This window comes from Scyliorhinus torazame, chromosome 2 (assembly GCF_047496885.1).
Source record: "Scyliorhinus torazame isolate Kashiwa2021f chromosome 2, sScyTor2.1, whole genome shotgun sequence".
In the NCBI taxonomy this organism is placed as follows: Eukaryota; Metazoa; Chordata; class Chondrichthyes; order Carcharhiniformes; family Scyliorhinidae; genus Scyliorhinus; species Scyliorhinus torazame.
Genome location: NC_092708.1, coordinates 220079803 through 220223981, shown reverse-complemented (window position 1 = coordinate 220223981; position 144179 = coordinate 220079803). Strand labels below are relative to the sequence as shown.

The 144179-nt window shown below is 52.5% G+C and overlaps 1 protein-coding gene across 1 annotated transcript; it reads left to right on the top strand.

The window, feature by feature from the left end:
• The first annotated feature begins 45933 nt into the window (after positions 1 to 45933).
• Positions 45934 to 98749, top strand: lancl1 (LanC antibiotic synthetase component C-like 1 (bacterial)). Its single transcript, XM_072484180.1, has 9 exons — positions 45934 to 46184; positions 54856 to 54973; positions 58196 to 58403; positions 60261 to 60408; positions 73271 to 73414; positions 75148 to 75330; positions 91797 to 91973; positions 93002 to 93074; positions 97011 to 98749. The coding sequence occupies exons 1-9, from the start codon at positions 46104 to 46106 to the stop codon at positions 97085 to 97087; spliced, it is 1209 nt and encodes a 402-aa protein (XP_072340281.1). The 5' UTR covers positions 45934 to 46103; the 3' UTR covers positions 97088 to 98749.
• The last annotated feature ends 45430 nt before the right edge of the window (positions 98750 to 144179 follow it).

The following is a 144179-nucleotide window of genomic DNA, read 5'->3' as shown; positions in this document are numbered from 1 at the left end:
CAGTGTGCCAGGGAGGGTATCAAAGGCCACGGTGCATGTGACCTTTGTTTGGGGTGAACTCTGCTAATCTCCTGCCTCGCTTGCAGTGGGGCTGCGCACCTGAGCAGTACACTGAGGAGTGGCAGCACCTGGTGGCCCGGTGATAGGGGATGGCCTTGCCCATCCTGTTGATGATATTTCTGGGATCTGAGGGGCCGCCAGGGTGGGCTCCCACAGGACCAGAGGCTCCCTGAGCAGTTACAGGATACAGTGAGCAGTCAGCAGTGTGAACAGCCAGGAGCCTGTAATTAGCACCAGAGGGATGTGTTGAAAACACACACTGCAGCAATGGCAGTCTGAGTCAGGCCACCTCAAACCCGAGGGGGACACTCTGAGTCCACGGACATGGCACCAAATTGTTCCCTGCTACTGTCCCCAGCCCAGGCAGCCAACCCCCAGCAAGCCCGACAAGTTCCGAGAGTGCTGTTGCCTTCTCGCTCCCCCTCAGCAGCCATGGCACCCAGGACCCTCTTGTAAATACTTGCACCAATTCACACCCATGTGACTCCTGCCTAATAGAGGTGGAGCATCACAGAGGGGTGGAGCATGTGGTGTCCAACCCACTAATGTCATTCAAATTCACGCAAATGGCAGTTTTGCATGGGCCCACCGTTGAGGGGCGCAAACCCGATTAACGCCGCCAGTGGGAGACCAGAGCCGCCGGGCCCAAATCAACATTTTGGGATTACCTGATATTCTCCGATTTCTCCGAATCCTATCGTGATTCAAAGCAGAGTGCCCATTCTTGGTTTCATTTTAAAAGTAGAGTGTCTACTTTCCATAAATCCATGAGTACAACTGCATGGACATGACAATATTTCCACACAGAGAAAGGAAGAGACTCCCAAATCGCTGGATGTCAAAAAGAGTATGATAAGGCAAAAAAGGGAAGTTTATGTCAGGTACCCAGAGCTTAACAATGTAGAGTGTTTAGGGGAATATAGAAAATGCAGGTATGAAATTAAACAGGATATTAAGAAAATAAAGAGAGGATTTTTAAAAATAGTAGCAAGTAAAATCAAGGTAAGCCCACAGGTGTTTTATAAAGACATCAAGAATGTAAGGAAAGAGTAAGTCTGATAAGAAACGAAAAAAAGATGTGTGTGAAGGTTAAGATGTGAAAATAGTTCTTGAAGAATACAATTTATTTTTGCAAAATGGGGGGAGTTATGTTAAAGTGTGAAATATTGGATGGGATAAAGATACTGCAAGATATTAAGGATATTTTTTGAAAGTGGATACGTAGCCAAGTCGCAATGAAATGTATCCATGATTGCTTTCAGTTTACCAACAGGAATGAGAAATTGCAGGGATATAGAACAAACATTTTGTGTCTGGCTTCACATAGAACGCACAAGTTACTTACCAGAAATAATGATTGACCAAGGACTAATAAAGGTGGGGAGATTAGGATAATTAATATCAGCAGAGTAAAAGCACTGGAGAAACTTAAGGGATTGAAATCCAATAAATCCTCAGCATCTGATGACCTTGGGTTTTAAAGGAGATAGCTGCCAACATAGTGGTTATTATTTTCCAAAAACGACATTCTAGAATAGCCCTGGATTGGAGGTTAGCTCCTAATTGGGAAAGCAGGGAGAGAAAAACAGAGAAATCCAGATCCATTAGCCTAACATCAGATATCAGGAAAATGCTAGAATCTTTGATTAAACTTGTCTTAATGATAGACTTACAAAATCAGTGTACAATCTGGTTTTATCAAAAGGAAAGCATGATTGACGAACTTATTGGAATGTTTGATGATGTAAATTGTTGGGTATATAACTGTGTACAGTGTACAGTTTTGGTCTCCGTATTTATTGAAGGACATACATGCACTAGGAGTGGTACAGCGAAGGTTCACTAGCTGGTTCCTGGGGTGAGAGCATTGCAATGACACCCTGAGTAAATGTAAATTAGGCCGATATTCTCAGGGGTTTAGGAAAATGAGAGGGGCCCTCAGTGAAACAGACAAAGCTCTGGAGGGGCTTAGCAGGGAGTTGTTTTGTTTAGATGGGGAATCAAGGACAAGGTGATCATCGCAGGGATCATCATTTAGGTCAGAAATGAGGAGACATTTCTCAGTCAAAAGGATGTGAATATTTGGACTTCCCTACTGCTGAGGGCTGTGGCTGCACCATCCTTGAATATATGTGAGGCTGACATAAACAGATTTTTGTGGTCTCTCAAAGAATGAAGGGAGATTGAGAGTGGTGGCAAAATGGAGTTGAGGCCAACAATCAGTCAGGATCATATTGAATGGTGGGGCAGGCCCAATGGGTCATATGGTCTCCCCCTATTTCTTATGTTCTTATTAAGAAATAGCGGAGGCTCTGACCATCGTTTTCCAACCCTCTCTGGCGATAGGTATGTCTCTGGAGGATTGTTAACTTTGTACTGTTTAAAAAGGGAAGATGGGAGAAATTGAAAAATTGCAAGATAGGTCGCTTCACCTCTGGGGTTGGGATTATTATTTGAGAGAATTCTGAGGAATGGTATAACTTGTCATTTACAATGCTATGGATTCATCAATACAATCAACAAGGATTTGTTCCAGGATGGTCTTGTCTGACTAACTTGAATGAATGTTTTGAGGAGGCAACAAAGTGAATCGATGACATTAATGCTCTTGATGTAATCTAACTTTAATTTCATAGAATTTGACCAATTCCCAAATGGTAGACGGGTCAATAGGATTGTGCGAGAGTGGCTAGGGATGGAAAGGCTTTGTCCAGTGGAGTCCCACGGGGCTCTATTTTAGATCCCTTCCTGTTCATGGCGTACACTAGTGATTTGCACTTCAAAGTAAGGGCATGATTAATGACATCGGCAATGACAAATGGAGATAGAGGTGAAGGAAACTGAAAATTGAGTAATGGGGTGCAATTCTCCCAAATTTCCATGGCAGGTTTGGTGGTGGGCGGGAGCAGAGAAGTCAAAAAGTCGGAGACCCTTCAACGTAAAACGTTTGAAATTCTTCCAATGGCGGGTTAATGGCGAGTTGGTTTCCCCGCAGTCTGGTGGTGTGAATTCCATTTGCATTCATTTTCTTCTCATGAATGCTGATTAAAACAGCTGCTTGCTGGGATCTCATCCGGTCTTCCAGTCTTGGATCACACCAGCGGGAAACCACGTTGGAGTCAAACCCGTTTGAAAAAGGGTGACGTGCACAATACAGACCACAGTTCACTCAAGACTTCACGGTGAATGCAATCCAGACAACCCACCTGCCAGAGCGCTGTGCTGCTCCTCTTGTGCTGAACGGCACTCTGCTGGGGCAGATCGGTTCATGCCTTCCAGCTTCATGCCGACCAAGCTTGTCTTTATGGACAGCACTGTGCTGTTAGATCATGGACCTCCACTCCAACGGACTGAAGTCCAACCAGGGGTGCGAGGTGAGAGTGGGGCTGTCAAAGACAAGAGGGGGCAATGTGAAAGAAGGGCTGTGCAAGGGCGGGGGGGAGGGGGGGGAGGGCAAGTGAGCATGATGGCAGACAGAGGGACAGGAGGTGGATGAGGATGACGAACAACGGGAGGCAGAGGGAAGACAAACGTGAGGGAAGCTGGAATGTACTTAAATGTCACAAGTTGCTTCATAGCAGCATTTTCATACAAAATTTAGATTGGATTGGATTTGTCTATTGTCACATGTACCGAGGTACAGTGAAAAGTATTTTTCTGCGAGCAGCTCAAACAGATCATTAAGCACATGAAAACAAAACAAAACAAAAACAAAATACATAATAGGGCAACACAAGGTACACAATGTAAATATATAGACACCGGCATCGGGTGAAGCATACAGGGGTATAGTATTAATCAGGTCAGTCCATAAGAGGGTCGTTTAGGAGTCTGGTGACAGCGGGGAAGAAGCTGTTCTTGGATCTGCTATTGCGTGTTCTCAAACTTTTGCATCTCCTGCCCGATGGAAGAAGTTGGAAGAGTGAGTAAGCTGGGTGGGAGAGGACTTTGATTGCTGCCCGCTTACCCAAGGCAACGGGAGGTGTAGATGGAGTCAATGGATGGGAGGCAGGTTTGTTTGATGGACTGGGCTGTGTTCACGACTCTCTGGAATTTCTTACGGTCTTGGGCCGAGCAGTTGCCATACCAGGCTGTGATGCAGCCAGATAGGATGCTTTCTATGGTGCATCTGTAAAAGTTGGTAAGAGTCAGTGTGGACATGCCACTATTTATCCCTATTTATCCCTATTTATGCCACTATATTAAGGGGCTTTTCACAGTATTTATCACAAAGTGGGAATATGTGAACAAGTAACCTAATGCATGGTCAAAGAGGGTTTACAGAGCATCTTAAAGGAAAATAGGGAGTTATAGAGGTATGGTGAGGATATTCCCAAGCCGAGGCCACAGGCAGCTGAAGGTATGGCTGATGGGGAGGGTGAAAAAAGTTAATGATGTGCAAGAGTCCAGTGTTGGAGGAGTGCAGAGGTCTTTACGTTTCTAGAAGGTTATGTGATAGGGAAGGGTGACACCATGGATGGAGTTGAAAACAAAGATAAGAATTTTCAAGTCAAGACTGTTATGACCCCCTTGGGACCAAGGACTGGGCTCTATTCGATTTCCCCTTACACACCTGAGTATGAACACCCCTGGTAATTGGGGGCAGGGTTCCCCCTTAACAAGGGAAAATTACCCTGTATAAAAACCCTGACCTGGGTGCAGATCAGGGAGGGTGGGCCTTCGAGGAGAGGAGTAGTAGTTTTCGCGATTCTATGTATACCATAATAAACCAGGCATTCATTTCTTTTTTTTCTTAACAAACAATTTTATTGAGGTATTTTTGGCATTGTAAACAGTTACAGATAACCAAAATGTGCAAACATCAATATAAAACCAATACTTCAATCAAACCATACTGCACATGCCCGCTCCTCTCCCCTATACACAACCCGCCTATTTATCCCTCCTACTCTACTCTAATCTCCCCTCCCCCCCCCTTCCCCCCCCCCCACCCCCCCCCCCCCCCCGCCCCTCCGCTGACATTCACTCTCCCGCGAAGAAGTCGATGAATGGCTGCCACCTTCAAGCGAACCCCAGTACAGATCCCCTCAAGGTGAACTTAATTTTTTCCATACCCAAAAAACTTGACATGTCCGAAAGCCATAGTTCGGTCTTCGGGGGTTTTGAGTCCCTCCATGCCAGCAGTATTCGCCACCGGGCTATTAGGGAAGCAAAGGCCAGAACATCTGCCTCTTTCTCCCCTGGACTTCCAGGTCTTCCGAAACCCCGAAAATTGCCACCCCTGGACTCATCACCACCCTTGTTTTCAGCACCCGGGACATGACCCCCGCAAATCCCTCCCAGCTTAGGACATGCCCAAAACATGTGAACATGGTTCGCTGGTCCTCCCGCGCATCTAACGCACTTGTCCTCTACCCCAAAGAATTTGCTCATCCGAGCTACCGTCATGTGGACCCGGTGAGCGACCTTAAATTGTATCAGGCCGAGCCTGGCACATGTTGCGGTTGAGTTTACCCTACTCTGAGCTTCCGCCCATACCCCATCCTCCATCTCCCTGCCAAACACCTCCTCCCATTTGAGTTTTAGTTCCTCCGTCTGGGACTCTTCCCCCTTCATGAGCACCTTGTAGACATCTGAGACTCTTCCCTCTCCTCTTTCTCCTCTCGAGACTATTCTGTCCTGGATCCCTATTGGCGGGAGGCGTGGGAAGGATGGGACCTGTCTGCGTACAAAGTCCTGCATCTGTAAGTACCTAAAGTCATTTCCCCTTTCCAGCCCAGCTTTCTCCTCCAAGCCCCTCAAACTCGCAAAGCTCCCCTCCAGTAACATATCGCCCACCCTCTTCACCCCCGTCCGCCGCCATGTTCAAAACCCTCCATCCATGTTCCCGGGGACAAATCGATGGTTATCACATATTGGAGCCCAGACAGGCGCACCCCCCCCCCCCCCCACGTGCCTCCCCCACAGGCCCCATATCCGCAGGGCCGCCCTCACTACCGGGTTGATGGAGTACCTGGCCGGCGACAGCGGTAGGGGAGCCGTGACCAGGCTGTCAAACTGGTGCCCCTGCACGAAGCCGCCTCCACCCGCTCCCAGATAGACCCCGTACCCACCATCCACTTCCTTATCATGGCTATGTTAGCCGCCCAGTAGTAATTGATCAGACTCGGCAATGCCAGACCCCCTCGCTGTGGCTCCTTTCAAGCATCACCTTCTTCACCCGCGGGGATTTTCCCGCCCAGACAAAGCTCATGGTGATTTTGCCAGTCCTTTTGAAGAAGGACCGTGGGATAAAGATCGGGAGGCACTGGAAGATGAACAGAAATCTAGGGAGGATTGTCATCTTTACAGTCTGCACCCTCCCCGCCAGTGACAGCGGGAGTGCATCCCATCTCCGAAACTCCCGCTTCATTTGTTCCACCACCCTAGTCAAATTTAACTTATGCAACCTGCCCCAGTCTCGTGCCACCTGTATCCCCAAGTACCGGAAACTTTCCTCCACCAGCCTAAATGGCAGCTCCTTCAGTCTATTCTCCTGGCCCCTTGCCTGCACCACAAACATCTCACTCTTGGCCATATTTAATTTGTACCCTGAAAACCGGTCGAACTTCCTCAATGTTTCCAGTATATTTTCCATCCCGGCCAGTGGGTCCAACACGTACAGGAGCAGGTCGTCCGCATAGAGAGAGACCCAGTGTTCCACCCCCCCCCCCCCTAGTCATTCCCTTCCACCCCCCCCCCCCCTAGTCACTCCCTTCCACCCCTTCGCAGCTCTCAACGCCATCGCCAATGGCTCTATGGCCAGCGCGAACAGCAATGGGGAGAGTGGGCACCCCTGTCTGGTCCCGTGGTGTAGTCTGAAATAATCTGACATTATCCTGTTCGTCCTAACGCTAGCTTTTGGGGCCTGGTACAGTAGTCTGACCCAATTAACCAGTCCCACCCCGAACCCAAACCGTCCAAGCACCTCCCACAAATAGCCCCACTCCACCAGGTCGAAGGCCTTCTCAGCGTCCATTGCCACCACTACCTCCACCTCCTTGCCCGTCGGGGGCATCATGATCACATTAAGCAATCTTCTCAAGTTGGCTGTCAGCTGCCTGCCTTTCATAAACCCTGTTTGGTCGTCCCCAATCACCTCCGGTACGCAGTCCTCAATTCTAATCGCCAGGACCTTGGCCAGGAGCTTGGCATCCACATTGATCAGGGAGATTGGCCTGTATGACCTGCAGGATTCCGGGTCCTTGTCCCACTTCAGTATCAGCGAGATGGTGGCTTGCGACATCGTCGGTGGCAGGGTCCCTCAGTCCCTTGCCTCATTAAAACCCTTGTCAGGACTGGTCCCACTGTGTCCAAGAACTTTTTGTAAAACTCTACTGGGTATCCATCCGGTCCCGGGGCTTTCCCCGACTGCATGGCCTTTAGGCCCTCCAATACCTCCTCCGCTCTAATCGGGGCCCCCAGCCCGTCCACTAGTCCCCTGCCTACTTTTGGGAAGGTTAGTCCATCCAGGAACCTTTTCATCTCATCCGGCTCTTCCGGGGGTTCTGAAGTGTACAGCTTACTATAGAAGTCCCAAAATACCTTATTCAGTCCTGCCGGGTCCTCCACTCTGCTCCCCTTCCCGTCCACCACTCTACTAATTTTCCATGGCCGCCTCCCTCTTCCTGAGTTGCTGCGCTAGCAATCTGCTGGCCTTCTCCCCATGCTCATACACCAGTCCCCTCACCTTCCTAAGTTGTTCCACGGACCTACTCGTGGATAGCACCCCCAGTTCCGCCTGCAATCTCCGTCTCTCCCTGAGTAGGTCCTCCCCCGGGGACCCCGCATGCTCCTCGGCTATCCGGTGAATTTGCCTAAACAATCTGTCCATTTCTGCTCTGTCCGCCCTGACCCTGTGAGCCCAAATTGAGATCAGTTCCCCCCTCACTCCTGCCTTCAGCGCCTCCCACAGGGTCGCTGCTGAAACCTCCCCCGTATCGTTCACCAGACGTTCATTTCTACTCTACTGTGTGTTCCTGCTGTCTCTTCAGTTCGAGTTCTACACTGGCGACGAGGGTGAAGTGCTTCTGCCGCAGCCGCCATACATTATATTGCCAATCCACTTCATCCAAGCCCACTTCAAACAGTGAGATGCCAAACATGAGAAAACTCGACTAATTTGACACGGGTACCAATGACTGGACCCAATACATAAAGCGGGTGTAATTTCTTTTTGGTTAAACGGAATCATTGTTGTTGAACGGCAGACTGTTATCCTGCTGGTGGTGGTCGGGGGACCCACCTATGCGCTCATCAAGAGCCTCACAAACCTGGACAGACCGGACTCCAAGCCTTTTGTCATGTTGGTGGCCCTGGTCGAGGCACATTTAACCCGTAGCCCCTGGTTCCATTTGCACATGGCCTCGCAGGCCCAAGGAGAATCAAATGGCGACTTTTTGGCGTGCTTGAGGACGCTCACTGCCTCATGTGAGTTCTGGGCCGCACTGTCCGAATCCTTATGGGACCATTTTGTCAGTGGACTCCGAGACACCAATACCCAAAGAAGACTCCTCACAGAGCTCAACTTAACCCTCCAGAGGGTGGTGGACATTGTCACTTCCCGCAGAGCGCAGGGTCCAGGAGTTGCAGGGTTTGTCAGTCCTGCAACTGCCAACCGACAGCTCACGGCCCAAACAACACGAGCTTCTGTGAAGCGAGAGCAACCACAGGACTCAAGGCTTTCGCTATGGTGCACCCGGGCTGAACTGGGAGAGTTCTCTATGAAACAAAACACCAAGATGGCGACCGCAGGCCGAGGCCTGGACGCTGTAAACAGGGCCAGGAGGTGGGTCAAGATGGGAGGGCCCCATCCCCTGCCGCAATCACCCCCCCTAGAGGCCAAGGATGCTGCGTGACAGACCCCAGGGTCACACCCATCAGAATTACATTAAAGGTGAATAGACACCCCATTGACATGGAGCTCGATACAGGGGCAGCGGTCTGAGTGATCAGCCGCCAGACATTCACCATGGTCATGTCCGGTCTCCAGACCGGATTTTCAGGACACGGATGCCCGATTAACGATGTACACTAGAGAGCCTTTGGCCAATGAGGGAGCCACCCACGTGAACGTGGCATACGGGGTTCAGTCAGCATGTTTTGCCTTTGATGGTAGTACGCGTAGGAGGACCCAGCTTACTGGGCCGCGATTTGCTACGCCACTTAAAATTGGACTGGCTAGGCGTCTGTCACATATGCACCCACTGCCTGGAAGAAGTGTTGGAAAAGTTTCCAGGCTTTTTCGCAGAAGGCCTTGAGATGATAAAAGGTGTCGATGCCAAAATCAGTGTGGACAAAAACGCGCAACCTTCGTGCCTACCCAGTACTGTACGTGCTGTGACCCAAGGTTGATGCAGAGCTGGATCATCTGGAACGCTTGGGCATCATGCCCCCCCCTGCCCATTTCGCCGACTGGGCTGTGCCAGTGGTCCCGGTGCTAAAACTCAACGGATCCATTCATCTGTGCGGGTACGACAAGATGACGATGAACCGGGTCTCTCACCTTGACTATTACCCAGTCCCACGCATTGAGGACCTATAAGCAAAACTCAGCGGTGGTACAACATTGACGAAGCTCGACTTGAGCCACACGTACCTGCAGCTGATCTTAGATCCGGACTCTCGGAAGTATGTGACAGTAAACACCCACAGCGGGTTGTATGAATACACCTGACTTCCTTTCGGGGTTTCATCGGTCTGTGCAATTTTCCAACGAGTGATGGAAACCATCTTGCATGGCCAACCCAGGGTGGCCCTATTCCTAGATGGCGTAATCATCGCCAGGGCTTCTGGAGCAGAACATTTGGAGAACCTGGTCGAAGTCGTCTGGCGTTTTGAACAGGCCGGCGTCCGCCTCTGAAAGGAGAAATGCGTTTTTACACCCCCAAATTCACCTATTAAGGTCGACAGGAGAGGGTTTCACCCAGTGGAAGACAAGGTGTGGGCCATCCAAACAAAGAACAAAGAACAAAGAAATGTACAGCACAGGAACAGGCCCTTCGGCCCTCCAAGCCCGTGCCGACCATACTGCCCGACTAAACTACAATCTTCTACACTTCCTGGGTCCGTATCCTTCTATTCCCATCCTATTCATATATTCATATATCCGACAGGCTCCAATCCCTAAAGGCCCAACCGAACTCCGTTTCTCTTTAGGACTTAACAACTAGCACGGGAAATCCATCCCCAACTTGGCCATGCTCCTTAGTCCGTGCCACCAATTGTTAAAAAAAGGGCACCAGTGGGAATGGGACCCCCCACACCAGACGGCATTCCCAGAGGTAAAAAGGCAAGAAGCTGCTGACACACGTTGACCCAGAGATACCACTTCTCCTGACGTGCAACGCTTCCCCCTACGGAGTAGGAGACATTTTCGCACACTGGATATCTGGCAGTCAGAGCGAACGATAGCTTTTGAGTCGCGCACATTGGCCGACGCCAAAGAGAGCTATGCCCAAATCGAGAAGGAGGGCCTGGCTTTGTATTTGGTGTGAGGAAGGTTCCACCAGTATGGCACGCGGATCCCACAGGCTGGAACACCACCCGGGCACGCAGATCCCACACGCTGGAACACCACCCGGGCATGCGGAACCGACACACTGGAACACCACCCGGGCACGCGGATCCCACACGCTGGAACACCACCCGGGCACGCGGATCCCACACGCTAGAACACCACCCGGGCAAGCGGATCCCACACGCTGGAACACCACCCGGGCACACGGATCCCACACACTGGAACACCACCCAGGCACGCGATCCCACACGCTGGAACACCACCCGGGCATGCGGAACCCACACACTGGAACACCACCCGGGCACGCGGATCCCACACGCTGGAACACCACCCGGGCACGCGGATCCCACACGCTGGAACACCACCCGGGCACGCGGATCCCACACGCTAGAACACCACCCGGGCACGCGGATCCCACACGCTGGAACACCACCCGGGCAAGCGGATCCCACACGCTGGAACACCACCCGGGCATGCGGATCCCACATGCTGGAACACCACCCAGGCACGCAGATCCCACACGCTGGAACACCACCCGGGCATGCGGAACCCACACACTGGAACACCACCCGGGCACGCGGATCCCACACGCTGGAACACCACCCGGGCACGCGGATCCCACACGCTAGAACACCACCCGGGCAAGCGGATCCCACACGCTGGAACACCACCCGGGCACACGGATCCCACACACTGGAACACCACCCAGGCACGCGATCCCACACGCTGGAACACCACCCGGGCATGCGGAACCCACACGCTGGAACACCACCCGGGCACGTGGATCCCACACGCTGGAACACCACCCGGGCACGCGGATCCCACACGCTGGAACACCACCCGGGCACGCGGATCCCACACGCTAGAACACCACCCGGGCACGCGGATCCCACACGCTGGAACACCACCCGGGCAAGCGGATCCCACACGCTGGAACACCACCCGGGCATGCGGATCCCACATGCTGGAACACCACCCGGGCACGCGGATCCCACACGCTGGAACACCACCCGGGCACGCGGATCCCACACGCTGGAACACCACCCAGGCACGCGGATCCCACACGCTGGAACACCACCCAGGCATGCGGATCCCACACGCTGGAACACCACCCAGGCACGCGATCCCACACGCTGGAACACCACCCGGGCACGCGGATCCCACACGCTGGAACACCAACTGGGCATGCGGATCCAACACGCCGGAACACCGCCCAGGCACGCGATCCCACACGCTGGAACACCACCCGGGCACGCGGATCCCACACGCTGGAACACCAACTGGGCATGCGGATCCCACACGCCGGAACACCGCCCAGGCACGCGATCCCACACGCTGGAACACCACCCAGGCATGCGGATCCCACACGCTGGAACACCACCCAGGCACGCGATCCCACACGCTGGAACACCACCCGGGCACGCGGATCCCACACGCCGGAACACCAACTGGGCATGCGGATCCCACACGCCGGAACACCGCCCAGGCACGCGATCCCATACGCTGGAACACCACCAGGGCACGCGGATCCCACACGCTGGAACACCAACTGGGCATGCGGATCCCACACGCCGGAACATCGCCCAGGCACGCGATCCCACACGCTGGAACACCACCCGGGCACGCGGATCCCACACGCTGGAACACCACCCAGGCACGCGGATCCCAGACGCTGGAACACCACCCGGGCATGCGGATCCCACACGCTGGAACACCAACTGGGCATGCGGATCCCACACGCCGGAACACCGCCCAGGCACGCGATCCCACACGCTGGAACACCACCCGGGCACGCGGATCCCACACGCTGGAACACCGCCCAGGCACGCGATCCCACACGCTGGAACACCACCCGGGCACGCGGATCCCACACGCTGGAACACCACCCGGGCACGCGGATCCCACACGCTGGAACACCACCCGGGCATGCGGAACCCACACACTGGAACACCACCCGGGCACGCGGATCCCACACGCTGGAACACCACCCGGGCACGCGGATCCCACACGCTAGAACACCACCCGGGCACGCGGATCCCACACGCTGGAACACCACCCGGGCATGCGGAACCCACACACTGGAACACCACCCGGGCACGCGGATCCCACACGCTGGAACACCACCCGGGCACGCGGATCCCACACGCTAGAACACCACCCGGGCACGCGGATCCCACACGCTGGAACACCACCCGGGCAAGCGGATCCCACACGCTGGAACACCACCCGGGCACGCGGATCCCACACGCTGGAACACCACCCGGGCACGCGGATCCCACACGCTGGAACACCACCCGGGCATGCGGATCCCACACGCTGGAACACCACCCGGGCACGCGGATCCCACACGCTGGAACACCACCCAGGCATGCGGATCCCACACGCTGGAACACCACCCGGGCACGCGGATCCCACACGCTGGAACACCAACTGGGCACGCGGATCCCACATGCTGGAACACCACCCGGGCACGCGGATCCCACACGCTGGAACACCACCCGGGCACGCGGATCCCACACGCTGGAACACCACCCAGGCACGCGGATCCCACACGCTGGAACACCACCCAGGCATGCGGATCACACACGCTGGAACACCACCCAGGCACGCGATCCCACACGCTGGAACACCACCCGGGCACGCGGATCCCACACGCTGGAACACCAACTGGGCATGCGGATCCAACACGCCGGAACACCGCCCAGGCACGCGATCCCACACGCTGGAACACCACCCGGGCACGCGGATCCCACACGCTGGAACACCAACTGGGCATGCGGATCCCACACGCCGGAACACCGCCCAGGCACGCGATCCCACACGCTGGAACACCACCCAGGCATGCGGATCCCACACGCTGGAACACCACCCAGGCACGCGATCCCACACGCTGGAACACCACCCGGGCACGCGGATCCCACACGCCGGAACACCAACTGGGCATGCGGATCCCACACGCCGGAACACCGCCCAGGCACGCGATCCCATACGCTGGAACACCACCCGGGCACGCGGATCCCACACGCTGGAACACCAACTGGGCATGCGGATCCCACACGCCGGAACACCGCCCAGGCACGCGATCCCACACGCTGGAACACCACCCGGGCACGCGGATCCCACACGCTGGAACACCACCCAGGCACGCGGATCCCAGACGCTGGAACACCACCCGGGCATGCGGATCCCACACGCTGGAACACCAACTGGGCATGCGGATCCCACACGCCGGAACACCGCCCAGGCACGCGATCCCACACGCTGGAACACCACCCGGGCACGCGGATCCCACACGCTGGAACACCGCCCAGGCACGCGATCCCACACGCTGGAACACCACCCGGGCACGCGGATCCCACACGCTGGAACACCACCCGGGCACGCGGATCCCACACGCTGGAACACCACCCGGGCATGCGGAACCCACACACTGGAACACCACCCGGGCACGCGGATCCCACACTCTGGAACACCACCCGGGCACGCGGATCCCACACGCTAGAACACCACCCGGGCACGCGGATCCCACACGCTGGAACACCACCCGGGCATGCGGAACCCACACACTGGAACACCACCCGGGCACGCGGATCCCACACGCTGGAACACCACCCGGGCACGCGGATCCCACACGCTAGAACACCACCCGGGCACGCGGATCCCACACGCTGGAACACCACCCGGGCAAGCGGATCCCACACGCTGGAACACCACCCGGGCACGCGGATCCCACACGCTGGAACACCACCCGGGCACGCGGATCCCACACGCTGGAACACCACACGGGCATGCGGATCCCACACGCTGGAACACCACCCGGGCACGCGGATCCCACACGCTGGAACACCACCCAGGCATGCGGATCCCACACGCTGGAACACCACCCGGGCACGCGGATCCCACACGCTGGAACACCAACTGGGCACGCGGATCCCACACGCTGGAACACCACCCGGGCACGCGGATCCCACACGCTGGAACACCAACTGGGCACGCGGATCCCACACGCTGGAACACCACCCGGGCACGCGGATCCCACACACTAGAACACCACCCGGGCACGCGGATCCCACACGCTGGAACACCAACTGGGCACGCGGATTCCACACGCTGGATCACCACCCAGGCATGCGGATCCCACACGCTGGAACACCACCCGGGCACGCGGATCCCACACGCTGGAACACCACCCGGGCACGCGGATCCCACACGCTGGAACACCACCCGGGCACGCGGATCCCACAGGCTGGAACACCACCCGGGCACGCGGATCCCACACGCCGGAACACCAACTGGGCATGCGGATCCCACACGCCGGAACACCGCCCAGGCACGCGATCCCACACGCTTGAACACCACCCGGGCACGCGGATTCCACACGCTGGAACACCACCCAGGCATGCGGATCCCACACGCTGGAACACCACCCGGGCACGCGGATCCCACAGGCTGGAACACCACCCGAGCACGCGGATCCCACACGCCGGAACACCAACTGGGCATGCGGATCCCACACGCCGGAACACCGCCCAGGCACGCGATCCCACACGCTGGAACACCACCCGGGCACGCGGATCCCACAGGCTGGAACACCACCCGGGCACGCGGATCCCACACGCTGGAACACCAACTGGGCATGCGGATCCCACACGCTGGAACACCACCCGGGCATGCGGATCCCACAGGCTGGAACACCTCCCGGGCACGCGGATCCCACACGCTGGAACACCAACTGGGCATGCGGATCCCACACGCCGGAACACCACCCAGGCACGCGATCCCACATGCTGGAACAGCACCCGGGCACGCGGATCCCACACGCTGGAACACCACCCGGGCACGCGGATTCCACACGCTGGACCACCACCCGGGCACGCGGATCCCACACGCTGGAACACCACCCGGGCACGCGGATCCCACACGCTGGAACACCACCCGGGCATGCGGATCCCACACGCTGGAACACCACCCAGGCATGCGGATCCCACACGCTGGAACACCACCCAGGCACGCGGATCCCACACGCTGGAACACCACCCGGGCACGCGGATCCCACACGCTGGAACACCACCCGGGCAAGCGGATCCCACACGCTGGAACACCACCCGGGCACGCGGATCCCACACGCTGGAACACCACCCAGGCACGCGGATCCCACACGCTGGAACACCACCCGGGCACGCGGATCCCACACGCTGGAACACCACCCGGGCACGCGGATCCCACACACTGGAACACCACCCAGGCACGCGGATCCCACAAACTGGAACACCACCCGGGCACGCGGATCCCACACGCTGGAACACCACCCGGGCACACGGATCCCACACGCTGGAACACCACCCGGGCACGCGGATCCCACACACTGGAACACCACCCAGGCACGCGGATCCCACACGCTGGAACACCACCCGGGCACACGGATCCCACACGCTGGAACACCACCCGGGCACGCGGATCCCACACGCTGGAACACCACCCGGGCACGCAGATCCCACACGCTGGAACACCACCCGGGCACGCGGATCCCACACGCTGGAACACCAACTGGGCACGCGGATCCCACACGCTGGAACACCAACTGGGCACGCGGATCCCACACGCTGGAACACCAACTGGGCATGCGGATCCCACACACCGGAACACCGCCCAGGCACGCGATCCCACACGCTGGAACACCAACTGGGCACGCGGATCCCACACGCTGGAACACCACCCGGGCACGTGGATCCCACACGCTGGAACACCACCCGGGCACGCGGATCCCACACGCTGGAACACCACCCGGGCAAGCGGATCCCACACGCTGGAACACCACCCGGGCACGCGGATCCCACACGCTGGAACACCACCCGGGCAAGCGGATCCCACACGCTGGAACACCACCCAGGCACGCGGATCCCACACGCTAGAACACCACCCAGGCACGCGGATCCCACACGCTGGAACACCACCCGGGCACGCGGATCCCACATGCTGGAACACCAACTGGGCACGCGGATCCCACACGCTGGAACACCACCCAGGCATGCGGATCCCACACGCTGGAACACCACCCGGGCATGCGGATCCCACACGCTGGAACACCAACTGGGCACGCGGATCCCACACGCTGGAACACCACCCAGGCATGCGGATCCCACACGCTGGAACACCACCCAGGCACGCGGATCCCACACGCTGGAACACCACCCGGGCACGCGGATCCCACACGCTGGAACACCACCCAGGCACACGGATCCCACACGCTGGAACACCACCCGGGCACGCGGATCCCACACGCTGGAACACCACCCGGGCAAGCGGATCCCACACGCTGGAACACCACCCGGGCACGCGGATCCCACACGCTGGAACACCACCCAGGCACGCGGATCCCACACGCTGGAACACCACCCGGGCACGCGGATCCCACACGCTGGAACACCACCCGGGCACGCGGATCCCACACACTGGAACACCACCCAGGCACGCGGATCCCACACACTGGAACACCACCCGGGCACGCGGATCCCACACGCTGGAACACCACCCGGGCACACGGATCCCACACGCTGGAACACCACCCGGGCACGCGGATCCCACACACTGGAACACCACCCAGGCACGCGGATCCCACACGCTGGAACACCACCCGGGCACACGGATCCCACACGCTGGAACACCACCCGGGCACGCGGATCCCACACGCTGGAACACCACCCGGGCACGCGGATCCCACACACTGGAACACCACCCGGGCACGCGGATCCCACACGCTGGAACACCAACTGGGCACGCGGATCCCACACGCTGGAACACCAACTGGGCACGCGGATCCCACACGCTGGAACACCAACTGGGCATGCGGATCCCACACACCGGAACACCGCCCAGGCACGCGATCCCACACGCTGGAACACCAACTGGGCACGCGGATCCCACACGCTGGAACACCACTCGGGCACGTGGATCCCACACGCTGGAACACCACCCGGGCACGCGGATCCCACACGCTGGAACACCACCCGGGCAAGCGGATCCCACACGCTGGAACACCACCCGGGCACGCGGATCCCACACACTGGAACACCACCCGGGCATGCGGATCCCACATGCTGGAACACCAACTGGGCATGCGGATCCCACACGCCGGAACACCGCCCAGGCACGCGATCCCACACGCTGGAACACCACCCGGGCACGCGGATCCCACACGCTGGAACACCACCCGGGCACGCGGATCCCACACGCTGGAACACCACCCAGCCATGCGGATCCCACACGCCGGAACACCACCCAGGCATGCGGATCCCACACGCTGGAACACCAACTGGGCACGCGGATCCCACACGCTGGAACACCACCCGGGCACGCGGATCCCACACGCTGGAACACCACCCAGGCACGCGGATCCCACACGCTGGAACACCACCCGGGCACGCGGATCCCACACGCTGGAACACCACCCAGGCACACGGATCCCACACGCTGGAACACCACCCGGGCACGCGGATCCCACACGCTGGAACACCACCCGGGCAAGCGGATCCCACACGCTGGAACACCACCCGGGCACGCGGATCCCACACGCTGGAACACCACCCAGGCACGCGGATCCCACACGCTGGAACACCACCCGGGCACGCGGATCCCACACGCTGGAACACCACCCGGGCACGCGGATCCCACACACTGGAACACCACCCAGGCACGCGGATCCCACACACTGGAACACCACCCGGGCACGCGGATCCCACACGCTGGAACACCACCCGGGCACACGGATCCCACACGCTGGAACACCACCCGGGCACGCGGATCCCACACACTGGAACACCACCCAGGCACGCGGATCCCACACGCTGGAACACCACCCGGGCACACGGATCCCACACGCTGGAACACCACCCGGGCACGCGGATCCCACACGCTGGAACACCACCCGGGCACGCGGATCCCACACACTGGAACACCACCCGGGCACGCGGATCCCACACGCTGGAACACCAACTGGGCACGCGGATCCCACACGCTGGAACACCAACTGGGCACGCGGATCCCACACGCTGGAACACCAACTGGGCATGCGGATCCCACACACCGGAACACCGCCCAGGCACGCGATCCCACACGCTGGAACACCAACTGGGCACGCGGATCCCACACGCTGGAACACCACTCGGGCACGTGGATCCCACACGCTGGAACACCACCCGGGCACGCGGATCCCACACGCTGGAACACCACCCGGGCAAGCGGATCCCACACGCTGGAACACCACCCGGGCACGCGGATCCCACACACTGGAACACCACCCGGGCATGCGGATCCCACATGCTGGAACACCAACTGGGCATGCGGATCCCACACGCCGGAACACCGCCCAGGCACGCGATCCCACACGCTGGAACACCACCCGGGCACGCGGATCCCACACGCTGGAACACCACCCGGGCACGCGGATCCCACACGCTGGAACACCACCCAGCCATGCGGATCCCACACGCCGGAACACCACCCAGGCATGCGGATCCCACACGCTGGAACACCAACTGGGCACGCGGATCCCACACGCTGGAACACCACCCGGGCACGCGGATCCCACACGCTGGAACACCACCCGGGCACGTGGATCCCACATGCTGGAACACCACCCGGGCACGCGGATCCCACACGCTGGAACACCAACTGGGCACGCGGATCCCACACGCTGGAACACCAACTGGGCACGCGGATCCCACACGCTGGAACACCACCCGGGCACGCGGATCCCACACGCTGGAACACCACCCGGGCACGCGGATCCCACACGCTGGAACACCAACTGGGCATGCGGATCCCACATGCTGGAACACCAACAGGGCATGCGGATCCCACACGCTGGAACACCACCCGGGCACGCGGATCCCACACACTGGAACACCAACTGGGCATGCGGATCCCACACGCTGGAACACCACCCAGGCACGCGATCCCACACGCTGGAACACCACCCGGGCACGCGGATCCCACTCGCTGGAACACCACCCGGGCACGCGGATCCCACACGCTGGAACACCACCCGGGCACGCGGATCTCACACGCTGGAACACCACCCGGGCACGCGGATCCCACACGCTGGAACACCACCCGGGCACGCGGATCCCACACGCTGGAACACCAACTGGGCACGCGGATCCCACACGCTGGAACACCAACTGGGCACACGGATCCCACACACTGGAACACAACCCGGGCAAGCGGATCCCACACGCTGGAACACCACCCGGGCATGCGGATCCCACACGCTGGAACACCACCCGGGCACGCGGATCCCACACGCTGGAACACCACCCGGGCACCCGGATCTCACACGCTGGAACACCACCCGGGCACGCGGATCCCACACGCTGGAACACCACCCGGGCACGCGGATCCCACACGCTGGAACACCAACTGGGCACGCGGATCCCACACGCTGGAACACCAACTGGGCATGCGGATCCCACACGCTGGAACACCACCCAGGCACGCGGATCCCACACGCTGGAACACCACCCGGGCACGCGGATCCCACACGCTGGAACACCACCCGGGCACACGGATCCCACACGCTGGAACACCAACTGGGCATGCGGATCCCACACGCTGGAACACCACCCGGGCACGTGGATCCCACATGCTGGAACACCACCCGGGCACGCGGATCCCACACGCTGGAACACCACCCGTGCACGCATGTCCCACACGCTGGAACACCACCCGGGCACGCGGATCCCACACGCTGGAACACCACCCGTGCACGCATGTCCCACACGCTGGAACACCACCCGGGCACGCGGATCCCACACGCTGGAACACCACCCGGGCACCCGGATCTCACACGCTGGAACACCACCCGGGCACGCGGATCCCACACGCTGGAACACCACCCGTGCACGCATGTCCCACATGCCAATGCAATGAGCCGCCTGTCCAGCTCCATAAGACTGTCAGCTCCCGCCTCGGCCGCAGATGTAGTAGCGGCTCCTCCACTTCATGGATTCCTTGCCGGAAGGAGGCTCACATAAAAGAATGTACCCAGATAAACCCACAGCTGTCGAGGGTCCGACACAAGGGCCAGCACAGAGCTTTGCCCGATGATCGGCGGGCATTGACGTCAAAGCTCCCGGAGCTGAGCATAGAGAACGGTGTCTTATTGTGGGGGACACGGGTGGTCGTCCTGAAACACGGTTGGGCACTCTTACTACTAGACCTCCAGAATGGACACCCGGAGGTATCCAAGATGAAGATGCTTGCCCGCAGCTATGTCTTGTGTCCTGGGATAGTCTCGGACATCGAGAAGGTGGCCCAGTGATGTGGCCGTGCCAGGAGAACCAGAAAGCCCCACCAGCTGTGCTGATACACTCTTGGGAATGGCTGGGAAAACAGTGGTCCCAAGTCCACATCGACTTCGCTGACCCATTTCAGGGGCCGACATTCCTCGTGATGGTAGAAGCCCACTCAAAGCGGCTCGAGGTCGACAAGGTGCAAACGTGACTACAAAGACAACAGTAGATAGGCTGCGGCACACATTCAGCACCCACGGCATACCCGAAAGGTTGGTGGTGGATAACAGCGCCGCGTTCACCAGCAAGGAGCTTGAAGCGTTCATGGCCTCAATTGGAATTCGGCACGTACGGACCGCCCCGTATCTCACAGCCTCAAACACTTTGGCCGAAAAGGCGGTCCAAACTTTCAAAAGGGCAATAAAAAAGCTGGCCACAGGGTCTTGGGAGACACGACTGACCCGTTTTCTATTCATTAACCGGACAACCCCTCATGCCACCATGGGTATGGCACCAGCAGAGTTACTGCTGGGACAGCCGATCCAGACCCGCCTCAGCCTGGTCATCTCAGACGTATGTGCTCAGATCCGCCAGCAACAGGCCGCTCCAAGGCGAACAGAGGTCGCAGCGGCACGCGTTCAAACCGAGGGACGCTGTAAACATGTGCAATTTTGGCACCGGCGCCACATGGGTTCCGGGCATGGTCCTCTGGCCCACAGGTCCACTTTCCTATTCAGTCCGGACACAGAGACATGAGGTCAGCCGCCACCTGTGTCACATCTGCTGCCGCACACGGGAGCCTCCAGAACAGATTCCGCATACGCCAGCCCAGGTCCGCCCACGGTCCCCATCGCTGCCCAGGTCACCACACCGGTCACCGCCGCCTCCGCTAATCAAAGCCCAAGAAGCTGAGGTGTCTAAAGCCTCGTATGAAAGCTCCGACTCAGACATGGGCACAGGCCTGCCTGCTGTCGTCATGCAACCACCTTCACCACCGGCACCATTGCCAGCCACACAATCCCGCCTCGACACTCGGCCCGAAACGTCGGTCACCAGTGCATTACCTGCCTCCCGGACCCGCCCCTTCAACGCCGGAACGCCGTCCACTCCCAAACAAACGAGAGGGCCTCAGCCTGAGGACATGGACAGATCTCCGGACTTGGGGGGGGGGGAGTTGTTATGACCCCCTTGGGGGCCAAGGACTGTGCTCCATTCGATTTCCCCCTTACACAGCTTAGCAAGGGAAAACTACTCTGTATAGAAATCCTGACCTGGGTGCAGGTCAGGGAGGGTGACCCTTCAGGGAGAGGAGTAGTAGTTTTCTTGATTCTGTGTATACCATAATAAACCAGGCGTTCATTTCTATCCTACCGTATGTTTCTGTTGTCTCTCCCATTCAGCTTCCACAAAGACATTGCCCATTCTGGAGCCAATGTAGCAACAAGGACAAAGGTGATTCTTGAATGGGACTTGGTCCACTTTAGGCTTCAGACTGCAGAATTTTGGATAAGCTGAGGTTTGTGTGGAAGATGGACAGTCAGGCCAGGAGTGTACTGAAACAGTCAAGTCTAGAGGTTACCAAAGCTTGGATTGGGTTTTCAAAAACAGGCGAACTGAGGGAGAAAAGGAATTTGGCAATGTTACAAAGGTGAAAGCAGCTGGTCTTGGTGATAGGATGGAAAAGGGGTTGATAGGTTAAATATGACACCATGTTTGCAAACAATCTGGCTCAGACTCAAACGGTTGTCAGGGGGAGAGATGGAGTTGGTGGCTAGGGAACAAAACTCATCACGCATACTGAAGCTTCAGTCTTAACAATAATTAATTGCAGAAAATTTCAACATAGTAGGCATTGGATGTTGGATAAACAACATGACCAATCTCAGAAGACAAAGGGCTCAAGGATGAGGTGGGGTCATGAGGGGTTTCATCAGTGTACATGTGGAAATTGATCGTGTTCTAATGGGTCAACCTTACGGCGTACTCAAAGTCACAATGCAGGAGTGGGACAAGGAGACGTTGCAGGATTCGCAAGTGGATAGATTCTCAAGTGAATGGAACTAGATGTGTGCCGTCCCACCAAGCTGAAAGGCATTGGAGGAAGATTTCATAGATTTCATAGAATTTACAGTGCAGAAGGAGGCCATTCGGCCCATCGAGTCTGCACCGGCTCTTGGAAAGAGCACTGATCAACAGGTTGAGAACAGTGAGGAAAAATAATTTACCATAATTACAGTCAGCGCCAGACTCCACTCAGGGTTGCAATGGGAGGAGAAGACCAGTTGGACAGGTTTAAACATGGACATGGATTTGAGAGCTGCAAACCATTCAAGGACTTTGGAGAGAAAAAGGGAGGTTGGGGATTGTGTGGCAGTTTGCAAGAGATCATGGTGGATGTTTTGAGAAAAGGGGTTGCAATGGCATACTTGTGGGGGAGACTGTCAGTACCCAAGAAGAGGGAACCATTGACAATATTAGCTTCCCAGGAAGGGAAATGAAGTGTTCATGGTTTGATGGAAGTAAGTTAGAGATGGGTCTCATGGACAAGGTGAGTGTCCATAAACATTTATTAAAATGCGGGACATACACCAAAACTTGCTACATGGCAACATAATCATCATCAAAGTCAAGGTTTGACAGACACTGTTCCTGTGGGCTGGATGTCATCTGTATGCCACATGGAGACCTCCCTGCATTCTTGTCTAGCAGCTGATGAATAAATATATCTATCGCACAAGACAGTGCAAATTGTACAGCTCATAAGTGAGGTTGCAAGTGACTTCTATGGCTTTCTCAAAAGCAATCAGTAGTTCTGTAAGGCTCATTTGCTATTGGCACTTGAGAATTTAACCTATAATTGACTTGGCTTCCCCAATGATTGGATTTACTTTGTTGACACATCACTCTCCTGTGTTCACCTGGGGTTTGGGATTTTGTTTATTGTCACGTGTACCGAGGTACAGTGAAAAGTATTTTTACAATTTGAATCAAAAAACGATTAGAAAATATTACTGCATTACTAAAGGAAATATAAAGTCAAGCGTACTTTTGCAATGAAGTCATGGTTGTAATGTAGAAAACAAAGTAGATCAAGCAGTTAGGTCACGTAATTTTCTGTTTATATCCCCGGTCTCAAAAATGAAAGGAAGCTCTAACTGTGTTTCACAGGTAGTTAATGTAGATAATAATAAAAACAGGAATCACAGAATACTACAGTGCAGTAGAGGCCCTTCAGCCTATCGAGACTGCACGATGCATGAAAGGACCTGACCTGCCCACATAATCCCATTTGCCAGCATTTGGCTCATAGCCTTGAATGTTGTGACATGCAAAGTGCTCATCCAGCTACTTTTTAAAGGATGTGTGGCAACCCGCCTCAACCTTCCTCCCAGTCAGTGCATTCCAGACCGTCACCACTCTCTGGGTAAAAATGTTTTTCCTCAAATCCCCCTAAACCTTCCACCCCTCACTTTGAACTTATGTTCCCTCATAACTGACCCTTCAACTAAGGGGAATGGCTGCTCCCTATCGACCCTGTCTATGCCCGGCATAACCTTGTACGCCTCAATCTTGTACGCCCTTAATGGGTGGCACGGCAGCACAGTGGTTAGCACAGTTGCTTCGCAGCTCCAGGGTCCCAGTTTCAATTCTGGCTCGGTTCATTGTCTGTGTAGAGTTTGCACGTTCTCCCCGTGTCTGCGTGGGTTTCCTCCGGGTGCTCCCATTTCCTCCCACAGTCCAAAGATGTGCAGGTTAGGTGGATTGGCCTTGGTAAATTGTCCTTAGTGTCCAAAAAAAGATTAGGTGGGGTACGGGGATAGGGTGGAAGCGTGACCTTAGATAGGGTGCTCTTTCTAAGGGCCGGTGCAGACTCGTTGGGCCGGATAGCCTCCTTCTGCACTGTAAATGCTATTAATCAGCCGGAATCGAACCTTGGACCCTGGTTCTCCTTATAGCTTAAATGTTCCATCCCAGGAAACTTTCTGGTGAATCGCCTCTGCACCCATTCCAGTGCAATCACATCCTTGCTATAATGTGGTGACCAGAACTGCACACAGTACTCCAGCTGTGGCCTCACCAAACTTCTATACAGCTCCAACATGACCTCCCTACTTTTGTAATCTATGCCCCAGTTGATAAAAGCAAGTGTCCCTATGCCTTTTTCATCACCCTATTAACCTGCTCTTCTGCCTTCAGAGATCTATGGACAAACACGCCAAAGTCCCTTTGTTCTTCAGAACTTCCCAGTGTCAGACCTGTTGCTCTTTTTCTTATCTAAACCACAGTATGTGTTTAACCCGTATACGGTGGACAAATGATCACACAAGTTGTTTTAGTACAATAATAGTTTATTAACATACACGAAGTTATTTACTTAATCAATCACACGTTCATGCACATTGGACTACAAACTAATACACTTAAACAACTTTAACTTAACTTCCAGGTGACCGGCAAATACAGAGCAGATATGGCCTTATCTGGTTTCTGATAGTTTGGCAGTGCTGAAGTTCTGTAGGTGGTCCGTGTCCTCTGTTCTAATCCCTCTGTAGATGGCGTGGATTCTGCTTGGCTGGTGGATTCACCGTTGTTGATGGCTGTCAAAGTTGCAGTCGAGAGAGAGAGTGATGGTCTGCGCAGTGCTTTTTAACCGGCTTGGATTTTCCCTACCCCTTTTGTGGGCGGTCTCTGGGCCATTGTCAATAAATGGATCAGGGCTCCATCACCCTGATCGATCAAATCCAATCAGGGGCTGCCACGTTGATTTTGGGGTGGGCATTCAGTGGCCATGCCTGGAACTGTTCAGAGCAGGGCTTGGGTGCCGCTGTGTCTGGTAGACAATGTGATTGACCAGATGTGGTAGTCACCACTGTTGTATATATCACATACGAGAAGTAATACGGTAAGGCTCCTGTACTACAGGTACGGGGGTAGATCCCTACCTGCTGGCTCCGCCCAGTAGGCGGAGTATAAATGTGTGTGATCACCGAGCTGCAGCCATTTCGGCAGCAGCTGCGGGAGGCTACACATCTCTGCGTAATAAAGCCCCGATTACTCTCTATCCTCGTCTCGTCGTAATTGATAGTGCATCAATTTATTAAGCAGAGATTTTACAGCGATGGACCTACGCATCAAGCCAGATCACCTGCAGCTGCACCCTCAAGCAGACAACCCCAAGTCGGCCTCCGCACATTGGCTAGCTTGCTTTGAAGCCTCCATCGGATCTGCGACAGAACCACCCTCAGAGGCACAGAAGCTCCAGATCCTGTATATGCGGCTGAACTCCGATATCTTTCCACTCATCTGGGACGCGCCTACATACGCTGAGGGCATGGCACTACTGAAGGAGAACTACACTCAGCAGACCAACAAGCTCTATGCCAGGCACCTCCTGTCCACGTGGCATCAACTCCCCGGTGAGTCTGTGGAAGATTTCTGGCGTGCCCCGCACGCCCTGGTGAGGGACTGCGATTGCCAGGCCATTTCGGCCGTTGAACATTCCGAACTCCTAATTAGGGACGCTCTCGTTACGGGCATAGGGTCGGCGTACATCCGCCAGCGCCTCTTAGAAGGGGCTACCCTCGACATCGCGATCAAGAAACTCGCGATCTCACTAACGGTCGTCTCCCGTAATGTACAAGGGTATGTCCCCGATCGCACAGCCCCACTCCTGGACATCGTGGGCCCCACCAGCGAACACCCCATCATGGACGTCACCAGCGACCCCCCCCTAGCCACTCCCAAGCCTGCGCCACGCGGCAGCCAGCCAACCCCGGGAGACCCAAGTGCTACTTCTGCGGACAAACAAAGCACCCCCAGCAGCGCTGCCCGGCGCGGAGCGCACTCTGCAAGGCCTGCGGGAAGAAAGGACATTTTGTTGCTGTGTGGCAGGCCTGCTCGATCGCCGCTGTAACCAGGCCCATTGTTCCTGCAACCCCCACATGAGGCCCGTGGGCGCCGCCATCTTCCTCGCCTCAGGACCCCTGCTCGTCGGGCCACTCATCGCCTGCTGACCAGCCAGGGGCCTTCCAACACCAGCTACAGCTCGCCTCCATCACGATCGACCAGTCCCGGCCACACAACCTCGCAACCGCGTCGACGACGGTAAAGGTCTATGGGCACAAGATATCATGCCTTCTTGACTCCAGGAGCACAGAGAGCTTCATCCACCCCGATACGGTAAGGCGCAGCTCCCTCGCGGTACACCCCATTAATCAGAGAATCTCCCTGGCCTCCGGATCCCACTCAGTGGAGAGCCGGGGGTACTGCACCACCACCCTCACCATCCAGGGCGTAGAGTTCAGCGACTTCCAGCTCTACATCCTCCCCAACCTCTGCGCTGCCTTGCTACTTGGCCTGGACTTCCAGTGTAAACTCCAAAGTCTAACCCTGAAATTCGGCAGGCCCCTACACCCCTTACCGTATGCGGTCTCACGACCCTTAAGGTCAACCCGCCTTCTCTGTTTGCAAACCTCACCCCGGATTGCAAACCCCTCGCCACCAGGAGCAGACGGTACAGCGCCCAGGACAGGACCTTCATCAGGTCCGAGGTAAGCTGCTGCTGCGGGAAGGCATTATCGAGGCCAGCAACAGCCCCTGGAGAGCCCAAGTGGTAGTGGTGAAAACCGGGGAGAAAAACAGGATGGTCGTTGACTGCAGTCAGACCATCAATCGGTACACGCAGCTCGACGCGTACCCCCTCCCACGCATATCTGATATGGTCAATCAGATTGCGCAGTATCGGGTCTTTTCCACAGTGGACCTGAAATATGCCTACCACCAGCTCCCCATTCGCAAGGCGGACCGCCCATACACCGCGTTTGAAGCAGACGGCCGCCTTTACCACTTCCTTAGTGTTCCATTCGGCGTCACTAATGGGGTCTCGATTTTCCAATGGGAGATGGACCGAATGGTTGACCGGTACGGACTGCGGGCCACCTTCTCGTACCTGGATAACATCACCATCTGCTGCCACGACCAGCAGGACCACGACGCTAACCTTTCCAAATTCCTCCACACCGCAGCACGGTAGCATAGTGGTTAGCACAATTGGTTCACAGCTCCAGGGTCCCGGGTTCGATTCCAGCTTGGGTCACTGTCTGTGCGGAGTCTGCACATCCTCCCCGTGTGTGCGTGGGTTTCCTCCAGGTGCTCCGGTTTCCTCCCACAGTCCAAAGATGAGCAGGTTAGGTGGATTGGCCTTGATAAATTGCCCTTAGTGGCCAAAACTGCCCTTAGTATTGGGTGGGGTTACTGGGTTATGGGGTTAGGGTGGAGGTGTTTACCTTGGGTAGGGTGCTCTTTCCAAGAGCCGGTGCAGACTCGATGGGCCGAATGGCCTCCTTCTGCACTGTAAATTCTATGATAATCTATGAAAACCGCCAAACTCCTCAAACTAACGTACAACAAGGAGAAGTGCGTGTTCAGCATCAACCGCTTAGCCATCCTCGGCTATGTGGTGCAAAATGGAGTTCTAGGGCCCGACCCCGATCGCATGCACCCCCTCAAGGAACTCCCCCACTGCCCCAAGGCCCTGAAACGATGCCTGGGCTTCTTCTCGTACTACGCCCAGTGGGTCCCTAACTATGCGGACAAGGCCCGCCCACTCCTTCACTCCACCGTTATCCCCCTGACGGCCGAGACTCACCAGGCCTTCAACCGTATCAAGGCCGACATCGCCAAGGCCGTGATGCATGCGGTCGATGATGTCATGATATTTAGGTAAACATCATAGCACAAACATACATACATACTGATGGACAGAATAACGGACCAATCAACACACACACAACACCACAGCCAATCACAGGAAGAGCATACACAGTACAAAACAGGGAACACGACACTTCCTGAGCATTCCAGCAGGAGACAGCTCAGGGCACAGAGCTCATAGCAAGCCACTCAGACATCCACCATGTGCTGAGTGCCACCACAAGATAATATTAGGAATAGGTCCACAGATTCTAGGGTTATGATCGAACCTCAGTAACCAGTTTACCACTGTAAATAAATTTTAGTAATAAAACTGAGTTGTACCATTCGCAACCGTGTTGGTTCATCTGTGTAGCAGAATACCCAACACATCAGACGAGACGCTCCCCTTCCAAGTCGAGAGCGATGCATCAGACGTCGCTCTGGCCGCCACCCTTAACCAGGCAGGCAGGCCCGTGGCATTCTTTTCACGCACCCTCCACGCCTCCGAAATTCGGCACTCCTCCGTCGAGAAGGAGGCCCAAGCCATCGTAGAAGCTGTGCGGCATTGGAGGCATTACCTGGCCGGCAGGAGATTCACTCTCCTCACTGACCAACGGTCGGTTGCCTTCATGTTCAATAACACTCAGCAGGGCAATCTTGAGGTGGAGGATCTCCACCTACAATTATGAGATTTTGTATCGCCCCGGTAAGCTCAACGAGCCCCCCAATGCCCTATCCAGAGGTACATGTGCCAGCACACAAGTGGACCAACTCCGGACCCTACACGACGCTCTCTGTCACCCAGGGGTCACCCGGTTCCTTCACTTCATAAAGGCCCGCAATCTGCCCTACTCCATTGAGGAGGTCAGGGCTATCACCAGAGACTGCCAGGTCTGCACAGAGTGCAAACCGCACTTCTACCGGCCAGACCGCGCGTATCTAGTGAAGGCCTCCCGCCCCTTTGAACGCCTTAGCGTTGATTTCAAAGGGCCCCTCCCCTCCACCGACCGAAACATGTACTTCCTTAACGTGGTTCCCCTTCGCCGTCCCATGCCCCGATATGACGTCTGCCACCGTCATCAAAGCACTCAACACCATCTTCATCCTGTTCGGTTTCCCCGCCTACACCCACAGTGACCGGGGATCCTCCTTTATGAGTGATGAGCTGCGTCAGTACCTGCTCAGCAAGGGCATCGCCTCGAGCAGGACGACCAGCTACAACCCCTGGGGAAACGGGCAGGTGGAGCGGGAGAATGGGAAGGCCGTCCAGCTGGCCCTATGGTCCAAAGATCTCCCGGTCTCCCGCTGGCAGGAGGTCCTCCCCGACGCCCTTCACTCCATCCGATCGCTACTTTGCACGGCGACTAATGCAACCCCCCATGAACGTATCCTTGCCTTACCCAGGAAGTCCACGTCCGGGGTTTCGCTCCTGGCAGCTCCAGGAACTGTTCTCCTCCGCAAGCACGTGCGGCTCCACAAGGCGGACCCATTGGTCGAGAGGATACAGCTACTCCATGCAAACCCCCAGTACACCTACGTGGCGTACCCCGACAGCCGCCAAGACACAGTCTCCCTCAGGGACCTGGCACCAGTTGGGTCCCCACCTCCACCCCCTGCCCCGGCACCACCCTTCCTCCCCCCAGCGCACCTCACCACAGCCCCCGCTCCAGGACGATCCGTCCTCCCCTTGGTCCTACCCGGGGATGAAGATGAGGTCTACACACTCCCGGAATCACCGGCGACCGAGCCGACGCCTGCATCGCCACCGTGACTGCGGCACTCACAACGGAGGATCAAGGCACCCGATCGGCTGAATTTGTGAACTTTCCCCAAAATGTTAACCTTAAAATGCATGTAAATAGTTTTCCACCACCCCCGCTGGACTCTTTTTTAACAGGGGGTGAATGTGGTAGTCACCGCTATTGTATATATCACATACGAGATGTAATACGGTAAGGCTCCTGTACTACAGGTACGGGGGTGGATCCCTGCCTGCTGGCTCCGCCCAGTAGGCAGGGTATAAATGTGTGTGCTCACCGAGCTGCAGCCATTTCGGCAGCAGCTGCAGGAGGCTACACATCTCTGCTTAATAAAGCCTTGATTACATTCTACTCTTGTCTCATCGTAATTGATAGTGCATCACCAGATAAGAACAGAAGAACTAGGAGCAGGAGTAGGCCATCTGGCACTTCGAGTCTTCTCCGCCATTCAATGAGATCATGGTTGATCTTTTGTGGACTCAGCTCCACTTTCCCGCCCGAACACCATAACCCTCTAATTCCTTTATTCTTAAAAAAACTATCTTTATCTTGAAAACATTTAATGAAGGAGCCTCAATTGCTTCACTGGGCAGGGAATTCCATAGATTTCTATTGTTCCTGAGAAGACCTTTTAATGACCTTTTTCCTGTGTTAGTTTCTGCGTAATCTGAGCTATAGTTTGTATATTTGCAGGCTGCAGCCTGTCTCTGTTCAAGCTTTCACAGACCTTTCAAAGTATACTTCCTTGTCAAATTATTCCTTCCAAAGTGTATCACCTCAGTCTTTTCAGGGTTAAATTCCTCTGCCACCTGTCCACCCATTTGACCATCCCGTCTATATCTTCCTGTAACCCAAGACACTCAACCTCACTGTTAACTACCTAACCAATCTTGGTGTCATCCGCAAACTTACCGATCCTACCCCCAATATTAGTGTTGGGTGGGGTTACTGGGTTATGTGGATAGGGTGGAGGTGTTGACCTTGGGTAGGGTGCTCTTTCCAAGAGCCGGTGCAGACTCGATGGGCCGAATGGCCTCCTTCTGCACTGTAAACTCTATGATAATCTATGATATCATGTATATAAATGACAAACTATATGGGGCCCAGCACGGATCCCTGTGGTACGCTACTGGTCATTGGCTTCCAGACACTAAAGCTGCCGTCTATCATCACCCTCTATCTCCTTCCGCGAAGCCAATTATGAATCCACCTTATCAAATCACCCTGTATCACTTGTGCATTTGCCTTCTTAATAAGTCTCCCATGTGGGACCTTATCAAAAGCTTTGTTGAAATCCATGTAAACTACATCAACCGCACTACCCTCATTTATGCACTTGGTTACATGCCCAAAAAACTCAATCAAATTTGTTAGGCATAACCTCCCTCTGACAAAGCCATGCTGACAACCCCTGACCAAACCTTGCTTTTCCAAGTGGAGATAGATTCTCTCCATCAGAATCTTCTCCAGACATTTCCCTACCACCGACATGAGACTCACTGGTCTGTAGTTCCTTGGCTTGTCTCGACAACCTTTCTTAAATAGTGGGACCACATTAGCAGTTCTCCAGTCCTCTGGCACCTACCCCATGGCCAGAGAGGAATTAAAAATTTGGATCAGAGCCCCGCCAATCTCCTCCCTCGCCTCCATATAAATATTGGATAAACTCAGCAGATCTGGCAGCATCTGTGGAGAGAGAGTAATAAAGATGCTGACAGACTTGCTGAGTCTCTCCAGCAATTCCTGCTTTTATTTCAGATTTTTGCTTTTAAGTTCATTTATATATATGGGCGCGTCCATCTGTGAATAAAACGAGGGGCATATTTATCTGTGTGCAGCACGGTGGCACAGTGGTTCGCACTGCTGCCTCACAGCGTCAGGGACACGGGTTCAATTCCGACCTTGAATGACTTTCTTTGTCGAGTTTGCGCATTCTCCCCAAGTCTACGTGGGTTTCCTCTGGGAGCTCCAGTTTCCTTCCACAGTCCAAAGATGTGCAAGTTAGGTGGGTTGGCCATGCTAAATTGTCCCTAAGTATACAAAGGTTAGGTGGGGTTACAGGGAGTTTGGGCCTAGGTAGGGTGCTCTTTCAGAGGGTTGATGCAGACTTAATGGGCCAAATGGTCTCCTTCTGCACTGTGATTGACAGGAGGGGCGGGTCTACCTGATTAACAATGGGCACGGGTTTATCTGTGATTGACAGGAGGGGCATGTCTATCTGTGATTGACAGGAGGGGCAGGTCTATCTGTGATTGACAAGAGGGGCAGGTCTATCTGTGATTGACAGGAGGGGCAGGTCTATCTGTGATTGACAGGAGGAGCAGCTCTGTTTAGCACAGGGCTAAATCGCTGGCTTTGAAAGCAGACCAAGGTAGGCCAGCAGCATGGTTCAATTCCCGTAACAGCCGCGCCGGAATGTAGCGACTAGGGGCTTGTCACAGTAACTTCATTTGAAGCCTACTTGTTACAATAAGTGATATTCATTCTATCTGGTGAACAACAGAGGTCAGTCTATCTGTATTAAAGGATAGGCGGGTCAATGCGTGATTTTTAGGAGGTGGGTCTATCTGTGATTGACAGGAGGGATGGGTCTATCTGTGATTGGCAGGAGGGATTAATTTATCTGTGATTGACAGTATGAGGCGGGTCTATCTGTGATTGTCAGTAGGGGGCAGGTGTATCTGTGATTGGCAGGAGGAGGCGGGTCTATTGTGATTGACAATAGAGGTGAGTCTATCTGTGATTGAGAGGAGGAGGCGGACCTATCTGTGATTGACATGAGGGGTGGGTCGATCTGGATTGACAGTAGGAGACGGTTCTATCTGCAGGCGGCACGGTGACATAGTGGTTAGCACTGCCTCACAGCGCAGGGCCAGAGGTTCAATTCTGACCTCGGGAGTGACTGTGGATTTGCATATTCTCCCCGTGTCTGCGTGGGTTTCCTCCGGTGCTCCGGTTTCCTCCCACAGTCCAAAGATGTGCAGGTTAGGTCGATGGGATATGCTAAACAACACCTCAGAGGACAATAGTCCTCAGTACCGGGACCCTGCAAGGCTGCGTACTTAGCACCTACTGTACTCTAGAATCAGAGAATTTACAGTGCAGAAGGAGGCCATTCGGCCCATTGAGTCTGCACCGGCCCTTACAAAGAGCACCCTACTGAAGCCCACGTATCTACTGTTGCTCTCTTTGGTTGGCTCTGAATATGGCGGTCAATATGGTCGCTTTCCGTAATTCTAATTACGTTTGCTCTAGAGTCGCCAGGTATCTTTCGATACCGCCACAAGGTTCAAAACCGAATACTGATCAAAGACTCGATACACCAGTTAGTTAGTTCAAAGTCAAATGCTTATTTATTTACACACAGTTAAATCTACTCATGCATGAAATCTCTACAGACTAAACTATCACTACTGCTAAAGCCTATACTTAGCTTTGGGCGCCCACTCAGTCAGAGGAACGATGGCCGTTGTTCGGATCTGAGGCTGCTGGGGTCGAAGTGGTGAAACAGAACAGCTAAGGTCGTCCGTCTGGTAGCGAGCGTTGACCTTGGACTTACTTGCTTCTGGTGCAGCTGGTGGACGGGTCTCTCCCCTGTGAGAGCCAAGTCCAAGAGAGCGATTCTCTCTCGGGGCCTTCTTCTTATACCCAAAGGGGCTTCGCGCTCTTTTGGGTGGGCCTTGAACTTGGCCCCAATCAATTGGGCCGTTCCTTGATCATTCCTATTGATTTCATCCAATAAAGGGGTGGGTGCCCTGATGGCTGAGCGTGTCCTAGGTGGCCATTGGCCTGCTTTGTTTCGGTCTCCTCTGGCACTGGGGTGTCTGTCTTAATATCGGTTACTCAAATGTTACTCTTTTGTTCCTGGAGATGGGCCATTAGTATGCTAATGGGCCGACAGTTTTGGTCTTGTCTGGGAGCTGCGGCTCCAATATACAGACAAGCTCTGAACCTACTTGTTTTCTCAGCATTGTCCATTTTCCCTGCAATCTTTGCAAAGTGTCCATTTTGTAATCGGAAAGTGGCCATACCAGATGGCTGCACTCCTTCCTTGAGATCCTCAACGCGAAGCGTGAAGGATCACATTACCGCGCCGTCTTCGTTCTCTGACCAAGCTGGCACCCATAAGCACTTCACAGGCTTTTCACTGCCCTATCCTATGAATTGCAACTTTTACCTAAAATTATTTTATATACATACATCATTATAAAACTCTACGGGGCGCTATGACATTCAGGCATGCATTAAAAAAATTAAAAAACTGGAACCTCTAACTATCCTAAATAAACTATCCTCACTTAAACAATCAAAAATAATCTACAACATTTTAAACTGTACAAATAGCAGCAACGCAAGTCTCTCTGGCTTGGCAGTCAAGCACAGAGGTTTACATTTCTTTATTAAATGAACAAAACACACTCAAAAAAACGGATGCACTTTAATTCACTTAAAGGGGTTGGGGGGTTTGTTGGAGTCTGAAGATAGGGGATCTAACCGGAGTGCGGTTGCGGGAGGCTCTCCTCCGCCATTTTCTGAGTCTAAGTGTCTGCACGATGCTGCAGAGTATCGCCAGTACTAAGAGTGCTTCTACGATGTAAGATAGTGAATACCAGGTGATAAACTTGTCACACCAGGTTGGGGTGTCGGTAACTGTCTCGGGGTGAACTATCTCGGGGTACAGTGTATGGCAGGGGTGGGAATCATTCACAGCCTGTGTGGTAGGGGGTCAGGGGAGTAGCATCCGCGTGCAACTGAAGGGATCCCGCTAAGATCCAGGTGAAAAAAATAAAGGTTGTCTTCATCTTTCCTTTTGTCGGTCTTCTTTTTCTTCCTCTGGGATTCCTGAGGTTCAGGAGTTCTGTGGACACAAGCATAATATCTGTTATTATCTTGCTTAAGATCTCGTATGTCTGTCTGTCCTTTGTTGCTAATTACCCATTATAATTGGTCACCATTTGTGACTCCCTCATTTAAAAAAAAAATTTTTTAAACCGAATATTTGGACAAGACATCTGAGAAAAATACTGACACAGTGCGAGCCGTCTCGCAGCCTGTGCGATCTACCATCCTAGTGTTTGAGGATGTAAATAGCATACGGAAGCAACCTAAGGGTCGCCAGAAACAAACAAAAAAAAGTTTCGAACTAAGAGTGCCAAAATGGTGTGCGTATGGGCCGCGGTGGATAAGATTGGGTGGAATCTCTGGGTAGGACAGCGACCAGTCCCATTTGTACTCTACCCGAGCATAGCTGGCCAGAGGGGGGTCCTCAGGCAGGGCGGGGACCAGTGCCGTTTCTCCACTGCTTGAGCGACCGGCAAGAAGGGAACAAATATGTGGTCGTCGTGGGGGCTGCTCTCGTGATTACCTTCAAATCAGGAGAGTAGCTATGATTGGTTGTCTGCCGACAAACTAGTTCCTCTGAACGGTAGTCTGTCGACAAACGTGTTCCATTAACTGCCAGTGGGCGTTAAAAGAGTGGTGGCATGGAGCCATGAAAACTTTTAAATTCACAAACAACATTTAACATGTACATTAAACGAACAAACATATGACAAACATGGTGCAGGTTCCATCAGAAAGGACACCGTATCTCTCCATCGGTTCCTTTTCTCCATCATCTGGACACCTCATTGCTCAATAGCGAACAGAGTCACAAAGAGATTCGTTCGGTGGGAGTCAGACTCTAAGTCATTATCTTCTCCCGGCTGCCATACTCTTGACTGGAGTAGTTTGGCTAAAGCTGCTTGGGGCAAATTGGGGTCCATCTTATCATTCCGGATGAGCCTGAACGAATTGTCTCGGTGCCAGAATCGTGTGTCGAGGTTGGAGCTACTATGCTTCAATCTGTAATCGTCGGGCGGTGGGTCTGGGTCAAGGCTTTGATGTATGTGATTTCAAAGGGGTCACTGGAATCATGCTCGGAGTCGCTGGGAGTGGGGCCTGGTGCGGGGGTATAATTATAACGTGGTGTGCTGTGGCTGTCGTCATTGCTGTCGCTATCACTGTCGCTGTCGCTGCTGGTTGAAGGAAGGGAGAGGCGGAGTCGTGCCTCTGGGGGTGGAGTTGAAGATGTGTCTGAGGACGGGCTGGACTGGCTGGGGGAGGGTAGGAATGCATCATCTGTGGGCGGGGTGTGCTCGTCTGCTGCTGCGAGCAAGATGTGGTGTGCATGGTTGTTCTGCGAGCCATAAGCCTTAAGCTGGTTTATGTGAAACCAGGCTGACTTGCCGTTGGGATAGGTGATCTTGTATACCGAGGGGCTTACTTTGTCCGAAATGGAGTACGGTCCGGAAAATTTGGAGGAAAGGAATGAACTGGGGTTGCATAGGGAAAGCATCACTTGCTGCCCTCCTACAAACTCGGTGGCGTGTACCGTTTTATCGAAACTAGCTTTGCTTTGTTTCTTCCTGGTCCCAAGTCTCACAGCTGCTGCGAGCTGGGCTGTGTTTATATTCTCAATAAGCTGCTGTACAGCATTTTCATGCGTGAGGGCGGTGACTGTGGGGCTGGCCAAATCCAGTCCTAATAAATACTCTGTCCCTTTCATGGGGCGTCCGGTCATGAGGGTGTGGGGGGTGTATCCTGTGGACATGGATTCTGTGTTTCGTAGGAACATTAAAGCAAATGGGAGTACTGAATCCCAGGTGCTGTTGTTCTGTTGCACCATTTTCCTGAGAGTGGCTTTTAGAGTTCTGTTCATCCTCTCTACATTGCCGCTTGACTGGGGGTGGTAGGCTATGTGAAACTTCTGCCTAATTCCAAAAATTGTGAGGACGTTTTTCATTACTCGTCCTGTAAAATGGGAGCCTTGATCGGACTCGATACTGCGTGGGAGGCCCCATCTTGTAAAGATGTGCTGTGTTAGGATTTTAGATGTTGTTTTGGCCGTATTCATTCTGGATGGAAAAGCTCCCACCCATTTTGTGAAGGTGTCGACGACCACCAACACATACTTATAACCATTTCTGCAGGGGGGGTAGGGGTCCTATATAGTCTATCTGCAAATTCGTCCAGGGGCCATTAACGGGGCGGGTGTGACAAAGCTGAGCCTTTCTTGCATATCTGTCCGGATTGTTCTGAGCACAGATCAAGCAATTTTCAATGTAGTGAGGAACATCGGCTTTTAAATCATGCCACCAGCAGAGCGATCTGAGGCGGGCTATGGTGGGTTCAATGCCAAGGTGTCCATGATTGTCATGGAACTGACAAATAATCTGGTTCTGTCCTGTCTGGGAACTACATAAATGCCGTATTTCAAAATCACATCGTCGTGTGTGGTTATTGTGTTCTTAAACTTATCGTATGGGGCTGGGAGGGTTCCTTTTAAAACTTCCCTGAGCTTTTCATCTTCCTTTTGGGCCTTTGCTAGATCCTGAATGTTGGGCTGTGTGACCTGAACCGCATGTACTGGGGTGCTCTCGGGGGGTTCCAAAAGTAACCATGTCTGGAACCTGCCTTCGCTAGGGCGTCTGCTTTAACGTTACCAGGGGGGGAAGAACGGTGATGACTGCGAATCTTAATAATACCATACTTCCTATCTTTAGCTGTCTCTAGGATATGCTGGAGTAATGGGGCTGGGGGTAGGGGCTTTCCGTCTGCGGAAACAAATCCTCTAGTTTCCCATAGGGGTAGCTTTTGGAGCGCGTTGCACTCTTGTGCAAAGTGTCCTAATTGTCCACAATTGTAACATTCCTGGGATTGAGGCTGTTCCTGCCCTCATTTACCCATGCGGGGTTCTGGTGCGTCCAAACTGGATGCATGTCTGCCTGCTCTTCCTCGGGTTTTGCAAATGCGGTTTTGCCTGGGACGGATTGTTCCCAAGCGCGGGACAATCTCTTCAAAACCCATTTCTCGTTGTGGGCCTCGTCTGAGGGGTCATAATTTGCGCAAGCTCTCTGTCCTGCCTCTGTCGCATGAGAGACTAGGATTCAAGACATTTGGCCATATTATCCGCATTTGGCCATATTATCCTCAGACAAATGGGCGCGGGCTAACTCTCCAAATACTGCTGTGAAATGTATCCACAAGCGTCCAGCAAGTGCTGTGGGGTGCTCTGTTTTCTTTTGCCTACACTTGTTTAGGCCTTCTACGGGGTCTCCTCTATTATAGCCGATCGCATCCAGGATCGCTGTGTGCATTTCTTAGAGTGTGCCTCCTCCTACATTCTGTGGGTCGGGAATGGCTGCCACGACTGAAGGGTCGAGGCTTAAAACTGTGAGCTTCACTTGCTCCTTTTCGTCCAAGCCGTACATGGTAGCCTGCTGTTTAACTCTAGCGAAAAACTGGTGGGGGACTGATGTGGGAAGGAACGGTGTAATTCTTCCACACGCGTCCCATAATTGGGTCACGGTTAAAGGGGTTGTACATAGAAAATCTGCGTTTCCTTCTGCTGCGGCCCTACGGTGTGTGGTTACTGGGTTCATGGGGGTGTGTTCTGCCTGTTCAGTCGGGGGGTTGGGGTGCTGTCCTTTTCTGGGGGTTTTCTTGCGTACATGTCCCATGTACATATCTGTGGGCAGTTTCATTTAATTCCTGCCAATCGGGGTCGTTTTCCTGGTCTAACTGGGGTCCAAACATACTTTGAAACCCATTCTGGACAGAACGCAGAGATTGAAATTCTGCAATTTGCTTCCGGCACTTTACGTGATCTACGGAGCTCTGCCTTTGTTCCGTCGTGGAAGTGTGGAACACTCATAGGGCTGCTTTTAAATCATTGCACTGTTTCGGCAATTGCTCTACCTGTTGTTCTGTTTCTTGTCTTACCAAGACCGCGCGTTGCATGTCCTGGTAGGCCTTATCGTACTGCGTCTGAAAACTACTCAAATCGGCGAGACAAGACTGGTGTGCCCACTTGGCATCATCCACCTCTCTGTCCCTCGCTGCTAACTATTCTCTTAACTCCTTATTCTCCTTCTCAAATTCACTCACATCTCCCTCACTATTTCTGTCTCTCTCCTCAATCTCTCTACGGAGCATCCTAACGACCTCCTCTGTGCCTCACAATTGTGCCAAGCAGGACACGATTGCCATTGGCTTGCGAGCTTTCCCCAAGCTCTTCTCCCACCAAGTATGTCCTATACTCCCGGGACGTGTTTCGTCATTGGCGCAGAATTCACTCCAAAGGGGCCATCCTTTCCCTCTGAGATATTTTCTGATCTCTTCTTCCCATACGGGACACTGTCCTACTCTACTGGTCGCTGACTTCGAATTCTTGGGGGTTCATAAGGCGTTCCATTGCCTTCATTGCCATTTTCTCTCTATCTCGGGTTCTCTACTGAATTTGGAACAGGAGGTGAAAAAGTGGTGATGTAAACACGGGTACGGTTTACGCTATTTTCCGGCCGACAAAACTCCCGACAGTTTTCCGCAACAAAATCTCTCAGGTTTACCTTATATCGCTGTTAGTACGCATGCATTAACGCACTTCCGAATCTCGGCGGTTTGATCAGTATCGTTCTCACACTTGTGGTTTTTCTGTTTCCAATTGGATTCCAATTCAAATTTGGGTTCTCTCGGAGTGACTAGGCCCATTCTAGGTCGAGCCCCTGCGGAGTCGCCAGTAAATGTTGCTCTCATTGGTTGGCTCTGAATATGGTGGTCAATATGGTCACCTTCCTTAATTCTAATTACATTTGCTCTAGAGTCGCCAGGTATAGAACATAGAACATAGAACGATACAGCGCAGTACAGGCCCTTCGGCCCATGATGTTGCACCGACATGGGAAGTCAAAAAACAAAAGCCATCTAACCTACACTATGCCATTATCATCCATATGCTTATCCAATAAACTTTTAAATGCCCTCAATGTTGGCGAGTTCACTACTATTGCAGGTAGGGCATTCCACGGCCTCACCACTCTTTGCATAAAGAACCTACCTCTGACCTCTGTCCTAAATCTATTACCCCTCAGTTTAAGGCTATGTCCCCTCGTGCTAGCCATTTCCATCCGCGGGAGAAGGCTCCCACTGTCCACCCTATCTAACCCTCTGATCATTTTGTATGCCTCTATTAAGTCTCCTCTTAACCTTCTTCTCTCTAACGAAAACAACCTCAAGTCCATCAGCCTTTCCTTGTAAGATTTTCCCTCCATACCAGGCAACATCCTGGTAAATCGCCTCTGCACCCGTTCCAAAGCTTCCACGTCCTTCCTATAATGAGGTGACCAGAACTGTACGCAATACTCCAAATGCGGCCGTACCAGTTTTGTACAGCTGCAACATGACCTCATGACTCCGGAACTCAATCCCTCTACCAATAAAGGCCAACACTCCATAGGCCTTCTTCACAACCCTATCAACCTGGGTGGCAACTTTCAGGGATCTATGTACATGGACACCGAGATCCCTCTGCTCATCCACACTTCCAAGAATTTTACCATTAGCCAAATATTCCGCATTCCTGTTATTCCTTCCAAAGTGAATCACCTCACACTTCTCTACATTAAACTCCATTTGCCACCTCTCAGCCCAGCTCTGCAGCTTAACTATGTCCCTCTGTAACCTGCAACATCCTTCCGCACTGTCGACAACACCACCGACTTTAGTGTCGTCTGCAAATGTACTCACCCACCCTTCTGCACCCTCCTCTAGGTCATTTATAAAAATGACAAACAGCAACGGCCCCAGAACAGATCCTTGTGGTACGCCACTTGTAATTGAACTCCATTCTGAACATTTCCCATCAACCACCACCCTCTGTCTTCTTTCAGCTAGCCAATGTCTGATCCACATCTCTAAATCACCCTCAATCCCCAGCCTCCGTATTTTCTGCAATAGCCTACCTTGGGGAACCTTATCAAGTGCTTTACTGAAATCCATATACACCACATCAACTGCTCTACCCTCGTCTACCTGTTCAGTCACCTTCTCAAAGAACTCGATAAGGTTTGTGAGGCATGACCTACCCTTCACAAAGCCATGCTGACTATCCCTGATCATATTATTCCTATCTAGATGATTATAAATCTTGTCTCTTATAATCCCCTCCAAGACATTACCCACAACAGACGTGGGTAATTCGGTCTTTCGATACCGCCACAAGGTTCAAAACCGAATACTGATCAAAGACTCAATACACCAGTTAGTTAGTTCAAAGTCAAATGCTTATTTATTTACACACAGTTAAATCTACTCATGCATGAAATCTCTACAGACTAAACTATCACTACTGCTAAAGCCTATACTTAGCTTTGGGCGCCCACTCAGTCAGAGGAACGATGGCCGTTGTTCGGATCTGAGGCTGCTGGGGTCGAAGTGGTGAAACGGAACAGCTAAGGTCGTCCGTCTGGTAGCGAGCGTTGACCTTGGACTTACTTGCTTCTGGTGCAGCTGGTGGACGGGTCTCTCCCCTGTGAGAGCCAAGTCCAAGAGAGCGATTCTCTCTCGGGGCCTTCTTCTTATACCCAAAGGGGCTTCGCGCTCTTTTGGGTGGGCCTTGAACTTGGCCCCAATCAATTGGGTCATTTCTTGATCATTCCTATTGATTTCATCCAATAAAGGGGTGGGTGCCCTGATGGCTGGGCGTGTCCTATGTGGCCGTTGGCCTGCTTTGTTTCGGTCTCCTCTGGCGCCGGGGTGTCTGCCTTCGTATTGGTTACTCAAATGTTACTCTTTTGTTCCCGGAGATGGGCCATTAGTATGCTAATGGGCCTACAGTTTTGGTCTTGTCTGGGAGCTGCGGCTCCAATATACAGACAAGCTCTGAACCTACTTGTTTTCTCAGCATTGTCCATTTGCCCTGCAATCTTTGCAAAGTGTCCATTTTGTAATCGAAGTGGCCATCCCAGATGGCTATACTACACTATCCCCGGAACCCAGTAACCACCACTTAACATTTTTTGGACACTAAGGGCAATTTATCATGGCCAATCTACCTAACCCGCACATCTTTGGACTGTGGGAGGAAACCGGAGCACAAGGAGGCAACCACGCAGACATGGGGAGATACTCCCGATACACACATGATTGCACGGCAAAATTTGGCTCCAACTCCATCTACAAGTCTGCTGACGACACGACCTTAGTGGGTCGGATTTCGAACAACGATGAGTCAGAGTACAGGAGGGAGATAGAGAACCTAGTGGAGTAGTGCAATGACAACAATCTCTCCCTCAATGGCAGCAAAACTAAAGAGCTGGTCATTGACTTCAGGAAGTAAAGTATTGTACACACCCCTGTCTGCATCAACGGGGCCGAGGTGGAGATTGGTGACAGCTTCAAATTCCGAGGTGTGCACATCACCAACAATCTGTCCTGGTCCACCCACGTCGACGCTACCACCAAGAAAGCACAACAACACCTATACATCCTCAGGAAACTAAGGAAATTTGGCATGTTTACATTGACTCTTACCAACTTTTACAGATGCACCATAGAAAGCATCCTCTGGCTGCATCACAGCCCGGTATGGCAACTGCTTGGCCCAAGACCGTAAGAAACTACAGAGAGTCGTGAACAACGCCCAGTCCTTCACACAAACCCGCCTCACATCCATTGACTCTGTCTACACCTCCCGATGTTTGCCCGATTATGAATTTTCTTTTCCTGTGCAGAATCTGTCTGAGCTGCACGCAGAACAATACTTTTCACTGTACCTCGGTACACGTGACAATAAACAAATCCGAATCCGAATCCAAAATTGCCCTTTCATGTCTTAAGACTGGGTGGAGTTACAGGGATAGGCCGAGGTGGGGTACTCTTTCAAAGGGTCGGTGCAGACTTGATGGGCTGAATGGGTTAGGGTTAGGGTGATTGACAGGAGGGGTGGGTTTATCAGTGATTGACAGAATTGGCGGGTCTATCTGTGATGGACAGGAGGGGCGGGTCTATCTGTGTGTGTCAGGGAATGTGGGTTTATCTGTGATTGACAGGAGGGGTAGGTCTACCTGTGATTGACAGCAGAGGCGGGTCTATCCATGATTGACAGGAGGGGGCGGGTCAATCTGTGATTGACAGGTGGGGCGGGTCAACCTGTGATTGACAGGATGGGCAGGTATATTTGTGAATGACAGGAAGGGTTGGTCTACCTGTGATTGACAGGAGGGGCAGGTCTATCTGTGATTGATGGGAGGGGCAGGTCTATCTGTGAGTGTCAGGGAAGGCGGGTTTATCTGTGATTGACAGGAGGGGTGGGTCTATCTGTGATTGACAGGAGGGGGTGGGTCGATTAGTGATTGACAGGTGGGGCAGGTCAACCTGTGATTGACAGGAGGGGCAGGTCTATCTGTGATTGACAGGTGGGGCGGGTCTATCTGTGATTGACAGGAGGGGTGGGTCAACCTGTGATTGACAGGAGAGGAGGGCCTATCTGTGATTGACAGGATGGGCGGGTATATTTGTGATTGACAGGAAGGGTGGGTCTACCTGTGATTGACAGGGGGTGGGTCTATCTGTGATTGACAGGAGGGGAGGGTCTACCTGTGATTGACAGGAGGGGCGGGCCTATCTTTGATTGACAGGATGGGCGGGTCTATTTGTGATGGACTGGAGGAGCGGGTCTACCTGTGATTGACAGGAGAGGCGGGTCTACCTGTGATTGACAGCAGTGGGGTCTATCAATGATTGACAGGAGAGGCGGGGCTATCAGTGATTGACAGGAGGGGCGGGTCTATCTGTGATTGACAGGAGGGGCGGGTCAATCTGTGATTGACAGCTGGGGCAGTTCTATCTGTGATTGACAGGAGGGACAGGTCTATCTGTGATTGACAGAGGGGTGGGTTTATCTCTGATTGACAGGAGGGGAGGGTCTATCTGTGATTGACAGGAGGGGCGGGCCTATCTGTGATTGACATAAGAACATAAGAACATAAGAACTAGGAACAGGAGTAGGCCATCTGGCCCCTCGAGCCTGCTCCGCCACTCAATGAGATCATGGCTGATCTTTGTGGACTCAGCTCTACTCTCTGGCCCATACACCATATCCCCAAATCCCTTTATCCTTTGAAAGGTGTCTATCTTTTTCTTAAAAACGTTTAAAGAAGGAGCCTCAACTGCTTCACTGGCCAAGGAATTCCAGAGATTCACAACCCTTTGGGTGAAGAAGTTCCTCCTAAACTCGGTGCTAAATCTACTTCCCCTTATTTTGAGGCTATGCCCCCTAGTTCTGCTTTCCCCGACCAGAGGAAACAACCTGCCCGCATCTATCCTATCTATTCCCTTCATAATTTTATATGTTTCAATAAGATCCCTCCGCATCCTTCTAAACTCCAATGAGTACAGTCCCAGTCTACTCAACCTCTCGTCATAATCTAATCCCCTCAACTCTGGGATCAACCTAGTGAATCTCCTCTGCACTCCCTCCAGTGCCAATATGTCCTTTCCCAGGTAAGGAGGCCAAAACTGAACACAATACTCCAGATGTGGCCTCACCAACACCCTATACAATTGCAGCATAACCTCCCTAGTCTTGAACTCCATCCCTCTAGCAATGAAAGACAAAACTCGATTAGCCTTCTTAATCACCTGTTGCACACCAACTTTTTGTGACTCGTGTACCAGCACACCCAGGTCCCTCTGCACAGCAGCATGTTTTAACATCTTACCGTTTAAATAATAATCCATTCGGCTGTTACTCCTCCCAAAATGGATAGCCTCACACTTGGCAACATTGAATTCCATCTGCCAGACCCTAGGCCACTCACCTAACCTATCCAAATCCTTCTGCAGACTTCCGGTATCCTCTGCACTTTTTGCTTTACCACTCATCTTAGTATCGTCTGCAAACTTTGCCACATTGCACTTGGTCCCCAACTCCAAATCGTCTATGTAAATTGTGAACAACTGCGGGCCCAACACTGATCCTTGAGGGTCCCCACTAGTTACAGGTTGCCAACCAGAGAAACACCCATTTATCCCCACTCTCTGCTTTCTGTTAGTTAACCAATCCTCTACCCATGCTACCACTTTACCCTCAATGCCATGCATCTTTAGTTTATGCGGCAACCTTTTGTGTGGCACCTTGTCAAAAGCTTTCTGGAAATCCAGATATACCACATCCATTGGCTCCCCGTTATCTACTGCACTGGTCCTCAAAACATTCTACCAAATTAGTCAGACACGACCTACCCTTTATGAACCCATGCTGCGTCTGCCCAATGGGACAATTTCCCTCCAGGTGCCCCGCTATTTCCTCCTTAATGATAGATTCCAGCATTTTCCCTACAACCGAAGTTAAGCTCACCGGCCTATAATTACCCGCTTTCTGCCGACCTCCTTTTTTAAACAGTGGTGTCAGGTTTGCTACTTTCCAATCCTCTGGGACCACCCCAGAGTCTAGTGAATTTTGATAAATTATCACTAGTGAGTTTACAATTTCCCTAGCCATCTCTTTTTATCCCCTGGGATGCATCCCATCAGGGCCAGGAGACTTGTCTACCTTTAGCCCCATTAGCATCACAGGAGGGGCGACCGGGTCTATTTGTGATGGACATGAGGAGCGGGTCTACCTGTGATTGACAGGAGAGGCGTGTCTACTTGTGATCGACAGGGGGAGCAGTCTAGCTGTGAGTGACAGGAGTGGCGGGTTAATGCGTGACTGACTGGAGCGGCGTGTCTACCTGTGATTGACAGGTGCGGGTCTTCCGTGATTGACAGGAGGAGCGGGTTAATGAGTGATTGACTGGAGGGCGGGTCTATCTATGATTGACAGGAAGGGCGGGTCTACCTGTGATTGACAGATTTGCTGCCAGTTGCTGTGGTTACCACGAATTGAGGCCTTGCTGCTGCTGCGATCCCGGGTTGTGGTGGAAGAGATCGCGGTGAAAGGGATAAACTAATGAAAGGATGGAGTCCCGAGCCTTCAATAACCCTTTCCCTGATTACGAAACTGCTACCACTGTGCGACTATTTGATTCAAACGGGCAAGTGAGTCGGGTGGGGGGGTGGGGGGTCGGGGAGGGGGAGGGGGGGGGAGGGGGAGAGGGGAGAGGGGGGGGGGGAGGGGGAGAGGGGAGGTCGGGGGAGAGGGGGGAGGCGGGGGGGGGAGGTGGGAGGTCGGGGGAGGGGGGGGGGTGGGGAGGGGGGGAGGGGGGGGGGTGGGGAGGGGGGGAGGGGGGGTGGGGGGGGGGGAGGGGGGGGGTGGGGGGTGGGGGTGGGGGGGGAGGGGGGGGGTGGGGGGGGAGGGGGGGGTCGGGGGGGTGGGGTGGGGTGGGTGGGGGGGGGGAGGGGGGGGTCGGGGGGGAGGGGGGTGGGAGGGGGAGGTCGGGGGAGGGGGGGGTCGGGGGGGGTGGGGGGAGGGGGGGGTCGGGGGGTGGAGGGGGGGGTGGGGGGGAGGGGGAGGGGGGGGTCGGGGGAGGGGAGGAGGGGAGGGGGAGGGGGGGGAGGGGAGGGGGGAGGGGGGGGAGGGGGAGGGGGAGGGGGGGGAGGGGGAGGGGGAGGGGGGGGAGGGGGGGAGGGGGAGGGGAGGGGGGGAGGAGGGGGGGGGAGGGGGGGGTCGGGGGAGGGGGGGGGGGTCGGGGGAGGGGGGGGGAGGGGGGGTCGGGGGAGGGGGGGAGGGGGGGTCGGGGGAGGGGGGGAGGGGGGGAGAGGGGGGGTCGGGGGAGGGGGAGAGGGGGGGGTCGGGGGAGGGGGGGTCGGGGAGGGGGGGGGTCGGGGGGGGGAGGGGGGGGGGGTCGGGGGAGGGGGAGAGGGGGGGGTCGGGGGAGGGGGAGAGGGGGGGGTCGGGGGAGGGGGAGAGGGGGGGGTCGGGGGAGGGGGAGGGGGGGGTCGGGGGAGGGGGAGAGGGGGGGGTCGGGGGAGGGGGGGGGTCGGGGGAGGGGGGGGTCGGGGGGGGTGGGGGGGAGGGGGGGGTCGGGGGAGGGGGGGGTCGGGGGGTGGGGGGAGGGGGGTGGGGGGGGGAGGGGGGGGGTGGGGGGGGGTCGGGGGGGGGTGGGGGGGGGGAGGGGGGGGTCGGGGGGGAGGGGGTCGGGGGGAGGGGGGGAGGGGAGGGGGAGGTCGGGGGAGGGGGGGGGTCGGGGGGGTGGGGGAGGGGGGGGTCGGGGAGGGGGGGGTCGGGGGTGGAGGGGGGGGAGGGGGAGGGGGGAGGGGGGGGGAGGGGGGGTCGGGGGAGGGGGAGGGGGGAGGGGGGGGGAGGGGGGGTCGGGGGAGGGGGGGGGTCGGGGGGGAGGGGGGGGGTCGGGGGAGGGGGGGTCGGGGGAGGGGGGGAGGGGGAGGGGGGGAGGGGAGGGGGGGAGGGGGGGGAGGGGGAGGGGGAGGGGGAGGGGAGGGGGGGGAGGGGGGGAGGGGGAGGGGAGGGGGAGGGGGGGGAGGGGGGAGGGGAGGGGGAGGGGGGGGGAGGGGGGAGGGGAGGGGGGGGGAGGGGGGAGGGGGAGGGGGGGGTCGTGGGAGAGGGGGGGGTCGGGGGAGAGGGGGGGGGTCGGGGGAGGGGGAGGGGGGGTCGGGAGAGGGGGGGGTCGGGGGAGGGGAGAGGGGGGGGTGGGGGGAGGGGGGGGGTGGGGGGAGGGGGAGGGGGGGGGAGGGGGGGGGGGAGGGGGAGGGGGGGTGGGGGGAGGGGAGGAGGGGGGGGGAGGGGGAGGGGGGGGTCGGGGGAGGGGGAGAGGGGGGGGTCGGGGGAGGGGGGAGGGGGGGGTCGGGGGAGGGGGGAGAGGGGGGGGGTGGGGGGAGGGGGAGGGGGGGGGGAGGGGGGAGGGGGGGTGGGGGGAGGGGGAGGGGGGGGGAGGGGGGGGGAGGGGGAGGGGGGGTGGGGGGAGGGGGAGGGGGGGGGAGGGGGAGGGGGGGGTCGGGGGAGGGGGAGAGGGGGGGGTCGGGGGAGGGGGAGGGGGGGGGTCGGGGGAGGGGGAGAGGGGGGGGTCGGGGAGGGGGGGGTCGGGGGAGGGAGAGGGGGGGGTCGGGGGAGGGGGGGGTCGGGGGAGGGGGAGGGGGGGGGTCGGGGGAGGGGGAGGGGGGGAGGGGGGGGTCAGGGGGGGGAGGGGGGGGTCAGGGGGGGAGGGGGGGGTCAGGGGGGAGGGGGAGGGGGGGGGTCAGGGGGGAGGGGGGGGTCAGGGGGGAGGGGGGGTCGGGGGAGGGGAAGGGGGAGGGGGGAGGGGGGGGTCGGGGGAGGGGGGGGTCGGGGGAGGGGGGGGGGAGGAGGAGGGGGAGGGGGGGGTCGGGGGAGGGGGGGGGGTCGGGGGGGGGGGAGGAGGAGGGGGAGGGGGGGTCGGGGGAGGGGGGGGGTCGGGGGAGGGGGGGGGTCGGGGGGGGGAGGAGGAGGGGGTAGGGGGTGGTCGGGGGAGGGGGGGGGTCGGGGGAGGGGGGGGGTCGGGGGGGGAGGAGGAGGGGGTAGGGGGTGGTCGGGGGAGGGGGGGGGTCGGGGAGGGGGAGGGGGGGGGAGGAGGAGGGGGAGGGGGGGGTCGGGGGAGGGGGGGGGTCGGGGGAGGGGGAGGGGGGGGGTCGGGGGGGAGGGGGAGGGGGGGGTCGGGGGGGGGGGTCGGGGAGGGGGGGGGGGTCGGTCGGGGGAGGGGGGGGGTCGGGGAGGGTCGGGGAGGGGGGGGGTCGGTCGGGGGAGGGGGGGTGTCGGTCGGGGAGGGGGGGGGTCGGGGAGGGTCGGGGAGGGGGGGGGGTCGGGGAGGGTGGGGGAGGGTCGGGGGAGGGGGGGGGTCGGGGGAGGGGGGGGGGTCGGGGGAGGGGGAAGGGGGGGGGTCGGGGGAGGGGGAGGGGGGGGGTCGAGGGGAGGGGGGGGTCGAGGGGGGGGAGTCGGGGGAGGGGGAGGGGGGGGGTCGGGGGAGGGGGGGGGTCGGGGGAGGGGGGGGGGTCGGGGGAGGGGGGGGTCGGGGAGGGGGGGGGGGGTCGGGGGAGGGGGGGGGTCGGGGGAGGGGGAAGGGGGGGGGTCGGGGGAGGGGGAAGGGGGGGGGTCGGGGGAGGGGAGGGGGGGGTCGGGGGAGGGGGAAGGGGGGGTCGGGGGAGGGGAGGGGGGGGGTCGAGGGAGGGGGGGGTCGGGGGAGGGGGGGGTCGGGGAGGGGGGGGGTCGGGGAGGGGGAAGGGGGGGGAGGGGGAGGGGGGGGAGGGGGAGGAGGGGGAGGGGGGGGAGGGGGGGGGAGGGGGAGGGGGGGGGGAGGGGGGGGGTCGGGGGAGGGGGGGGGGAGGGGGGGGGGAGGGGGAGGGGGGGGGAGGGGGGGGGGGTCGGGGGAGGGGGGGAGGGGGAGGGGGGGGTCGGGGGAGGGGGGGGAGGGGGGGGGGGGAGGGGAGGGGGGGGGGTCGGGGGAGGGGGAGGGGGGGGGAGGGGGAGGGGGGGTCGGGGGAGGGGGGGGGAGGGGGAGGGGGGGGTCGGGGGGGAGGGGGGGGGTCGGGGGGAGGGGGAGGGGGAGGGGGGGTCGGGGGAGGGGGGGGGAGGGGGAGGGGGGGTCGGGGGGAGGGGGGGGTCGGGGGAGGGGGAGGGGGGGGAGGGGGGAGGGGGAGGGGGGGGGGGAGGGGGGGTCGGGGGAGGGAGGGGGAGGGGGGGTCGGGGAGGGGGGGGTCGGGGGAGGGGGGGGGGTCGGGGGAGGGGGGGGGTCGGGGGGGGGGTCGTCGGGGGAGGGGGGGGGTCGGGGGAGGGGGGGGTCGTCGGGGGAGGGGGGGGGGTCGGGGAGGGGGGGGTCGGGGGAGAGGGGGGGGGTCGGGGGAGAGGGGGGGGGGTCGGGGGAGGGGAGGGTCGGGGGAGAGGGGGGGGAGGGGGGAGAGGGAGGGGGGGGGTCGGGGGGGGGGGTCGGGGGGAGGGGGGGGGGGTCGGGGGAGAGGGGGGGGGGTCGGGGGAGGGGAGGGTCGGGGGAGAGGGGGGGGAGGGGGAGAGGGGGGGGAGGGGGAGGGGGGGGGTCGTCGGGGGAGGGGGGGGGTCGGGGGAGGGGGGGGGTCGGGGGAGAGGGGGGGGGGTCGGGGGAGAGGGGGGGGGTCGGGGGGAGGGGGGGGGTCGGGGGAGAGGGGGGGGAGGGGGAGAGGGGGGGGAGGGGGAGAGGGGGGGGGAGGGGGAGAGTGGAGGGGGGGGGGGAGGGGGAGAGGGGGGGGGAGGGGGAGAGTGGAGGGGGGAGGGGGAGAGGGGAGGGGGAGAGGGGAGGGGGAGGGGTTCGGGCCGAGTTGAGGGGTGGGGGGACGAGTTGAGAGGGAGGGGAGGGGAGGGGAGGGGGATGAGTTGAGAGGGAGGGGGAGTTCACGGAGAGGGGAGGGGGTGAGTTGAGTGGGAGGAGAGGTGTGAGTTGAGGGGAGGGGGGTGTTGAGGGGGGAGTGTTGAGAGGGAGCAGAGGGGGAGAGTGGAGGAGAGATGAAGGGGGAGGGGAAGGGGAGAGTTGCGGGGGGGTGTTAAGGGTGAGGGGAGCGGGGTCTGTTTGAGGGGAGGGGGGAGAGTTGTGGGGGAGGGATTGAGTTGATGGGGAGGGGGGAGGGAAGAGTTGAGTGGGAGAGAGTTGAGGGGAAGGGGAGGGAGGAGAGTTGAGGGGGAAGTTGACAGAGAGGGGCGGGGGGAGAGTTGGGCAGGGGAGTGGGGGGCAGTTGAGGGGAGGGGGCTGTTGAGGGGTGGGGGGGAGGGGGGGGTGGGGGGTGGGGGGGAGGGGGGGGGAGGGGGGGGTGGGGGGGAGGGGGGGGGAGGGGGAGAGGGGAGGTCGGGGGAGAGGGGAGAGGAGAGGGGAGGGGGGGGGGGAGAGGGGCGGGGGAGGGGAGGTCGGGGGAGCGGGGGGTCGGGGGAGCGGGGGGAGGTCGGGGGAGGGGGAGGGGGAGGTCGGGGGAGGGGGGTGGGGGGAGGGGGGGGTCGGGGGGGAGGGGGGTGGGGGGGGAGGGGGGGGGTCGGGGGGGTGGGGGGAGGGGGGTGGGGGGGGGGAGGGGGAGGTCGGGGGAGGGGGGGGTCGGGGGAGGGGGGGGTCGGGGGTGGAGGGGGGGGTGGAGGGGGGGGTGGGGGAGGGGGGGAGGGGCGGGAGGGGGGGTGGGGGAGGGGGGGAGGGGGGTCGGGGGAGGGGGGGGTCGGGGGGGTCGGGGGAGGGGGGGGGTCGGGGGAGGGGGGGGTCGGGGGAGGGGGGGGGTCGGGGGAGGGGGAGGGGAGGGGGGGGAGGGGGAGGGGAGGGGGGGAGGGGGAGGGGAGGGGGGGGTCGGGGGAGAGGGGGGAGGGGGAGGGGAGGGGGGTCGGGGGAGAGGGGGGGGGTCGGGGGAGAGGGGGGGGTCGGGGGAGAGGGGGGGGTCGGGGGAGGGGGGAGGGGGGGGAGGGGAGAGGGGGGGTCGGGGGAGGGGGAGAGGGGGGGGTCGGGGGAGGGGGGGGTCGGGGGAGGGGGGGGGGTCGGGGGAGGGGGGAGGGGGGGGGTCAGGGGGGAGGGGGGGAGGGGGGGTCGGGGGAGGGGAAGGGGGAGGGGGGGGTCGGGGAAGGGGGAGGGGGAGGGGGGGGTCGGGGAGGGGAAGGGGGAGGGGGGGGAGGAGGAGGGGGGGGGTCGGGGGGGGGGGTCGGGGGGGGGAGGGGGGGTGGGGTCGGGGGGGGGAGGAGGAGGGGGGAGGGGGGGGAGGGGGAGGGGGGGGGTCGGTCGGGGGAGGGGGGGGGGGTCGGTCGGGGGAGGGGGGGTCGGTCGGGGGAGGGGGGGGTCGGTCGGGGAGGGGGGGGGGTCGGGGAGGGTCGGGAGGGGGGGGGTCGGGGAGGGTGGGGGAGGGTCGGGGGAGGGGGGGGTCGGGGGAGGGGGGGGGGTCGGGGGAGGGGGAAGGGGGGGGGGGGGTCGGGGGAGGGGGAGGGGGGGGTCGAGGGGGGGGGGGTCGGGGGAGGGGGGAGGGGGGGGTCGAGGGGGGGGGGGTCGGGGGAGGGGGGGGGGTCGGGGGGAGGGGGGGGGGTCGGGGGAGGGGGAGGGGGGGTCGGGGGGAGGGGGAAGGGGGGGGGTCGGGGGGAGGGGGGGGGGTCGGGGGAGGGGGAGGGGGGGGTCGAGGGAGGGGGGGGGTCGAGGGAGGGGGGGGTCGGGGGAGGGGGGGGTCGGGGGAGGGGGGGGGTCGGGGGAGGGGGGGGGTCGGGGGAGGGGGGGGGGGGTCGGGGGAGGGGGGGGTCGGGGGAGGGGGGAAGGGGGGGGGTCGGGGAGGGGGGGAGGGGGAAGGGGGGGGTCGGGGAGGGGGGGGAGGGGGAGGGGGGGGGGGGAGGGGGAGGGGGGGGGAGGGGGGGGGGGAGGGGGAGGGGGGGGTCGGGGGAGGGGGGGGTCGGGGGGGGGGGGGGAGGGGGGAGGGGGGAGGGAGGGGGGAGGGGGGGTCGGGGGAGGGGGGGGGTCGGGGGAGGGGGGGGGTCGGGGGAGGGGGGGGGGTCGGGGGAGGGGGAGGGGGGGGTCGAGGGGGGGGAGGGGGAGGGGGAGGGGGGGGTCGGGGGAGGGGGAGGTGGGGTCGGGGGAGGGGGAGGGGGGAGGGGGGGGAGGGGGAGGGGGGGTCGGGGGAGGGGGGGGTCGGGGGAGGGGGAGGGGGGGTCGGGGGAGGGGGGGGGGTCGGGGGAGGGGGAGGGGGGGGGTCGGGGGAGGGGGGGGGGAGGGGGGGGGGGTCGGGGGAGGGGGGGGGGGGTCGGGGGAGGGGGAGGGGGGGGGTCGGGGGAGGGGGGGGGGTCGGGGGAGGGGGGGTCGTCGGGGGAGGGGGGGGGTCGTCGGGGGAGGGGGGGGGTCGTCGGGGGAGGGGGGGGGGTCGGGGGGAGGGGGGGGGGGCCGTCGGGGGAGGGGGGGGGGTTGGGGGAGGGGGGGGGGTCGGGGGGGGGGGTCGGGGGAGAGGGGGGGGGGGTCGGGGGAGAGGGGGGGGGGGTCGGGGGAGGGGGGGGGTCGGGGGAGAGGGGGGGGGGAGGGGGAGAGGGGGGGGGGAGGGGGAGGGGGAGGGGGGGGGGTCGGGGGAGGGGGGGGGAGAGGGGGGGGGTCGGGGGAGGGGGGGGGAGGGGGAGAGGGGGGAGAGGGGGGGGGGAGGGGGAGAGGGGGGGGGGAGGGGGAGAGGGGGGGGGGAGGGGGAGAGTGGAGGGGGAGAGGGGGGGGGGAGGGGGGAGAGTGGAGGGGGGGAGGGGGAGAGGGGAGGGTGAGAGGGGAGGGGGAGGGTTCGGGCCGAGTTGAGGGGTGGGGGGACGAGTTGAGAGGGAGGGGAGGGGAGGGGAGGGGGATGAGTTGAGAGGGAGGGGGAGTTCAGGGAGAGGGGGAGGGGGGTGAGTTGAGTGGGAGGAGAGGTGTGAGTTGAGGGGAGGGGGGTGTTGAGGGGGGAGTGTTGAGAGGGAGCAGAGGGGGAGAGTGGAGGAGAGATGAAGGGGGAGGGGAAGGGGAGAGTTGCGGGGGGGTGTTAAGGGTGAGGGGAGCGGGGTCTGTTTGAGGGGAGGGGGAGAGTTGTGGGGGAGGGATTGAGTTGATGGGGAGGGGGGAGGGAAGAGTTGAGTGGGAGAGAGTTGAGGGGAAGGGGGAGGGAGGAGAGTTGAGGGGGAAGTTGACAGAGAGGGGCGGGGGAGAGTTGGGCAGGGGGAGTGGGGGCAGTTGAGGGGAGGGGGCTGTTGAGGGGCGAGGAGGGGGGCTATTGAGGGGTGAGGAGGGGGCTGTTGAGGGGCGAGGAGGGGGCTGTTGAGGGGCGAGGAGGGGGCTGTTGAGGGGCGATGAGGGGGCTGTTGAGGGGCGAGGAGGAGGCTGTTGAGGGGCGAGGAGGGGGCTGTTGAGGGGCGAGGAGGGGGCTGTTGAGGGGCGAGGAGGGGGGGCTGTTGAGGGGCGAGGAGGGGGCTGTTGAGTGGCGAGGAGGGGGCTGTTGAGGGGCGAGGAGGGGGCTGTTGAGGGGCGAGGAGGGGGCTGTTGAGGGGCGAGGAGGGGGCTGTTGAGGGGCGAGGAGGGGGCTGTTGAGGGGCGAGGAGGGGGCTGTTGAGGGGGCGAGGAGGGGGCTGTTGAGGGGCGAGGAGGGGGGCTGTTGAGGGGCGAGGAGGGGGCTGTTGAGGGGCGAGGAGGGGGCTGTTGAGGGGCGAGGAGGGGGCTGTTGAGGGGCGAGGAGGGGGGCTGTTGAGGGGGAGGAGGGGGCTGTTGAGGGGCGAGGAGGGGGGCTGTTGAGGGGCGAGGAGGGGGGCTGTTGAGGGGCGAGGAGGGGGCTGTTGAGGGGCGAGGAGGGGGGCTGTTGAGGGGCGAGGAGGGGGGCTGTTGAGGGGCGAGGAGGGGGGCTGTTGAGGGGCGAGGAGGGGGCTGTTGAGGGGCGAGGAGGGGGCTGTTGAGGGGCGAGGAGGGGGCTGTTGAGGGGGCGAGGAGGGGGCTGTTGAGGGGCGAGGAGGGGGCTGTTGAGGGGCGAGGAGGGGGCTGTTGAGGGGCGAGGAGGGGGCTGTTGAGGGGAGAGGAGGGGGCTGTTGAGGGGAGAGGAGGGGGGAGTGTTGAGAGGCAGGGGATGGGGGTGTTGAGGGGGAGGCGGAGAGCTGAGGGGGGGAGGCGGAGAGTTGAGGGGGAGGGGGGAGAGTTGAGGGGGAGACCTTTGGGGAGGGGAAGAGATTTGTAGGGAAGTGGAGGTAGGAGTAAGGTGAGGGGGGTTAGTGGAGGGGAGGTTAGGGAGTCGAAGGTCTGATCAGTTTCTATGTGTGAACTCAGGCACAGAATGGCCTTTTTCATTTCTAATGACCATTGCCATGGAAGCAGAAGAATCTTACTTTTTTAACTCTTTACAGTTAACCAGTGATTTCATTCAGCAACTGCAGATCAAGATCAGTGAGTTACTGCAACATCTGAAAAATGGATTGTTAAAAGCTGATGAAACGGACAGCAGCAGCTACACTGGTTGGGCAGGTACTATTGTAACTGCAAAGCTCAAAAATAATTACTGTGCACATCCAGAAACTACCTGATGTTTAAAGTTTGTGTATTTTAAATTCTGATAGTTGTTTGTTTTAATAATCTTTATTATTTTAGGTTGTTACTTCATGATTTTAAAATGATAAAAATTGGACGTGTTTTGAACATAGAACACAGAACATACAGTGCAGAAGGAGGCTATTCGGCCCATCGAGTCTGCACTGACCCACTTAAGCCCTCACTTCCACCCTATCCCCGTAACTCAATAACCCCTCCTAACCTTTTTTGGTCACTAAGGGCAATTTATCATGGCCAGTCCACCTAACCTGCACGTCTTTGGACTGTGGGAGGAAACTGGAGCGCGTGGATTGAACCACCTACCTTACCGGCGGGACAAGGCGGCTCGGGCGGGCTCCCGGGTACTGGGGGGGGGGGCGCGGGGCCATCTGGCACCGGGGGGGTGCCCCCACTGTGGCCTGGCCCGTGATCGGGGGCCACCGATCCGCGGGCGGGCCTGTGCCGTGGGGGCACTCTTTTCCTTCCGCCTTCGCCACGGTCTCCACCATGGCGGAGGCGGAAGAGACTCCCTCCACAGTGCATGAGCGGGGATGCCGTAAGCGGCCGCTAACGCTCCTGCGCATGCACCGCCCGGAGATGTCATTTCCGCCAGCTGGCGGGGTGGAAATTAGTCCGCCGCGGGCCTAGTCCCTCAAGGTTGGGGCTCGGTCCCCCAAAATGCAGAGGATTCCGCACCTTTTTCTTTTCTTTTCCGCCAGCTGGCGGGGCGGAAATTAGTCCGCCGCGGGCCTAGTCCCTCAAGGTTGGGGCTCGGCCCCCCAAAATGCAGAGGATTCCGCACCTTTGGGGCGGCGCGTTGCCCGACTGATTTGCGCCGTTTTTGGCACCGGTCAGCGGACATCATGCCGTTACTGGAGAATTTCGCCCAAGGAGAACGTGCACACTCTGCAGACAGTGACCCAGCAGGGAATCGAACCTGGGACCCTGGCGCTGTGAAGCCACAGTTCTAATCACTTGTGCTACCGTGCTGCTGATCGAAAATAAAACCTTAACGTGTCCTACTTGACCATTCTAAGTGGTAAAAATTGGTTGAAATAATTTATTCATACACTCAAAGAATTCTGTGAATTTTAGACATGAAAAACAATTAGGAATTCAGACAGAACCAAAATGCAAAATATACTAGGCAGCTAGCTTACATGCTTTTCCACCTCCTTGTTGAATTTAAGGTTTAAGAGTGTCAGTTAGAAGTTAGTGCAGTCTGGCCGGTTTAGTTCAGTTGGTTGGGCAATTGGTTCGTGATTCGGAGCGAGGCCAGCATCATGGGTTTGATTCCTGTACCAGCTGCGATTATTGATGAACCTTGAGATTATTGCCTTCTCAACCTTGCCTCTCACCAAGGTGTGTTGGGTGGCACATTAGCACAGTGGTTAGCTGTGCTACCTCTGGCCTCGGTTAACTGTCTGTATGGAGTCTGCATGTTCTCCCTGTGTCTGCGTGGGTTTCCTCCGGATGTTCCGGTTGCTCCCACAGATCAAAGATGTACAGGTTACGTGGATTGGCCATGCTAAATTGCCCATTAGTGTCCAAAAGGTTCGGTGGGGTGACTGGGATACGGGGATAAGGTGGAGGCGTGGGCCTAAGCAGGATGCTCCTTCCGAGGGCTAGTGCAGACTCGATGGGCCGAATGGCCTCCTTCTGCACTGTAAATTCTATGATCCTCAGGTTAAACCAGTCAGCTCTCCCCCTCAAAAGGGGAAAGCAGACTATGGTCACCTGACTTTTACCTAATGCAATCTGGTCTGGTGTTGATCTGGTCTGGTCATGGCCTTGGAGAGGGTGCACTAAAAATTGACAAGAATGGTCGCAGGGATGAGGGACTGAAGTTATCACTGAAGACGTGCTGAGAACTAAAAATCAAACAAATACACTTAGAAGCTCAAATGAAGAATTACACCATAAAATTATCTGCTTATATAGATAGTTTATGCTTATAGTTTAGGAGTCACCTTGTTCATTGCCATTAAGTTCTGTGAATTAATAGGTATGAGAGTAGTGAGTGAATAAACCAAAACACCGGCTAAATTAACTCCTTCAGTATTTTCTGCTTGTGTATTGAACCCAAACAGTTCTGCTGATAACAAACAACTAATTTAGAAAACGGGAATTAAATTGGTACTGTAATCATCTCAACAATCTGCACACTCAAAATAATCTCTTGAAGGCTGTACATCTAGTGCATAATCAGTTAAGTCAATGGCTATTGATTAATGTCATCACAAACCAATTCCAAGGTTATCAGAATTGCAGGTTATGCAATAAGGACAAATCACCTGCCATTCTGCAACAAACTTTGAGGTTATCCGAAACCTAGCTAAATAAAAATGACAAAATCAGTTATCAACACTGGACCAAACTGCACCATCTTCCAACATGTTCCCTCAAGCCTAGTCAAACCCCGGTGCCCTTCTTACCAACGTCATTGCTCCTACTGGTATTTTTCCATATAACACTATCAATAATAAGAAAAAAATCTCAAAGTCAACATCTCCTGTGAAATACTTACGCAAGCAGCAACTCAGTCAAACAAAATTTCTGTGTTCCTAAAATGAACGTATTGCACCTGAAAATCAATTCTGGAAAGTTTCCACTATCGAGTCGAATTCTGCACAGCATTCTGGTGACGTGCATTGATGTCTGACGGTTTCCTGTGAATGCTACCCGAGCAGTCAAGTCAATCAGCAACTAGCCTTTATTTCTTTCTTTCCTTTTTGTTGGGGTAGAATTTGACAGGTACTTTCACGTTGTACAAATTTCACTTTACACAGTTGAGAATTGACAGACTTCATAGTCTGAGGCCATCAATCCCTGTCAAATCCCTGTTTTAGTCATTTTCTCAAATTCTATGCTCGTCTTTAGTCAGAAACATAATCAAACGCTCCTTGGGGCTATTTACACTACCATTTGGTTAAATGTATTTTCTCTGGTATATTTTTAAGGCTAGAACCCATAATCCACAACACCATCAGGGATAAAGCAAGGACAATCAGGTGTATTAACCAGGTTACCCAAAGCTTGGGTTTTAAAAGACAGGAAGAGGAAGAAAAGGGAAAACAATCTTCTGACTACTCGCTGTTATCTGCACAGTTACCAGTGGAAACATCTCATGTCTGTAACAATGCGTTTCTATTCCTTCAGGGATTGCTTTACTATATCTGCATCTGTATGACATTTATGGAGATCAGTCCTTTCTGCAGAAAGCTCTACAGTATGTAAATAAAAGCCTGAAATTCCTTAGTGGACGTGTAGTGACATTCCTTTGTGGCGATGGAGGCCCCCTGGCTGTAGCTGCAGTTGTGCATCACAAGTTGCAGCAAACTCAAGAATCAGACGGTTATATCAATCAGTAAGTGAAAGTAACTTGATCAAACTATATTTGCATTTTTGCCCCTTATTCCTCTAGCCCAACCATCCCTCCTCTATCCTAACCTGCACCTTGCTGACTAATATGGATTTCCAGTTTTCCAACACTTCAAATTTAAAAAACCTTATCCATGGGTTTAAATTCCTTCATGGCCTTGCCACCTTGCTGATCTTCGTAACCTCCTCCAGTCCTACAGCCACATCTTCCCAAACTCCTCAAACTTTGGCCTCTTGCATCTTTCAGCACGTGGCTCGATCCCTGTTCCAGCTGGTATGGATTTGGGACCTGCCTCCTTGTCCTACCTGTGGTAGAGGCTGTTTCAGACCAACCTTCAGGCAGAGCACTCGAGAAGAAGACGAAAACCCCTGTGCAGTGCCTTGGATGTTTTACTACATTATAGACACAATACAAATACTTTTTGATTTTCCATTGGAAGGGAAAATGTATTTTAGATGTGTCTCTTCTTTGGAATCTTGCCTTAATTGACAGAGCAAATAGATGACTTGCTCCCAAGCATTCACCAATATTGCTTCATATACAGCTGTCGAGGCAAGCAATGAACTTGGCCTGGCTGCCAGTGAGAACTTTTCCTTGGTATGGTAAAGAGATATGGGGTCTTAGCCCTACCATTTTGTAATACTTTGTCATTAAGAAGACTCCTTAATGTTGTATATTGCACATTATCCAACATTTGCCTCTTCTAAAATATACTTTAAAAAGACTACTCTTTAGTGGGCTGGCACAGTAAGTATATTTACTTCCTGTATTTTAAGGAAACAATACCATAGTGAAATGTTATGAAAACTTTACCTTTTTGGGTGGAAACCATGGTGGCCCATCACTGAACATACTCTGTCAACATAATATTATTCATTTGTTCTTGTATCCTCATGTACATTGAAAGCTGCTTGCACACAATGCAGTGTACACACTGAATCGCTTTTGATGAATTAAAGGTTAGAATTTGTAAAATATCAGATTCTTATTTGATTTTAATCCATTCACATGTTGACTGTTTAGTTACAACTATTGCATAGTTGTATATTCTATGGTTAATCTTTCGTAGCAGTGGTGCAATGTGAATGGTTCAAAGTTTTCTAATTTAATAAAAGGGTCAGAGCTGTCTTTAGTTTCTGAGAAACATCAGTTTGACATCATTATCTTTGGTCTTCTACACACTACCTGCTCGGTCATTGCACTTTTGTTCATTTGAAATTTGGATCAATTCAGTCATTAGCACTATTGAAGGAGAGAGTAAGGCATTCTTTTTGGTCTGAAGTACTTCTTTCCCACTCCCCCAACCCAACATTATATAATGTCCACCAATAAATAAAAAACACCCTTGTCAGTTACAGTTTACTCTTCTCTGAGAGCAGCAATGGATTAGTTAATAAAAATAGGAAAGTTAATTATACAGATTAAACAAAAGCTCAGATTTGAGTTTGAGGGTTTCAACGGGAGCAGCAAATGAGATGTTTTAGCTGGCCACAGAACCCAGAAGGGCAAAGATCCCATTGTTAATCACAGTTCACTGGGAGGGGGGGGGGGGGACATTTTATTGCCATGTTTTCAAACTTCTCATAAGGCAGCAAGATTTATTTTCCCATTCTCAGAAAATCATACGTTCTTCTGATCTGTTCTTTTGAATAATATGATGGCCCAATGAGCAACAATTTTAAAAAGAAGTGCAAAGTATGTATTTAAGAAACGTGCCATACTTACTGAGGTGCAAGGGAAGGAGGTTTAGTTTTGATTTGGGTTTATCAAGGTCCAAAAATCGATCCTGTTTTCAAATCCAAATTTGTAAATGTTTCCATTTTTGAAATGGATTTCTTACAGGCTTCTCCAACTACATCCATCTGTAGTGAAGCTGAATTCAAAACTGCCGGATGAGATGCTGTATGGTCGGATGGGATATCTATATGCATTATCATTTGTTAATGACCAGTTTGGCAATGAGAAGATACCATTACATTATATGAAACAGGTATTCTCTCTATCTCTTCGTCCGTTTCCATTTGGATGGTTATTCTGCAATATTTTAATATTTTTCTCAACATGCTTTCTGAAAATTAAACCCTTGAAAACTTTTACTGTGTTGGGATGTCCAAATTACTTTCAATGTCTGTTAATAAGTGAATATAGATCACATATTATCTGTGCTGCTCAACTTGTGAACCCCCTGTTGCTTTAATGAAGTGCTGGCAACCTTCAGGCAAAGCATTCCTTAATAGGTGTTCTACAAAGTACTGGATCACCAAAGAAATCTATTAATTCGTAGAACATCTATTTGATATGTTTACTACTATTGCAACCTTTGGGTATTGAAAATCCATTGGCATGTATAATAACTGAAGTTCATTGACAGAAACCAAGATGAAATGTTTTTCACTGACCCCAAATGTTTAAAGTCATCTTTTATACTCTGCCAAATATGGATTTCTGCAAAAAACTTAATATACTTTTCTTCTTTATTCCTACTCTCCTAAACATAACAACTTCCTAGTGTTTCCCTTTGGAGGTTATTCTCCATGCTTGAACCGAAGCAATGAATGTTGAGTGGCCACTTCTATTACTATTTCTTATTATCTTATGCTGTTTAACTATGGGGTATAGTACATCCATGATCAATAACGAAAACACCCATCATCCAGCAGGAGCCAATATGTAACACTAAACTGACCCTCTCCCTTTCAAAGCTGCCATCATCAACACCATCTCAAAAAAAGAATGCACTCGAAGTATCTGTCCTTTCAGGCTATGGCTGCATCTCCAGTTGCACTTATCTCTTCAAAAACTTCTATCAGCATTTTAAAAAAACAGGTATTTTATTCGAGGCATTTTCATACAAACACACAAAAGCAGAAGAAAGATCATACAACATTATAAATAAAAAACACCCACTCCCTCCCCCCCCCCCCCCCCCCCTTCACTTTTGTTGACCCCCTCAATCCTCAACAAAGTCAATAAACAGATTCCACCTCCAAGTGAACCCATCAACCGACCCCCTCAGGCCGAAGACCTTCTCCAGCCTCAGGAATTCCACCAGGTCGCTCACCCACACCCCTGCTTTCGGCGGCTCCGAGTCCCTCCACCCGAGCAAGATCTGTCTCCGGGCTATCAGGGAGGCAAAGTCCAAAACAGCAGCCTCTCTCGCCCCCTGGACTCCCGATCTTCCAACACCCCGAATATTGACACCTCTGGACTCGGGGCCACCTTCAACTCTAGCACCTTGGACATTACTTCCGTGAACCCCTGCTAGAACCCCTTCAACTTCGACACGGCCAAGACATATGGATGTGATTCGCGGGCCTCGTCTCAGCCTCCACGTCCCCCCCCAGTTCCTCCTCCCACTTATGCTTTATGTCTCCCACCAGGGCCCTCTCCCAGACCATCAACTCCTTGTAGCTCTCGGACATCTTCCCCTCTCCTATCTCCTCCTTTGACAGTACCTAATCCCAGAGGCCGCAGCCCAGGATAGGATGGTACCTCTTTCTTTACAAAATCCCAGACCTGCAGGTGCCTAAAGCCATTCCCCTTGGGCAACACCTATTCCTTCTCCAAGTCCTCCAGTTTTGCGAATCTGTCCCCCATAAACAAATCACTCAATCCCTGCCTGCCACCATTCTGAAACCTCGCATCCAGCCCCTCCCAGCTCAAACATATGGTTGTCACAGATCGGTGCCCACACCGAGGCACCATCCAATCTCAATTGCTGCCTCCACTGCCCCCACACCCTTAAGGCCACCACTGGGCTCACAGAGTCCCTGGTCGGCAAGAACGACGGAGGCGCTGACAACACCCTTAAGCTCATTCCCCGACACAAAACCGCCTCCATCCACCCCCATGCCAACCCCTCCCCCACTACACATTTCCTTACCATGGTGATGTTCGCCACCCAGTAATAGTTCATCATGTTCGGCAATGCCAGCCACATCCCTCCTTGTCCTTGCTCCAGAAATACCCTCCTGATCCGCAGGGTCTTCACTGCCCAGACAAACCCAGAGAACGGCGCATTGACCTTTTTGAAAAACGCCCCCGGGACGAAAATTGGGAGGTTCTGAAACATAGACAGAAACCTTGGCAGCACAGTCATTTTTACTATCTGCACCCATCCCGCCAGCGACAGCATTCCACCTCTTGACGTCCCCCTTCATCTGCTCCACCAACCGAGCGAGTCAAGTTCAGCTTGTGCAGCTGCGCACAATCCCTCTCCAGTGCCGGATGCCCTAAGCGCCATTGCCATCGGCTCTATTGCCAAAGCAAAGAGCTACGGGGAGAGTGGGCACCCCTACCTCGTCCCCAATGCAAACCAAAATATCCCGAACTCAACTCAGGTCGTCTGCACTCTTCCGACCGGTGCCTTGTATAGCAACCGGACCCAGACCATAAACACCTGCCCGAACCCAAACCGCTCCAGCACCTTCCACGGCTATTCACACTCCAGTTGGTCAAATGCCTTCTCCACATCCATCGCCACCACCACCTCCTGCTCCTCCGAAGGCATGATAACTACATTGAGTATCCTCCACACATTTGCCAACAACTGCCTCCCATGAAACCCGGGACACAGTCCTTGATTCGCGAGGCCAGCATCGTTGCCAACAACTTGACATCTACGTTAAATAATTATATCTGGCAGTACGACCCACAGTGCTCCGGATCCTTGTCCTTTTTCTTTTTAAAAAAAAATTTTGTGTACCCAATTCATTTTTTCCAATTAAGGGGCAGTTTATTTGGCCAATCCACCTAGCCTGCACATCTTTGGGTTGTGGGGGTGAAACCCACGCAAACACGGGGAGAATGTGCCAACTCCACACAGACACTGACCCAGAAATAGGATCGAACCTGGGACCTCAGCGCCGTGAGGCTGCAGGGCTAACCCACTGCGCCACCGTGCTGCCCGATTGTCCTTTTTCAATATCAGGGAGATGGAAGCCTGCGATAGTGTTGGGGGTAGTTCCCTCCTCACCCTAGCCTCGTTAAATGCCCTCACCAGCAGTGGCCCCAGTTCCCCCAAAATGTTTTGTAAAACTCCACCGGAAACCTGTCCAGGCCCGGGACCTTCCCTGCCTGCATTGCCCCCATGCACTCCATTACCTCCCTCAGCCTGATTGGGGCCCCCAATCCCTGCACCAACTCCTCTACCTTGGAAAGCTCCAGCCCGTCCAGGAACTGTTGCATTCCCTCTGCCTGGCTGGAGGCTCCGACTCATAATCTCCTATAAAACACATCAAACACGCCATTCACCCCCTCTGGATCCAACACCACCCTACCCTTATGACCATGATTAACCGGTGCGAGTCTCCCAATCTCCCTGGCCACCTCTTCTTTCCTCAACTGGTGGGCCAGCATCCTACTCGCCTTCTCACGATACTCATATACTGCCCCTCTGGCACTCCATAGCTGCCCCATCGCCTTTTCCGTGGACACTTAACCAAACTCCATTTGAGGCCTCTTGCTTCTCCTTCAACAGCCCTGCCTCCGGGGTTTCTGAATACCTTCTGTCCACCTCAGGATCTCATCTACCAGCCTTGCCATCTCTGCCGCTCCGCCTTTTTCCTATGTGCCTGAATTTTTTTAATTTATAAAAAAAAAAAAATTTTTATTAAAGGTTTTCATAAAATATCAATAACAAAATGAGAAAGAAAGAAGAACCCAACAGGGTTAAGTACAAAACACAATCTTAAAAAAAGCAACCGCCCCCCGTACCTATGTGCCTGAATTGAGATAAGCTTCCCCCTACTCACCGCCTTGAGTGCCTCCCATAGCATGGCGCCCGTGACCTTCCTTGTATCATTTAGCCCCACGTAACCCCGAATGGCCGCCCTCACCCACTCGCCCACCTCCTCATCCACTAACAGTCCCATATCCAGCCTCCACTGCTGGCACTGATACCTGCCCAAGCCCCAGGCCACTCGCAAATCCGCCCAGTGCATGGTCGGATACCACAATCGCCGAACACTCCAAGTCAACCACGCCCGCCAGCAATGCCTTATCCAACCTAAAAATGTCAATCTGGGAGTACACCCAGTGCTCATGGGAGAAGTATGAAAATTCCAGTACCCTCGGCCTCCCAAACCTCCACGGGTCCCCCCCCCCGCCATGTTCTCCATGAACCCCTTCAGCTCCTTCACCACTGCAGACACCTTCCTCGAGCTCGACCGGTCCTAACTTGGCTCCATAACTGTATCAAAGATCAACCGGTGCGAGTCCAAGTTGGGGATCATCCCAGATCCCACCTCATAAAGTGTACATCATCCCAATTTTGGGCATAAAACATTTACCAGGACCACCAGCAACCCCATCCAGCTTTTCACTCGCCATTATCATCCTCTCTCTCTCTCCTCCCTCCTCCCCCATCCCGACCCAAACCTGCCACAATATTCCCCACCTCAAAAGCCACCTGCTTATTCACCAACATTGCCACCACCCTCCTCGTCTTCATATCCAGTCCCAAGTGAAACACCTGCCCCACCCATCCTTTCCTCAGCCTTGTCTGGTCCCCTATCTTTAAGTACATCTCCTGCAAAAAGGCCACGTCCGCCTTCAGACTCCTCAGGTGCTGACCCATTTAGCCCCCTCACATTCCACGTGACTAGTCTGGTTGGTGGGCTCCCTGCCCCCCACCCCTGCCGATCAGCCATATCCCTTTTTGGGTCAGATGTGCACCGTCATAGATACTTTTCCAACTGCTGAACACCAATCACCCCCTTGTCAGCAACCCCCCCACACCTACCTCCAGCCAACCCCTATTTCACTCCCATTAACTAGCCTGCCCAGCTAGCATGGTGGCTCCCGACCTAAACCTCCAACCCCCCCCCCCCCCCCCCCCCCCCCCCCGTCCATCCATCCGTGACCCCCTAAAGAGCAGGAAAAGGTGCACTCACCCTCAATGTTCCCCCATAAACAGCCTGCCCTCCAAACTCCCCACAATCAAAACAAAGGAAACACTTCAAAAGGGGAGAAAAATCCAAAAAACACATGCACAAACTCTTCCAAAGTTCAATGTCCTCACTTTACTCCCAGTCCATTGTCCAACATGAACTCCACCGCCTCTTCTGGCATGCCAAAATAATACTCACACTTCTGGAAATTCTCCCAGAAACAGGCTGTGGGTATAGTACTCCAAACTTCACCCCCTTCTTAAAGAGGACAGTCTTGACCCTGTTAAGCCTGGTCCTCCTCTTCGCCCGTTCTTATTCATAGATTCATAGAATTTATAGTGCAGAAGGAGGCCATTCGGCCCATTGGGTCTGCACTGGCCCTTGGAAAGAGCACCCTACTTAAACCCACACCTCCATCCTATCCCAGTAACCCCATCTAACCTTTTTGGACACTAAGGGCAATTTAACATGGCCAATCCACCTAACCTGCACATCTCGTTCCCTTCCCAGGTGCACTTCCTCATCTGTCTCGCCCATTGGAGGATCTTCTCTTTATCTGGAAAGAGGTGCAACCGCATCACCATCGCCCTCGGTGGCTTGCCCGCTTATGTCTTCTTCATCAGCGCCCTGTGTGCTCGGTCGACCGCCAGGGACCAGTCAAAGGCCCCCTCCCCCATCAGCTCCTCCAACATTTTGGCCACGTACATGCTGGGCCCCGCAGCTTCGATGCCTTCAGGCATCCCACGATTCTCAGGTTTTTTCTTCTGGAGCGATTCTCCGGATCCTCCACCTTTTCCTTCGACTTCTTCTGCATCAACTCCACTTCTACCACCAACGAGGCCAACTGCTCCTCGTGCTTCCCCACCGCCTCCTCCACCCTCTGGATCGCTCGGCCCTGGGACTCCAGCCTCTGCTCCACTCTCTCAATCCCCGACTGAATCAGTTCCACCACCTTGGCCAGGCCTTCCAGGACCTCCTTCCTCTGCTGACTGAACTTTACGTTCAGAAACTCCACTAGCTGCTCCGTTGACCACTGGGCTGGCTGAACCTCCTTGCGCTCCGCCATCTTGTCCTGTGGTGCACCACAAAGACTCTCCTGTTCAGGCAGCTCTTCTCGCCCCACTTCCAAACCAGAGTATAAAACCTTCCACAGACACTCCTACACCTCTTTCCATCACAAAATGTGTCTTTCGGACAGGGCAAAGACCAAAAAATACCTTGAGCGGGAGCCACCAAATGTGTGACCGCTCACTCCATGGCCGCCACAGGAAATCCTTTGAGTATCTTAAAAGACAAAAGAGGTTAAGAAGCTGAGGAAACGGATTTCAGTATTGGTAGCTGAAGGCATAGCTCCCAAAGGTGGAGGGATTAAAATGTAAGATGCTCAAGAAGCCAGAATAAGAGGAGTGCAAACATCTTGGAGGTCATGGTGCTGGAGAGATAGGAAGAGGCAAGGCTGTGGAGGAATTTGAAAATTGAGGATGAAAATTTAAAAATCTTTCTTAACCAGGAGTCCAAGAATCCCTACAGTGCAGAAGGAAGCCATTTGGTCTGCACTGACACTCTGAAAGAGCACTCCACCCAGGCCCACTTCCCCCACCCTATCCTCGTAACCCCTCCTAACCTGCACATCTTTGGACACAAAGGGACAATTTGACATAGCCAATCCACCCAACCTGCCCATCTTTGGACTGTGGGAGGAAATCGGCGCACCCGGAGGAAACCCACACGGACACCGGGAATAAGTGCAAACTCCACACAGTCACCCAAGGCTGAATTGAACCCGGGTCAACTTGAAATACATCCCATTTATCCATCACTCCTGTGCTCGTTGACCTATATTGATGGGTGGCACAGTGGTTAGCACTGCAGCCTCACAGCGCCAGAGATCTGGATTCGATTCCGACCTCAGGTGACTGTCTGGGTGCAGTTTGCGCATTCTTCCCGTGTCTGCATGGGTTTCCTCTGAGTGTTCTGGTTTCCTCCCATGGTCCAAAGATGTGCAGGTTAGGTGTATTGACCATGATAAAATTGCCCCTAGGTGGGGTTACAGAGATAGGGTGTGGAATTGGGCCAAGGTAGGGTGCTCTTTCTGAGGGCCGGTGCAGACCTAATGGGCCAAATGGCCTCCTTAGGGATTCTATGAACATGAATTAATGCCGTTCATGTGGTGTATGTACACCCACAGTGCTATTAGGGAGGGAGTCTCGAGGTTTTCACCAGTGACAGTCCAGAAACAGTGATATGGCTCCGAATTCAGAATCAGGTGTCTGGCTTGGAAGGGAACTTACAGACTGCCCTTGTCCTTCTAAGTAATAGTGGTTGCAGATTTGGAAGGTACTGTCAAAGGAGCCTTGGAGAATTGCAGCAATTGGTGGCTCACATTGTTGCCACTGTACACCAGTGCAGAAGAGGCCAGGCCAGGTGTTGGATTTGGAGGTAGGAGAGCACTTTGGGGACAGTGACCACAATTCGGTGACGTTTACGTTAATGATGGAAAGGGATAAGTATACACCGCAGGGCAAGAGTTATAGCTGGGGGAAGGGCAATTATGATGCCATTAGACGTGACTTGGGGGGGATAAGGTGGAGAAGTAGGCTGCAAGTGTTGGGCACACTGGATAAGTGGGGCTTGTTCAAGGATCAGCTACTGCGTGTTCTTGATAAGTATGTACCGGTCAGACAGGGAGGAAGGCGTCGAGCGAGGGAACCGTGGTTTACCAAGGAAGTGGAATCTCTTGTTAAGAGGAAGAAGGAGGCCTATGTGAAGATGAAGTGTGAAGTTTCGGTTGGGGCGATGGATAGTTACAAGGTAGCGAGGAAGGATCTAAAGAGAGAGCTAAGACGAGCAAGGAGGGGACATGAGAAGTATTTGGCAGGAAGGATCAAGGAAAACCCAAAAGCTTTCTATAGGTATGTCAGGAATAAGCGAATGACTAGGGAAAGAGTAGGACCAGTCAAGGACAGGGATGGGAAATTGTGTGTGGAGTCTGAAGAGATAGGCGAGATACTAAATGAATATTTTTCGTCAGTATTCACTCAGGAAAAAGATAATGTTATGGAGGAGAATGCTGAGCCCCAGGCTAATAGAATAGATGGCATTGAGGTACGTAGGGAAGAGGTGTTGGCAATTCTGGACAGGCTGAAAATAGATAAGTCCCCGGGACCTGATGGGATTTATCCTAGGATTCTCTGGGAGGCCAGGGAAGAGATTGCTGGACCTTTGGCTTTGATTTTTATGTCATCATTGGCTACAGGAATAGTGCCAGAGGACTGGAGGACAGCAAATGTGGTCCCTTTGTTCAAAAAGGGGAGCAGAGACAACCCCGGCAACGAAAGACCGGTGAGCCTCACGTCTGTAGTGGGTAAAGTCTTGGAGGGGATTATAAGAGACAAGATTTATAATCACCTAGATAGGAATAATATGATCAGGGATAGTCAGCATGGCTTTGTGAAGGGTAGGTCATGCCTCACAAACCTTATTGAGTTCTTTGAGAAGGTGACTGAACAGGTAGACGAGGGTAGAGCAGTTGATGTGGTGTATATGGATTTCAGCAAAGCGTTTGATAAGGTTCCCCACGGTAGGCTATTGCAAAAAATACGGAGGCTGGGGATTGAGGGTGATTTAGAGATGTGGATCAGAAATTGGCTAGCTGAAAGAAGACAGAGGGTGGTGGTTGATGGGAAATGTTCAGAATGGAGTACAGTCACAAGTGGAGTACCACAAGGATCTGTTCTGGGGCCGTTGCTGTTTGTCATTTTTATCAATGACCTAGAGGAAGGCGCAGAAGGGTGGGTGAGTAAATTTGCAGACGATACTAAAGTCGGTGGTGTTGTCGATAGTGTGGAAGGATGTAGCAGGTTACAGAGGGATATAGATAAGCTGCAGAGCTGGGCTGAGAGGTGGCAAATGGAGTTTAATGTAGAGAAGTGTGAGGTGATTCACTTTGGAAGGAATAACAGGAATGCGGAATATTTGGCTAATGGTAAAGTTCTTGAAAGTGTGGATGAGCAGAGGGATCTAGGTGTCCATGTACATAGATCCCTGAAAGTTGCCACCCAGGTTGATAGGGTTGTGAAGAAGGCCTATGGAGTGTTGGCCTTTATTGGTAGAGGGATTGAGTTCCGGAGTCGGGAGGTCATGTTGCAGCTGTACAGAACTCTGGTACGGCCGCATTTGGAGTATTCCGTACAGTTCTGGTCACCGCATTATAGGAAGGACGTGGAGGCTTTGGAGCGGGTGCAGAGGAGATTTACCAGGATGTTGCCTGGTATGGAGGGAAAATCTTATGAGGAAAGGCTGATGGACTTGAGATTGTTTTCATTGGAGAGAAGAAGGTTAAGAGGAGACTTAATAGAGGCATACAAAATGATCAGGGGGTTGGATAGGGTGGACAGTGAGAGCCTTCTCCCGCGGATGGATATGGCTGGCACGAGGGGACATAACTTTAAACTGAGGGGTAATAGATATAGGACAGAGGTCAGAGGTAGGTTCTTTACGCAAAGAGTAGTGAGGCCGTGGAATGCCCTACCTGCTACAGTAGTGAACTCGGCAACATTGAGGGCATTTAAAAGTTTATTGGATAAACATATGGATGATAATGGCATAGTGTAGGTTAGATGGCTTTTGTTTCGGTGCAACATCGTGGGCCGAAGGGCCTGTACTGCGCTGTATTGTTCTATGTTCTATAAGAGAGTGAAAGTTTGAGAGAGTGAATGTTTGAGATAGTGGATGGAGTGCTGATCGAGCAGGCTTCTTTGCCCTACACAATGTTGGACTTCTCATGTGCTGTTGGAGCTGCACTCATCCAGGCTGGTGGAGAGTATCCCATCACATTTCTGGCTTGTGTCTAAGGTGGTGGACAGGCTTTGGGGATTCCAAAGATGAAATATTCACTTCAGAATTCTCAGCCTCTGGCCTGCTCACATAACCATCTTAATTATATGACTGGTCCAGTTCAGTTTCTGGTTAACCATGACTCCCAGGTTGTTGATGTGGGTGCCCCAGCAATAATAATGCTATTGAGTGCCATGGCAGGTACCTTCTTGCTGGAGTACATCATTGCCTGGCAATATGACGCAAATTATACTTGCCACTTATCAGTCCATGACCGAATATTTACCTGGTGTTGCATTTTCTGCCCACAGACTGCTTCAGTTGTGAATTATCAGCCGACATTTCAACTTCTGATCTTATGTCAGAAGGAAGGTAATTGATGAAGCAACTGAAGATGGTTGGGCCTGAGAAACTCCTGCAGTGAAGTCCTGGGCTTAGATGAAGGGCCTCCAACAACCACAACCATCTTCCTTTGTGCTAAGTAGGACTCCAATCAGTGTAAAGCTTTTCCCTAGATTCCCACTGACTTCAGTTTTGCTAGGATTTTTGATGCCATTGTCATTCAAATACTGTTTTGATGTCATTTTCAGCTTGCATCTGGAATTCAGCTTTTTTATCCATATGAAATGAAAATGAAATGAAAATCGCTTATTGTCACAAGTAAGCTTCAATGAAGTTACTGTGAAAAGCCCCTAGTCGCCACATTTCGGCGCCTGTTACGGGAATTGAGCCAGCGATTTAGCCCTGTGCTAAACAGCCCCTGTGCTAAACAGCCATCTTTGGACCAAGGCTGTAATGAGGTCAGGAGCCAAGTAGCTCTGGCCAAATCCAAACTGAGCATCAGTGGATAGGTTGACTAAGCACCACTTTATAGCACCGCCATTGATAGCTTCCACTTTGCTGATGATTGAGCGTGGACTGATGGGGCGGTCATTGGCTAAATTGGATTTGTCCGGCTTTTTTGTAGACAGGCCATATTTAGACAATTTTCCACATTGTAGCCTGTTTTGTAGCTGGCCAGGAACAGCTTGGCTAGAGGGACGGCAATTTTTGGAACACGAGTTTTCAGTACTTCTGCCAAGATGTTGTCAGGGCCTTTGTTGTACCCAGTGCCTTCAACCATTTCATAATATGGCATGAAGTGAATCGAATTGGCTGTAGAGCGCCACCTGTAACGCTGGAGACCTCAGGAGGAGGCCTAGATGGATCAACCTGCTGAAGCTGATTGCAAATGCTTCAGTCTTTTGTTTTGCACTGACATCCTAGGCTCCACCATCATTGAGAATGAAGATGTCTGAGGGGCAGCCTCCTCTGGTTGGTTTATTTGCATTCACAACTGGATGGTGCAAGACTGCAGAACTTTGATCTGATCTGCTAGTTGTGGGATCACTTAGATCTGTCTATTGCATCCTGCAGTGCTTCTGCAGGTTAACATCTCATTTTTAGGTATGCCTGCTGTTGTTCCTGGCATGCTCTTGTACCCACCACTTTGAACCAACTTATGGTAATGGTCGAATGAGGGATATGTCAGGCCATTAGGTTACAGATTCCAGTTGAGTGCAATTCTACTGCTGCTCGTAGTCTATGGCTATGGCATCATGGATGCTCAATTTTGAATTGTTCGGTCTGATCTGTAACTATTCCACTTAGCACAGTGGAAGTGCCACACAAATTGATAAAGCATTTCCTCAGTATGAAGATGGGACTTCACCTTCGCTCTCACCACCTTGACAGATGGATCTGCGACAGGTATATTGGTGAGGACGAGGTAAAGTAGGTTTTTCTCTCCTTTGTTTGGTTCTCCCAACCCCTGCCCAGCCTGGCAGATACGTTCTTCACAACTCCACCTATGCACACCGTCATGGTGCTACCAAACCACCCTTGGTAATGTAGTCATTTGCGACAGAGAGAAGGCCATGCAGCCTGAGACTTTCTGAGAATACTGTTCCTTCAGTACTAGTCTCTTGTGTATTCCCATGTTCTTCATGCAACCATTTGCTGTCATGCCGTTAGCCCTGAGTTTTGGAATTCCTTCCCTAAGCCTCTCTGCATCTTCATCTCTTCAACCCCCCTTTTAAGATGCTATTTAAAAATAATCTCCTTGACCAAAGGTTTGATCGTTCATGCTATGTCTCATTTGGTTCAATATCAATTTCCGTCTGATTATGGTCCGATGACGTTGCTTGGGAAGTTTTACTGCGTTGGAAGTTGTAGCAGTCAACAGTAAGAAACCGCACGCATTTTTGTTTTCCACAACGTTCTCCTAGCATCTTCCCTAAATTCTGGAAACCATGACCATTAGTATTAGCCAGGCATTGTCCAAACTTGGATCATCTTTGACAATCCATAAGACCATAAGAAATAGGAACAGGAGTAGGTCATTCAGCCCTTCAAATCTGCTCTGCAATTTAACAAGATCATGGTTGATCTAACGCTCACGAAGTCCACTTTCCTGCCTTATCTCCATAACCCTGAACTCCCCTACTGATTAAACCTATCGATCTCAGCCTTGAAAATGTTCAAGAACTTGGCCTCCTCAGCTACCTGGAATAAAGAATTCCAAGGATTCACCACTCTTTGAGAGAAGCAATCGCAAATCAATGATATAATGTAACTGCACTCAGGATCGGAGCAGAAAATCCCAGCAATGAGTGTGGGAAACACTGAGGGAGTGATTCTCACACACACATCATGCAACACTTGCTGGAAGCAATTTCACAGAATCACAGAATTGTTACCATGCAGAAGGAGGCCATTTAGCCCATTGTGGCTGCCCTCCAAATGAGCATCATGACTTAGTGCCATTCTCCTGCCTTTAGCCGTACCCCTGCACATTGTTTCTATTCAAGTAATCATCCAATACCCTCTTAATGCCTCAATTGAACCTGCCTCCAATACATTTCCAGCAGTGCTTTCAAAAAAAACCCCAGATATTGGCAACATATTGTTCCAGATCACCATTAGAAGATGAGAAGTAGCCTCTGTCTGATCTGTTTCAGTATTAAGTATCTTAAGTATGGGTTTCTCTTCAATGATTGTATTTTTTGCACTAAACCATTTGCTTGTGCAAACAGATTAATTCCAATTTGAAATTACAATGTAAAAACTTTTTTTTTACATTTCAAGGTTTGCGATGCTGTCCTAAGTTCTGGAGAAAAGCTAGGCAGCAGAAAACGGATCTCCAAAAGTCCATTAATGTATGAGTGGTATCAGGAGCATTATGTTGGAGCAGCTCATGGCTTGGCTGGGATCTATTATTTCCTGATGCAGGTAATTAGTTCATTTTGATCTTCCAGTGATACTGAAAATGTGGAATTTTTATTGTCATTTTCAGTCAACTGAAATGTGACCATAGAGTGCAAGCCATCTATGGTGCATATATTTCAACCTCCTATTCAACAACAAACTGCAAACAGTAAACCCAGAATCTTGCCACCCATCACAGTTTACAGACTACCCTCCAGTTGTTTGCATTTAATTTATCTTCAGTTTCCGGCCCACCACTCTTAACAAAATTCAACTGCTACCATGGAGAAGAGTTTCCAGAGTTCAGTCCTAAATTTTGTCATTAGCTGTTGTCCTACAATACTTGGAAAACACTGCGTTTAATTTTGGTCTCCTATGCAGCCCTGATTTACATCATCTCCTTGGTGGTCATGCTTTAATTTTCCCAGGTGCTAACCTCTGGAATTCCCTTCCTAAACCCCTCAATCTCTGCTTTCTGGTCCTTAAGAAGCTCTTTAACTTCTACCTCTTTGATTCAGCTTTTAGTCACCTGGCTCATATCTCTTTACGTAGCTTAATATCAAACTTTGTCTGGTAATGCTCCCGGGAAACATTTTACAATGTTAAAAGCTTTAGGTTGTAGTCTTTGTCTTTTCCCTACAATGTAATTAACTATTTTTTTAAATATATGTTTTTAAAAAAAAAAAAATTTAGTGCACCCAATTCATTTTTTCCAATTAAGGGGCAATTTAGTGTGGCCAATCCACCTAGCCTGCACATCTTTGGGTTGTTGGAGCGAAACCCACGCAAACACGGGGAGAATGTCCCACACGGACAGTGACCCAGAGCCGGGATCGAACCTGGGACCTCAGCGCCGTGAGGCTGCAGGGCTAACCCACTGCGCCACCGTGCTGCCCTGTAATTTACTATTTTCAATGATCACATCTTTACAAGGCTGAAAATTACAGGTTTCTTGAATTTCATAACTCAGTTCTGACTCTATGGATTGGTGCCTTTGTTACTCTTTTAACCACCTCCAGGGTTTATACGTCTCCCTTAAAAATTCAGTACTCAGTTGGCCCAGTGCTTGAGGTATGGAGCTACTAGAACATTATGCAGTTAACGTTTCTACAACCTGCAGTCTTGCTTTTCATAAATAATTCTGTATTCTAATGACTGCATAGTGCTCGGACACGATTGAGTGTTAAATCTGCAGAAATCTTGGATCCCTTCCAACTTGGTTCATTTTAACATTTGTGGAGTGTCAGACATTTCTTTTTTTCTATGGACAGCTTAATCTGTCTTCCACTTATAGATTTGCCTAACTCGTGTTTGGCTTTCAAGCTGCCTCCTCAGATCCAACTGTTCCTTAATTCCAGCTTAATTAAACATGCCAATGGAAATGAGAGAGCACTTGGCACTGTCCACAGCATGGCAAAGGTTTTCTCACAAATACTTGCTAATTCATAACTTGCAGCTGAATTCCCCAAACTTTATATGTAGATCATTGCCTTTTAAGTTTTGAAAGTCAAGATGTGCCATGTATTGTGTGCTCTTGGCGTGTTACTTACTCAGGAAATTTTATGTGATTGGGATCTTCCTTTTCTAAATCCGTGATGGAAACTTGGTTATTAAACAGGTAAAGGTTGAACAATCTAAATTTTTTGACAACGATCAAAATTGTATACAAGCATTGAGATTCAGACTTGAGTGTTTTTTTTATTATTTTATTTGAGCGACAAAATTCTGATTCTCTTTTTTAATCTTTTTTTCTTTAGCCAGAGTTTGGGATTGACCAAGATGTGATGTTCAGGCTGGTGAAACCCAGTGTGGACTACGTTTGTCAGCTGAGGTTTTCATCAGGAAATTATCCTCCGTGTATAGGTGAATCCAGAGATAATCTGGTTCATTGGTGTCATGGGTCACCTGGCGTTATTTACATGCTCATACAAGCTTATAAGGTACACCTTATTTGTATGTGTATACGTGTGTGTGTGTGTGTACGCGCGTGTGTGTGTACGTGTGTACATAATCCAGGGACGGGATGGCATATTGAGGTAATAGTGAGCACAGCCAGATTCACTTGGATGCTGCCTGACCTGCGACAACATAAATAAGCAGAAAGCCTTGACATATTCGGCTTATTTTTATCACACAAATGATTAAAGGGATATTTGATAAGTTGTAAAAGAATTGAAAAAGTAGGTGGACTATTTGTAGTAATTGCGGGTGGGCCAGCGCGAAGGAGGATCATGGAGGGAGGCAGCAAGCAGGAGGGTCATGAAGGCAGGGTGCTTTTGTGAGGGAGGAGGGTGGGTGGGGAGTGTCGGGGAGGGGATTGGGAAGGAGGCAACGAGCGAGAGTTTGTGAACAACAAACATCTGGGGGCCTGTGCCAAAGTTGGGAGAGTTGTCTCACAGACTTATCAAGCAATTGCCCGACATTGTCATACTCTCAGAATCATACCTTGCAATGTCCCAGACACCACTATCACCATTCCTGGGGATGTCATGTTTCATCGACAAGACAGACCCAGCAGAGATGGCGGCACAGTGGTATACAGTTGGGAGTTGCCCTGGGAGTCCTCAACATCGATGCTGGACCCCATGAAGTCTCATGCCTTCAGGTTAAACATGGTCAAGAAAACCTCCTGCTGATTACCATGTACCGTCCACCATCAGCTGATAAATCAGTACTCCTCCATGTTGAACAGCACTTGGAGGAAGCACTGAAGATGGCAAGGGTGCAGAATATATTCTGGGTGGTAGATTTCAATGTCCATCAATAAGAGTGGCTCGGTAGTACCACCACAGACCGAGCTGACCGGGTCCCAAAGGACATAGATACTAGACTGGGATTGCAGCAGGTGGTGAGGGAATCAACAAGAGGGAAAAACATACTTGACCTCATCCTCACCAGTCTACCTGCTGCAGATACATCTGTCCATGACAGTATCGGTAGAAGTGACCATCATACAGTCCTTGTGGAGACAAAGTCCCGTCTCCACATTGAGGATACCCTCCATCGTGTTGTGTGGCACTACCACCGTGCTAAATGGGATAGACTTCAAACAGATTTAGCAACTCAAGATTGGATTTGCCGGAGCACCAAGCTCTAGAGACTGAGTGGAATTACAATGCGGTCCAGCTTGAGGAGGATACCATCAACCACCGTCAGGTCGTCCTTCACATTGAAGAATTGCCCTTTTTGCCAGCCGTTGGCGAGGTGGCGCATGACACGCTGCAGAAGCAGGTCTTTGGCTGTCACGTCGCGAATGCGGATCACCTTTTCATCTGACGCCGGGAGGTCTATAATAGCGTAGATGGGCTTTAGAGTGGTTTCACAGGTCGGCGCAACATCGAGGGCCGAAGGGCCTGTACTGCGCTGTAATGTTCTATGTTGCTGGCCCACAGCTGCACCTGTGATTCGATCTGTTGGATGAATGCCGGCGGGCCAGCAGGCAAGGTTATGGAGCAGGACAAGGCATCCGCAATAATGAGCTCCTTGCCAGGCATGTATACGAGCTCAAAGTCGTACCGTCTGAGTCTGAGGAGGATGCGCTGCAGCCGGGGCGTCATGTCGTTCAGGTCCTTGTGGATAATGTGGACCAGAGGCCTGTGGTCCGTCTCGACGGTGAACGTCGGCAGGCCGTAGACATAATCGTGGAACTTGAGAATTCCAGTGAGAAGGCCCAGGCATTCCTTTTCAATTTGGGCGTACCGCTGCTCGGTGGGTGTCATCGCCCATGATGCATAGGCAACCGGTGCCCAGGATGAGGTGTCATCGCGCTGGAGCAACACCGCGCCGATGCCGTCCTGGCTCGCATCTGTCGAGATTTTTGTTTCCTTGTCAGGGTCAAAAAATGCCAATACAGGTGCAGTAGTGAGCTTGGCTTTCAGCTCCAACCCCTCCGCTTGATGAGCTGCCTGCCACTCAAAGGCAGTAGACTTTTTCACCAGGTGTCTGAGGGCCGTGGTGTGAGAGGCCAGGTTTGGGATAAACTTGCCCAAAAAGTTTACCATTCCTAGGAAGCGCAGCACTGCCTTGTCTTCTGGGGTCTTCATGGCTTCGATGGCCTTGACCTTGTCTGTGTCCGGGCGCACACCCTGCTAAGATATCTGGTCACCTAAGAGCTTCAGTGACGACATGCCAAAGCAACACTTTGCCCTTTTCAATTTGAGGACATTGGCATGGACACGGCGGAATACCTGCTGGAGACGAGAGATGTGCTCTTTGGTGGTTGTGGACCAAATGATGACGTCGTCCACATACACACGAACCCCTTCAAACCCCTCCATCATCTGCTCCATGATTCTATGGAAGATCTCCGAGGCCGAGACAATGCCAAACGGCATACGATTATAGCAGTACCTACCGAACGGTGTGTTGCAGGTGCAGAGTCTTCTGCTGGACTCACCCAGCTGAATTTGCCAGAACACGTGTGAGGCATCTAACTTTGTGACAAAACCGACATCTCACTTGTTAGTTCCTCCCGCTTCGGGATGGGGTAGTGTTCCCGCATTATATTCTGGTTGAGATCCTTGGGATCAATGCAGATGCGCAGCTCCCCCGAAGGCTTTTTAACACATACCATCGAGCTGACCCAATCAGTCGGTTATGTAACTTTGGAGATGATGCCCTGGTCCTGAAGATCCTTTAACTGTGCCTTCAGGCGCTCCTTCAGTGGAGCCGGGACCCGGCGTGGTTGTTGGACCACAGGCGTGGCATCAGGCCGCAGCAGGATCTTGTACCGATATGGCAGAGTGCCCATCCTGTCAAACACATCCGGATACTGAGCGAGGATGTCGTCAATGCCGGCTTGAAGATCCACGTTGGGGGAGGTCATTGTGTAGACCCGTTGCACAAGGTTTAGCTGCTTGCATGCATGTGCGCCGAGCAGGGAGGCCCTGTCTGGCTTGATTTCAAACCTTAGCCTTGTGTGAATGCTCCTTTTGGAGACAAGCAGATGACAGGATGCAGTGCTGTGATGGCATTGCCGTTATAGTCCAGGAGCTGGCAGGCTGCTGGAAGGAGCTTGGGTGGCTTCTTGATGCGGTTGAAATCTGCCTGTGAAAGGAGATTGACAGAAGCACCTGTGTCCAGCTTGAACTGGATAGAGCATTGATTTACTTGCATCACCGCACGCCATTCGTCTGCAGAATCCACAGTGAGGATGGGCAGGCTCCGTGATGATGTCGGTGAGGCATGTTCACGTGTGGTGATGATGCACACATGGTAGGGGGGCTCCAAGCAATCGTACTCTGGATCCGTTATACTGCCAGGATCAGAATCCTGTAAACCTTGTTGGACACTCCGAACGCACCTGCGTTGGAATTGGGAGCGATGGCCCTTGACTGGTGGTGCAGACCTGCACAAGGCTGCACAGTGTCCAGGCTTTCCGCAATTTAAACAGCGCCTGCCTCTTGCAGGGCAGTGTTTCTTTAAGTGGGCGGTGCCGCAGTTCGGGCACGTCGTTACGCTCTGTGCGTCGTCGCACATGCACAGTGCGGTCGGCAGATGTTCGCACTGACGCAGTGTGGTGATCGGCCGCTTCGTTATCCCATTCGTATGCGTGGGGCTCCGGGAAGAGCGCGCGAAATGGCCGCTTTCATCAATGCTGAGGCGCTGCATCCGGGCAATGGCCTGCACACTCTCTGCCTCGTGGGAGGCAAGTTTCTAATTTTCAGCCGATTTGTATTGGGAATACCAATTTTTGGCGTGCTCATGCACTGTACATGTTTCAATCGTGACTGACAGGGTCATATGCTTGATTTTTAAAAGCTGCTCTCTCAAAGAACAAAGAACAAAGAAATGTACACCACAGGAACAGGCCCTTCGGCCCTCCAAGCCCGTGCCGACCATACTGCCCGACTAAGCTACAATCTTCTACCCTTCCTGGGTCCGTATCCTTCTATTCCCATCCTATTCATATATTTGTCAAGATGCCCCTTAAATGTCCCTATCGTCCCTGCCTCCACTACCTCCTCCGGTAGTGAGTTCCAGGCACCCACTACCCTCTGCGTAAAAAACTTGCCTCGTACATCTACTCTAAACTTTGCCCCTCTCACCTTAAACCTATGCCCCCTAGTAATTGACCCCTCTACCCTGGGGAAAAGCCTCTGACTATCCACTCTGTCTATGCCCCTCATAATTTTGTATACCTCTATCAGGTCGCCCCTCAACCTCCTTCGTTCCAGTGAGAACAAACCGAGTTTATTCAATCGCTCCTCATAGCTTATGCCCTCCATACCAGGCAACATTCTGGTAAATCTCTTCTGCACCCTCTCTAAAGCCTCCACATCCTTCTGGTAGTGTGGCGACCAGAATTGAACACTATACTCCAAGTGTGGCCTAACTAAGGTTCTATACAGCTGCAACATGACTTGCCAATTCTTATACTCAATGCCCCGGCCAATGAAGGCAAGCATGCCGTATGCCTTCTTGACTACCTTCTCCACCTGTGTAGCCCCTTTCAGTGATCTGTGGACCTGTACTCCTAGATCTCTTTGACTTTCAATACTCTTGAGGGTTCTACCATTCACTGTATATTCCCTACCTGCATTAGCCCTTCCAAAATGCATTACCTCACATTTGTCCAGGTTAAACTCCATCTGCCATCTCTCCGCCCAAGTCTCCAGACAATCTAAATCCTGCTGTATCCTCAGACAGTCCTCATCGCTATCCGCAATTCCACCAACCTTTGTGTCGTCTGCAAACTTACTAATCAGACCAGTTACATTTTCCTCCAAATCATTTATATATACTACAAAGAGCAAAGGCCCCAGCACTGATCCCTGTGGAACACCACTGGTCACAGCCCTCCAATTAGAAAAGCATCCCTCCATTGCTACCCTCTGCCTTCTATGGCCTAGCCAGTTCTGTATCCACCTTGCCAGTTCACCCCTGATCCCGTGTGACTTCACCTTTTGTACTAGTCTACCATGAGGGACCTTGTCAAAGGCCTTACTGAAGTCCATATAGACAACATCTACTGCCCTACCTGCATCAATCATCTTAGTAACCTCCTCGAAAAACTCTATCAAGTTAGTGAGACACGACCTCCCCTTCACAAAACCGTGCTGCCTCTCACTAATACGTCCATTTGCTTCCAAATGGGAGTAGATCCTGTCTCGAAGAATTCTCTCCAGTAATTTCCCTACCACTGAAGTAAGGCTCACCGGCCTGTAGTTCCCGGGATTATCCTTGCTACCCTTCTTAAACAGAGGAACAACATTGGCTATTCTCCAGTCCTCCGGGACATCCCCTGAAGACAGCGAGGATCCAAAGATTTCTGTCAAGGCCTCAGCAATTTCCTCTCCAGCCTCCTTCAGTATTCTGGGGTAGATCCCATCCGGCCCTGGGGACTTATCTACCTTAATATTTTTTAAGACACCCAACACCTCGTCTTTTTGGATCACAATGTGACCCAGGCTATCTACACCCCCTTCTCCAGACTCAACATCTACCAATTCCTTCTCTTTGGTGAATACTGATGCAAAGTATTCATTTAGTACCTCGCCCATTTCCTCTGGCTCCACACATAGATTCCCTTGCCTATCCTTCAGTGGGCCAACCCTTTCCCTGGCTACCCTCTTGCTTTTTATGTAAGTGTAAAAAGCCTTGGGATTTTCCTTAACCCTATTTGCCAATGACTTTTCATGACCCCTTCTAGCCCTCCTGACTCCCTGCTTAAGTTCCTTCCTACTTTCCTTATATGCCACACAGGCTTCGTCTGTTCCCAGCCTTGTAGCCCTGACAAATGCCTCCTTTTTCTTTTTGACGAGGCCTACAATATCATTCGTCATCCAAGGTTCCCGAAAATTGCCGTATTTATCTTTCTTCCTCACAGGAACATGCCTGTCCTGTATTCCTATCAACTGACACTTGAAAGCCTCCCACATGTCAGATGTTGATTTGCCCTCAAACATCCGCCCCCAATCTATGTTCTTCAGTTCCCGCCTAATATTGTTATAATTAGCCTTCCCCCAATTTAGCACATTCATCCTCGGACCACTCTTATCCTTGTCCACCAGTACTTTAAAACTTACTGAATTGTGGTCACTGTTACCGAAATGCTCCCCTACTGAAACATCTACCACCTGGCCGGGCTCATTCCCCAATACCAGGTCCAGTACCGCCTCTTCCCTAGTTGGACTGTTTACATATTGTTTTAAGAAGCCCTCCTGGATGCTCCTTACAAACTCTGCCCCGTCTAAGCCCCTGGCACTAAGTGAGTCCCAGTCAATATTGGGGAAGTTGAAGTCTCCCATCACCACAACCCTGTTGTTTTTACTCTTTTCCAAAATCTGTCTACCTATCTGCTCCTCTATCTCCCGCTGGCTGTTGGGAGGCCTGTAGTATACCCCCAACATTGTGACTGCACCCTTCTTATTCCTGATCTCTACCCATATAGCCTCACTGCCCTCTGAGGTGTCCTCTCGCTGTATAGCTGTGATACTCTCCTGAACAAGTAGCGCAACTCCGCCTCCCCTTTTACATCCCCCTCTATCCCGCCTGAAACATCTAAATCCTGGAACGTTTAGCTGCCAATCCTGCCCTTCCCTCAACCAGGTCTCTGTAATGGCAACAACATCATAGTTCCAAGTAGTAATCCAAGCTCTAAGTTCATCTGCCTTACCCGTAATGCTCCTTGCATTAAAACATATGCACTTCAGGCCACCAGACCCGCTGTGTTCAGCAACTTCTCCCCGTCTGCTCTGCCTCAGAGCCACACTGTCCCTATTCCCTAGTTCTCCCTCAACCCTCTCACCTTCTGACCTATTGCTCCCGTGCCCACCCCCCTGCCATACTAGTTTAAACCCTCCCGTGTGACACTAGCAAATCTCGCGGCCAGGATATTTATGCCTCTCCGGTTTAGATGCAACCCGTCCATCTTATACAGGTCACACCTGCCCCGGAAGAGCTCCCAGTGGTCCAGATAACAGAAACCCTCCCTCCTACACCAGCTGTTTAGCCACGTGTTTGTCTGCTCTATCTTCCTATTTCTAGCCTCACTGGCACGTGGCACAGGGAGTAATCCCGAGATTACAACCCTCGAGGTCCTGTCTTTTAACTTTCTGCCTAGCTCCCTGAACTCCTGCTGCAGGACCTCATGCCCCTTCCTGCCTATGTCGTTAGTACCAATATGTACAACGACCTCTACCTGTTTGCCCTCCCCCTTCAGGATTCCCTCTACCCGTTCGGAGACATCCTGGACCCTGGCACCAGGGAGGCAACATACCATCCTGGAGTCTCTTTCACGTCCACAGAAGCGCCTATCTGTTCCCCTGACTATAGAGTCCCCTATAACTATTACTCTTCTGCGCTTTGACCCTCCCTTCTGAACATCAGAGCCAGCCGTGGTGCCACTGCTCTGGCTGCTGCTGTTTTCCCCTGAGAGGCTATCCCCCCCGACAGTATCCAAAGGGGTATATCTGTTCGAGAGGGGGACAACCACAGGGGATTCCTGCACTGACTGCCTGCCCTTTCTGGTGGTCACCCATTTCTCTGCCTGCACCTTGGGTGTGACCACACTTACATAACTGCGATCTATGACGCTTTCCGCCACCTGCATGCTCCTAAGTGCATCCAATTGCTGCTCCAACCGAACCATGCGGTCTGTGAGGAGCTGCAGTTGGGTGCACTTTCTGCAGATGAAGCCATCCGGGACGCTGGAAGCCTCCCGGACCTGCCACATCTCACAGTCAGAGCACAGCACCCCTCTAACTGACATTGCGTCAATTAATTAAAATGTGTCTTTTTTTTTATATAAATACTTTTTTTTTTTAAATTACAAAGTTACTGTCAACTATCTGTTTCCTAGCACTAGATTTCTAATAGAAATGCGATAGCTAACTATAATATTCTCCGATCCCTGGCTTAGATATCCTCTAAATTATAATTAAGTTATTATGTTTAATTAGTTCCCAAATACTCAAAAAAATTTAGGTTAGAATCCCAACCAGCCACTCAGGTCACAGCTTTTCTGTGATGTCACTTCAGTTTCCCCCCGACACACACAATTTGAAAAAAAGGTATAAAAGTAAAAATCACTTGCTTACCTTCTGAGATGTTCTCAGGTTCTCTCGCTGACAGAGACTGCTCCTCCACCTCCTATCCTTGACCTGCACAATGCTAATAATATAATAATATAATATGGCACTTACCTTACACCAATGGGTCTTATTATTAGGTTAGAGGAGGAGGGTGGGTGGGAGACACTACACGTGTAGTGTCTCGGGTTTCCTCTCCACCAGAATTTATTGGGGGGGGGGGGACTTGCCAGAGGTCGAACTTCCGGTTCCCGCCGAAATCCAAAGGGCTGCTCCTGTAAAGGTAAGGTTTTTAAACTAACTACTCACCTCCCAGAAGGCCCCTGCGCACCGCTGCCGCCGAAATCCAAAGGGCTGCTCCTGTAAAGGTAAGGTTTTTAAACTCACTACTCACCTCCAAGAAGGCCCCTGCGCACCGCTGCCGCCGAAATCCAAAGGGCTGCTCCTGTAAAGGTAAGAGCTTTTAAACTAACTACTCACCTCCCAGAAGGCCCCTGCGCACCGCTGCCGCCGAAATCCAAAGGGCTGCTCCTGTAAAGGTAAGGTTTTTAAACTCACTACTCACCTCCAAGAAGGCCCCTGCGCACCGCTGCCGCCGAAATCCAAAGGGCTGCTCCTGTAAAGGTAAGAGCTTTTAAACTAACTACTCACCTCCCAGAAGGCCCCTGCGCACCGCTGCCGCCGAAATCCAAAGGGCTGCTCCTGTAAAGGTAAGAGTTTTTAAACTCACTACTCACCTCCCAGAAGGCCCCTGCGCACCGCTGCCGCCGAAATCCAAAGGGCTGCTCCTGTAAAGGTAAGGTTTTTAAACTCACTACTCACCTCCAAGAAGGCCCCTGCGCACCGCTGCCGCCGAAATCCAGAGGATCAGAGTGAACTCCAAACATGATTTGGTCTCTGATCATGGAGTCAGCAATATCACCAAAGTTGCAGGACTGCGCTAGTAGACGGAGATTAGTTAAGAAGGAGTTGAAAGATTCATCTTTACCTTGTAGACGCTGTTTGAATATATAACGCTCGAAGCTTTCATTGGTGTCCACTTCACAATGACTATCAAACTTGTCCAGGATGGTCTGAAACATTGTCTTGTCCTGGCCTTCGGTGAAGTGAAACGAGTTGAAGAATTCGATGGCTTGATCACCCGCTGTCGAGAGGAGAAGTGCGATCTTTCTTGCATCAGACGCACCCTCGAGGTCTGAGGCTTCGATGTACAGCAGAAACCTTTGCTTGAAAGTCCGGCAGTTGGCACTTAGATTGCCGGAGGTCCTCAGCTGTTGAGGAGCCTGGATCTTCTCCATAGTGCCGGGATACATTTGCTGGTCGTCACAGAACAGATTGAGGTAAACCACCTAGGGATAGCAGTCTTCTGGTACTATGTCGTGTTAAGCACACTGAGATAACACGGGCTGCAACTTGATGCAGATTTATTGAACTTGTCACACAGTTAGCACAGTTCTCTGTGAGTTCGACTCTCTGCTAACCTAAGTGTCATTACTCTGTCTGACTGAACCAGACTAGCTCTTAGCCACGTGGTGTAGGTGTTACATGATATATACACCGGACTCACTCTGTAGATGTCCCATTGGAAAGAGGCAGAGTGCGAGTGCCTCGTGCCTTTTATAGTGGGAAACCACCCCAAGTGTTCTGCCTGCAGATTGGTTATGTCCTGTTCTCTGTGTTCATTAGCTGCCTGTCTGTATCTCATTATGTGCATGTCTGCATATCATGACAATTACCATCGCTGAATCCCCACAATCGACATGGATCAGAAACTGAACTGGACTAGCCACATTAATACTGTGGCTACCAGGGCAGGTCAAAGGCTAGGAATCCTATGGCGAGTAACTCCCCTCCTGACCCCCCCCCCCCCAAAGCCTGTCAATCATCTACAACGCACAAGTCAGGAGTCAATTGGAATACTCTCCACTTGCCTGGCTGAGTGCAGCTCCAACAACACTCAAGAAGCTCAACACCATCCAGGACAACGCAGCCCACTTGATTGCTCCCCCTTCCACAAACATTTAAACCCTCCACCACCTTCTAACAGTGGCAGCCATGTGTACCATCTACAAGATGCACTGCAGTAACTCACCAAGGTTCCTGAGACAGCACCTTCCAAACCCACGACCACTACCATCTAGAAGGACAAGAGCATCAGATACCTTGGAACCCCACCACCTGGAGGGTCCCCTCCAAGTCACTCACCACCCTGACTTAGAAATGTATCGCCACTCCTTCACTGTCACCGGGGCAGCATCCTGCAACTTTCTCCCTAATAGCACAGTGGGTGTACCTACACCTCAGGGACTACAGTGGTTCAAGAAGGCGACTCACCATCACCTTCTGAAGGGCAACTAGCAATGAGCAATAAATGCTGGCCTTACTAGCGGCGCCCACATCCTGTAAATTATTTTTAAAAATTCAGGTATGGTGCTGGCATCTGAGACAACGCAACACACAAAGCTTTTTCTTGTCGGCCCAATAGAGACCAATGTCACGTTACAAAAAAGCAGTGACATTCATTCCATCCATCCACTTATAGATTGTGCATTTCCCATTGCACATTTCTCACTCAGAGACTTGATCCAGACTGAGTAACAGCCTCAACTGTTGTGTAGAGAGCTGAATGAACAACCCAGATTTACGTAACACTTTTGATGTGATAAAATATTCCAAGCTGCTTCAAAGGAGCCATCTAAAGCAAGGTTTGATACCTAGTCACAAGGTGATATTAGAGCAAATGTCAAAACTTTGGTCAATGAGGTAGGCTTTAAGATTATCTTAAAAGAGGGAAAGAGAGGTAGAGAACTGGACAGGTTTGGGGAGGGAATTCCAATGCTTCGGCTCCAGGCAACTGAAGGCATACCGCCATTTATGAAGCAATTAACATGAGGGAAGTTGAAGAGCTGCAGCCAGATGAGATATTTGGGAGGGGTGTGAACTAGAGAATATTACAGATGTCGGGAAGATAAAGCCACAGGGAGATTTGAAAACGAGGAGCAGTGTAGATCACTGGGTGATGGGTGAACAGGACTAAGCGAGAGTAAGAATACAGGGCAGCAGAGTTGTGGATGATGAAAAGATGTTTAATTGTGCTAATTTTCATTTGCCCTTCCATGGGATGGGAGCATTGCTGGCTAGGCTAACATTGTTGCCTACAACTAATTGCCTTTGAGAAAGTGGTAGTGAACTGCTTTCCTGAATGAACCACTGCAGTTGGTGGTATTGGTAAACCTGCAGGGCTGTTAGGGAGGGAATTCCAGGATTTTGACAGTAAAGGAACACGATGGTGTATGGCTTGGAGAGGAACCTGCAGTAGTGATGTTCCCATGCAGCTGCGGATCTTGATCTTCTAGGCGGGTCGTGCTCACAGGTTTGGGAGTTTGGGAAGTGCTCCATTCATTAACCCTTTTCAGTTTGTTTCTGTTTTTGAACTTTCTTTTATAATTTGCAGGGGCTGGTTTAGCACACTGGGCTAAATCGCTGGCTTTGAAAGCAGTCCAAGGCAGGCCAGCAGCACGGTTCAATTCCCGTACCAGCCTCCCCGAACTGGCGCCGACTAGGGGCTTTTCACAGTAACTTCATTTGAAGCCTACTTGTGACAATAAGCAATTTTCATTTAATTTCATTAATTTGGCTTGTACAGGTGATAATGAACTGAGACCCGTTATTCACCCATTAACAAGTTGCATCGGAGTTATTCAGATTCCTGTGAAGTACGATAACGGCATTGTGAAATTTTCATATTATATCCATAGGACAGCGATAAATCACCTTCAGTACACTACATTGACCTTTGAAATGAGGGTGCTAAGACACAAGCTAAAAGAAATCCACGTATGGATCGTAAGACAAATGAAGAGGTACTTGAAAGAGCTGAAGGAGCTCCTTTTAAAAAAAAAAAAGTGACATCCAGTAAAGAAAAACGTCAGTGTTTCAGCCATTTGATTAGAACTGAAAGGTTCCAGATATCTCTTCTGGAGGGCAGCAGAAAAAGGAGTCAGCCTGCAGATCGGAGACTCTGAAAGACAAATGTCACAGAACGGTTACAGACCAGATAGAGTGGGTGTGTGAAGATGGCACAAGGAAGGCCAGTGTGACATACCATCACAGCAGATCCCCTGGGTAGAAGTAACTACAAGCAGCAGCACTACTTGATCTTAACATTGCAAATTTGTGTTGCCAGGAAATTACTTCCTTTAACCTGCATATCACTATAAATGGCGGATTGATAGGAACCAATGAATTGCATCTTGCAACACATTTATGTATATTGTAGAAATTTTCCTACTATTGGCACCGACATGTGCTTCAAAAAAAAGGCTCCTGACTTATTTTTTAATTCAATCACAGGATGTGGGAGTTGCTGGTGAAGCCAAACTTTATTGCCCTCTCTAGTTGCTCTTGAGAAGGTAGTGGTTAGCCAATACTTGAAAGCATTTTGAGTGGCTTTGCATTCAGTAGTCAGTTAAGAGTCACACACATTGCTGCTGGCCTGGAGACACCTAGCGGACAGACCTGGTAAGGACAGCAGATTTCCTTCCATAAAGAAGAGTGAACCAAATGGGTTTTTTCGGCAATCCAGTAGCTTCACTGTCATTATTACTGATACCAGTTTTGTGCTTCAGTTTTTTATTAATTTAAGTTAAATTCTACAGCTGCAGCGATGACATTTGACCTCAGGATCCTGGATCATTAGTACAGACTTCTGGATTGCTAATTCAGTGATATAAACATTGCTCGCGGAATCTTGTGGAGGCAGCCAGGATCTCAGCTGCTGGCTGGAGAGTTGGCGAGACCTGGACGTCGCACCTATTCAGGAAGGTTAGCCACACCTTGTGCCACTTAGCAGGTCGGCGGCCTGTCCCCTAGGGTGAAATCCCTCCTGTCGAGAGCTGCCGGCCAATCAGAGGCCAGGTTTCTGTTCAAACCAGGGAGATGGTGGCTGCTGTCAGTACCTCACCCACCCGAGGCCTTGGTTCAAGGAGGCAGAAAGGGAGTCGTGGGGCCTGTCTGGGGAGTGAGGGGGGGCAATAACAAGCTAAAGGGTTGGCTTTCAGCAGCCTCTTTAGCCCTCAATCAGGCACTAGGTGCCCCCCATGGGGGATCTGTAAGCAAACACCCCAGGATTTATGTCATGCTTACTGCATGGTGAACCCCCCACCCGCCTCAGGGTTAATACCAGAAGTGGCGGGTGAGACCCTTAAGTGAGTATAAAGGCCTTCAATTGGCAGCGGGGTAGGAGGCCATCAACAGACTTAAATCAGGGTGGAGGCAGGAAGGTAATGGGAACCCCACCCACCACCTTCTCCCCTGATTCAAAGCCTCCCACGCCACCAACAAACCCGCCGAAGGGAGGGCACACAATTCCGCCACATGTACTCCCTAAAGGCAGCCACATCTGAGCCTATTTCAGTTAAAAGTATCGTACACTGTCTTAATGAGGATGAACAGGATGATGTGCTTCTTATTGATATACTACTGCATTATGATAGCTGATGTTTTCATGCTCTGATTTTTTGATGTGGAGATGCCGGCGTTGGACTGGGGTGAGCACAGTAAGAAGTCTTACAAAACCAGGTTAAAGTCCAACAGGTTTGTTTCGATATCACTAGCTTTCGGAGCACTGCTCCTTCCTCAGGTGAATGAAGAGGTATGTTTGATGGAGCTAAATACAAATCAATATTTTTCTTAACGGTGAGAAACCAGGAACTGTGCTGGTGACTATGTACACAAATGACTGAAAGCTAGTGCCGGTACAAAAAACAATCAGAAAAGCTAAAGGAATACAATGGGCAGGAAATGCCAGTTGTACAGAGCCTTGGTGTGACACCATCCAGAGTACTGCAATCAGTTTTGAGTCTCAGGAATTCAGATGATCTGGTCATTATCACATTGCTGTTTGTTGGAGCCTGCTGTGCACTAATTGGCTGCTGTGTTTCTTGCATCAACTAAAATAGCCTAGTAACCCACTCAGTGAATTGAAGAATGTGACTCCTGAGGGTAATAAAGGATGGACAGTGAATGCTGAACTTACCGGTGACACCCACATTCTGTGAATTCCATTTGGTAAATGGTCTGTTGTGTGATGTAAATTATATATATAAATTGGGAGAACATTGTTGCTGTGAGTTTTAATACACCTTCAGGAGCATTTGCATTAAACTGACTGTGGTATTATAATCCTGTTACAATTCTACAGTGACGGATATAGTACAGTGAGCTGGGGCACTTATACTGAGCTCCTGATTTTGGATGTGATGTTGGAAAAGATGCGGAATGAAAATACATCACTTGCCCACAGTGAAGGGTGTGAAATGTCTCTCTACCCCACTGTACATGCACCCTCCTACATAAATGCGTTCACTGTTTAACCTTGTGCCCAGGGAATGATACATGCTGCAGGGAAGACAGAGAATAAAGAAAGGGCAGGATTCTCCGACCTCCCGCCGGGCCGGAGAATTGGCGGGGGGCGGCGTGAATCCAGCCCCCGCCAGCTGCCGAATTCTCCGGCGCCGGGGTTTTGGCGGGGGCAGGAATCGCGCCGCACCGGTCGGCAGCCGTTGACAGCGGCCCCCCCCCCCCCCGGACGAATCTCTGACCCGCTATAGGCCGAACGGCCACCCTTTTTAGGCCGGTCCCGCCGGCCGGCGTAAATTAGACCTGGTACTTACCGGCGGGTCCTGGCTCTGCGGGCGGCCTCGTTGGGGGGGGGGGGGGTCTGGCCCTGGAGGGTGCCCCCACGGTTGCCTGGCCCGCGATCGGGGCCCACCGATCTGTGGGCGGGCCTGTGCCATGGGGGCACTCTTTCCCTCCGCACCAGCTGCTGTCAACCTCCCCATGGCCGGTGCGGAGACAAACCCCCCCTGCGCATGTGCTGGGATCATGCAAGCACATGCTGGCGCTCCCGCGCATGCACCAACTCACGCCGGCCGCGGAGGCTCTTCGCCGCCGGTTGGCGCGGCACCATTCCCGCCGGCGCCGGCCTAGCCCCTGAAGGTACGGAGGATTCCGCACCTTCCGGGCAGCACGACGCCAGAGTGGTTCACGCCACTCCTCGGCGCCGGGACCGCCCGCCCCACTGGGTTGGGGAGAATCCCGCCCAAAGAGCTTCAATGAAGCACTATGGATTCGCTAATCATAAAATGGTTTCAGAACAGAGAAAAGGCCATTAACTCTCCTGCCATTTCCCCCTTAACCCTTTGATATCTTCTCTTTCTTCTCTTCCGCTAATTATCTAATTCTCTTCTGAAGACTTGAATGAATCTGCATCTGTTGATCTCCAAATTTCTTTCTCTGTCAGTCTGGCCTCAATAAAAGTTGAGACGGATTCGCACGTAAACAGAAGTTATTTATTTAGCTTGCAAGCTTAATCATCTTACAGAAATGTAAGAGACATCCAGCCTCTTTCATTCCAGAAAACGACTGAACTAACAGACAAAGGGATCTCTGCAAAATCAGTTCAAATGGTATCAAGTTTCACATACTCGACGGACATAGGTCAGCCTATGTCCCTCCTGACCTGTTCGATCTATTCTGATTGGCTCACTTCCAATCCCTTTCTCTGGCCCCTATCAATGAAGCATCACCCTCATAGACACACCTCTTCCTGCTTTTTCCATGCGGTCTCAAATTCCTTTGTCCCTAACTGCAAAAATCAAAGTGGCTTATTTCTACATTACATTAACTAGTAACTCTAAAGTAACTATTTTATATCACATTCGTCACATCCACCACACTCACGACCGAGCAAACCAAATCCTAACCGTTCGCTGTATAAAAAGTTTTTTCCCCTCATTTTGACATTGTTCTTTTTGCCACTCACCTTAAAGTGGTTCTATGGTTCTCAACCTTCTACCAACAGAAACTGATTCTCAACATCTATTCTGTCCATGATTTCATGATTAAAGAAACAAATGATCAAAGTCAATGATCTAGCACATTCTTAAAAATGAATGTAGCGCTGGCACGGTGGCGCAGTGGTTAGCATTGCTGCCTCACAGCGCTGAGGACTCTGGTTCGATCCCAGTCACTGTCCGTGTGTAGTTTGCACATTCTCCCCGTGTATGTGTGGGTGTCATCCCCACAACCCAAAGATGTGCAGGGTAGGTGGATTGGCCACGCTAAATTGACCCTCAATTGGAAAAGAAATAATTGGGTAGCCTAAATTTCCTGTTCATTATTGCTGCATGTTTCACAATAATCAGGAGATTTAGAAGGGAACATGGCAGCAGTAACAAGGACAGAGCTATCCAAACAATCTAAGGAAATGCTCAGACTATAAAAAAAACTGGATTACCTCATTTCCCACACCATAATTGCCACCAAGCTTTGAATGAGTTCATTCTTTAACCTGTCCTTTGTTTTGGCAATAGACTTTCAAGGAAGAAAAATATCTGAAAGATGCTTCTGATTGTGCAGAAGTGATTTGGCACCGAGGGCTGTTAAAGAAAGGATATGGACTATGCCATGGGCCTGCTGGGAACGCTTATGGATTTCTAGCCATGTACAATCTTACCCAAGATAAGAAATATTTGTACAGAGCTTGCAAGGTATGTGATGGTGTATATTCGGTGGGAAAAAACCTTATTAGCATGTAATCACATTTTATTAATGATGTGGAGATACCGGCGTTGGACTGGGGTGAGCACAGCAAGAAGTCTTACAACACCAGGTTAAAGTCCAACAGGTTTGTTTCAAATCACTAGCTTTCGGAGCACTGCTCCTTCCTCAGGTGAATGAAGAGGCGGGTTCCAGAAACATACATTTTATTAAAGATGTATTTTCAATATAAACATGTTAATGCTCAGCCCAGTGTGGATCCTGTTGAAATTGGATGTGGGCTAAATCCATTGCTTTTACTATTTGATCTGTAGAGTCCCAATCTCTGCTGTCAGATGGCTGTATTGTCCAGTTGACACACTTTAAATCTCCATTCTAGAGTGTAAAGCGTTACAATGAAAACTGAGAATAGGAGGCTGGCATTTTTTCTACAAGAGGGAAAAAGAACAAACAAGCCACTCAAGCCCTTGAGCCCCCTGATGGCAATGATTGAGGATGGTTTACATAGTGTTTCTATCAGTCATAGAGAGTATTTGTGATATGGGGAGACATACATTTTTACGAAGAGTGTCTCTGGCATATAAAGGTTAGCCTGTGAAAGTCATGTGATCTATTTTAAAAATATCCCAATGGTTTCGCTTTTACCTGCGCACTTTTATTAAAGTGGTGAAGTCTGAATAACAAATTATAATCCAAGTGATTTGATGCAGCACAACATCCTCCACACTTATTGTGTAACTTGACGTTGTGTGAATTGCTATCCAAGTACTCTAGTTTTCCTAATCCATCCTCTGGGTGTGAGAAAGCTGGTATCTGAGTGATAACAGATGAGTTTCAGAACCATCACTGGCCCTAATATTAAAAACAATGGCATCTGACTCCGAGGGTAAGTATTGTGAGTGGCACAAGTATGCCTCTCTTTCCCTTAGTTCTTGCTTAAACCTTGTGGGCTTTTTAAGATTAGTATGCCCCTTGGTGATCTAAAGTTGTATTTAATGTTGCTGATTTTGGTTTTAAGTTTGCAGAGTGGTGTTTTGACTATGGAAAGCATGGCTGTAGAACACCTGACACTCCTTTCTCTCTCTTTGAAGGTAATCAACATTTAAAATCACTTAAGATAGAATTAAACTGGATACATTGTGTTGCGGCCACGTATTTCAGTTTTGTATGAAAATGCTTACGGTCCATTTTACTCATTATGAAAGTAATTATTAATGCCTCATCAAATTAGAACTTTTACACAATACTCACCATTTTTGTATTCAGTCCGGTGTACAAACTGGTGATTGTTACTGTTGAAAGTTGAAGGTGAGCAGGGATGACTAAAGTGCCAGCAATTAACCTACTGCAAACTGTCCTAAACCCCTCTGCCCAGTCTCCCCCAGCCTCACCTGCAGAAAAGGGCTGAATGGACTTCACTGCCACTCAGATTGAGACTATTCAGTCAGCTGCCTCTGTCACTTCCCTCCCTCCAGCACACCAGGCAAAACATCTGTAACGCTCCCCCTGCCCTATCTCTGATGTTCACGTCCAAATCTTCTGATCAGTGATAAAGAAGGTGTGCCTAAGACAAACAAAACAAAGAACAAAGAAATGTACAGCACAGGAACAGGCCCTTCGGCCCTCCAAGCCCGTGCCGACCATGCTGCCCGACTAAACTACAATCTTCTACACTTCCTGGGTCCATATCCCTCTATTCCCATCCTATTCATGTATTTGTCAAGATGCCCCTTAAATGTCACTATCGTCCCTGCTTCCACCACCTCCTCCGGTAGCGAGTTCCATGCACCCACTACCCTCTGCGTAAAAAACTTGCCTCGTACATCTACTCTAAACCTTGCCCCTCTCACCTTAAACCTATGCCCCCTAGTAATTGACCCCTCTACCCTGGGGAAAAGCCTCTGACTATCCACTCTGTCTATGCCCCTCATAACTTTGTATACCTCTATCAGGTCTCCCCTCAACCCCCTTCGTTCCAGTGAAAACAAACCGAGTTTATTCAATCGCTCCTCATAGCTAATGCCCTCCATACCAGGCAACATTCTGGTAAATCTCTTCTGCACCCTCTCTAAAGCCTCCACATCCTTCTGGTAGTGTGGCGACCAGAATTGAACACTATACTCCAAGTGTGGTCTAACTAAGGTTCTATACAGCTGCAACATGACTTGCCAATTCTTATACTCAATGCCCCGGCCAATGAAGGCAAGCATGCCGTATGCCTTCTTGACTACCTTCTCCACCTGTGTTGCCCCTTTCAATGACCTGTGGACCTGTACTCCTAGATCTCTTTGACTTTCAATACTCTTGAGGGTTCTACCATTCACTGTATATTCCCTACCTGCATTAGACCTTCCAAAATGCATTACCTCACATTTGTCCGGATTAAACTCCATCTGCCATCTCTCCGCCCAAGTCTCCAGACAATCTAAATCCTGCTGTATCCTCCGACAGTCCTCATCGCTATCCGCAATTCCACCAACCTTTGTGTCCAAATCATTTATATATACTACAAAGAGCAAAGGTCCCAGCACTGATCCCTGTGGAACACCACTGGTGTTCAAGACTGTAATGGAATACTCTCCACTTGCCTGGATGAGTGCAGCTCCAAGAACACTCAAAAAGCTCAACACCATCCAGGACAAAGCCGTCCACTTGATCATTACCTCTTCCACATTCAATCGCTCTACCAAGACAGGCATGTGTACCATCTACAAGATGCACTGCAGGAATTCGCCAATTTCCTTAGGCAGCACCTCCATAACCCACTACAATCTAGAAGGACAAGAGCATCAGGCATTATAAACATTCAGAAAGCCCTTGCATACAAAAACAAATCATCCCAAGAACCCCACTGAGGAAAAAGGCCAAAAAGGTGAAAAGAGGGCATTTCTCCTCAACTTGTTAGTGTTGCCATCCTCCTAAATAAATAGCGCAATGAGACGCAGAGCTTGAAGCAGTATGGCTCGTTTGCTCCGAGAGTGATGCAGGCAAGGGAACACTGTTTATGCTTTTCAAATTTGTGAATGCAAAATTATCTTTAGACAGCTTAAAATCCTCCCGTTAAATTGCTTGATTTTAATCAAACATATTAACACTGAATGGCACAAGACTATTCACAAAAGCCTCCATTCAATTTGACTGCAGTGACATTTCCTGTCCTTTTGAAACGATTATCTCAGGGCTTGTTATAGAATCATAGAATTTACAGTGCAGAAGGAGGCTATTTGGCCCATCGAGTCTGCACCGGCCCCTGGAAAGAGCACCCACTCAAGTTTACACCTCCACCCTATCCCCATAACCCAGTAACCCGACCAGCTTGAAGCTTTGTTCACTTCTGCACGTTTAGTAAAATCTAGCTTCTGATAGATATAAATATAAGAATCTCAAACAAGCCAACAAAACGCCATGGAATTATGGATTCAAATTGTATCTTTATGTTTTCATGACATAGAGTGAACAGAAGTGAATCTTTGAAATATATGGGCTCATGGTGCTGCCAGTTAGGCAATATGATCTTGAGAGTAGTTCAGATGAGTGAAATACAATGCACTCACCAGTAAGCACCTGTTAAGTCCTTTAAATTATCACCAATGCTGTCAGTGGGAAAGATGGCAAGAGGAGATGGCTGTTTACTGTGGACATAAATGATATATAAATAAAAGTGCTTGTATTTATCCACTGCTGCATTCTCTGAAAGTTCTCGTGTTAGTGGTGTAGTATGGATTATAAATCCTAGGTTACACATCATTTCTCTCTCCATGTTTAGTAGATGGAGAATGGGAGGAAGCAGCATAATTTGAATAATTCTGGTCATTTTTAAAACAATTCCAGACCAGGAGAGGAGATTCTTGTGCTACGACAGCGAGATAGGGTCTGAATTTATTTTGCCATAATGGTTCGCAACTGCTGTTGAAAACTGGTTGTCCGAGGAGTTCCACAGAGTAGTCACTGAATGTTCAAAGTTTGTTAAAGTATTTAAAGGTTTACAATAGTTTTTAAAAGTTTATGAAAGGATTTAAAAGATTATAAATGTTTTTAAAAGGTGCTTAAATTTTTCTCAAGAATTTAAAATCATCATAAAACACTCCACTCCCTTTGAGCTGAAGACTTGGCTCCAGGGGCGTATCTTCAGCCATGATGGGATTAGGCAGCTTGCATTCACTGTGTGCACCTCACTGATGCTCTAAGTCAGTGGAGTTTTACTTGGAGCTGGTGTACTTGGTCACTGCCTTTGACCCTTCCGACGCGGCGTGCGTGGCCAGTTCCCCGGGCAGCAGCAGCAGCGCACGGCGGTCTGGATCTCCCAGGAGCAGATGGTGCTGCACTTGTTGTAATGGGACAGGCGGGAAGCCTCATCCACGATGCGCTTGAAAATATAATTGACCAACGAGTTCATGATGCCATAGAGGAAATGCCACTATCGGGGTAAACCTGCTACATCACTTTGTAGATGGAGTAACTCTCCTTCCTGGTTCGCCTCCTCTTCTTGCCGCCCTTCACTAGAGTTTACTTCAGACCTTTCTTCTGGGAAGTCCCGAAAGACGTGCTGTTAGGTGAATTGGACATTCTGAATTCTCCGTGTACCCGAACAGGTGCCGGAATGTGGCGACTAGGGGCTTTTCACAGTAACTTCATTGCAGTGTTAATGTAAGCCTACTTGTGACAATAAAGACTATTAGTATTATTATTAAACTGCATCCTTTTCATACTGTAATGTTCTATATCTATATCTCCCATCCTGATCTTCAATTCTCACTGCAGCCAATGAATTATGCAAATTTACATGTGTCAGTCTGGTAAGCGGCAAACATAGCAACTTCACTGCTGACCGCAAAGTCCAGACCGTTGATCCAAGTGTGTTGCATCCCTGTTTCTCTCTTCACAAACACTGCCAAACTTGCTGAGTGTTTCCAGAATTTGTTGTTTTTATTTTTTATTTCCAGTGTCCATGGTATTTTGCTTGAATAGTTTTATTTCTGATTATCGGTAATGAGACTTAAATCATCTCTTTGTTTATTTCATCTCAGGAATGGCAGGAACGATTTACTTCCTTGCTGACTTGCTGCAGCCCACAAAGGCAAAATTCCCTGCATTTGAAATGTAAATCAAACACGGTACCCGTGTAGATTTGTAGATATGCTGCAATGCTTTCTCCAGCAAACAGCTCATGCATGTTTTTGCTTTGAACTGTGGGTACAGAAGAAGATGCTGATGGAGAGTTTGTTTGTGATGAATAGCTTCATTTACCAGTAGGTAGCACTCCTACTCCACTTAGTGCTACATTCCAGTATCTGAGGATTTTCCATGACTTAAACATTACAAAATTGTAAAAAGTGAAAGATTTTGTATCCATAGCAGCACACAGTGTCTTGGATGTATTATTGCATCATAAACCCAATGCCAGGCTTTTATTCCGAAATCAAATAACTTGTGCATCTCCAAATGCCATGATCATTTGAAGTTTGTTCCACAGTGCAGTGGTGAAAAGTTGCTATTTTGACAGCTCTTTTAGCATTTCCATTAAATGCATTTTTCTAAAGCCATAGTGTTAATTAACTGGGCTTTTTCAAGAAGATAATATTTGAAAGAAAACCTAACAGTGGCAGTGTTTCGAATTTTTTTTTTTTAAACATCGTCATCAGCACTTGTTTGCACTGTTTTCTAATGGCGCAGCATTCAAAATCCTTTTGTAAACAATTGGCCGATAGGATAGATCTCTTTGGGACACAACAGATCTCTTTGATAGGACAGGACAAATCTCTTTGGGACAGGACAGAGCTCTTTGACAGGACAGGACAGAGCTCTTTGACAGGACAGGACAGAGCTCTTTAATAGGACAGGACAGATCTCTTTAATATGACAGGACAGAGCTCTTTAATAGGACAGGACAGAGCTCTTTGATTGTACATGACAGATCTCTTTGATAGGACAGGGCGGATCTCTTTGATAGATCGAGTCTCTTTGAGAGGAGGGCAGCATGGTGGCGCAATGGATAGCAGTTCTGCCTCGCGGTTTGATCAGGTTCGATTCCGGTTCTGGGTCACTGTCCGTGTGGAGTTTGCACATTCTCCCCGCGTTTGCGTGTGTTTCGCCCCCACAACCCAAAGATGTGCAGGGTAGGTGGATTGGCCACGCTAAATTGCCCCTTAATTGGAAAAAATGAATTGGGTACTCTAAATTTATATTTTTTTTAAATGGTCTCTTGGATAGGACAGGTCTCTTTTGTGGTGGAACACGTATGTTTACTTTCAAAAATGTTAATTGTACATGTGTAAAAGCATAATATAAAAGGTATAATATTAAAAACCTTCACTGTTATAATTCATTCAGTTAGCCACATATGATTTTTAAAGAGTTGTCTGGGGTGGTTGTTTTCTGGGGTTGTGGTAAGTTTTCATTTTATCTAAAGTTGGCATTGAAAATGCAGCAGGTGGCGGAAATGTTATTGACTCGTAGGTTTCCTAGTAATTATTGCCCTTGTTCATCCTGTTTGTTCCATATTAATGATGGGAAACTCCCCATTCTATAAATGCACTTGTTCAGTTTTGATTCCTGTTAATTGCCATGCTTTGTAAAGCAATTAAAAGACCAAAACCACTCAGTTTTCTGTCTTCAATACTGAAAGCTGAGTGCTTAACTATATCATATAGGAATTTGTTTTCTGGTCTGCAATCTGTGCAAAATGTATTACCAGTGCAAAGAACATTGATTCACAAAATGGTCTGTTAATGGAAGGAAAATAAAATAAAAACATATTCTTCTGTAATGGTTTGATATTTTCTCTTTAAGCATAACATAACATAACCCACATGGTTGCCGTGTCAATCCCCTGTTTCATTGTTTGGATATTATCCTGGTGAAAAATATGTCACGACTGTTTTAATCATTTTTTGCTTTGCCAAGATGTACATAGTGGAAAATATCGACTCCCAACACCTGTGATAACCAATTTGTTCTAAGATGAGATGATTCACAATTAATAGTATACCCTTAGTGTACTATTTTAGATATTTCTTTCTATTCCCGAATAAATAAATTGGCACATAATAAAGATGGTAGGGCAGATGATGTGCTGGGACTGCAGTATGTGGGTACTGATGGATGCCAGTGTAATCCAAGACAACTACATCGGTATAAATGAGATGGAGGCGGATCTGCAGCCAGATGTATCCGGCAAGGGGAAGTTATCTGGACACTTCTGTTGCAGAGGACAGGCTCCCCGCTTAGGTTACAGGCATTTGATTTGGTCCCTGGTCAGGAACAGGGGGTTGTAACTGCGAGTGAGGCAGGAAAGATGGCCCAGAAGATAGAAATGGAGGAGCTTCAACCCTTGCAATTGTCCACTAGGTTTGAGGTTCTTGCAGATTGTATGAATGAGACTGGGTTTGAAAGATGGATGAGCAAACTAACCAATGGCACCAGTGGGGACTGTATAGTCAGGGGAATAGTCATGGTTCTCTGCAGTCGAGAGCAAGAATCTAGGAGGCTGTCATGACTTTGTAATGATGAATTGTTAGCACAGATAGAAATAAATATATATAACCTGATACCCAATAGAGAGTCATGGTTGTTAGGTGACCAAGCATGGCACAGTGATTAGCACTGCTGCCTTACAGCGCCAGGTATCTGGATTCAATTCTGACCTCGGGTTACTCTGTGGAGTTTGCACGTTCTCCCCGTGTGTGCGTGGGTTTCCTCCAGCTGCTCCGTTTTCCTCCCACAGTCCAAAGATGTGTAGGTTAGGTGGATTGGCCATGCTAAATTGCCCAAGGCGCCTGGGGTTATGAGGTTAGGGTGGGGGTGTGGGCCTAGGTAGGGTTCTCTTTCAGAGAGGCGATGTCTGCTCGATGGGCTGAATGGCCACCTTCTGCGGTATTCTATGAAGGCAGGGACGTGAATATTGAAGTGTATTTGACATTTTAAAAAGACAGCAAGCTAGGTGAGGCAGATTTTTTTTTTATTCGTTCATGGTGTTGCGCTTTCTAGCTTTAGTCTATTTGCTCTGTTTAGGTCACCTTTGCTCATGAGTCGCCAGGTATCTTTATGATACCGCCACGTGGTTCAAGTTCAGGTTATGATTAATAACACAGCACACCGCTTAGTAAGGATTAAAACAACGGTCATTTATTATATACAACAAGCAATATTAATACCCTAATACTACTTTCTATATAACAAACCTATCACTACTGGCCAATACTTAACTTAGGAAGAGCCCACCAGGTCAGGGAAACGAATGGCTTGTCCAATCAAATCTGGCCCGCGGGATTCAAAAGGCTGCTACAGGTCGGTGGCTAGGTGTCTCTACCGGATAGCGATCGTTGGATTCAAACTTACGATACACGGTAGCTGGTCTTGTGAAGGTCTCGAGCAGGCGAAGATGAGAGAGAGCGAGATCTGAACTTGGACCTTTACTTTTATAGGGCCCAGGGGCTTCCCGCCTCCCGGGGCGGCCCTTGACCCTGAGTCCCAAGTGATTGGATTCTGTCCCCAGTCTCTGGGGTCGATGTGTCCAATGGTGAGGCGATTCCTCGATCGGGGGGTGGTCGCTCACCTGTCTTTGTTTCGGCCACTGCAGGCGCCGACAGGTCTGGCCCGGTATTCAATTGCTAATATGTTGCAATTGTTCCCGGGGATAGCCGATTTAACTGTGGATGTCCGAGTAGATTAGGTGTAAACAGTCCTGAATGGAACTGCGGATACCTGGGTTGATGGGCTGTTGATAGCCCTGAGTATCGATCTGGGCTACGTTCCCAGAGCTGAATATGCAAACCTGTCTGCAGCTGCCTGCTTGTGTCTTCTTGGCTGCTTTTCCCAGCAGTCTTTCGGGTTAGCCATTTTAAACTGGGTTTTGGCCAGATTAATCGGAACGCAGCCATTTTACATGGCTACATTGGGACATGGCCGGGTCAGCATTTATTGCCCATCCCTAATTGCCCCTTGAGGTGGCAGTTAAGGTCAACCATATTGTTGTGGGTTTGGAGTCATATGTAGGCCAGACCGGCAGATTTCCTTCCCTAAGGGCATTAGTGAACCAGATGGATTTTTACGACATTCGACAATGGCTTCATTGTCATAATTAGACTTTTAATTCCAGATTTTTCTTGAATTCAAATGTCACCATCTGAGGTGGTGGGATTTGAACCTGGATCCCCAGAGCATTACTCTAGGCCTCTGGTTTACTAGTCCAGTGACAATACCACTATGCCACTACTTCCCCTTAAGGATCTCATTTGCACAGTAGTGAGAGATCATAGAACTCAGAGAATCCTTACACTGCAGAAGGGGGCCATCGAGTCCACACCAACCTTTAGAAAGATTACTCCACCAAACCTTTGAACACGAAGAGACCATTGATCATGGCCAATCCACTCAACCTACACACCTTTGGACTGTGGGAGGAAACCAGAGCACCCGGAGGAAGCCCACGCAGACACAGAATGTGCAAGCTCCGCACAGACAGTCACCCGAGGTCGGAATTGAACCCGGGTCCCTGGCGCTGTGATACTGTAGTGCTAACCACTGTGTCACCATGCCACCCAAACCATGACCTTAGCTCAAAAAAGAGCAAGATCTAGAATTGGTTTGGCTAAAGATAAGAACTAGGAAAGATAAGAGGTCACTTGTGGGAGTATTTTATAGACCTCCCCTAACAGTGGTTACACTATAACACAGAGTATACAGGAAGAATTAAATCAGGCATGTAAGAAGGTTATTACAATAATCATAGGTGACATTAATCTATATCTAATTTGTCTGAATCAGATTGTCAAAGGAAACCAGGAGAGTTCATCAGCTGTACTCCGGACAATGTTTTTAAAAAAATGTATTTTATTACAAACATATGTAAAAAAAGAGTCACATACACAACAACACACTCCACAACCTCACAGCCAACAGTTTGTGCAATTTCCCCCCATTTTAACCCCCCCCCCCCCATCCCACACGACAAACAGTTGCTCAAACATTGAACAACCCCCAGTGGGTCTCGAAGCCCTCCGCCGACCCCCTCAACTCAAATTTGAACTTTTCCTACTGAAAAAAGTAGTATGTGTCCCCCAGCCAGGCCACCACCTCCGGCGGCCCATCCAACCTCCAATTCAGCAAGATACTCCTTCAAGAGGTGAAGGCAATGACCTCGGCCCCCTTCCCTTCCAGCAGCTCCGGCATTTCTGATACCCCAAAGAGCACCACCATTGGGTCCAGCCTGACCTCCACCTCCACAATTTTAGATAATGTCCCAAACACCGCTTCCCAGTATCCAGCTTCTCGCAACCATAAAACATGGGTGCACGATTCGCCAGTCCCCGCCCACACTTTTCGCACTTGTCAGCCACCCCTTGAAAGAATCCACTCATTCTCGCCCGGCCATATGTACCCTGTGCACTACCCCGAACTGAATCAACTCATCCGTGCCAGGAGGAAGTTGAATTCACCCTATGCACCGCCTCCTCCACAGTCCCTAGCCTATTCCGTCCCCCAACTCCTCCTTCCATTTGTTCTTGATCCTCACCACTTGCACCCCCCCCGCTCCCCCAACCACCCATAAATATACCCAATCCTACGCTCCCCCGACTCACCTGGGAGCAGCAGTTGCTCCAATGGGGTACACCCGGCAACCTGGAAAACGTCCTCCACTCCTTTGCAAAGTCCCTCGCCTGTATATATCTAAATTCACTCCCCTCAGCAACTCAAACCTCTCCCGCAACTCATCCTGACCTGCAAACTGCCTTTCCAGATACAAATCCTTGCCCTCACCAGCCCCAACTCCTTCCACTTCCCATACACCTCCCTAGGCTTAAACCTGTAGTTCCCGCACAGTGATGTCAACATCGGCATCCCCTCCAACTTAGTGTCTCTGCAGCTGATTCCACACCCAGACCGTTGACTGTGCCCCCTATACTTGCCTGGGGCTAGTGGCAATGGAGCTGTTACCAGAGCCCTCAGACAGGATCCTCCATCTCCCCCCCACAACATCACCACCTTCTCCACATTCGCTGCCCAATAGTAGTACAGCAGGTTCGGAAGTACTCACCCCCCTTTCTGCCTCTTCCTCTGTAGCAGGGCCTTCTTCACCCTCGCCACCTTCCCAGCCCATATAAACTCCGAAATCACTATCTCCAATTTCTGGAAGAAGGCCTTCAGGAGAAAAATCGGGAGGGTCTGGAAAACTAACAAGAATCTTGGCGGCATATTCATTTTTACAACCAGCCAGTGTCAGGTGCAATGTATCCCATTTCTTAAAATCTCCCTTAATCTCCTCCAACCAACGTTGTCACATTCCACCTGCACATCGTAGCCCACTCCCTGTCACCTAAATCCCCAAATACCTGAACTTTCCCTAGCTACCTTAAATGGCAACATCCCCAAGTTGGCCCTCCACCACCTCACTCTTCCCGACATTTAACTTGTATCCCAAGAAGGCCCCAAATCTCTCCAATATTCCCATGATCCTATCCATACTCTCTAATGGGTCCGGCACGAACAAAAGGTCATTCGCGTACAGCGACAACCGGTGCTCCCTGCTCCCCCTCATAATCCCCTACCACTTCATTGACCTCCTAAGGGCCATCACCAAGGGCTCAATCACCAACCCAAACAACAGTGACAGTGGACACCCCTGTCTCATTCCCCTGTTAGTCCAAAACACCGTGAATTTAGCTCATTTGTACATTCCCTTGCCACCGGAGCTACATACAACAGACACACCCACGCCACAAACTTGGGCCAAACCCAAACCTACCCAAGATCTCAAATAAGTACCTCCACTCCACCCAATCAAAAGCCTTCTCTGCACCACAGAGACAGTAACCTCCAGCACCAGCCCCACTGATGGAGTCATAACTACATTTAACAGTCTCTGATGTTACTGGAGAGCTACCTGTCCTTTACAAAATCCATTTGATCCCCGGCACACATCCCTCCATCCTCCCTGCTGCTTATTGGCCAGCACCTTTATATCTGTGTTCAACAGAGAAATGGGCCTATACGACCCACACTCAAATGGATCTTTCTCCTTCTTCGGGGTTAGCGTGATCGACACCTGCGTCAGTGTCTCTGGCAGCTCCTCCTTCTCCAGCACCTCGCTAAACATCCCCAACAAATACGGTGCCAACTACGTCACAAACACCTTATAAAATTCCACCGGAAAGCCATCCGGCCCTCGAGCCTTCCCCGACCTCATTCCCCTAATACTGTCAATCACTCAGTCCCACCGGCTCCTCCAATGCCTGCCTCCTCTCTTCCTCCAACCTTGGAAACTCCAATCCGTCCAGGAACCGTTCCATATCCCCTTCCTCTCCATCCGGCTCTGCCCTGTACAGCTTCTCGTAGTAACCCTTGAACACCTCATTTATCCTCCTAGGCCCTGGCTCGGACACAACCTCCCCCTCCTCTGTTCGCACCTTTAAGATTTCCGTGGACGCAGGCTGCCTCATCAGCTGATGGGCCAGCATACAGCTCACCCTCTCTCCATATTCATATTGCACCCCCCTCGCCCTCCGTAGCTGCCCCACTGTCCTTCCCCATCGTCAACCTATCGAATTGCCCCTGCAACCTCTTCCTCTCCGCCAACAACTCTTTAATGGGCGCCTGCGTATCTCCTGTCCACCTCAACTATCTTGCCCATGCTCCTCCCTCCTCCTCCTATCCCTGTGCACCTTGAACAAGATAATCTCCCCTCGGATCACCGCCTTCAAAGCCTCCCAGAACGTAGCCATCGACACCTCCCCATTCTGATTAATCTCCACATACTCCCCGATTGCTGATCTCACCTTGTTGTAGAACCCCTAAACCTCCAACAGCCCCAAATCCAGCCTCCATCCAACCTCTGCACCTGTCCCGCACTAAACCTCACCTCCAACCAATGCAGCACATGGCCGTATATCACAATTCCTGCATACTCCGCCCCCACTACCCCCAACAACATTGCTCGGCTCACATAAAGAAATCAATTCTTGAGTACACCTTATACACGTGCGAGAGGAAGAAGTACCCCCCCAGGTTCTTAAACCTCCACTGGTCAACCCATCTGTTCCATAAACCATCTTAACTCCTTCACCATCCTCACCCTTCCCATTGACTTGGGTCTTGACTTGTCCACCTTCGGTTCCATCACGCAGTTAAAATCTCCACCCATGTAAAGTCACCAGTTTGGGAGCACTGATAACGGCACCTCTTCCGTTCTCGCCGGCCCGATACTCCACAAGTCCGGTGGTGGTGGTGGCTCTGAGAATCTGGGGCAATGGAGGTGATATAAGAGAGTGGAGGAAGCATCGGTTTGGACCCCGATTTATAATAATCCTCGGTTTGTACCGGGTAGGCTAGATGGTGGGTTGCAGAGATGGCAAAGGGCAGGAATTAGAAGGATGGGGGATCTATTTACAGACGGGAGCTTTCCCAGCTTGAAAACCTTGGAGGATAAATTTGAATTGCCAGCAGGGAACGGGTTCAGGTATTTGCAGGTGCGAGACTTCCTGAGAAAACAGGTGCCGGCCTTTCCGCTGCTGCCGCCCTTTCCGCTGCTGCCGCCACGGGGGATACAGGACAGAATAGTCTCCAGTACCTGGATGGGAGAGGGGAAGGTTTCAGATATTTACCAGGAGCTTTCGGAGGCGGAGGAAACTCTGGTGGAGGAGCTTAAGGGCAAGTGGGAGGACGAGCTAGGAGGAGAGCTAGAGGCAGGTCTGTGGGCGGATGCCCTAAGCAGGGTTAGTACGTCCTCATCATGTGCCAGCTTAGCCTGATACAATTTAAGGTAGTCCACCGGGCACACATGACAGTGGCTAGGATGAGCAATTTTCCGGGGTAGAAGACAGGTGTGCGAGGTGCGCGGAAAGCCCAGAAAATCATGATTTGGGCATGCCCGAAGCTTAGAAGGTTTTGGCAGGGTTTTGCTAAGGCAATGTCCACGGTGCTAAAAACACGGGTGGTGCCGAGTCCAGAGGTGGCGATCTTTGGAGTGTCGGAAGAGCCGGGAGTTCAGGGGGCGAAAGAGGCTGACGTCTTGGCCTTTGCCTCCCTAGTAGCCCGGAGACGGATCTTGTTAATGTGGAGGGACTTGAAGCCCCCGAGTGTAGAGACCTGGGTTAGTGACATGGCTGGGTTTCTCAGTGTCGAGAAGACAAAGTTCGCCTTAAGAGAGTCAATGGTTGGGTTCACCCGGAGGTGGCAGCCGTTCGTCGACTTACGGGCAGCACGGTAGCATTGTGGATAGCACAATTGCTTCACAGCTCCAGGGTCCCAGGTTCGATTCCGGCTTGGGTCACTGTCTGTGCGGAGTCTGCACATCCTCCCCGTGTGTGCGTGGGTTTCCTCCGGGTGCTCCGGTTTCCTCCCACAGTCCAAAGATGTGCAGGTTAGGTGGATTGGCCATGATAAATTGCCCTTAGTGTCCAAAATTGCCCTTAGTGTTGGGTGGGGTTACTGGGTTATGGGGATAGGGTGGAGGTGTTGACCTTGGGTAGGGTGCTCTTTCCAAGAGCCGGTGCAGACTCGATGGGCCGAATGGCTTCCTTCTGCACTGTAAATTCTATGATAATCTATGATTACTCGGGGAAAATTAAAATGTCAGCAGATGCAGTATTCCAAGGGGGGGGGAGCGGATTGTTGTTGTATGGTTGGGGTGTGTGAAGATTGAGATGGGGGGGGAAATGTTTATTAGACCATGTTGATGTCATTGTCTATGTTATTTTTATAAAACATTTTCAAATACCTTAATAAAAATATATATTTTTTAAATCTCCACCCATAATCAATCGGTGCATATCCAGGTCTGGGATCGCTCCCAGCAAACCCCTCCCAAACCCCATATCATATCAAATTGGCACATTTACGTTGACTAGCACCACTGGCGTCCCCTCCAGCACCCCACTCACTATCACATACCTTTCCCTGGGTCCCGCACTTCCTTGACCCCCACAAACCCCGTCCTTTGGTTCAACAAAATGGCCACCCCCCACGACTTTGAGTCAAACCCAGGGTGTAACACTTGTCCTACCCATCCCTTCCTCAACCTAACCTGGTCCTTCACCCGGAGGTGCGTCTCCTGTAAAAATATCACCTCTGCCTTCAAACTCCTCAGGTGTGCAAAACCCCGGGACTCTTACAATAATATACAAAGAACAAAGAAAAGTACAGCACAGGAACAGGCCCTTCGACCCTCCAAGCCTGCGCCGACCATGCTGCCCGTCTAGACTAAAATCTTCTACACTTCCGGGGTCCGTATCCCTCTATTCCCATCCTATTCATGTATTTGTCAAGATGCCCCTTAAACCAGTGTTCTTCAAACTCGGGGGCGCGAGGGTGTCGGGAGGCGCGGCGCTCCCGATCGCGCAAATCCCCGGGCAGCAGCTGGCTTTTAATAACGCCGGCTGCAAACGGCCTTTAAAATGGCAGCGAACATGTAAACAAAAATTGCCCTGCGCATGCGCGCACGATCATCGGCGCGCATGCACAGTGCGGCCGCTTTTTTTTAAACGGTCGCAGCTTTTTGTTTTACAAGTTTGTTTTTTTAAAATTCATTTTATTCATTTAATTTTTATTTTTTTCATTTATTTTATTCATTTTTTTTTTTACAAGTTCGATGGGTTTTTTAAATTCATTTTATTCATTTATTTTATTCATTTAAATTTTTTTTCATTTATTTTATTCATTTTTTTTTACAAGTTATGGGGGGTTTATTTAATAACATTTTACGGGGAAAAATGCAGAACTTTGGACAGATGGAAACTCCATACTTTCTGACATCGGAAGGCTTCACCTTCATCCACCAAGGTTCCATTGGAGGAGCGTGTACGTGGGCCAAAGGGACCCAAAACCATTTCCTCCATTTTTATCAGCAGCAAACAAGGTAAGAGAAAATGGTGGGTCGCGAAGGTCGGCCGGCGTGGGTCGCGAAGGTCGGCTGGTTGGTAAAAATGTGTCCCCGGAAAAAATTTTTGAAGAACACTGCCTTAAACGTCACTGTCGTCCCTGCTTCCACCACCTCCTCTGGCAGCGAGTTCCAGGCACCCACTACCCTCTGTGTAAAAAAACATGCCTCGTACATCTCCTCTAAACCTTGCCCTTCGCACCTTAAACCTGTGCCCCCTAGTAATTGACCCTCCACACTGGGGAAAAGTCTCTGACTATAATAATAATCTTTATTAGTGTCACAAGTAAGCTTACATCAACACTGCAATGAAGTTACTGTGAAAATCTTAATCGGCCCATTTAATCCACCAACATTCCACGTTACAATTCTTACAGGAGGCTTACACCTCCACTCCCTTCTACCGTCCGCCATCAACCGCCTCCAGCTCTGCTCCTCTAATACCACCCTAAATTGGGCCTATCCAAAATCGCCCCCCTCTCCGTCCATGACCACGCTCAGTCTCCAACTCTGCCACGTCGCTACCCCCCTCGCCTCTCCCCTCCCATCCCCCCACCTGACCTCCTCCCCCACCTCACCTCCATTTACCAGCCAGCGTGGCAGCTCCCGCTCAAATGCTCCCCCTGCACACCGTTCCGCTCCCCCTTCCCTCCGGTCTTTCTCTGCCTGTGCAAGCGCCTCACCGCACCCCACCCACCTGAATACCCCTCAACCAACAACCCACTCATTGGGCCCCACCACTCATACCCCTTACCCGTACAAAGAAAACATTTAAAGTCGCAAATTGCCCCCTCCAAAAGAAAGACACCATAAACAGCGGGGGGGGGGGGGGGGGGTCAAATTGCCCCGTCCAAAAGAAAAAAACCACCCTTTGGCAACATACAATAACCATAACATCAAACGTTTGCAGCTCGTCCATCAACACCATGGGTGTGATTCTCTGGCCTTGTTGCGCTCTCACTTGAGCGAAACAAGGCCGGTGAATAGTGGGACAGGCAGTAAACAAGAACCGCGCAAGGCGCCGCTGTCCGATGCAATCAGCCCGGTCGCGTAAGCGAAATCAGGATCTTGCCATAATGTGGCGAGAAACCAATTGTCCGACTGCTGTCTCACCTGGGGGCTCCTGCCTCCACCTGATGTACATCATCAGCTGTGTGGTGCTCACCAGATTGTGCCCCCGAAGCCTGTCCAATAACATTTCCCACTGGCGTGTGTATATCTGCTCTGGTGGAGGGTGGGGATGACAGCTGTGACGTGATTTTTACAGTGGCATCCTGGGAGATCTCCGAGGTATTCTGGAAGGCAAGAGGGGGGCATCTGAGATGGGTCACTGCCATCGGCTGGAGGACTTGCAGGAGAATGGACATGTGGTCAGTGGGAAGGATGGGTCAGTCAGTGAGGCAAACTCACGTTTGACAGGTTCCCCAGGTGGAACCTCACCTCTGTGGCGTTCGCCAGCATCTGAATTGGTGACCGCCCTGTCCTCGGCCACATCAGTCACCTCCAGGGCACACTCCTCAAAGTTGGTGAGGATTCTTATGTCCAGCACACCACCGGCGCTCTGGGCCCTCTCCCAGCGATTGTGGGGGAACTTTTCCTGAGGAGACAGAGAGGGCATTGTTAGCCACAGGTGTGGCACACAGTGGTGGGAGGATGCGGGGGGGTGGAGGGAGGTTTGGGGGTTGCATGGAGAGTTGGGGTGGATGCTTCCATGGAGGCGGAAAGGTCTCGGGGGAGGGAGGGGGTGCCGCTGGTGTCTACTCACTTGTGCTGCCCAGTGTAGGTCATTGACCTTCTTCCTATGGCTGACCCTCCGGGAAACAGGACATCAGTCCTGGCCTCCACAACATCTAGCAGCCTCCCCAGGTCTGCATCCCTGAATCTTGGGGCCAGTTTCCTGGGTGGCGTTGTTGCGAGCTGGCTGGGGTTGGCTGAGCAAGTGCAGCTTAGGTGCTGCTCGACCTTGTTAGCGGGGGACTGGCGAGCGCAGTGCCGGAGAATCAACTGGTGGCGAGAAGCCCGTGGGGCCTCCTTAATTGGATCAATTAACGTTGAATAGTGTTGCCGGCCTCACTGGGCCGAGCGTCGGGAGGTTCCCACTCGCTCCTACACTTAGAAATTTTTCTGGAGAATCGCACCCCAACTCTCAGTTCTTCCCCAATTTATGGTCCCTTATAAAGCCATTGGCCTCTTCTGGCATTTCAAATTAGTACTCACGCCCTTAAAGTGTGACCCACAGTTTTGCTGGGTACAGCATCCCAAACCAAATCTTCCTTCGATACAGCACCACCTTGGCCCTGTTGAATCCTGCACTGCACCAATATCTTGATATATTCGGACACGATTCCCCTCCCATTCACAGTCTCACTTCCCCCTGTCCCATCGTAGAATCTTCTCCTTCTCAACAAATTTGTGCAACTGCACAATCGCTGCCCAGGGCAGCACTCCGCCTCTGCCTTAAAGACCTGTGGGCCCGATCTCCCTCTGGGGCATTTTCCAGCACCCTCTCCTCCACCACCTGGCTAACATCTTTGACACATATTTTGTGGCGCTCATTCCTTCCACACCCTCTGACAGCCCCACAACCTGCAGGTTCTGCCGCCTGGACCTGTTTTCCTGCTTCTCCACCTTCACCCTCAACAACTTGCACAGAGTCCCTCATGACCGCCTCCAAGGACACAATCCAATCACTTGGTCAGATACCAACGTCTCCACCTCTCATATCTTCACCCCTTGTGCCTCAAGGCACTTCTCTACACGGCCCATCGATCCTCACAGAGGTGCTATTGCTCCCTCAATGGCCTTTGACAAGTCACCTTGAAAGTCATCTACTGTTCCATCTGGGCCTTTCCCACTGGCGACAACCCTTCCCCCTCTGCCATTCTCACAATTGTTGCTGCGTCACAGGTTCCCTCCAATTCCTTAGCCAGGTCTTTAACTGTTTTGTGCCGAGTCTAGTAGTCAGTAGACATGCCAATCTTGGAGAGAACCTCTCCCTCTACACCTTCTGCACCACTTTCCTGCCAGAGCTACGCCGCTAGTGGGTATAAAGTGCTCAAACCAACGCCTTTAAGCCGGAGCTGCCCTGTGTGCGACCACTCACTCCATGGCCACCACCAGAAGTCCAGGACAATTTCTTTGAGTGCTATGTTCGAGCATTAACTGGATTAATCAAAAACCTGTGATAAAGGAGCGTTTAAGTGACTGTGAGCATAGAGTGACAGCATTTCACCTTCAGTTTGAAAGAGGAAAGTGTACGTCTATTGTCTAAGACTATTGTTGTAAACCTAAATAAAAGTATAAGGGCAGAGCTGGTCAATGTAAACTGGGAAACCAGGTTAAATGGTAGGACAATAGAGTTGCAGTGGCAGATTTTTAATCACTTGCCAAAGATCCATGCCAGTGAGAAAATGTCATGGCCACAGAACAGATATTTCCTCAGTGGTTTGTAAACGTGTGCACGTGTGAGTGCGCGCACACACACCCTTTTAGTTTGTGGATGATACCATAGAACATAGAACATAGAAAATACAGCACAGAACAGGCCCTTCGGCCCACGATGTTGTGCCGAACCTTTGTCCTAGATTAATCATAGATTATCATTGAATTTACAGTGCAGAAGGAGGCCATTCGGCCCTTTGAGTCTGCACCAGCTCTTGGAAAGAGCACCCTACCCAAACTCAACACCTCCACCCAACACCAAGGGCAATTTGGACATTAAGGGCAATTTATCATTGGCCAATTCACCTAACCCGCACATCTTTGGACTGTGGGAGGAAACCGGAGCACCCGGAGGAAACCCACGCAGACACGGGGAGGACGTGCAGACTCCGCACAGACAATGACCCAAGCCGGAATCGAACCTGGGACCATGGATCTGTGAAGCAATTGTGCTATCCACAATGCTACCGTGCTGCCCTTAAGAACAAATAAATCTACACTATATCATTTTCCCGTAATCCATGTACCTATCCAACAGCTGCTTGAAGGTCCCTAATGTTTCCGACTCAACTACTTCCACAGGCAGTGCATTCCATGCCCCCACCACTCTCTGGGTAAAGAACCTACCTCTGATATCCCTCCTATATCTTCCACCTTTCACCTTAAATTTATGTCCCCTTGTAATGGTGTGTTCCACCTGGGGAAAAAGTCTCTGACTGTCTACTCTATCTATTCCCCTGATCATCTTATAAACCTCTATCAAGTCGCCCCTCATCCTTCTCCGCTCTAATGAGAAAAGGCCTAGCACCCTCAACCTTTTCTCGTAAGACCTACTCTCCATTCCAGGCAACATCCTGGTAAATCTTCTTTGCACCTTTTCCAGAGCTTCCACATCCTTCCTAAAATGAGGCGACCAGAACTGTACACAGTACTCCAAATGTGGCCTTACCAAAGTTTTGTACAGCTGCATCATCACCTCACAGCTCTTAAATTCAATCCCTCTGTTAATGAACGCGAGCACACCATAGGCCTTCTTCACAGCTCTATCCACTTGAGTGGCAACTTTCAAAGATGTATGAACATAGACCCAAAGGTCTCTCTGCTCCTCCACAATGCCAAGAACTCTACCGTTAACCCTGTATTCCGCATTCATATTTGTCCTTCCAAAATGGACAACCTCACACTTTTCAGGGTTAAACTCCATCTGCCACTTCTCAGCCCAGCTCTGCATCCTATCTATGTCTCTTTGCAGCCGACAACAGCCCTCCTTACTATCCACAACTCCACCAATCTTCGTATCGTCTGCAAATTTACTGACCCACCCTTCAACTCCCTCATCCAAGTCATTAATGAAAATCACAAACAGCAGAGGACCCAGAACTGATCCCGGCGGTACACCACTGGTAACGGGGATCCAGGCTGAATATTTGCCATCCACCACCACTCTCTGACTTCTATCGGTTAGCCAGTTCGTTATCCAACTGGCCAAATTTCCCACTATCCCATGCCTCCTTACTTTGTGCAGAAGCCTACCATGGGGAACTTTATCAAATGCCTTACTAAAATCCATGTACACTACATCCACTGCTTTACCTTCATCCACATGCTTGGTCACCTCCTCAAAGAATTCAATAAGATTTGTAAGGCAAGAGCTACCCCTCACAAATCCGTGCTGACTATCCCGAATCAAGCAGTGTCTTTCCAGATGCTCAGAAATCCTATCCTTCAGTACCCTTTCCATTACTTTGCCTACCACCGAAGTAAGACTAACTGGCCTGTAATTCCCAGGGTTATCCCTAGTTCCTTTTTTGAACAGGGGCACGACATTCGCCACTCTCCAATCCCCTGGTACCACCCCTGTTGACAGTGAGGACGAAAAGATAATTGCCAACGGCTCTGCAATTTCATCTCTTGCTTCCCATAGAATCCTTGGATATATCCCGTCAGGCCCGGGGGACTTGTCTATCCTCAAGTTTTTCAAAATGCCCAACACATCTTCCTTCCTAACAAGTATTTCCTCGAGCTTACCAATCTGTTTCACACTGTCCTCTCCAACAATATCGCCCCTCTCATTTGTAAATACAGAAGAAAAGTACTCATTCAAGACCTCTCCTATCTCTTCAGACTCAATACACAATCTCCCGCTGCTATCCTTGATCGGACCTACCCTCGCTCTAGTCATTCTCATTTCTCACATATGTGTAAAAGGCCTTGGGGTTTTTCTTGATCCTACCCGCCAAAGATTGTTCATGCCCTCTCTTAGCTCTCCTAATCCCTTTCTTCAGTTCCCTCCTGGCTATCTTGTATCCCTCCAATGCCCTGTCTGAACCTTGTTTCTTCAGCCTTACATAAGTCACCTTTTTTCTCTTAACAAGACATTCAACCTCTCTTGTCAACCATGGTTCCCTCACTCGACCATCTCTTCCCTGCCTGACAGGGACATACATATCAAGGACACGTAGCACCTGTTCCTTGAACAAGTTCCACATTTCACTTGTGTCCTTCCCTGCCAGCCTATGTTCCCAACTTATGCACTTCAATTCTTGTCTGACAACATCGTATTTACCCTTCCCCCAATTGTAAACCTTGCCCTGTTGCACGTACCTATCCCTCTCCATTACTAAAGTGAAAGTCACAGAATTGTGGTCACTATCTCCAAAATGCTCCCCCACTAACAAATCTATCACTTGCCCTGGCTCATTACCCAGTACTAAATCCAATATTGCCCCTCCTCTGGTCGGACAATCTACATACTGTGTTAGAAAAGCTTCCTGGACACACTGCACAAACACCACCCCATCCAAACTATTTGATCTAAAGAGTTTCCACTCAATATTTGGGAAGTTAAAGTCGCCCATGACTACTACCCTATGACTTCTGCACCTTTCCAAAATCTGTTTCCCAATCTGTTCCTCCACATCTCTGCTACTATTGGGGGGCCTATAGAAAACTCCTAACAAGGTGACTGCTCCTTTCCTATTTCTGACTTCAACCCATACTACCTCAATAGGGTGATACTCCTCGAACTGCCTTTCTGCAGCTGTTATACTATCTCTAATTAATAATGCCACCCCCCCCCACCTCTTTTACCACCCTCCCTAATCTTATTGAAACATCTATAACCAGGGACCTCCAACAACCATTTCTGCCCCTCTTCTATCCAAGTTTCCGTGATGGCCACCACATCGTAGTCCCATGTACCGATCCATGCCTTAAGTTCACCCACCTTATTCCTGATGCTTCTTGCGTTGAACTATACACACTTCAACCCATCTCCGTGCCTGCAAATACTCTCCTTTGTCAGTGTTCCCTTCCCCACTGTCTCATTACATGCTTTGGCGTCCTGAATATCAGCTACCTTAGTTGCTGGACTACAAATCCGGTTCCCATTCCCCTGCCAAATTAGTTTAAACCCTCCCGAAGAGTACTAGCAAACCTCCCTCCCAGGATATTGGTGCCCCTCTGGTTCAGATGCAACCCGTCCTGCTTGTACAGGTCCCACCTTCCCCAGAATGCGCTCCAATTATCCAAATACCTGAAGCCCTCCCTCCTACACCATTCCTGCAGCCACGTGTTCAACTGCACTCTCTCCCTATTCCTAGCCTCGCTATCACGTGGCACCGGCAACAAACCAGAGATGACAACTCTGTCTGTCCTGGCTTTCAACTTCCAGCCTAACTCCCTAAACTTGTTTATTACCTCCACACCCCTTTTCCTACCTATGTCGTTGGTACCAATGTGCACCACGACTTCTGGCTGCTCCCCCTCCCCCTTAAGGATCCTGAAGACACGATCCGAGACATCCCTGGCCCTGGCACCCGGGAGGCAACATACCTTCCGGGAGTCTCGCTCGCGACCACAGAATCTCCTATCTATTCCCCTAACCATTGAATCTCCTACAACTATTGCTTTTCTATTCTCCCCCCTTCCCTTCTGAGCCCCAGAGCCAGACTCAGTGCCAGAGACCTGGCCGCTAGGGCCTTCCCCCGGTAGGTCATCCCCCCCAACAGCATCCAAAACGGTATACTTGTTTTGAAGGGGAACGGCCACGAGGGATCCCTGCACTGTCTGCCTGTTTGTTTTTTTCCCCCTGACTGTAACCCAGCTATTCTTGTCCTGTACCTTGGGTGTGGTTACCTCCCTGTAACTCTTCTCAATCACCCCCTCTGCCTCCCGGATGATCCGAAGTTCATCCAGCTTCAGCTCCAGTTCCCTAACACGGTCTTTGAGGAGCTGAAGTTGGGTGCACTTCCCGCAGGTATAGTCAGTGGGGACACCGGTGGTATCCCTCACCACCCACATCCTACAGGAGGAGCATGTAACTGGCCTAGCCTCCATCCCCTCTTACCTGACAGAATATAGCTGCTGTGTGGACTAACTAGATCTCCGCCCTCCGACTCTGCTCCCAGTCAGCTACACTTCCTGTAAACTCCTGGCTCTCTTCTCACTCTTTGCGGAAATGTCGGAAACAAAATGAAAGGAGCACCTTACTCCCTCCTCACCTAACTCCCTCGGTCACCAAACTCTCACTCTCGCACTCAAATGCACCAAATTCAGCACTCAATGCAAACAAAGTCTGCACTATAGGGGATCACTTTTATACTGTGAATCCAGCCTCTGAAAACTGGCCTAATCCAATTAACTAATTAACAAGCTCCAGCTGCAAGTGCCTAGAAGTAGAAGCCTGTTTAAAGCTGATTGAAAATTCACCTTCTTCTAAACCAAACAGCAACTTTTAAGTTAATTAACTAAATAAAAGAAAGACTAAACTTTAGATAAAAATGAAGCCTTATACTCCCTCGGTCACCAAACTCTCACTATCGCACTCAAAAAGCACCAAATTCAGCACTCAGTGCAAACAAAGTCTGCACTGTAGGGGATCACTTTTATACTGTGAATCTAGCCTCTGAAAAACTGGCCTAATCCAATTAACTAATTAACAAGCTCCAGCTGCAAGTGCCTAGAAGTAGAAGCCTGTTTAAAGCTGATTGAAAATTCACCTTCTTCTAAACCAAACAGCAACTTTTAAGTTAATTAACTAAATAAAAGAAAGACTAAACTTTAGATAAAAATGAAGCCTTATACTCCCTCGGTCACCAAACTCTCACTATCGCACTCAAAAAGCACCAAATTCAGCACTCAGTGCAAACAAACCATGTAAAATTAACCAGCAGCAAAGCTTTAGTCTTAAACAGGATAATGTTTACTTTATTACAAAACAGTTGCTGAAAGTTACTTCAGTAAAACTGATAACATTATTAACTAAAAACTGATACAAAGACTAAAGCGAAGACAAAGAAAACAAGATAATTGAGAATTAAATTTCAAATGAGGGTCTGAACTATCATTGTGGGCCCATTGCAAAGTGAAGGGGTTGAAAGGGTTCGTGTGTGTTGGCTTCTGCAGTTTGCCTCTTTCTGCTGGACACAAGAGGTCAAGTGGGTTTTAGGAGACTTTATGTTCCTCACTAGTTCTGCTGCTGCAAAACATGAGGATTGCCTGGATATTCCAGCAGAACTACAGTAACAGCTGATTGCTTAATATTCTCGTTTTGACGTCCGATGACAGAGAGATAAGCTCTTAGATGGTGTTTGTAATGATTATGTATGTTGACTGGGTTGTAAAGGGTTAACAAGTTAATGATAGTGCTTCTTACCACTAGAGGGAACCACAGAAAAGTCATATAAATATCATGTGACTAGGGGATTCTGGGATTAGATTAGAAGATTATTAGATTTTTAAATTATGAGAGAGCTGAGTGTCAGGCATAGAGAGCAGTTGTATACTTGAGAGTTGTTTAAGCTAGAGATAGCATAGTTTTATATAATAACCTTCTACTTTAGGAATGTGATTTGAATCTTAGTTAGTAGTGTAATACATTGATGGTTTTGTTTGTTAACAAAGCTTTGTGTTCTTTATTAAACACTATACATCCGAGCCATCCAGATAAAGCAGAATAGAGAACATAACAATGTTGAACCGAGTTATTCCTGGGGTTCTGCACCCATGGTTTTCACAGCCTGTCTTCCTCACAACAAAAACAAAATGGCTGCTGTGTTAATTTTGATGAAACATTTGAGCTATTTCATAGATTATCATAGAATTTACAGTGGAGAAGGAGGCCATTCGGCCCATCGAGTCTGCACCAGCTCTTGGAAAGAGCACCCTACCCAAGGTCAACACCTCCACCCTATCCCCATAACCCAGTAACCCCACCCAACACCAAGGGCAATTTTGGACACTAAGGGCAATTTAGCATGGCCAATCCACCTAACCTGCACATCTTTGGGCTGTGGGAGGAAACCGGAGCACCCAGAGGAAACCCACGCACACACGGGGAGGATATGCAGACTCCGCACAGACAGTGACCCAAGCCGGAATCGAACCTGGGACCCTGGAGCTGTGAAGCAATTGTGCTATCCACAATGCTACCGTGCTGCCCTCTGATTTCTCTTATGAAGTTGTGAAAAGTACTGACAGAGCTTGTGGAGCAATGTTACTCCTGTTTCTGCTGGCACTTAGCTGTTTTACAAGTACATACTGCATATTATCAATGACAGTATAAATATACTAAGTGATTTAAGAAACACAAGGTTCCCAGAATGTTTATAGGTGCAGTCAGTGGGGACAAGTGAGGGGAATGGAGAGAAATATGAGCAGTTTGGGGCAGTGAGCGAGCAGGTCAAGGGATGGAATGCCATTGTCAGTGCACAAATCAAATGTCAGCCTTAATGGTAGCAGTCGTGCCTCTATTTTGGAAGGTCATGGGGTCAAATCCTAGTCCAGAGAAAGAACCATAAGTGGGAATTTTCCAGTCCCTCATCTCCCCCTCCGCAGGTTTCACCGCGGCAGGGCTGGCGAGCCATTGAAAGCTCCATCCACATCAACAGGACCGGAGGATCCCACCGTTATGAGGGCTGGAACATTCCGGCCATAGATCAGTAGATCCAAAGAAAGAGGCCATTCAGCCCATCAAGTCATCCCCAGCTCCTTTAAACAGCAGTCAGTTTAGTCCCAATCCACTGTTCTTTCCCCATAACTCCGCAATTTGTTTCTCCTTCAAGTATTTATCCAATTTGGACGGCACGGTGGCGCAGTGGTTAGCACTGAGGACCCGGGTTCGATCCTGGCCCAGGGTCACTGTCCGTGTGGAGTTTGCATTCTCCCCGTGTCTGCATGGGCTTCAAACCCACAAGCCAAAGATTTGCAGGTCAGGTGGATTGGCCGCACTAAATTGCCCCTTAATTGAAAAAAAAAAGTAATTGGGTACTCTCAACTTATTTTTAAAAATGTATTTTCCAATTTCCTTTTGAAGAATACTATTGAATCTGTAGCTGCCACCCTATTGGGCAGTGCCACTGACCACTTGGGAAAATACGATACAAAAGCTTAAAAAATGGATTTGCAGTGGCTATAAACAATGTTGACGGATTGTTTTAAAGTCGAATGAAAGCCTAGACATTGAAGATTGGTTTATGTAGACAGGTCAATTGTGGTCATGTTTTTCTGTGAAACCTGAGAATAGTTTAGTCAATATGTAGACTCCTCACCTGGCCGAGTAAGGCTGACACTGGAAGGGTTAACTATCACCAGATACCTAAAAACACAAGTATGATGCATATGGTATATCATAGAATTTACAGTGCAGAAGGAGGTCATTCGGCCCATCGAGTCTGTCCAGGCTCTTACAAAGAGCACCCTACTCAAGCCCCTTATCTACCCTATGCCCGTAACCCAGTAACCCCCACTTAAACTTTTTAGACACTAAGGGCAACTTAGCATGGCCAATCCACCTAACCCACACATCTTTGGACTGTGGGAGGAAACCGGAGCACCCGGAGGAAACCCACGCACACACGGGGAGAACGTGCAGACTCCGCACAGACAGTGACCCAAGCCGGGAATCGAACCTGGGACCCTGGAGCTGTGAAGCAACTGTGCTAACCACTATGCTACCGTGCTGCCCCTATGATATGGTAAGAGCTGACGTCCGTTTGCATCCTTTTTATACTGCTGTAGGCAAAGTGTTTCTGCCTGGAGCTCAATTTAACAGTCCTTAAACATATAATCTAGGTTGTTATGATACCCGAAGCTACTGCACAATCAATTCCAGCCCCACAGGCCCCGGAGTCACAACAGAAGTGAATTAACCAGTAATTCTTACAAAAATAGCCAAAATCTTTGGCTCTTGGTTCTAAGTCACCAGGTTTGTCAGTTTGAACATAATTACTGTTTATAAATAGAACAAATAGGAACTAAGCAATGAATACAGATGCTTAACATCAAGCTAATACCTGACTCCCCCTTTAACTGCCCCACACATATGCCAAACACAGGGTGGAAAGGTATAAAAATAATAAGGATTAAGGTCAAAAGATAAGAGTCCTTGCTTCAGATGATGATGAGTTCTTTAGTGCACGTTCTTCACAGTACGAGTGTGGTTTAAAGTCTCTGACCTACAACCCTTAATGATCTTCCTTGCAGTTAGCAATATCCTACTCATAGATTTTCCAGCAGAGCTTCAGACCAGCCTAATCTGCAGACAGGCTTATCAGAGTCTGCTCTCTGTGTGCATCAGCCTTTTCTGCAGAGAGAGAGTTGATATTCCCACAGTGGCCTTTTTTTGGTGAGAATTCGCTGGTGATTTCTGAAGAAAACAGAGTGAGAAAAAAAACAGCTTTCCTCCCTCAGCTGCCAAAAGTGAAACTGAAACCTCTTTAGGTCTCTGAACCATTGCAGTGGGAGCATAACCAATCACCACCTGTTACTGGGAAGAGCACCACCTTTTAGTCCCATTCATTGGCCACCAGCTACCCCAATCAATCTGGGTCATCACTGATGTCAATCTAAATCTGCACAGCATTCTGGATCATTGTGTTTGAATCAAAGGTGCAGGCTGCTTTGCCTTAGAGTCACAGGTCTATTAAGCATGTCATTAGGGTGAAGGGCAGCATGGTGGCGCAATGGTAGCACTGCAGTCTCACGGCGCCGAGGTCCCAGGTTCAATCCCGGCTCTGGGTCACTGTCCTTGTGGAGTTTGCATATTCTCCCCGTGTTTGCGTGGGTTTCACCCCCACAACCCAAAGATGTGCAAGGGAGGTGGATTGAACACGCTAAATTGCCCCGTAATTGGAAAAATGTATTGGGTACACTAAATTTATTTTTAAAAACATGCCATTGGGGCTATAAAAAGACCCATTTTAACTGACCTCAAATTCTGCTACAGATTATTTTGGGCTCAATCCCTCCTCTCTGGAAACATTTTGACCTCCTCCAACCAGCTCAACTGTACACCCCAATGGTGTTGCTTCACAGATTAATCAGTTTAAATAAAATAGAAGGTAGGATTTTTAGTCAATACTGTAAGCAATGCATATCTAATGTGTCATGGGAGTGTCCCTTTTAGAAATGTTTTGTCTTATCAAATGGCTTCAGTGATGCCATTGTGTGGGTGGAGCTGGGCTGTGGCTCTGGGTTTTACTTTCGTTTTGGTTTGGGCTGTTTTGTGGCTCTGAGATTATTTGCTTTCGTTTTCACATTTGGATGCTTATTAGAACATAGAACATACAGTGCAGAAGGAGGCCATTGGGCCCATCGAGTCAGCATCGACCCACTTAAGCCCTCACTTCCACCCTATCCCCGTAACCCAATAACCCCTCCTAACCTTTTTGGTCACTAAGGGCAATTTATCATGGCCAGTCCACCTAACCTGCACGTTTTTGGACTGTGGGAGGAAACCAGAGCACCCGGAGGAAACCCGCGCAGACACGAGGAGAACTCCGCACAGACAGTGACCCAGCAGGGAATCAAACCTGGGACCCTGGCGCTGTGAAGCCACAGTGCTATCCACTTGTGCTATCGTGCTGCCCGGCTGTATTCAGACAGACAAGTATCTTGAAGTGTCTCTCTCAACCTTCAGTTTAAAAGCTGTCTCCAGGTGATTTGATAACTTAAAACTGTTTTCTGGAAGGAATTCAAACCTGCTGTTTTGGACAGGAAACAAGAAGTACCTACACCAGGTCTTGAGTGCTGTGTGCTGGGCCACACCTTTGGGGGGAATTTTTGATTGCCGCAGATGGGGGCCATGGGGGACATCCTAGTCAGCCCGAAGTGCTGTCTTAATTGGGCCCACGGTTTCACGAGTTTTAAAAGCACAAGTGAACCATGCTGTTGGGAACTCGGCCCATCGGAGGCGGAGAATCACGGAAGCTCTTCCCCGCCCAATCGCATTTCCCGATTTCACTGTTGGCTAACGGAGAATCCCGCCAATAATGTTTTGTGTCTGTTCTTTACAGTCCTCAAGAATTGCAGCATGTGAAATGTCAATCCTGATGCTGTTCCCTCAACATGGCAATTATTATTTCATAATCTTCTCCAGGGTGGCATTAGAATGAGAGAGTTATTGAGTGTTACACTAAAGATTCATGCTGGAAAGTATTATTAAACTGGCAATGCCTTTCCTATTCCCAATAAACCACATCAACCAGAATCTGTAATCCTAGTGTTCTGAGACTAATTGATAATAATCTTTATTAGTGTCACAAGTGGGTTTACATTAACATTGCAATGAAGTTACTGTCAAAATTAATGGTATTAATTGGTTAAGGCAGAGATGAATAACAGCTGAGGCATTGAATCACCTCACCAAGGAGATCAGAAACAGAGCCAAATCTATCCACAAGATGGCAGTTAAGTAAAAAGAATGTCACTCGACCTGCCTTTCTCAACACAGCAAACAGATTTAAGTAAAGCTTAGAAATCTCTGTGAGTGAAATTAGCAAAGAGACACGGAACAGGTAGAATGTTCTTGTGGGCTTAGGGATCAAATTGGAGTCCTCAGCCCGCACTTATGAGGAGCACTGTCTGAGGGTGCAGCAATGTCTGAGGGTGCTGCACTGTCTGAGGGTGCTGCACTGCCTGAGGGTGCTGCACTGCCTGAGGGCGCTGCGCTGTCTGAGGGTGCTGCACTGCCTGAGGGTGCTGCGCTGCCTGAGGGTGCAGCACTGTCTGAGGGTGCTGCACTGTCTGAGGGTGCTGCACTGTCTGAGGGTGCTGCACTGTCTGAGGGTGCTGCACTGCCTGAGGGTGCTGCACTGTCTGAGGGTGCTGCGCTGAGAGGGTGCTGCATTGCCTGAGGGTACAGCACTGTCTGAGGGGGCTGCACTGTCTGAGGGTGCTGCACTGTCTGAGGGTGCTGCACTGAGAGGATGCTGCACTGTCTGAGGGTGCTGCACTGTCTGAGGGTGCTGCATTGTCTGAGGGTGCTGCATTGTCTGAGGGTGCTGCACTGCCTGAGGGTGCTGCACTGAGAGGATGCTGCACTGTCTGAGGGTGCTGCACTGAGAGGGTGCTGCACTGTCTGAGGGTGCTGCACTGTCTGAGGGTGCTGCACTGTCTGAGGGTGCTGCATTGTCTGAGGGTGCTGCACTGCCTGAGGGTGCTGCACTGAGAGGATGCTGCACTGTCTGAGGGTGCTGCACTGAGAGGGTGCTGCACTGTCTGAGGGTGCTGCACTGTCTGAGGGTGCTGCACTGAGAGGGTGCTGCACTGTCTGAGGGTGCTGCACTGAGAGGGTGCTGCACTGTCTGAGGGTGCTGCACTGAGAGGATGCTGCACTGTCTGAGGGTGCTGCACTGAGAGGGTGCTGCACTGTCTGAGGGTGCTGCACTGAGAGGGTGCTGCACTGCCTGAGGGTGCTGCACTGTCTGAGGGTGCTGCACTGAGAGGATGCTGCACTGTCTGAGGGTGCTGCACTGAGAGGGTGCTGCACTGTCTGAGGGTGCTGCACTGTCTGAGGGTGCTGCACTGTCTGAGGGTGCAGCACTGAGAGGGTGCTGCACTGCCTGAGGGTGCTGCACTGTCTGAGGGTGCTGCACTGTCTGAGGCCGCTGCACAGTCTGAGGGTGCTGCACTGTCTGAGGGTGCTGCACAGTCTGAGGGTGCTGCACTGCCTGAGGGTGCTGCGTGAGAGGGTGCTGCGCTGAGAGGGTGCTGCACTGTCTGAGGGTGCTGCAATGTCTGAGGGTGCTGCACTGAGAGGGTGCTGCACTGCCTGAGGGTGCTGCGCTGTCTGAGGGTGCTGCACAGTCTGAGGGTGCTGCACTGAGAGGGTGCTGCACTGCCTGAGGGTGCTGCACTGCCTGAGGGTGCTGCACTGTCTGAGGGTGCTGCACTGAGAGGGTGCTGCACTGCCTGAGGGTGCTGCACTGCCTGAGGGTACAGCACTGTCTGAGGGTGCTGCACTGTCTGAGGGTGCTGCAATGTCTGAGGGTGCTGCACTGAGAGGGTGCTGCACTGCCTGAGGGTGCTGCACTGCCTGAGGGTGCTGCGCTGAGAGGGTGCTGCACTGCCTGAGGGTACAGCACTGTCTGAGGGTGCTGCACTGTCTGAGGGTGCTGCACTGTCTGAGGGTGCTGCGCTGAGAGGGTGCAGCACTGTCTGAGGGTGCTGCACTGTCTGAGGGTGCTGCACTGAGAGAGTGCTGCATTGCCTGAGGGTGCTGCGCTGAGAGGGTGCTGCGCTGAGAGGGTGCTGCACTGTCTGTGGGTGCTGCACTGTCTGAGGGTGCTGCACTGTCTGAGGGTGCTGTGCTGAGAGGGTGCAGCACTGTCTGAGGGTGCTGCACTGTCTGAGGGTGCTGCACTGAGAGGGTGCTGCATTGCCTGACGGTGCTGCGCTGAGAGGGTGCTGCGCTGAGAGGGTGCTGCACTGCCTGAGGTTGCTGCGCTGAGAGGGTGCTGCGCTGAGAGGGTGTTCCACTGCCTGAGGGTGCTGCACTGCCTGAGGGTGCTGCGCTGAGAGGGTGCTGCACTGCCTGAGGGTGCTGCACTGCCTGAGGGTGCTGCACTGAGAGGGTGCTGCACTGTCTGAGGGTGCTGTACTGAGAGGGTGCTGCACTGTCTGAGGGTGCTGCGCTGAGAGGGTGCTGCACTGCCTGAGGGTGCTGCACTGCCTGAGGGTGCTGCACTGTCTGAGGGTGCTGCACTGTCTGAGGCCGCTGCACAGTCTGAGGGTGCTGCACTGTCTGAGGGTGCTCTACTGAGAGGGTGCTGCACTGCCTGAGGGTGCTGCGCTGTCTGAGGGTGCTGCACAGTCTGAGGGTGCTGCACTGCCTGAGGGTGCTGCGCTGAGAGGGTGCTGCGCTGAGAGGGTGCTGCACTGTCTGAGGGTGCTGCAATGTCTGAGGGTGCTGCACTGAGAGGGTGCTGCACTGCCTGAGGGTGCTGCACTGCCTGAGGGTGCTGCGCTGAGAGGGTGCTGCACTGCCTGAGGGTACAGCACTGTCTGAGGGTGCTGCACTGTCTGAGGGTGCTGCGCTGAGAGGGTGCAGCACTGTCTGAGGGTGCTGCACTGTCTGAGGGTGCTGCACTGAGAGGGTGCTGCATTGCCTGAGGGTGCTGCGCTGAGAGGGTGCTGCGCTGAGAGGGTGCTGCACTGTCTGTGGGTGCTGCACTGTCTGAGGGTGCTGCACTGTCTGAGGGTGCTGTGCTGAGAGGGTGCTGCACTGTCTGAGGGTGCTGCATTGCCTGAGGGTGCTGCACTGTCTGAGGGTGCTGTGCTGAGAGGGTGCTGCGCTGAGAGGGTGCTGCACTGTCTGAGGGTGCTGCACTGTCTGAGGGTGCTGCACTGTCTGAGGGTGCTGTGCTGAGAGGGTGCTGCACTGTCTGAGGGTGTTGTGCTGAGAGGGTGCTGCACTGTCTGAGGGTGCTGCATTGCCTGAGGTTGCTGCGCTGAGAGGGTGCTGCGCTGAGAGGGTGTTGCACTGCCTGAGGGTGCTGCATTGTCTGAGGGTGCTGCACTGAGAGGGTGCTGCACTGCCTGATGGTGCTGCACTGCCTGAGGGTGCTGCGCTGAGAGGGTGCTGCACTGCCTGAGGGTGCTGCACTGCCTGAGGGTGCTGCGCTGAGAGGGTGCTGCACTGTCTGAGGGTGCTGCACTGAGAGGGTGCTGCACTGCCTGATGGTGCTGCACTGCCTGAGGGTGCTGCGCTGAGAGGGTGCTGCACTGCCTGAGGGTGCTGCACTGCCTGAGGGTGCTGCATTGTCTGAGGGTGCTGCACTGAGAGGGTGCTGCACTGCCTGATGGTGCTGCACTGTCTGAGGGTGCTGTACTGAGAGGGTGCTGCACCGTCTGAGGGTGCTGCACTGCCTGAGGGTGCTGCGCTGTGAGGGTGCTGCACTGTCTGAGGGTGCTGCACTGCCTGAGGGTGCTGCACTGCCTGAGGGTGCTGCAATGTCTGAGGGTGCTGCACTGCCTGAGGGTGCTGCAATGTCTGAGGGTGCTGCACTGTCTAAGGGTGCTGCACTGCCTGAGGGTGCTGCAATGCCTGAGGGTGCTGCAATGTCTGAGGGTGCTGCGCTGTGAGGATGCTGCACTGTCTGAGGGTGCTGCACTGTCTGAGGGTGCTGTGCTGAGAGGATGCTGCACTGTCTGAGGGTGCTGCACTGCCTGAGGGTGCTGCACTGCCTGAGGGTGCTGCAATGTCTGAGGGTGCTGCACTGCCTGAGGGTGCTGCACTGAGAGGGTGCTGCACTGCCTGAGGGTGCTGCAATGTCTGAGGGTGCTGCACTGCCTGAGGGTGCTGCACTGAGAGGGTGCTGCACTGCCTGAGGGTGCTGCAATGTCTGAGGGTGCTGCGCTGTGAGGGTGCTGCTCTGTCTGAGGGTGCTGCAATGTCTGAGGGTGCTGCACTGCCTGAGGGTGCTGCACTGTCTGAGGGTGCTGTACTGCCTGAGGGTGCTGCACTGAGAGGGTGCTGCACTGCCTGAGGGTGCTGCAATGCCTGAGGGTGCTGCAACGTCTGAGGGTGCTGCGCTGTGAGGGTGCTGCTCTGTCTGAGGGTGCTGCAATGTCTGAGGGTGCTGCACTGCCTGAGGGTGCTGCACTGAGAGGGTGCTGCACTGCCTGAGGGTGCTGCAATGCCTGAGGGTGCTGCAATGTCTGAGGGTGCTGCGCTGTGAGGGTGCTGCTCTGTCTGAGGGTGCTGCAATGTCTGAGGGTGCTGCACTGCCTGAGGGTGCTGCACTGCCTGAGGGTGCTGCACTGCCTGAGGGTGCTGCAATGTCTGAGGGTGCTGCACTGAGAGGGTGCTGCACTGCCTGAGGGTGCTGCACTGTCTGAGGGTGCTGCACTGCCTGAGGGTGCTGCACTGCCTGAGGGTGCTGCACTGCCTGAGGGTGCTGCACTGAGAGGGTGCTGCACTGCCTGAGGGTGCTGCACTGTCTGAGGGTGCTGCACTGCCTGAGGGTGCTGCACTGCCTGAGGGTGCTGCAATGTCTGAGGGTGCTGCACTGCCTGAGGGTGCTGCACTGAGAGGGTGCTGCACTGTCTGAGGGTGCTGCAATGTCTGAGGGTGCTGCGCTGTGAGGGTGCTGCACTGTCTGAGGGTGCTGCACTGCCTGAGGGTGCTGCGCTGTGAGGGTGCTGCACTGTCTGAGGGTGCTGTACTGCCTGAGGGTGCTGCACTGAGAGGGTGCTGCACTGCCTGAGGGTGCTGCGCTGTGAGGGTGCTGCACTGTCTGAGGGTGCTGTACTGCCTGAGGGTGCTGCACTGCCTGAGGGTGCTGCAATGTCTGAGGGTGCTGCACTGCCTGAGGGTGCTGCAATGCCTGAGGGTGCTGCAATGTCTGAGGGTGCTGCACTGTCTTGATGCTGCGCTGTGTGGGTGCTGCACTGCCTGAGGGTGCTGCACTGTCTGAGGGTGCTGCACTGTCTGAGGGTGCTGCACTGTCTGAGGGTGCTGCACTGTCTGAGGGTGCTGTGCTGAGAGGGTGCTGCGCTGAGAGGGTGCTGCACTGTCTGAGGGTGCTGCACTGTCTGAGGGTGCTGCACTGTCTGAGGGTGCTGTGCTGAGAGGGTGCTGCACTGTCTGAGGGTGTTGTGCTGAGAGGGTGCTGCACTGTCTGAGGGTGCTGCATTGCCTGAGGTTGCTGCGCTGAGAGGGTGCTGCGCTGAGAGGGTGTTGCACTGCCTGAGGGTGCTGCATTGTCTGAGGGTGCTGCACTGAGAGGGTGCTGCACTGCCTGATGGTGCTGCACTGCCTGAGGGTGCTGCGCTGAGAGGGTGCTGCACTGCCTGAGGGTGCTGCACTGCCTGAGGGTGCTGCGCTGAGAGGGTGCTGCACTGTCTGAGGGTGCTGCACTGAGAGGGTGCTGCACTGCCTGATGGTGCTGCACTGCCTGAGGGTGCTGCGCTGAGAGGGTGCTGCACTGCCTGAGGGTGCTGCACTGCCTGAGGGTGCTGCATTGTCTGAGGGTGCTGCACTGAGAGGGTGCTGCACTGCCTGATGGTGCTGCACTGTCTGAGGGTGCTGTACTGAGAGGGTGCTGCACCGTCTGAGGGTGCTGCACTGCCTGAGGGTGCTGCGCTGTGAGGGTGCTGCACTGTCTGAGGGTGCTGCACTGCCTGAGGGTGCTGCACTGCCTGAGGGTGCTGCAATGTCTGAGGGTGCTGCACTGCCTGAGGGTGCTGCAATGTCTGAGGGTGCTGCACTGTCTAAGGGTGCTGCACTGCCTGAGGGTGCTGCAATGCCTGAGGGTGCTGCAATGTCTGAGGGTGCTGCGCTGTGAGGATGCTGCACTGTCTGAGGGTGCTGCACTGTCTGAGGGTGCTGTGCTGAGAGGATGCTGCACTGTCTGAGGGTGCTGCACTGCCTGAGGGTGCTGCACTGCCTGAGGGTGCTGCAATGTCTGAGGGTGCTGCACTGCCTGAGGGTGCTGCACTGAGAGGGTGCTGCACTGCCTGAGGGTGCTGCAATGTCTGAGGGTGCTGCACTGCCTGAGGGTGCTGCACTGAGAGGGTGCTGCACTGCCTGAGGGTGCTGCAATGTCTGAGGGTGCTGCGCTGTGAGGGTGCTGCTCTGTCTGAGGGTGCTGCAATGTCTGAGGGTGCTGCACTGCCTGAGGGTGCTGCACTGTCTGAGGGTGCTGTACTGCCTGAGGGTGCTGCACTGAGAGGGTGCTGCACTGCCTGAGGGTGCTGCAATGCCTGAGGGTGCTGCAACGTCTGAGGGTGCTGCGCTGTGAGGGTGCTGCTCTGTCTGAGGGTGCTGCAATGTCTGAGGGTGCTGCACTGCCTGAGGGTGCTGCACTGAGAGGGTGCTGCACTGCCTGAGGGTGCTGCAATGCCTGAGGGTGCTGCAATGTCTGAGGGTGCTGCGCTGTGAGGGTGCTGCTCTGTCTGAGGGTGCTGCAATGTCTGAGGGTGCTGCACTGCCTGAGGGTGCTGCACTGCCTGAGGGTGCTGCACTGCCTGAGGGTGCTGCAATGTCTGAGGGTGCTGCACTGAGAGGGTGCTGCACTGCCTGAGGGTGCTGCACTGTCTGAGGGTGCTGCACTGCCTGAGGGTGCTGCACTGCCTGAGGGTGCTGCACTGCCTGAGGGTGCTGCACTGAGAGGGTGCTGCACTGCCTGAGGGTGCTGCACTGTCTGAGGGTGCTGCACTGCCTGAGGGTGCTGCACTGCCTGAGGGTGCTGCAATGTCTGAGGGTGCTGCACTGCCTGAGGGTGCTGCACTGAGAGGGTGCTGCACTGCCTGAGGGTGCTGCAATGTCTGAGGGTGCTGCGCTGTGAGGGTGCTGCACTGTCTGAGGGTGCTGCACTGCCTGAGGGTGCTGCGCTGTGAGGGTGCAGCACTGTCTGAGGGTGCTGCACTGCCTGAGGGTGCTGCGCTGTGAGGGTGCTGCACTGTCTGAGGGTGCTGTACTGCCTGAGGGTGCTGCACTGAGAGGGTGCTGCACTGCCTGAGGGTGCTGCGCTGTGAGGGTGCTGCACTGTCTGAGGGTGCTGTACTGCCGGAGGGTGCTGCACTGCCTGAGGGTGCTGCAATGTCTGAGGGTGCTGCACTGCCTGAGGGTGCTGCAATGCCTGAGGGTGCTGCAATGTCTGAGGGTGCTGCACTGTCTTGATGCTGCGCTGTGTGGGTGCTGCACTGCCTGAGGGTGCTGCACTGTCTGAGGGTGCTGCACTGTCTGAGGGTGCTGCACTGTCTGAGGGTGCTGCACTGTCTGAGGGTGCTGTGCTGAGATGATGCTGCACTGCCTGAGGGTGCTGCACTGTCTTGATGCTGCACTGTCTTGAGGGCGCTGCACTGTCTGAGGGTGCTGCACTGTCTGAGGGTGCTGCACTGTCTGAGGGTGCTGCACTGTCTGAGGGTGCTGCACTGTCTGAGGGTGCTGTGCTGAGAGGATGCTGCACTGCCTGAGGGTGCTGCACTGTCTTGATGCTGCACTGCCTGAGGGTGCTGCACTGTCTGAGGGTGCTGCACTGCCTGAGGGTGCTGCACTGTCTGAGGGTGCTGCACTGAGAGGGTGCTGCACTGCCTGAGGGTGCTGCACTGCCTGAGGGTGCAGCACTGGCTGAGGGTGCTGCACTGAGAGGATGCTGCACTGTCTGAGGGTGCTGCACTGCCTGAGCGTGCTGCACTGTCTGGGGGTGCTGCACTGTCTGAGGGTGCTGCACTGCCTGCGGGTACTGCGCTGAGAGGGTGCTGCACTGCCTGAGGATGCTGCACTGCCTGAGGGTGCTGCACTGCCTGAGGGTGCAGCACTGTCTGAGGGTGCTGCACTGCCTGAGGGTGCTGCACCGTCTGAGGGTGCTGCACTGAGAGGATGCTGCACTGTCTGAGGGTGCTGCACTGAGAGGATGCTGCACTGTCTGAGGGTGCTGCACTGTCTGAGGGTGCTGCACTGCCTGAGGGTACTGCGCTGAGAGGGTGCTGCACTGCCTGAGGATGCTGCACTGCCTGAGGGTGCTGCACTGCCTGAGGGTGCTGCACTGCCTGAGGGTGCTGCACTGTCTGAAGGTGCTGCACTGAGAGGATGCTGCACTGCCTGAGGGTGCTGCACTGCCTGAGGGTGCTGCACTGTCTGAGGGTGCTGCACTGTCTGAGGGTGCAGCACTGTCTGAGGGTGCTGCACTGTCTGAGGGTGCTGCACTGCCTGAGGGTGCTGCACTGCCTGAGGGTACTGCACTGCCTGAGGGTGCTGCAATGTCTGAGGGTGCTGCACTGCCAGAGGGTGCTGCAATGTCTGAGGGTGCTGCACTGTCTAAGGGTGCTGCACTGCCTGAGGGTGCTGCACAGAGAGGGTGCTGCAATGCCTGAGGGTGCTGCAATGTCTGAGGGTGCTGCGCTGTGAGGGTGCTGCACTGTCTGAGGGTGCTATACTGTCTGAGGGTGCTGTGCTGAGAGGATGCTGCACTGTCTGAGGGTGCTGCACTGCCTGAGGGTGCTGCACTGCCTGAGGGTGCTGCAATGTCTGAGGGTGCTGCACTGCCTGAGGGTGCTGCACTGAGAGGGTGCTGCACTGCCTGAGGGTGCTGCAATGCCTGAGGGTGCTGCAATGTCTGAGGGTGCTGCGCTGTGAGGGTGCTGCTCTGTCTGAGGGTGCTGCAATGTCTGAGGGTGCTGCACTGCCTGAGGGTGCTGCACTGTCTGAGGGAGCTGTACTGCCTGAGGGTGCTGCACTGCCTGAGGGTGCTGCAATGTCTGAGGGTGCTGCACTGCCTGAGGGTGCTGCACTGAGAGGGTGCAGCACTGCCTGAGGGTGCTGCAATGCCTGAGGGTGCTGCAATGTCTGAGGGTGCTGCGCTGTGTGGGTGCTGCACTGCCTGAGGGTGCTGCACTGTCTTGATGCTGCACTGTCTTGAGGGTGCTGCACTGTCTGAGGGTGCTGCACTGTCTTGATGCTGCACTGCCTGAGGGTGCTGCACTGTCTGAGGGTGCTGTGCTGAGAGGATGCTGCACTGCCTGAGGGTGCTGCACTGTCTGAGGGTGCTGCACTGCCTGAGGGTGCTGCACTGTCTGAGGGTGCTGCACTGAGAGGATGCTGCATTGTCTGAGGGTGCTGCACTGCCTGAGGGTGCTGCACTGAGAGGGTGCTGCACTGCCTGAGGGTGCTGCACTGCCTGAGGGTGCAGCACTGTCTGATGGTGCTGCACTGAGAGGATGCTGCACTGTCTGAGGGTGCTGCACTGCCTGAGGGTGCTGCACTGTCTGAGGGTGCTGCACTGTCTGAGGGTGCTGCACTGCCTGCGGGTACTGCGCTGAGAGGGTGCTGCACTGCCTGAGGATGCTGCACTGCCTGAGGGTGCTGCACTGCCTGAGGGTGCAGCACTGTCTGAGGGTGCTGCACTGCCTGAGGGTGCTGCACTGTCTGAGGGTGCTGCACTGAGAGGATGCTGCACTGTCTGAGGGTGCTGCACTGTCTGAGGGTGCTGCACTGTCTGAGGGTGCTGCACTGAGAGGATGCTGCACTGTCTGAGGGTGCTGCACTGCCTGAGGGTGCTGCACTGTCTGAGGGTGCTGCACTGAGAGGGTGCTGCACTGCCTGAGGATGCTGCACTGCCTGAGGGTGCTGCACTGCCTGAGGGTGCAGCACTGTCTGAGGGTGCTGCACTGCCTGAGGGTGCAGCACTGTCTGAGGGTGCTGCACTGCCTGAGGGTGCTGCACTGTCTGAGGGTGCTGCACTGAGAGGATGCTGCACTGTCTGAGGATGCTGCACTGTCTGAGGGTGCTGCACTGCCTGAGGGTGCTGCACTGCCTGAGGGTGCTGCACTGAGAGGATGCTGCACTGTCTGAGGGTGCTGCACTGTCTGAGGGTGCTGCACTGCCTGAGGGTGCTGCGCTGAGAGGATGCTGCACTCTCTGAGGGTGCTGCACTGCCTGAGGGTGCTGCACTGCCTGAGGGTGCTGCACTGAGAGGGTGCTGCACTGTCTGAGGGTGCTGCACTGCCTGAGGATGCTGCACTGCCTGAGGGTACTGCGCTGAGAGGGTGCTGCACTGCCTGAGGGTGCTGCACTGTCTGAGGGTGCTGCACTGAGAGGATGCTGCACTGCCTGAGGGTGCTGCACTGCCTGAGGGTGCTGCACTGTCTGAGGGTGCTGCACTGTCTGAGGGTGCTGCACTGCCTGAGGGTGCTGCACTGCCTGAGGGTGCTGCACTGTCTGAGGGTGCTGCACTGCCTGAGGGTGCTGCACTGTCTGAGGGTGCTGCACTGAGAGGATGCTGCACTGTCTGAGGGTGCTGCACTGTCTGAGGGTGCTGCATTGCCTGAGGGTGCTGCACTGTCTGAGGGTGCTGCACTGAGAGGATGCTGCACTGAGAGGATGCTGCACTGTCTGAGGGTGCTGCACTGCCTGAGGGTGCTGCACTGCCAGAGGGTGCTGCACTGAGAGGATGCTGCACTGTCTGAGGGTGCTGCACTGCCTGAGGGTGCTGCACTGCCTGAGGGTGCTGCACTGTCTGAGGGTGCTGCACTGAGAGGATGCTGCACTGTCTGAGGGTGCTGCACTGCCTGTGGGTGCTGCACTGCCTGAGGGTGCTGCACTGTCTGAGGGTGCTACACTGTCTGAGGGTGCTGCACTGCCTGAGGGTGCTACACTGCCTGAGGGTGCTGCACTGTCTGAGGGTGCTGCACTGCCTGAGGGTACTGCGCTGAGAGGGTGCTGCACTGCCTGAGGATGCTGCACTGCCTGAGGGTGCTGCACTGCCTGAGGGTGCTGCACTGTCTGAGGGTGCTGCACTGAGAGGATGCTGCACTGTCTGAGGGTGCTGCACTGTCTGAGGGTGCTGCACTGCCTGAGGGTGCTGCACTGCCTGAGGGTGCTGCACTGTCTGAGGGTGCTGCACTGCCTGAGGGTACTGCGCTGAGAGGGTGCTGCACTGCCTGAGGATGCTGCACTGCCTGAGGGTGCTGCACTGCCTGAGGGTGCTGCACTGTCTGAGGGTGCTGCACTGAGAGGATGCTGCACTGTCTGAGGGTGCTGCACAGTCTGAGGATGCTGCACTGTCTGAGGGTGCTGCACTGCCTGAGGGTGCTGCACTGCCTGAGGGTGCTGCACTGTCTGAGGGTGCTGCACTGTCTGAGGGTGCTGCACTGCCTGAGGGTGCTGCACTGTCTGAGGGTGCCGCACTGTCTGAGGGTGCTGCACTGTCTGAGGGTGCTGCACTGTCTGAGGGTGCCGCACTGTCTGAGGGTGCTGCACTGTCTGAGGGTGCCGCACTGTCTGAGGGTGCTGCACTGCCTAAGAGTGCTGCACTGTCTGAGGGTGCTGCATTGAGAGGGTTCACAGTAACTTCATTTGAAGCCTACTTGTGACAATAAGCGATTTTCCTCCCTTTCCTTTCCTTTCCACTTCAGCAGAGGTATTTTCTCAAACATTGCCTCTTACTTGCCACCCTATGAAGAATTTCAGTCAGGCCCCCAGTGCTGTTGGTCCAATCAGAGGGCCAGCAACTCGAGAGCCTTCGCTGACTTACAAAGAGAGGTTGGTGTTACTGAGGCAGGTAGGGAAGAGGGAGGGAATCTGAAATAGGAGCCACCTACTGAGGAGTAAAAAATATTTCAGAGGGCGAGAAGGCCGCAACCCCCCCCCCCCCCCCCCCCCGATTGGAGGTGCAACCCCACCTGTTGGACCTCAGGGATTACTTTCCCTGCCCACAGTCCACTCCATGGGGTTACAGCCACTGACGCCAATGGCCTTCAGGACTGCTATGGGGACATTGCTTCCATGGAGTTGGCCGCCTCCCCATGCAACATGGGATTAGGAGGGGGGAGCAGGGTGGGAGGAAGCACCACTGCCAGAACAATTGTCCCCAATTGGAATCTCAACTATTTAAATTGCCTGCTCTGGGAAGCCTCCCCAGGGACTGACCCCGCAGCCCAGGGACTGACCCCGCAGCCCAGGGACTGACCCCACAGCCCAGGGACTGACCCCGCAGCTCAGGGACTGACCCCGCAGCCCAGGGACTGACCCCGCAGCTCAGGGACTGACCCTGCAGCCCAGGGACTGACCCCGCAGCCCAGGGACTGACCCCGCAGCTCCCCACTATTTTCTCACTCCCCTACCACCCACTTCTACTCCCATCACCACAGACCCAGGAAAGTTCAGCCCAAGTATCCATGTGATTTTCTTTGCTATTTTAACTCAGGTTATCCACTTATTTTAAATGGTTTAAACCTCTGCTAAAATACTGGAGAGAGAAGTAACGTACAAGTTAGGAAAGCACATATGTGACAACCTCTTCCTCCCACAATGCAGCAGATTAAGTATTGATTGTTTTGTACATGTGTATATTGTTACTGCCATGTTTTATCATCGAAAAACTAGAAGCAGAGGACACAACCTCAGACTAAAGAGACAATCCTTTAAGATAGAGATGAGGAGGAATTTCTTCAGCTAGAGGGTGGTGAATCTGTGGAACTCTTTGCCGCAGAAGGCTGTGGAGGCCAAATCACGGAGTGTCTTTAAGACAGAGATAGATAATATTTTGATCAATAGAGGATCAGGGATTATAGGGAGAAGGCAGGAGAATGGGGATGAGAAAAATATCAGCCATGATTAAATGGCGGAGTAGACTCGATGGGCCGAGTGGCCTAATTCTGCTCCTATATCTTATGGTCTTATGTTCTATGCGACATACAAGACTAGTTACCATAAGTGTGTTAAACCTGGGAACCATAGCATTACACATGCCACTCATTCAGCACAAATAATTCAGCTGAAAACTGGCAAGTTCCCATTGAACCATTGAAGATTGTTGGATGACAGTGTGAGCAATTATCTCACCCTCAGTCTTGCGGTGAGCAATTACCTCACCCTTATCCTGAAAGCTTTCTCTTGATGAAAGAGAATTGCAAAGTCAAAAGGATTTGCGATCCATGCTATTGTCAATAAAAAACGAAAATAGTGCCATGGTCGAGACAGGAAAGAAAATATATATAAGTATATTCATCAGCTGGATTACTTTACTGATGCGACCATCAATTCACACGAGACAGAGTTGAAGTGAACAGTGGCTTTAATCAACTAGAACTCTGCCTGCCTGCGACTGCTCTGCACTGAGAGCTGCCTACAGGGCAGCTGCTCTATATACCTCCCCTCAAGGGGACGAAGCCAGGGGCGGAGCCCACAAGGGCACCAACATGATACAAGCGGTGTAATACAGTACAATGGTCCATAGGTGGAGCCCACAAGGGCAACAGCATAGTACAATGCAATACATTGGTGATGGTTGCCATAATACGTTCACCACATTCACCCACTGTTAAAAAATTGAAGTCCGGCGGGGGTGAAGGGCTCACAGGTTGAGTCTGTCCAGCGCCCTGATCGTGCGCTGCGATCGCCTGAGCTCTGGTTTCGCAGCGGGCACGGGTGTCAAACTCGTTGGTGCGGGCATGGGTGTTGAACTCGTCGATGTGGGCAGGGGTGTGGACTCCGGGAGCGTGTCTTCTGGAGCTTCATCCCTGTAGGCCAGCGATGGGGAGAGGGGGTGAGGGGGTATAGGAGGGGGTATGGAGGCCATGTAGGGGTGGGGGCACTGTTTGGTGTAGGTTGGGAGGGGAGGGGATGGTCGTAGGGGATCCTGCGGGTGCCAGGTCCCAGAGGGAGACCGTATCTTGTCGGCCGTCGGGGTGCGCTACGTATGCATACTGGGGGTTGGCGTGAAGGAGCTGGACCCTCTCGACCAAGGGGTCAGACTTATGGCTCCTCGCGTGTTTCCGGAGGAGTACGGGCCCCGGTGTCTTCAGCCAGGCTGGAAGTGAGACCCCGGAGGTGGATTTCTTAGGGAAAACAAATAGGCGGTCATGAAGGGTCTCGTTCGTGGTTGTGCAAAGAAGTGACCTAATGGAGTGGAGCGCGTTGGGGAGGACCTCCTGCCAGTGGGAAACTGGGAGATTCCTAGACCGCAGAGCCAGGAGGACGGCCTTCCATACCGTCGCGTTCTCCCCCTCCACCTGTCCGTTTCCCCGGGGGTTGTAACTGGTAGTCCTGCTCGAGGCGATGCCCTTACCGAGCAGGTACTGACGCAGTTCGTCGCTCATAAACGAGGAGCCCCGGTCACTGTGGACGTAAGTAGGGAAACCGAACAAGGTGAAGATACTATGTAGGACCTTAATGACAGTGGCCGCGGTCATGTCGGGGCAAGGGATTGCAAAGGGGAAGCGGGAGAACTCGTCAACGACGTTGAGGAAATACGCGTTGCGGTTGGTAGAGGGGAGTGGCCCTTTGAAGTCGATACTGAGGCGCTCGAAGGGCCGGGGCCTTCACCAGGTGGGCCTTATCCGGTTGATAGAAGTGCGGCTTACATTCTGCGCAGATTTGGCAGTCCCTGGTCATGGTCCTGACCTCCTCGGTGGAGTAGGGCAGGTTGCGGGCCTTGATGTAGTGGATAAGCCGGGTGACCCCCGGGTGGCAGAGGTCATTGTGGATGGCCCGGAGTCGGTCATCTTGCGCGCTGGTGCATGTGCCGCGGGACAGGGCATCTGGGGGCTCATTGAGCTTCCCAGGACGATATACTATATCGTAATTATAGGTGGAGAGTTCGATCCTCCACCTCAAGATTTTATCGTTCTTGATCTTGCCCCACTGTGTATTGTTGAAGATGAAGGCTACCGACCGTTGGTCGGTGACGAGGGTAAACCTCCTACCAGAGAGGTAGTGCCTCCAGTGCCGTACAGCTTCCACGATGGCATGAATTTCTTTTTCGACTGAGGAGTGTTGAATCTCTGAGGCGTTGAGGGTACGGGAGAAAAATGCTATGGGCCTGCCTGCCTGGTTAAGGGTGGCAGCGAGGGCGACCTCTGACGCATCGCTCTCCACCTGGAAGGGGACGGACCCATCCACCGCGCGCATTGCGGCTTTGGAAAATTCTGCCTTGATGCGGCTGAAGGCCTGGAGGGCCTCAGCTGCCAGTGGGAAGATGGTAGCTTTGATCAGTGGGTGGGCTTTGACCGCATAGTTGGGGACCCACTGGGCATAATAGGAAAAGAACCAGAGGCATCTTTTCAGGGCCTTGGGGCAGTGGGGGGGAGGCGGGGGGGGGGGCAGTTGCAGGAGGGGGCGCATGCGGTCGGGGTGGGGCCCTAGGACTCCGTTTTCCACGACATAGCCGAGGATGGCCAGTCGGGTTGTGCGGAAAACGCATTTCTCCTTGTTATAAGTGAGATTGAGGGCTTGGGCGGTTTGGAGAAATTTTGAAGGTTGGCATCGTGGTCCTGCTGGTCATGGTCGTGACACGTCCGAAGTGGGCGGAGCCGGCAGGCACGCAGCCACGCTGTGGGGTCTGCGGACCTGTGAGTCTGAGAGTCGGGCCTGTGATTTGGAGAACTTCGACCTGGCCAGGCAAGCTTTGGCAAAGTGTCCTTTCTTGCCGCAGTCATTACAGTACACGTTCCGAGCCGGGCAACGCAGCCTGGGGTGCTGGTTCTGGCCGCAGGGCAGCCCCCGGGTTGGGCGGGCAGCCGCGCAGCAGAGGCCTAGGGTACTCTCTGGTCGGAAGTCCACAAGGGGGTTGCGTGGTCGGAGGGGAAAGCGTTGAGGCTCTGGAACGCTACTTCTAGGGAGGTGGCTAGTTTTACTGTCTCTTCTAGGTCGAGGGTGCCTTTCTCGAGCAGGTGCTGTCTGACGTAGTTGGACCGGACTCCAGCCACGTAGGCATCCCGGATGGCGAGTTCCATGTGTTGCGAGGCCGTGATGGCCTTGTAGTTGCAGCTTCGCGCGAGGACTTTCAGGTCGCGTAGGTACTCCTCCAGCGATTCCCCGGGGCGTTGGTGGCGAGTGGTGAGGAGATGTCGCGCGAACACTTCGTTCACCGGCCTCGCGTATTGCCGCTTCAGCATCGCGAGGGTGTCTGCGTATGTGCAAGACCTCGCACTTGCCCACGTTGAATTTCATCAGCCATTTCTTGGACCACTCTCCTAAACTGTCTAAATCTTTCTGCAGCCTCCCCACCTCCTCCATACTACCTGCCCCTGCACCTATCTTTGTATCATCGGCAAACTTAGCCAGAATGCCCCCAGTCCCGTCATCTAGATCGTTAATATATAAAGAGAACAGCTGTGGCCCCAACACTGAACCCTGCGGGACACCACTCGTCACCGGTTGCCATTCCGAAAAATAACCTTTTATCCCAACTCTCTGCCTTCTGCCTGACAGCCAATCGTCAATCCATGTTAGTACCTTGCCTCGAATACCATGGGCCCTTATTTTACTCAGCAGTCTCCCGTGAGGCACCTTAACAAAGGCCTTTTGGAAGTCAAGATAGATAACATCCATTGGCTCTCCTTGGTCTAACCTTTTTGTTATCTCTTCAAAGAACTCTAACAGGTTTGTCAGGCACGACCTCCCCTTACTAAATCCATGCAGACTTGTCCTAATCCGACCCTGCACTTCCAAGAATTTAGAAATCTCATCCTTAACAATGGATTCTAGAATCTTGCCAACAACCGAGGTTAGGCTAATTGGCCCATAATTTTCCATCTTTTTCCTTGTTCCCTTCTTGAACAGGGGGGTTACAACAGCGATTTTCCAATCCTCTGGGACTTTCCCTGACTCCAGTGACTTTTGAAAGATCATAACTAACGCCTCCACTATTTCTTCAGCTATCTCCTTTAGAACTCTAGGATGTAGCCCATCTGGGCCCGGAGATTTATAAATTTTTAGACCTCTTAGTTTTTCTAGCACTTTCTCCTTTGTGATGGCTACCATATTCAACTCTGCCCCCTGACTCTCCGGAATTGTTGGGATATTACTCATGTCTTCTACTGTGAAGACTGACGCAAAGTACTTATTTATTTCCTCAGCTATTTCCTTGTCTCCCATCACAAAATTACCAACGTCATTTTGGAGCGGCCCAATGTCAACTTTTGCCTCCTGTTTGTTTTTAATGTATTTAAAGAAACTTTTACTATCATTCCTAATGTTACTGGCTAGCCTACCTTCATATTTGATCCTCTCTTTCCTTATTTCTCTCTTTGTTATCCTCTGTTTGTTTTTGTAGCCTTCCCAATCTTCTGACTTCCCACTACTCTTTGCCACATTATAGGCTTTCTCTTTTGCTTTGATGCATTCCCTAACTTCCTTTGTCAGCCATGGCTGCCTAATCCCCCCTCTGATAACCTTTCTTTTCTTTGGGATGAACCTCTGTACTGTGTCCTCAATTACTCCCAGGAACTCCTGCCATTGCTGTTCTACTGTCTTTCCCACTAGGCTCTGCTCCCAGTCGATTTTCGTCAGTTCCTCCCTCATGCCCCTGTAGTTACCTTTATTTAACTGTAACATCTTTACATCTGATTCTACCTTCTTTCTTTCAAATTGGAGATTGAATTCGACCATATTATGATCACTGCCTCCTAAGTGCTCCCTTACTTTAAGATCTTTAATCAAGTCTGGTTCATTACATAACACTAAGTCCAGAATGGCCTGTTCCCTCGTGGGCTCCATCACAAGCTGTTCCAAAAAGCCCTCCTGTAAACATTCAATGAATTCCCTTTCCTTGGGTCCACTGGCAGCATTATTTACCCAGTCCACCTGCATATTGAAGTCCCCCATGATCACTGTGACCTTGCCTTTCTGACATGCACTTTCTATTTCGTAGTGCATTTTGTGCCCCCGGTCCTGACCACTGTTAGGAGGCTTGTACATAACTCCCATTATGGTTTTTTTGCCTTTGTGGTTCCTCAACTCTACCCACACAGACTCCACATCATCTGACCCTATGTCGTTTAGTGCTATTGATTTAATTTCATTCCTAATTAACAAGGCAACCCCGCCCCCTCTGCCCACCTCACTAACCTGAGGGTTTATGATGCGATTAGGCAAGAATTAGGGAGCATAAGATGGGAACAGAAACTGTCGGGGAAAGGCACAAATGAAAAGTGGAGCTTGTTCAAGGAACAAATACTGCGTGTCCTTGATAGGCATGTCCCTGTCAGGCAGGGAGGAAATGGCCGTGTGAGGGAACGATGGTTCACAAAAGAAATTGAATGTCTTGTCAAGAGGAAAAAGGAAGAGTATGTAAGGATGAGAAAACAAGGTTCAGTAGGGTCGCTTGAGGGTTACGCTTGAAGGTAGCAAGGGATGAGCTGAAAAAAGGGCTTAGGAGAGATGGGGGGGGGGCATGAGAAGTCGTTGGCGGGTCGGATCAAGGAAAACCCCAAGGCTTTTTACTCTTATATGCGAAATAAAAGAATGACCAGGGTGAGGGTAGGGCTGGTCAAGGACAGTAATGGGAACTTGTGCATGGAGTCAGAAGAAATAGGAGAGGCGTTGAATGAATACTTTTCTTCAGTGTTCACAAAGGAGGGGGGCCATGTTTTTGAGGATGAGAGTGTGATTCAGGCGGGTAGGCTGGAGGAAGTAGATGTTCTGAGGAAGGATGTATTAGCAATTTTGAAAAACTTGAGGGTCGACAAGTCCCCTGGGCCAGATGGGATATACCCAAGGATTTTTTTGGGAGGCAAGCGATGAGATTGCAGAGCCTTTGGCTTTGTTCTTTGGGTCCTTGCTGCCCACGGGGATAGTGCCAGAGGACTGGAGAGTGGCGAATGTTGTTTCTCTGTTCAAGAAAGGGAATAGGAATGACCCTGGTAATTATAGGTCAGTTAGCCTTACTTCGGTGGTCGGGAAGATAATGGAAAAAGTCCTGAAGGATGGAATTTATGACCATTTGGAAAGATGCAGCTTAATCCGGGATAGTCAACACGGATTCGTGAAGGGTAGGTCTTGCTTCACAAATTTGATTGAATTCTTTGAGGAGGTAACCAAGTGTGTAAACGAAAGTAGAGCAGTTGATGTCGTATACATGGATATTAGTAAGGCGTTTGATGGCTCATGAAGAAAGTAAGGAGATGTGGGATAGAGGGAAATTTGGCCAATTGGACAAGTAACTGGCTATCACATAGAAGACAGAGTGTGGTGGTGGATGGAAAATTTTCAGACTGGAGACCAGTTACCAGCGGTGTACCACAGGGATCAGTGCTGGGTCCTCTGCTATTTGTGATTTTTATCAATGACTTGGAGGAGGGGGCTGAAGGGTGGGTCAGGAAATTTGCTGATGACACCAAGATTGGTGGAGTAGTGTATGAGGTGGAGGGGTGTTGTAGGCTGCAAAGAGACATTGATAGGATGCCGAGCTGGGGTTTAACCCTGATAAGTACGAGGTGATTCATTTTGGTAGAAAAAACTTGAATGCGGATTAGAGGGTCAACGGCAGGGTTCTGAGGAATGTGGAGAAACAGCGAGATCTTGGGGTTCATGTCTACAGATCTCTGAAGGTTGCCACTCAAGTGGATAGAGCCGTGAAGAAGGCTTATAGTGTGTTAGCGTTTATTAACAGGTGGCTTGAGTTTAAGAGCCGCGGGGTTATGCTGCAACTATACATGACCCTGGTGAGACCACATTTGGAGTATTGTGTGCAGTTCTGGTCACCTCATTATAGGAAGGATGTGGAAGCATTGGAAAGGGTGCAAAGGAGATTTACCAGGATGCTGCCTGGTTTGCAGGATCGGTCTTGTGAGGAAAGGTTGAGGGAGCTAGGGCTTTTCTCTTTGGAGCGGAGGAGGATGAGAGGCGACTTAATAGAGGTTTATAAGGGAATGAGGGGGATAGATAGAGTGGACGTTCAGAGACTATTTCCTCGGGTGGATGTAGCTGTTACAAGGGGGCATAACTAAAAGATTCAGGGTGGGAGATATAGGAGGGATGTCCGAGTAGTTTCTTTACTCAGAGAGCAGTTAAGGTGTGGAATGGACTGCCTGCTGTGATAGTGGAGTCGGACACTTTAGGAACTTTCAAGCGGTTATTGGATAGGCTCATGAAGCACATGAAGCACACCAGAATGACAGGGAGTGGGATAGCTTGATCTTGGTTTCGGACAATGCTCGGCACAACATCGAGGGCCGAAGGGCCTGTTCTGTGCTGTACTGTTCTATGTTCTGTGCTGCTCGCCCTCACGCACTCTAACTGGCATGCACAGCCATTAACACCTATACTCTTTATGCACACACGCTCTCACCAACATGCACACACTGACGTTCGCACACGTGCTTTCACTCGTGTCGGTGTCCTTTTCAGGTGGTTTGAGGCACTTCTTAGCACCTTCCCGCCGATGTAGGTCTGATGCTGGGGCTGGGGAAGGGTGGGGCGCGTGAGCCGCCTCAGTAACTGGTGGTGTTGTTCATTTATTTTTTTGTGTTTTGATCTTCATCCTTGGTGTACAGCAAGTGTCTTTGTTGTCTTCCTGCCTGTTTTGTGTTTTCCTTCGGTGTTTGCTTTATATTTGTGCCGGAACTGTTCTGGGCTGAACCGTGCCCCTCATGGGAGGGGTGGATTGGTTTTCTCTCTCTCCTCCGCTGTGCTTCGTGTTGGAGCAGCCTTTTCTAGTGGGCTGGGCTGGTGCGCCTTTCTGCTCATGTAGGTCAGGGGGGGAAGGGGGGGGGGAGTGCGTTCTGGGTGCCAAGTGATTGACGTCCTCATTGTATTGCCTTTTGTAATTGATACTGTCAATAAACTAAAATATTTGCAGGTTGTGTTTGCTGCTTGCTGCAGCTGGTGGCTGCAGATGCCTGGAGGCTGCTGTGGCTGTTTCCTACCTTTTCTGTAGCGGGAAAGAAGGCCAATTTTTAAAAAGATACCTGGGTCCTGGAACACCGAGCTCAGGGGGACATATGAGTCCAGAAGGCAATCCGGTTTGAAGCAAGAAGATGCTGTGGGACCTGGTGCACGGCATTGATCCAAATGGGCCATCTGCTAATGAAGAAATGCTTCACAGAATTGCTGATGCTTTTGTTGCTGGTGTGGTGAGTGCTGCGTGTAACTGGCACGTCACCATGGGTTAAACACGCTGGAAGTCAAGGATGTGCTACTGTACCTTGAGCACCAGTGGAATGTGTGGATGGCAGGATTTGGCCCCGGTGGGATATGGCTGTGTGGGAGGGCCTGCACAGCTGCGGCTCCTGGACGGAGAATAGCACTGATACGAGAAACAAATAACACATTGATGGACAGATCATTCCTATGAAAAAGTTCTGGACATGGTAACACAATCTCAGGCTTATCCTCTGTTGAGGAGCCTGCGAGGGGTGTTACTGTGTGTTTTTTGTGTGAAAATGAGCTGATACAGCTTTGTATTGGTACGAATATGGAACAGTTTCCTTGTTTTATGGTTAGTGTGATATGTGGAATGTTACATTATTTATTTTCAAATCTTTTTTACCGTTGACCATTTAATAAGTAAAATATTACTCAAGTGGCTTCTCATGAGTACACGTGCCATGTCTCAGATGATGATTATTGCATCGCATGTCAATCAAACTTTCAAGCCTGAATTGTAGAAGTGTCAGCACCAGCGAGGTAGCAGCCAGCAATCTTTTTTTAAATTCATTTATAGCATTTGGGTGTCATGCTTGCAGCCACAGAAGCGTCAGTCTGTATCCCTAACTATTGAATCCCCGATCAATATAGCCCTGCCACTCGTTTTTCTCCCACCCGCCAGAGCAGCAGAGCCACCCACAGTGCTGTGAACTTGGCTGCTGCTTTCCCCTGAGGGACCATCCCCGCCAACAGTATCCAAAGTGGTATACCTGTTTGAGAGGGGGGTGACCACAGGGGATTCCTGCACTACCTTCCTGAGTCTTTTGCTGTTACTGATGGTCACCCACTCCCTTTCTGCCTGTGCCATCCTCACCTGCAGTGTGACCACCTTATTAAACATGCTATCCATGACTTCCTCAGCATTGCGGATGCTCCACAGTCAATCCACCCACAGCTCCAGCTCCAAAATCTGGTTGGCTAGAAGTTGCATTTGAACGCACCTTCTGCACTCTGCACACAAATTTCCCACATTATGCAGGAGGAGCTTATCTCAGGTCTGAGGTCTCCTACCATGACATTCCTCTTGATTAAGCTAGTTAGCCTCTGAATTTTTTATTAGGTGAACTAGGGGCCTTGATTACATTAGCTAAAAATCTTGTTTCTCACCAATAATAATTGTACAGTACTATTCTGTACTCTTCTTTATTTATTTTTAGTCCCTACCTTAGTATTAAGCAATGAGTTAGTTTAAAGGATTGAAAATACTCACCAGGACTTACTCACCAATCA

Bases quoted from the DNA above. Each gene is read 5' to 3' on its own strand.
- lancl1 (XM_072484180.1), top strand. From the start codon at position 46,104: ATGGAGTCCCGAGCCTTCAATAACCCTTTCCCTGATTACGAAACTGCT. The intron at 58,404-60,260 runs GTAAGTGAAAGT...GATTTCTTACAG, and splicing joins TCAGACGGTTATATCAATCA to GCTTCTCCAACTACATCCAT. The intron at 91,974-93,001 runs GTATGTGATGGT...TTTGGTTTTAAG, and splicing joins ATTTGTACAGAGCTTGCAAG to TTTGCAGAGTGGTGTTTTGA.